Source organism: Osmerus eperlanus, chromosome 8 (assembly GCF_963692335.1).
Source record: "Osmerus eperlanus chromosome 8, fOsmEpe2.1, whole genome shotgun sequence".
NCBI lineage: Eukaryota > Metazoa > Chordata > Actinopteri > Osmeriformes > Osmeridae > Osmerus > Osmerus eperlanus.
The window spans coordinates 8,670,541-8,810,819 of NC_085025.1; the positions used below are offsets into that span (position 1 = coordinate 8,670,541).

General features: G+C 47.5%; 8 protein-coding genes and 1 non-coding gene across 18 annotated transcripts in view; 6 read left to right on the forward strand and 3 right to left on the reverse strand.

The window, feature by feature from the left end:
• Window positions 1–6,798: 6,798 nt before the first annotated feature.
• trnae-cuc (transfer RNA glutamic acid (anticodon CUC)) lies at window positions 6,799–6,870 on the reverse strand. The gene has a single exon. It is a non-coding gene; the product is annotated as a tRNA-Glu (tRNA).
• Window positions 6,871–6,913: 43 nt separating this feature from the next.
• LOC134024952 (uncharacterized) lies at window positions 6,914–23,522 on the forward strand. Of its 3 annotated transcripts, XM_062467703.1 has the most exons (10): window positions 6,915–7,053; window positions 7,968–8,170; window positions 8,702–8,901; window positions 9,078–9,102; window positions 9,550–9,759; window positions 9,960–10,159; window positions 10,396–10,446; window positions 10,651–10,716; window positions 11,078–11,180; window positions 11,534–11,855. In XM_062467703.1, the coding sequence occupies exons 2-10, from the start codon at window positions 7,975–7,977 to the stop codon at window positions 11,539–11,541; spliced, it is 1,059 nt and encodes a 352-aa protein (XP_062323687.1). In that variant the 5' UTR covers window positions 6,915–7,053; window positions 7,968–7,974; the 3' UTR covers window positions 11,542–11,855. The 3 variants fall into 3 exon arrangements, with proteins under 3 accessions (XP_062323688.1, XP_062323687.1, XP_062323689.1); XM_062467704.1 differs by lacking the exon at window positions 10,396–10,446 and having other exon boundaries at window positions 6,914–7,053; window positions 11,534–11,859; XM_062467705.1 differs by lacking the exons at window positions 10,396–10,446; window positions 10,651–10,716; window positions 11,078–11,180; window positions 11,534–11,855 and adding exons at window positions 22,435–22,444; window positions 22,744–23,522 and having other exon boundaries at window positions 6,916–7,053.
• An 18,564-nt stretch (window positions 23,523–42,086) lies between these two features.
• hey2 (hes-related family bHLH transcription factor with YRPW motif 2) lies at window positions 42,087–45,897 on the forward strand. 2 transcript variants are annotated; one of them, XM_062468185.1, is made up of 5 exons: window positions 42,087–42,912; window positions 43,241–43,319; window positions 43,601–43,684; window positions 43,830–43,911; window positions 44,331–45,897. In XM_062468185.1, exons 1-5 carry the CDS (start codon window positions 42,830–42,832, stop codon window positions 45,017–45,019), a joined length of 1,017 nt encoding a protein of 338 aa, XP_062324169.1. In that variant the 5' UTR covers window positions 42,087–42,829; the 3' UTR covers window positions 45,020–45,897. The 2 variants fall into 2 exon arrangements, with proteins under 2 accessions (XP_062324169.1, XP_062324170.1); XM_062468186.1 differs by lacking the exon at window positions 42,087–42,912 and having other exon boundaries at window positions 43,576–43,684.
• Window positions 45,898–47,536: 1,639 nt separating this feature from the next.
• pex7 (peroxisomal biogenesis factor 7) lies at window positions 47,537–59,648 on the forward strand. The gene is made up of 10 exons (XM_062467802.1): window positions 47,537–47,928; window positions 48,043–48,100; window positions 48,360–48,510; window positions 48,612–48,689; window positions 48,803–48,911; window positions 53,071–53,177; window positions 53,334–53,447; window positions 54,662–54,717; window positions 56,410–56,509; window positions 58,683–59,648. Exons 1-10 carry the CDS (start codon window positions 47,823–47,825, stop codon window positions 58,764–58,766), a joined length of 963 nt encoding a protein of 320 aa, XP_062323786.1. The 5' UTR covers window positions 47,537–47,822; the 3' UTR covers window positions 58,767–59,648.
• Window positions 59,649–59,793: 145 nt separating this feature from the next.
• slc35d3 (solute carrier family 35 member D3) lies at window positions 59,794–63,058 on the forward strand. The gene is made up of 2 exons (XM_062467801.1): window positions 59,794–61,051; window positions 61,403–63,058. The coding sequence occupies exons 1-2, from the start codon at window positions 60,616–60,618 to the stop codon at window positions 62,260–62,262; spliced, it is 1,296 nt and encodes a 431-aa protein (XP_062323785.1). The 5' UTR covers window positions 59,794–60,615; the 3' UTR covers window positions 62,263–63,058.
• A 5,101-nt stretch (window positions 63,059–68,159) lies between these two features.
• il20ra (interleukin 20 receptor, alpha) lies at window positions 68,160–73,931 on the reverse strand. Of its 2 annotated transcripts, none has more exons than XM_062467702.1 (7): window positions 73,737–73,931; window positions 72,597–72,726; window positions 72,226–72,431; window positions 71,910–72,085; window positions 71,538–71,691; window positions 71,025–71,161; window positions 68,160–70,302 (listed from the first exon to the last, which is right to left on the reverse strand). In XM_062467702.1, the coding sequence occupies exons 1-7, from the start codon at window positions 73,789–73,791 to the stop codon at window positions 69,175–69,177; spliced, it is 1,986 nt and encodes a 661-aa protein (XP_062323686.1). In that variant the 5' UTR covers window positions 73,792–73,931; the 3' UTR covers window positions 68,160–69,174. The 2 variants fall into 2 exon arrangements, with proteins under 2 accessions (XP_062323686.1, XP_062323685.1); XM_062467701.1 differs by having other exon boundaries at window positions 72,597–72,729.
• Window positions 73,932–74,385: 454 nt separating this feature from the next.
• On the forward strand, window positions 74,386–90,084 carry med23 (mediator complex subunit 23). 2 transcript variants are annotated; one of them, XM_062467208.1, is made up of 30 exons: window positions 74,386–74,568; window positions 74,924–74,955; window positions 75,192–75,279; window positions 75,505–75,629; window positions 75,760–75,871; window positions 76,102–76,200; window positions 76,370–76,471; window positions 76,669–76,738; window positions 76,857–76,969; window positions 77,204–77,299; window positions 78,084–78,101; window positions 81,056–81,256; window positions 81,334–81,477; window positions 81,606–81,751; window positions 81,954–82,199; window positions 82,315–82,457; window positions 82,636–82,810; window positions 82,962–83,125; window positions 83,371–83,495; window positions 83,597–83,802; window positions 85,378–85,558; window positions 86,111–86,281; window positions 86,879–87,095; window positions 87,281–87,517; window positions 87,701–87,866; window positions 88,148–88,220; window positions 88,417–88,631; window positions 88,978–89,098; window positions 89,271–89,402; window positions 89,555–90,084. In XM_062467208.1, exons 1-30 carry the CDS (start codon window positions 74,518–74,520, stop codon window positions 89,723–89,725), a joined length of 4,140 nt encoding a protein of 1,379 aa, XP_062323192.1. In that variant the 5' UTR covers window positions 74,386–74,517; the 3' UTR covers window positions 89,726–90,084. The 2 variants fall into 2 exon arrangements, with proteins under 2 accessions (XP_062323192.1, XP_062323193.1); XM_062467209.1 differs by lacking the exon at window positions 78,084–78,101 and having other exon boundaries at window positions 74,387–74,568.
• A 4,002-nt stretch (window positions 90,085–94,086) lies between these two features.
• On the reverse strand, window positions 94,087–108,785 carry LOC134024602 (A-kinase anchor protein 7-like). Of its 5 annotated transcripts, XR_009930905.1 has the most exons (11): window positions 108,504–108,785; window positions 108,024–108,393; window positions 107,240–107,362; window positions 106,792–106,937; window positions 106,457–106,593; window positions 105,889–106,049; window positions 105,629–105,741; window positions 104,929–105,076; window positions 100,120–100,337; window positions 96,433–96,465; window positions 95,848–95,954 (listed from the first exon to the last, which is right to left on the reverse strand). XR_009930905.1 is itself a non-coding variant. In XM_062467153.1 (10 exons), the coding sequence occupies exons 2-10, from the start codon at window positions 108,385–108,387 to the stop codon at window positions 95,794–95,796; spliced, it is 1,386 nt and encodes a 461-aa protein (XP_062323137.1). In that variant the 5' UTR covers window positions 108,388–108,393; window positions 108,590–108,784; the 3' UTR covers window positions 94,087–95,793. The 5 variants fall into 5 exon arrangements, 3 of the variants coding, with proteins under 3 accessions (XP_062323137.1, XP_062323136.1, XP_062323138.1); XM_062467153.1 differs by lacking the exon at window positions 100,120–100,337 and having other exon boundaries at window positions 94,087–95,954; window positions 108,590–108,784; XM_062467152.1 differs by lacking the exon at window positions 100,120–100,337 and having other exon boundaries at window positions 94,087–95,954; window positions 108,504–108,784.
• An 11,687-nt stretch (window positions 108,786–120,472) lies between these two features.
• epb41l2 (erythrocyte membrane protein band 4.1 like 2) overlaps window positions 120,473–140,279 on the forward strand; it is a 29,935-nt gene continuing 10,128 nt past the window's right edge. The window contains exons 1-12 of the mRNA XM_062467086.1: window positions 120,473–120,694; window positions 124,530–125,071; window positions 126,258–126,497; window positions 131,215–131,319; window positions 132,006–132,048; window positions 134,188–134,263; window positions 134,705–134,926; window positions 135,165–135,252; window positions 135,756–135,908; window positions 136,002–136,099; window positions 137,532–137,704; window positions 139,202–139,305. Of these exons, the coding sequence (XP_062323070.1) occupies window positions 124,544–125,071; window positions 126,258–126,497; window positions 131,215–131,319; window positions 132,006–132,048; window positions 134,188–134,263; window positions 134,705–134,926; window positions 135,165–135,252; window positions 135,756–135,908; window positions 136,002–136,099; window positions 137,532–137,704; window positions 139,202–139,305 (1,830 nt within the window). The 5' untranslated portion in view covers window positions 120,473–120,694; window positions 124,530–124,543. The remainder of the gene's footprint in view (window positions 120,695–124,529; window positions 125,072–126,257; window positions 126,498–131,214; window positions 131,320–132,005; window positions 132,049–134,187; window positions 134,264–134,704; window positions 134,927–135,164; window positions 135,253–135,755; window positions 135,909–136,001; window positions 136,100–137,531; window positions 137,705–139,201; window positions 139,306–140,279) is intronic.

Below are 140,279 nucleotides of genomic sequence, written 5' to 3' on the forward strand. Positions count from 1 at the left end.
AAGTGTCTGTGTTTGTTATGGGGTAATCGTAATTTATCCAAATAGAAAGTACATGAATGGTAACACAAAATAGAAGATGTTTCTTGAATTATCTATGGTCAGCTTCACATCTCGTCTCTGATGCTTTTCACTGTTACATTCAGCCATCTTGTGCCAGAGATACTCCTTACATGATGTCAAAGTTGACCTTTATCAAACTTTATTTAACTTCATGGAACTTTACTGAACTTTATTTAAAAACTGTGTTTAACAGAACTAAATGTCACAGAGAAGCCCTCTTCACCTCTAAACTGATCCTCAGAGTTCATACTCTCCACCCTGCAATCAGGATACGCACGAGCCACAGTTACAACTCCACATGATAAATACGCGCCTTTATTACATAACTGGCAGTGTAATAAGTATTAAACAGGTCATCATTTAGTGTGATAGTAAAGTGGTTGGGCTTATCCTGTCAGGGTTCAGCCCATGTATCTCCATAAAAGATGGAGCTGGGGCTCGCTTTCCCCAGAGGGTACATTAATTCAGTGGGGATCTAAATTGCTAGAGGCTGGGTTCGGGTTGTGGAGACACTTAGCCCTGGCTTATGTACCATTACAAAATACTGTGTAAGTGTTTGTATTTGTGTGTGTGTGTGTGTCAGATGGGGTGACAAGAGATACTTTTTGTTAGAGGAGATGAGATGTCAGGGAGTACAGGTGGCAAGTTTCACATCATTACTTGCAGGTGTTATTTGTCACTCAAAACACACACACAATCTTGCATTTCATAAAACCCAATGTACGTAAATCTTGACAGTTATTATCTCAGAAATCACTGTCATATCCAATGAAGAAGAACCCGCCCTTCCTGCTTTGACAAAGGCCACAGTGTTTTCTACCTCTCCATGGTCACACTCCCTCCTCTCGCATCAGTGGATCTGAGACTGCAACATCAATCCCTCCTTCCTATCTCCATATTTCTAGATCTTTCTACGGGTGTGTGAGATGTTTTGGGAGATGAATCTGGTGGGTTGGGGGAGCGGAGACTCGGTTATCAGTGTGTTGTTCCTGATAAGCAGAAAGATTTGTAACGGTTTAGCTGGCTCTCCCTCTCTCTCTCTCTCTCTCTCTCTTTCTCTTGCTCTCCTCCCTCCTGTCTCTCTCTCTCCTATTTCTCTCTCCCTCTCCCTCTGTCCTGTATCTCTCTCCCTCTCTATCTTTTCTTTTCTCTATCTGACCTCTCTGTCCAGCAGGGAGTAGGAAAAGAAGCATGACCTTGAAAAAGCAGGCAGAGGAGAGAGGAAGGGGTCATGAAAGAGAAGGATGGGCGGATGAGCAGTGTCTAGGAGATGCTCGTTTTCTTCCCTCCCTTCACCTCTCCCTTTACTTCTCTCTCACTCTCTTTGTCAGCCGCCCACTCCCTCGCTTTCCTCAGCGTCTGACGCGTCCTTGGGTGTAAATAACTGATGAAAAAAGGGAGAGAAAGAAGGGAGGAAACCAAAGGAGAGTGGACAGGGGAGGATGGGAGGGGTGAACAAGAGGAGCAGTGTATTTGAATATGTGTGTGTCAGCGTGTGTTGCTGTGAGTGTGTGTTTGCATGCGTTTCTGTTTCAGTGTGCGCTTGCATGCGCTACTGTCTATATCTGTATGTGTTACTGCCTGGATTGGACCAATTACTAACACAGTTCACCTCACACACATAAGTATGTCCCCTACCTCCTCTGACCCACTCACTGCCTGCTGCATGCACCCTCCACAACCCCCCACCTCCCTGGCCCCCACCCTGGATGATTTGATAAGAAGGGGCCTCATCAGTCTTTTTAATTGGTCCAGGATAGTTGGAGTGAGCCGTCTGTGCTCTGATCCCCGCATGGCCTCACGCCACAGTAAAGTAAACTGACACAGTGGAAACACTACGCAGGCTGCCCAAACGATCACAGATCACACAACATCAAACCGCAAAGACTGTGTTTGCAGAGCGAAGCCAGTCTGAATCTGCTGCGTGTGTGGGTGTGTGTGTGTGTGTATGCGCGTGTGTGTCTTATGTCTCTAGATGAAAGGAATGTGTTCATGCCTTAATACAAGACATGTTTAGTGTTTGGTGTATATGTTTGGTGCTTCATGTTAGAGTGGTTTAGAATTGTGGGGATTATCAATATGCTGTGTGTGTGTGGTGTGTGTTTGTGTGTGTTGCTGTGGCGTCTATCGCTGGTGGGGGATCCATCATAGCTTATCATTGTAAGTAAACATGACAGAGTGGACATAACGTCTTGTGCGCCTGCAGACCTGCTATCTAGCCTGAGGCCATATCTGGGATGATGGAGTGATGTGGCTCGAAGCAGGACTAGCCTTAGTGTGGAGGAGGAGTATACACACACACACACACATACACAGTACACACAGATACACACTATATACACAGACACACACACACACACACACCACACACAGACATATATAAAGTACACAAACACATACCCAAGTTGATAGACATACACATGTAAGCATTCAGACACAATAAGAATACACTCATGTTACCTTTAAATCTTGACCATAAATCTAACCTCACAGAGGAACATTGCCTTTATGCTGCATGAAAAGATGACTTATTGCACCCTCGTTTATACTGACCCCTCAGTGATAATTCATATTCTGTACAGGAATGCATGGCTGGGATTTAGTGACTGTCTGCTGTCTGCTGAGTATAGAAAAGTTGAATGCCTCCATAAACTCTGAAGACAGTGTCATAAAAGGATCTGTGTGGGTGTATTCATTTGTTTCTTTTTGTTTGTGTGTACTATATTTGCATGTGTGTGTACGTGTCTTTGTGTGTGTATGAGTGTGTGTATGTGTGTGAGTTGTGGGGTCAGCCTCTGTGTTGCCCTTCTTGTTACAACAGTTATTGATAAGAAGAGTAAACTGTGTTCCTACATCATGATCATGTGACAAGCAACACCCAGAGAGAGAGAGAGAGAGAGAGAGAGAGAGAGAGAGAGAGAGAGAGAGAGAGAGAGAGAGAGAGAGAGAGAGAGAGAGAGAGAGAGAGAGAGAGAGAGAGAGAGAGAGAGAGAGAGAGAGAGAGAGAAGAGTAGGGGGGAAAGAGAGAAAGAGAGAGTAGGGGGAGAGAGAGAAAGAGAGAGTAGGGGTATCATGTGGGTCTTCAGTATGTACTGTACATCCATACATACATGTCTGATTCCATGTCCATTCAGGCACTTTAAATACATGCACTTAATATACTAATACCTGTACTTGTCTCTCTCACCTGTCTACTCTGGAAAGCCATCTCACTGTGATGCACTGTAACCTTGCATTGATAACCTTTCGACATCTGCTTAGTTCCCAGGTCAAAGTTCACAGGCTATAGGGCTTTAACTGATTGGTAGATTGACACTAGGTGTTGTGTTATTGGATGGGTTACAGTACGGTTGTTTGTGTGTACTTGAAAGAGATAATGTGTGTGTGTGTGTGTCTGTATGTGTGCGTGTGTTTTTTAACCAAACAGGTCTCTCTAGACAAATTTATTTTGACATGACCACTTCAAACTCCCAGAGACCACCACAGACCACCACAGACCACCACAGACAACTACATACCACTGCGGATAACAGCAGACCACCAAAGAAGCACCACAGACCACCACAGATCCGTAAGGGAGGAGGACCCTGGTGTCAGTAACCACAACAGCTCACCATTGGAGACCACCTCATCCAGCTCACCCTGAGTTTGACTTCCCTCTTCTCCAGCTGTCCTTTTACCTGGGTCTCTCTGGAAGTGCCTCTCCTCCTAGGTTTCTCCCACTCCTCTTTCCACCCATGCCCTTCTTTTACCCTCTCTCCCTCCCTGTCTTTCTCTTTTACTCTCTCCCCCTCTCTCAGCCTCTTCAACACTGCGTAGAAATCAATCCCATCTGGCTGTTGATATTGCTAAGTGGCCACTCTACACAAATTCTAACTATATACTAGTTTATAATTACTAGTCTGTTGTAGGGGGTTGTGTCTGGCAACACGTTGTCAATAATAAGCATTATTAGCATGTCTTATAATTGATCGCCTTAGTTTGTTAGTTTTAATGTGAATAATTTTAAATAAAAGGAAAATGCATACACCTATGAAAGATTTATTGAAGTCAGTGCACATTTTTGGGAGCTGTAATTATCTGCAGAGTGTAAAATATATGACAAAAAAATCTCACAGCGTTATTTACATGACTCAATGTTACAATAAATTGCCCTACAATATTGCATCAGTCAGGTTATGTGTGATATATTCTTGTGCCGTTTTTCTTTACAGAATTTGACCTCTCACTGCCATGTGCTTGAAGTTATCTGTGTCTGTAGTCTAAACTGTGAGGATGGGACGTCTGAGCAAAATTATTTTAAAACTCTTCCAAGGTTAACATGTCAGCCTTGCCGGTCTCAGACCTTGGTGTGGACTGTGGATATAATCTTCAGAAGCCATAAGACATGGGGTCATTTAACACTGTCTGGCCCTACTGTACCATGAGGATCTAGAGCTACGTCTCTTCCTTTTTAAGTATCCTCTTTTTATCTTCTACTATTTCGTCCTCTCAAGTTTTTTCCTTTCCTCTTTTCTTTTCCACCTTCTCTCTCTTTCTCTGTTTCTCACTCCCTCTCTCTGTTTCTTTCTTTCTCTCTCTCGATCTCTGTTTCTCTCTCTCTCTCGTTCTTGTATTGAGGACATTTGATAACTTGATAATAAAAACCCAAGCACATAATATAATTTTATGTTATTCATAGGCTCTATCAATCCTTTGTATTGAAGATGATTAAAGAATATTCATCAAACACAGACAGATACACACACACAGACACACACACAGACAGATACACACACACAGACACACACACACACACACACACACAGACAGACAGATACACACACACAGACACACACACACAGACACACACACAGACAGATACACACAGACAGATACACACACATAGATGCTTCATCGGCCCTTCTGTCCTCCTGTTTTCCCTGACTCAACCCTGCTCCTCTCCTGCTACAGTACATAAATCCCTCCCTGCATGTGTGTGTGTGCTCACGTTTATGTGTGTGTGTGCGCGTGTGTGCAGTGCTTTGATCTCATACTCTATTGCCTCGTAGCAATAATCCTAAAACGCTGCCTCTGTAATGGTACCAAGCTGTTTGTGGGCCCAAGTGGGACGGTACCGTAAAAATTCTAATATCAGAGTATGTGGCCGGGCCAGCTGTATACTGCTGTTATGACCTAGTGGGAAGACAGACAGACAGACTGCGGACCAGGGAGCCAGAGCCCCTGACAGGCCCTGACTGTTGGACGGGACTGTACAAAGTCACATCTTGAAAACATTACTCAGCAAAGAGTCAAAAGTTTACAGGAGCTCATCCATGCCTTGTTTTTGTTTCGGGTTGTTTGCTTATAGGGTTGCTTACTGTACTAACTGGTCTTTCTGTCTGTTGTCTGTCATTGCGTTTGATTGTCTGTTTGTCTTGTGCACTTAGATGACACCTATAGGAAAATTATAAGACCACTATGTCCACACTAAACCCTACACATTTTAAATAAATAGGTGACAAATAAACATATTTAAATTCTATAAAAAACATTTTAAAAGTATTTTCTTCCTCTCTCTCATCTTGCATCATATACTCCCTCCCAGGGACTCCCAGGGTTCTGCAGACCCCAGATCGGTCCACTGTCCCCTGGGTACTGGCAGTCTGTCAGTCAGACAGGGACTGGAGCTAGCTGGGGATCTTGAAGGGATAGCTCGATGCTTCCCAGAGATCCGGGGCTTCTGCCAACACAAACCCCGCTCTCCACCAAGAACCCCCACAATGCTTTGCTCCAGTCGAGGGGCTTGGTCGTCTGAGTGGGCTGGGGGAGGGACACAGCGGCGCCATGGCGATTCCTCAGACGGCTTATCTCCTCCTCTCAGCGATAGTGCTGTCAAAATAACTGCCAAGATACATAGCCAGTCAGGAACTGGTTAAACCCTGCAATGTCCAATCAGCAGGCTGGATGGCTGTCTCTGGCAGTGTGTGTGTCTCTCACTCTCTTTGTCTCTTTCCACCTTGGAGTGCTCAGGGACCAAGGTTCTACTAGCACCCATTATCTCTGTCTTGTAGGCTTCTGTCCTTTCCTCTCTCCCCCTCTCTCTTCTCTCTCTCTCTCTTTGTCTCTCTTCTGTCTCTCGTCCTCTGTTCCACTTCTCTGTCACTCTCTCTCTTCTCTTTCTTTGCATATTCTCTTTCTCTTGATCTCTCTCACCCTCTACCTGCCTGAATCAGACACTCTTTATTTCTTCCCATGTATGTGTGAATGGTTTTACAATGAAGCACGTGTCTCAGGACTGTGATCTCATAGCTTTTTATGGAGGATGAAATATGACAATTGCGTTGGGTTGAATTTGATGCCTCAAAAACATCTGACTCCATATTGTTCAAATGCCCTTTTATTTGTAATTAGTACATATTGCCATCTAGCGGCAAGGATTTGTAAAAGATTTGCAATCAAGCTGCACAAACATTTTTAAAGATCAATCGACTTTAAGCCAATAAGATAAGCGGGCACAGACTCGGCTCCAGATCGAATCGGCTGGGCGAGCAGTTGGTTTCCGCAGGAGGGAATTTTGTGTAGCTCTTTTAAACGGTATAATTCGGCTATAGTAAAGGGGGCACGACATTCAATTTGTCTGTTTTATGTTATATCAAACTCTTTTATTTTAAAAAACGAATTTATTATTAAAATTGTTCATTTTCACGAAGCTAGACAAGTTTGATTGGGTGAAAAATATATCGTTACAAAAATGTGTTCCCTGACCGGGAATCGAACCCGGGCCGCGGCGGTGAGAGCGCCGAATCCTAACCACTAGACCACCAGGGAGCGCTGACAATATGCTGACCTATTTCATTTATAAATGAAAAACATTTTGATGGCGTAATATTTTTCTGTCTGTTAAAGTAACTTTCACTTTCATTTAGGCGATTAAGCTAGTCCACTTCCAAGAAACATCAGCGGGGCAAGTACACTAGGGGATCGATCGTCAGCCTATATCTTTGAATTCAGGTAATTTTTGCATGTTTGCAGTAAAAAGTAGAAAATTCTAGTAGGTAGTGAACATTTTAATGCCATCCGACCAGAATGATATGATATAGCCTCAGTGAACTAGCTACCAAAGCAAAAACATCCGTTCAAATGAATTGCTGAATAGCCTAGAATATAGCCTAGCTTGTCCATACGTTTGCTTTTTGTGTCCGTTAAGTTTTCTAGAATTGTAGGCTGCTATTCCAAATAGGCCAGTAGGCCTCCAATAAATAATAAATGCCATGTCAGGCTAGTCATACTGAAAGTCGGCTAGCCAATTTTCTTTCTCTCAGTTTGACCGTGTGTTCATAACAGAAAGTCGGCCTGATGTCACTTTTTAAACATTTGCCAAGGTGGTTGTCTGGTTCGCATGCCGCACATAAAAGGGGTTAAAGTGCATTCTTTGCTCAACGGTTGAGCAAAGTGCGTCAAATTTCCGAAGCAAAATTCCTAAGTGCTTCCATAAATTAACCGTCCCGCACCTCCAGCAGAGGGCGCCGAGGCGGGTTGGGGGGGCGTCTTGACTAGGGCGGCGAAGGTGCTTGCGCCGGCCCGGCCTGTTATTCATCACAACCCTGTTATGCAAAGTTCAACACTGTTACTACTGTTAATGAAAATAGTACCTGACCTGATAGTATTTGACCTGAGGTGGGCAAATAACATTTTATGAAGGCAACTTCTTTCATTATGACTTTATTTAAAGAAATTAAAAAAAAAGGTTAGTTTTTTAAAACCCAATTTCAACTCCATTCGGGGAAAGGCCCACATATTTCTTTATTCTCTGAAATTAGAGGTTATTCATTTGATCAATTTGACTTTGAAAGCTGTGTCACACATACAGCTACATCTGTTTGACCTTTCACCATCGACATGCAATGTTTCTGTATTTATTGCAGAGCCGAAATGGGCAGATCCGGGAGATTCTTCCCATTGGTGTTCCAGGACGTTGGGGGGGCAGACACGATGTTGAATAGCCGCCTAACCAAAAAAGGCTTGACTAAAGTTGGCTCACAGAAGGAGAGTGATTTCAATCTGGTTTTCTGTCCAGTAGTTTCTCGATTGGGGACCGATATGGAAGCCCTAATGTTGAAGATTCCATGTGAGAAATCTTGTCTTTCTAAGTTACATTAGGATAAGATAGAGAACAAAGTGATTGTGATTTATTGAAGGCAGGGGCGGAAATGGTATATACTTTGGGGGGCACAATTACATTTTCTGAAGAGAAATTCCTGGGGGAACACACCAAACATTGTGCTGTAAGACATAGCCTACGTTAAACTTAAAAATGCTTATTATGTGTCTATAATAAGCACAAGTGCCTTCATTTAATATTATTGATATTGAATGTGATATGGACACATCTGTATTGCACAATGTTGCTGTGTTTGTTTGATGTGTTCTCCTTTCTCTCTTTTTGACTTATCTCTTTCTCTCTCTCTCTCTCTCTCTCTCTCTCTCTCTCTCTCTCTCTCTCTCTCTCTCTCTCTCTCTCTCTCTCTCTCTCTCTCTCTCTCTCTCTCTCTCTCTCTCTCTCTGTCTATCTCTGTCTATCTATCTATCTATCTATCTATCTATCTCTGTCTCTCTCCCTTATACACACACACACACTCCATCTCTCACCCTCCCTCAGCTGGTAAACAGGCCATCCTGGTGGTGCTGCATCACACCTTTGACCCAGACTACACTGTACCTGACAGCAGCAGACATGTGACCCACAGTAATGTCATTCTCACCGTGGACTGTCTGTTCCACAAAACCGAAGGAGGACTCCTGAAATGTTCTCAAAACGACAAAGCTGTTTCTGAGATTCTGAAACAATGCCAACCTGAGGTAGTGCCTCATCCCTATAATTGGATTTCTAGAGAACTCTTTGAGATCCTGTTTAGAAACTAAACTTAGCAATAGATACAAAATAACTGTCTAGAATACACTTAACAAAAGCTGTAGATGCAAGTCATGCGGTGCATCCCAATACCCATACCTCTTTACTTGTATCTCTCTTGCAGGATGTCCAGGATGCACCACCCACAGGTAATTACTTCTTGTATAGAAGATCAAATCACTACAATGTTTAAAACAGTGATTATAGAGTACCCTTGAGCAAGTCATTTCTAATTACCTGAAAAGAATTACAACACAGTCCTCATGGTGTCTAGTACAACTAAACTTCTCCCACATGAAGCTTTTCTGTGGCGCTTTGTATGATGACATCTATACGTGTATGCCATACAGGGTATTACTCTAAACCGCAACTGAATGTTGCTTAGCCCAAAAAACTTAAGCCGATCGACATGTAGCCACCCTATGTAATTTTCTGAATAATAAGAAAATTAGTTTATGTCACTGCCACAACCTCCCCTCGCTATCACTTGGCACCCCCTCTAGGTTTTACGCCCCATAGTTTGATGACCACTGGAAATTAAAACGTTTTGCGTGAGCTGAGGAGTGTGACATCACTTCCTCTTCATCTTACTACAGATAGTTCCTGCATTTCTGTGGAAAAGCACATGAAGAAATTCTTCGTCGTGATGGGGAACACCCGCGATTTTCAAACACAGTTTATCCAGCGTCTTATTGAGCAACGCCTTGTTGAGGTGAATTTAGTAGATTGTGATTTCATCCTGGCTTTCTGTCCAATCATTTTGGGAGCTGGGATGGATGTTCAGGAAGCCATGCTTAAAATCCCAGGTAAGCAGTCAAGACTATTTTTTGTAATTTATTTGACTTGTTAGGATATATATCGTTTTAGTGTTTAGAACTGCTACATATGTTGCCTCAATTTGTTTAATTTTAAACATCTATGCAATTTGAAAACATATATTTCATGAAAAAGTACAATATTGTATATTTTCAGTCTTTCAATGTTGACTTTGCTACTTTGTCATCAGCTGGCAAACCAGTCATCCTGGTGATGTTGCATCACACCTTCAACCCAGACTACACTGTACCTTACAACAGCAGACATGTGACCAGTAGTGATGTCATCCTCACAGTGGACTGTCTGTCTGACTGTAACGGGCTACTGGAGTGTCGCCAGAATGAAGAAGCTGTCAAGGAAGTGTTGAAGAAGCTGAACAGGCGTCCTGAGGTTGATGATTTAATTTATCTTTTTATTGTATTCAATGTCTTATCATTATAATGTGTTATGACCAAACCGTGTCTTTTTAAATTTGTTGACACTGATAAAATATGGATTTAAATTGCATTATACAAAAGAAAAGAGTTGACTGTACCACACATACATCAGTGCTGTACAGAATGTGCACATTGTACAGTTAGCATAATTTTTCAGAAGTGTAAAGGAATATTTTTGGTTCCCGCCAGAGCATGTCATCATGGAGTCTAAAGATCTTCAGAGTTATGAAGTATACATGGGTGAGATGCTAAGGCTTTATTGTCCTTTTGGAAAGTCACATTTAGCATATTTTCACATTTCATAAAGATATTTTCTATGCCAGTAGGGCTTTCCCCAAAAATGAACTATTACAAGCTCATACAGTTAATGTTTCATAAAGGCTGCATATTTCACAATTTGAGGCATTGTTTTGTAACCAGTGTGATATATTTTTCTTTCTTCAGCACATTATTTCACCTTGGATCCCTGTCTGGTGTTCCACCTTGGTTATGAACATACTTGCTACCATCGTAGGTTCTTCTTGTCTTTTAAAACTGATTTGTTACAGCTGATATTTATTGGACAGGGCGCAATGCCTGAAATGTAGTTACCATGTTTGCATGGAGCGTCATGGCATGTGAATAGACAATGTCAACACAGGAGAAACCTTCTTTCTCCACTCAGGGGTTTTGTTGCCTTTTAGAAGTGTTACATTTCATCAAACCCATTTTTACAAATGTAGTTCTACTCATTCTCAGTCGTTTTTTGACACCAATATGCTGTTTTCATTGTATGTTACATTGCCAATATTCATTTCTACATATATTGTTACAATAAAAGGTGTGTTTACATTCCCTCTTGAATATACAATGGCTTTACTTTCCCCTGTAGATATCATGCCGGTGCTCACCCCGGCTGTGTACGTGCTCCAACACAACACTTCTCTTCAGAAGATGTTGGAGAGTTGGATGTTGGATCTGGACTAGGCTTGCATGTAGGTTCTATTTGGATCATCCATTTTAATAACCTACAAATGTTTTAAAAGATTGACAGATTTCATGTAAACATAGTATGAAACATTGTCATGTGTATTATTATTTTCTGTATGTATGCATAATTACCTTACCATATGCTTTTGTGAACATTTCAGGGTATTTTAATTGTGTAACAAATGTATATGTATATGAAACAGTTTGAAATATGTAAAGCTACATTTAAACCTTTTGGGATAGGTTGGAATTATTTTCATATGATCAAAAGAGGTAATTTATTTATTTTTAGATAAAACAAATGATTGGGATCCAATTGAGGATTGTCACTAACATCTCTTACATTATTCATTTCCAGACCCTTAATCGTCTTGATGGAAAGTGCCAGACAAATCCCACTAAGGAGGAGGAAGAACCCCTTCATAGTCAGGAGTGAACTGTTGCTTTGGAGGGAAAATACGTTATTTTTATTTTGCGTAATATGTCACAGCATTTTCCAGAAAATGTTATTTACATTATGGCAAAGCATAGATTAACTGTAACATTGCCAATATTCAATGTTGGTTGTTGTGATCTCACTGTCTTATAACTAAAAATAGCATTTTGGTGCAAAACAAAACGACTGAGAATGAGTTGTCATTGGTTCATAGGTTGTGTCCTCATGTTTTATTGTGCCCTGAAATAATCAGATACAGTATGTTCATCTTAAAAATATATATTTATACTTTAAAACATGAAAGTAGTCTTTTTCAAATCTGTTTCAACAATATTAGTAACAGTAATATTGTTGAAGATAAGTAAGAAGGAGGATTATGATTACATCGTGGCTTTCTGTCTGTCTACTGGCATCGAGAGTGCTCAGCAGAGTATTCCAGGTAACTATCCTGATACCCTCTCAACCATAAGCAAGTAGCCCACTCCTAGTTAATTATTGGAGTGTAAACAGATGTACCTGAGATGGTTTTAGGGATTGAGACTAAACTAAGCCTAACTTGATTTGAGGCTTGAAAGATTCCTCCTCCAGAAACTTCTTTTTGCAGGTAAACACAGTCTTAAATTACACTGTTCATTATCTCCATTATTAGGGTTCCTCCGGTAGGAGAACCCTATTGTTATTGGTGGTATTATTATTTTTTACCCATGGGAGTCAATGGCAGCCCCTAGACCAGTACCGTAAAAAGTTGAGAAATTTGGCATGTTGAAACTGCAGACCATTAGTAACTACCATACCAAACATGGGCCATGTGAGACAATAGGTGGCGCTACAGGCCACGCCCCAATATGTCAATTTTCAAATTGATGCCATTTGCAGGCCATAAGTCCCAAAATTCTGAAATTCATTACATATGCCTTATTTCTCATGAGGAATAAAAAAGCCTCAAGAAGCTATAACGGCCACCATATTGGATTTGTCTGTACAATAAAGATTAAGGAAACGCGTTTTTTCCCTACTCCTCCTACATTTTTGGTCGAATTTTCTTCAAAATTGCCATAGATGATATCCAGACTGAGCCCCACAAAAGTTATCGTAGGGATTTCTGATTTTCAAAACCGTTTGTCCGGTAGAGCCAATCAAAATCTGCAACAAAGCAACCAAACAGGACGTTTGGTCAAATCTCAGCAAATCTTTGAGATATCAACACCAAACTTGGTATGTCACGTGGAAGACACTACAACATGTTACCATGTGCAAAGGCAACTTCATACCTCTAAAAATGATTGATATAAAGCAAATTGAATTTATTGCTAATGCTAAAATAATGCTTTACACATCCGCCGGCCAAAAAACGATACTCTGATTCAATCACTAGTTCATATGAAGACTCTTGAGAATGTTGAGTACACAAATCTGAGAAAAAGTTGACTGTAACATGAAAACTCGATTTTTAGTGAATATTTGAAACATGCATGCTTGGCTAATTTCTAGGGCTGTTTCCCCAAATCCTCTCTCCCTTTGCTCCTGTGCGCGCGTGCTCCACATTCTCTCACACACAAGGGGCCAGAGCCCCTTGACACACGCGCGAGCTTGGTACACGCACAAGAAGACGACCATTTTATTTTATCGTTGGAGAACTCCTGCAGCCCTCAGAGATTTTCATTGTTACATTTGACAGTGAGTAATAAGATCCTACAATGGCAGTACAAAACATGTATTTTAGCGTTTGTATTCGTATGATAACTTGAAGACTTTTATACTGTCGTAAACAGGATAGCAGCTAATCTATCTAGGCTAGCTGAGCTAAGGATATCTCTTTGTACAGACAGTATTACAGGCTAGCAAGTCGTAAAATCTTTAACATTATACTTGCTTCTGTGAGACGCGTTTGAAATTTGTATACTGTGCGTAACTATGCGGTTGGGTTGTTCTATTTTTACATGTCATTGTTGATGTAATTTAAATTAGTACGGTGAGTTCCAAATGTGTCTTTCGATTAAACACTGCAGCGTGTATTACACAATGATCATTTGTGGTGCGGCGTTTATTCGAAGGCAACGTTTAATTAGTAAGACAGATTCAGTGAATTGTAGTTGCAGTGCGGCCATACACAAACAAATAGACAAGGAGGTCAAACAAATGCCGAGCAAGCTATAACCCTTAAGGCTAGTTTTTGCTTTTGTGGACGGCGTTTCAAATTTATGTACTGTACCTACCTACGGTTGGGTTATTCTATCTTTAGCTACATGTCATTGTTGATGTAATTTTGTTTGTTCGTTCCAAGTTTTTCTGACGGTCTTCACATTGTAAGTTATTCTTTTTGAAACTGTAGCTAGGTAGCCTAGTTTGCTGCACAGATAGAGCTACCTAGCATTAAACAAGTAGCAATGGTACCATGGTTGTTTTGCTTGCTAGCTTTGTTTGGGTTCATGGTTTGATCGTTTAGGAGTTCCATTGAAAGCCTATAGAGCTACAATACGTTTGTAATCGGCATGTTGTACTATGCTGCACGATTTCCCATCTCTTGATAACATTTTATATTTGTATCAATTTTATACACTAAATTGCCAAAGTATTCGCTCGGTTGCCTTTACACGCTCATGAACGTGAGTGACATCTCATTCTTAAACCATAGGATATGATGTCGGACCACCCTTTGTAGCTATAATAGTTTCAACTCGTCTAGGAAGGCTTTCCACAAGGTTTAAGAGGTTTATGGAAATGTTTTACCATTCTTCCAGAAGTGCATTTGTGAGGTCCAACATTGATGTGGAACAAGAAGGTTTGGATCGCAGTCCCTGCTCTAATTCATCCCAAAGGTGTTGTATTGGGTTGAGGTCAGGACTGTGTGCAGGCCACTCAAGTTCGTCCACACCAATCTCGCTCATCCATGTGTTTATGGGCCTTGCTTTGTGCACTGTTGCATAGTCATGTTAGAACAGGAAGGGCATCATTCCATTGTTATTCCCCTGTGATGAATGTGCATTTTCCACACATTGCCATTACCTCCATGTTAGGCAAAGAGGGTTGTAACAGTAACTGACTACTGTTTGCATTAAGTGTTTGGGTTAAAGATGTATGTTCGGAAGTGAACTGTAGGGTCGTTAAAGTATAACAACAAAATACAGTTTATCATTTAACAGTGAGCAGAGGCTTCACTTGATTTCCTTAATGCTTGTTTTTTGTGAATGTTTAAATGGAATCAACTTCCCCTTTCTATCAGGCAGGCTCCTTCATTGTATTTAAAATAAAACTTAAAACACACCTATATGCACTAGGGTTTCCCACTACCTCTTGAGTTGTGATTTTACTTATTTAACTGTTATTGACTGTGTATTTTGTTTTTACAATGTATTTTATGGTGTCTTTTTTATAATTTTTTTGTGCTGTTCGGCACCTCGGTCAGCTTTTGCTGTGTTAGTGTGCTTTATAAATAAACTTACTTACTTAGTTAAATGCAGATTGATGCTGAACCTATTTTAATGTTGATGGCTACAGTTACTGTTTGAATCATGTATTAATAAATATGTTACTAATTTCATATGTCATGCTAATCAATAAAATTGTCCTCTTATGATAAACTTGGAGGACTGTGTTCCTGTATTGACAAAATACAGACCATGGCATTCCAAATGTTTTCCCGTTTTGTATTGTATGAAATAAAATTGTCTTGAAGTTGCTGTCACTTATTTATGCACTACAATGTGTATGAAAAGTTGTAAACTTATTCTCTGCCCCATATCAAATAACCATATATTTTTGATGAGCAATAATAAAAGAAAATGTGTGATGTCACTGCTAATATCAGTAATGTACACTTGAAAAACTATATACCAATGTAGCTTTATGAAGACTGGTACTGCTGATGTGTAGTTATTCTTCCTTACTTGATAACTTTTCCCTGTTTTTCAGATGCCGAGGAAGAAGAACTGGCGGAAAGGGCGTCATCACTTGGCTGCTGCTGCAACATGTAGCGCCTTGTCTGATTTTTCTCTATCCACTGATCCCCACTCTACCCCTTGTGATATCCCATCTTCATCCCCCACCCCAAGCTCTGATTTTCCTCCTCTTCCGACCTCTCGGTCATCTATCTTTAGGCCCTGTGACTCTCTTTCACAGTCTGTGCCTGTTGTGAGCTGTGATAATGTATCGCAGTCTCTTTCAAGGACCAGTGGAGCATCGTTCACACTGCCTCTGCAATCTATAAGGTGTGCAGCCATTAAATAAATCTGTAGCAAGAAAGACACTTGTGCCTGCCAGTGTTTCATGGGATAATAGTATGCTACACTTGTAAATTACTTGTGTAATAAATACTGTGTTTTAATTTAACCAATTAAATAACCGTTTTCTGATTTTTGTGGGGAGGCGTTTAATCGAAGGTGCCATTTATTACACAATGTTCATTTTTGGTGCAGCGTTTATTCAAGGTCAACGTTTAATCAAAGAAAAACTGTAGTTTTCTTCCCAGCATGGGAAGGCCAAAGGATGTTTACAATTGTAGTAGGCCATTGATATGTTTTAAAAGTTCAGGGATGTAATTTGTTGGATAAGAAGCCCCCATCCCCCACTCCAGAGACAATTGATGACAGAGAGGTGCTGACATTAAGTTAAACATAGTCATGCGTTAAAGAGTAGAGTAAAAAATAGAGACAAAATGTGTACATGGATGTTGAAACTCAGTGCTCTGAGTTTGTGCATGTCAGTTTAGACAAACGTAGCCTTTTAAACCTCTAGGTTTAATTCTCTCTTTTATACATTTAAAGTTGGATTTGACATTTAACAGACATTTAATCATTTAGCAAGTTGTTTGACTCAAAAACCATAACGAAGTACATATGGTGTAAAAAATCTGCAGTCAAATTTGGCGAAATTGCTAGCTTGGATGTTATCTTTACATATAGATGGGTTGGTGGTTACAAACAATGAGGATGCGCATGCAGCTTCAAGGCAGAACAATGCCTACCATTTCACCTCTAGTTTATATGTTCCCACCCCCCCCCCCCCTTCTGACTAAAGTTAGATTGATCTGATTTGTTGATATCTGTTGCTATGAAAACCATTTTAGCCAAGCTAACTAACATTGTTTTTAGCTAGCTGACATTACCATTCAATCACTAACAAAACACGAATAGAAATACTTTGCTAACAGTCCTCACGTGTAATCAAAAGCTTGTAGTGAGATCACATGCATGACCCCCCGAGACAAGCTTTCATGTTTTCATCGCTAGCATCTCGTCATATTACACAGCCGGAAGACAGCTAGATAATAAATATTGTAGCGTCAGCGCCCTTGGGTACCCAGCATGCAGTGCACACCAAAAACGCAAATAGCTGTGGAAAATAGTTTGGTTACAACAGCTGTGCAAGGGATTTCAGTTGTTGTGTTCGTTCACTTAAATGTGTGTAATGTTATTGTTTTTTACTTAAGTTAATACTGTTGGTCACCCTGATTGTGCATGTTGTGTAGTTTAATGGGATCAGAGAGTCTGACCATGACAAAGTATTATTAAGCTGCTGTACCATCACAAGGTACACTTGCTAACAGCTGGACATTAGCTATACCTTGGTCCAGTTCCCTACATGACTCTTGACAGTTGTTTGACTGAGACTCTAGAGAGAGCTCAATTCAGGTAGAGTTCTAATAGCCATGGTCTTCTAACCAGTTTCAGTTTTGAAAACAGTGTGACTGTGTATGGTATGTTTTTTGGGCTACTTCTAATACTCATACGGCTGCCGCATTTATGCCTTGGCATGACCTGCGCTGGGATAGAGGGAAACAGCATGGATGGGGAAAGTGTGTGGGCAGAGCAAGCAGTAGTAGTACATAACCTACACACTTCCTTTAGTGAAGTGTATCCTCACTTTCATAAAGTTATTGTTGTAATCAAAGCTTTTAAAGAATGGATCTCTGCATGATGGGCCTGACCAGAGCACAGGTGGCCTGACACAACACGCTTCAAAGTTGTCACTTTCAAAAGGGTGGCATTTTAACCCTGTCAGTCCAACATGTCTAAAAGTTGGTACGCATGCCTTATTGCCAATGGGGAACAAATAAGTCTCAAGAACCCATAATGTCGGCAGCATGGATATTTCTCTACAGTGACAATTTGTGAAGAATTTCAAAAAATGACTTCAAATCAGCCATTGATCCAATTGTCTTGAAATGTTGTGTACATGTATGAAATACATGTCTGTGTCATGTCAATTTTGTAATGGTTTGCAATGCTGAGGAGGAACCCGCCATTGCTGCCTGCAGCTATATTTGGTGGTATTATTATTTTTTACCCATGGGAGTCAATGGCAGCCCCTAGACCAGTACCGTAAAAAGTTGTGAAATTTGGCATGTTGAAACTGCAGACCATTAGTAACTACCATACCAAACATGGGCCATGTGAGACAATAGGTGGCGCTACAGGCCACGCCCCAATATGTCAATTTTCAAATTGATGCCATTTGCAGGCCATAAGTCCCAAAATTCTGAAATTCATTACATATGCCTTATTTCTCATGAGGAATAAAAAAGCCTCAAGAAGCTATAACGGCCACCATATTGGATTTGTCTGTACAATAAAGATTAAGGAAACGCGTTTTTTCCCTACTCCTCCTACATTTTTGGTCGAATTTTCTTCAAAATTGCCATAGATGATATCCAGACTGAGCCCCACAAAAGTTATCGTAGGGATTTCTGATTTTCAAAACCGTTTGTCCGGTAGAGCCAATCAAAATCTGCAACAAAGCAACCAAACAGGACGTTTGGTCAAATCTCAGCAAATCTTTGAGATATCAACACCAAACTTGGTATGTCACGTGGAAGACACTACAACATGTTACCATGTGCAAAGGCAACTTCATACCTCTAAAAATGATTGATATAAAGCAAATTGAATTTATTGCTAATGCTAAAATAATGCTTTACACATCCGCCGGCCAAAAACTGATACTCTGATTCAATCACTAGTTCATATGAAGACTCTTGAGAATGTTGAGTACACAAATCTGAGAAAAAGTTGACTGTAACATGAAAACTCGATTTTTAGTGAATATTTGAAACATGCATGCTTGGCTAATTTCTAGGGCTGTTTCCCCAAATCCTCTCTCCCTTTGCTCCTGTGCGCGCGTGCTCCACATTCTCTCACACACAAGGGGCCAGAGCCCCTTGACACACGCGCGAGCTTGGTACACGCACAAGAAGACGACCATTTTATTTTATCGTTGGAGAACTCCTGCAGCCCTGAAAGTCGTCTCCCGTGAAAGCCGTGTTGGAGGCAGCCACTTTCGGTAAGTCCTGGTTTTACACATTTTAAGCTAGAATTAATGATTGGGTTTGTGAAAGTACACTACTCTTGAATTATGGTGAAGGTTTAGCACTTTTAGACCTTATAGATCGTGATTCTGAAGTGACGGAAAACCAAACTCGAAAAGTAGCTACTGTAGCTCTAGCTTTTTTCCTCTGTGTTTTTAATTAGTGAGTCATTTTGCATCTCGGCGAATTGTTCATCAAAAAGGTCGAGGAGAGCAGCCTTTAGGAGAAAAAGCAATTCCCCACAGACCTGTCGGCTCATAATGGTGATTTTTGGCGTGAAAGTCTTTGTAATAAGCCTATGCGGCAGGGAGACTTTTTCAAGGCGAGCCTGTTTCATTCGTCATATGCCCTGAGAAAGCGACCTACGTTAGCCAGGCTAGTTTTGCCAATTTCGGTAAGTCAGGCTATTTAAAGGTCTCTTACAGTCAGAATCACTGTTTACAAGCAAAGGTCGAGCTGGTCTTTTGTCAGATGTGTATATATTGACCAGTTTAGAGGTAAATACTCTTGCCAGAGCCTGGAATCGAACCTGTGTTTTGAGTGACTGCATGGGTCTCCATGACGTCAACACATTTGGATTCAAGTTCAAGTAATGACACTGCATTTCACAGTCAAAACTGAAGTCTGTATCAAGTGTAGATGGGAAAAGCTTCATTTTTCACAACTGACATGGACCCTTTCTTCACTTTGACAGGTCTGGAGGGTCATGCAGAGGCCTGCTCAACAGAGTTCAACAGAGGATGCAACAGACTCGAGGATGGTGAGATCCACACAGACCCCTTGCTGGACTACCCCTCTCTAGCTGGACAGCTTCTCTTCAGCCCTGACCCCAGAACAGCTTGATCCAGCTGGCCTGCCTGCCTGCCTGCCTGCAGGCCCTGCTTGCCCCTGCCTGCCAGCCCTCCAGAGACAGTCACCCCACAGACACAGTAGCTCTGCAGCCTGCTTTTTTGAGGACATTGATGAAAAAGGACAAGCCAGCATTACTTTGATGAAAGTCTAAATGTTTAATCCTTTCCATGTGCCAGTATGCCAAGCTGCTGACTTTGTGTCTTAAGTGATGAAACTAGTTCAAGTGATAGACTTTTGACCTGAATCCAATGATTATTCATCTGAATAAAAACCACTCAAGAGAAGTACTGCTTCTTGGAGCATTTGTGCTCCACATCAGTACATCTCACACATTTGCCTTTGTTTCCATGGGATTTATGGAATTGTTAGTTTCTGCTCCACCATTTCCACCCTAGTGTAATAATAAGTATAATTTAGGACAGCAATTACATTTTTGTGTTATCCTTCCGCATTACACACATTTAGTCAATGTTCTTAAACTCAACCGATTATTGTCATTTTACCATACTGTTCATATTGAACAGACATCAGTGTTTACTTGGAAAGATGACTGTATATTTCCACTTTTGATTTGTATTTCCATCGTAAGTTTGGTCTTTAATTTCATTTGGAAGTGGTATTAAAAGGTCTTACATTTAACTTGTTTATACCTGTAGACACCCTGTGAAGCCCCCACTGCAGAGACAGTTGGTGACAGAGAGGTGCAGACATTAAGTTAAACATGCCTTAAGAATAGAGTAACAAATAGAGACTAAATGTGTAAATGGCTGTTGAAACTCAGTTCTCTGAGTTGGTGCATGTCAGTTTAGGCAAAGGTAACCTTTTAAACCTCTAGGTTTAAAACAAATTCAGATTTGATTGGAACTCTCTTTTATACATTTATAGTTGGATTTGACATTTAATTCATTTAGCAAGTTGTTTAACTCAAACAACCATAACACGGTACATATGGTATACAATGCTGCAGTCAGATTTGGCGAAATTGTTAGCTTGGATGTTATCTTTACATATAGATGGGGTCTTGTTGATGCGCACGCAGCTTCAAGGCAGAAAGACGCGTTCCATTTCACTTTTACTGTACCTACACCTTTAATGTTCCCGCCATCCCCCCATTTCTGAATAAAGTTCGACTGATCTGATTTGTTGATTTCTGTTGCTCTGAAAACCAGTTTAGCCAAGCTAACTAACATTGTTTTTAGCTAGCTTGCATTACCATTCAATTGCTAACAAAACATTGGTAAAAATAGCTTGCTAATCGGGCAGAACTTGAACTCAGGCAGGAGACTCTGAGACCTCAGCGCACCACTAGCATCTCGTCATATCACGCAGTCGGAGCACAGCTAGATAATCAGCGTCAGCGCTCTTGGGTACCCAGCATGCAGTGCGGCATGTTAAAAAAACAACAGCTACGCAAGGGATTTCAGTTGTTGTGTTCGTTCAGTTAGATGTTTGTAATGTTATTGGCCGGGTTTCCCAGATTCGTTAAGAAGCTCTTAACGCTAAGAGCTTCTTAGGAGCGTTCTAAGAGCGTTCTAGAGCGTTCTTAGAACGCTCTTAAGAAGCTCTTAGCGTTAAGAGCTTCTTAACGAATCTGGGAAACCCGGCCATTGTTTGTTAGTTAATATAATCTTGTTTGTCACCTTGAGTGTGCATGCTGTGTAGTTTAATGGGAACAGAGAGTCGGCCATTTTACTATCACAGGCTATACTTGCAAGGAGCTGAACGTGGGCTGTGCCCTAGACCAGACCAATTGCCTATGAGGCTAATCTTGATTCTGGATTGACTGAGATTCTGGAAAGAGATCTCCTCAAGAAGAGAGTCAATATCTGTGGTTTTCAAGCCATCTTTGAGAAAGTTTGAAAACAATGTTGCGGTTAATATGTTTTGATTGTGGGAGGCAACTTTTGGACTACACCTAAACCTCATGCGGCCACCGCACCACCCGCACTGGCAAAGAGGGAAACAGCATGGATGGGGAAAGTGTGTGGGCAGAGCAAGCAGTAGTAGTACATAAACTACACACGTCCTTTACTAAAGTGTATTCTGACTTTCATAAAGTTATTGTTGTAATCAAAGCTTTTAAAGAATGGATCTCTGCATGATGGGCCTGACCAGAGCACAGGTGGCCTGACAGAACACGCTTCAAAGTTGTCACTTTCAAAAGGGTGGCATTTTAACCCTGTCAGTCCAAAATGTCTAAAAGTTGGTACGCATGCCTTATTGCCAATGGGGAACAAAGAAGTCTCAAGAACCCATAATGTCGGCAGCATGGATATTTCTCTACAGTGACAATTTGTGAAGAATTTCAAAAAATGACTTCAAATCAGCCATTGATCCAATTGTATTGAAATGTTGTGTACATGTATGAAATACATGTCTGTGTCATGTCAATTTTGTAATGGTTTGCAATGCTGAGGAGGAACCCGCCATTGCTGCCTGCAGCTATATTTATTATTATTTCTCTCCCTTTCCATCCCACCCTCTCTCAGTTGGCAAACCAGTCATCTTAGTGGTGCTGCATAACACCGTCAAACCTGACTACACTGTACCAGACAGCAGCAGACATGTGACCCACAGTGATGTCATCCTCACAGTGGACTTCCTGTTCCATGAATCTAAGAGAGAACTGTTTGATCGCAACAATGAAGCTGTAACCATGTGTAGGAAGAAAATCAAAGGTAGCTGTGCCTAAGTCATTTAACTCAGTGTATGAAAATAAATATTTTACTGATGTCCAATGTAGAATTGAGACTAAATGTATTTGAATCAGAAGTAGAGGATATACTGTAGATTTTTTAAGTTAACTAGTTTTAAGAGTTCAAATTCCAGTGTCATTGACCACTTTGCAATGGAACACACGATTACATTGTACAAATACCTCCTTACAGTACACATTTTAAACTTGTTATCCTATTACTGAAATCAAACATTTTATTTCCAAATCTTGTTAAATGGCTTGTCTGTATTTCTTTCCTAGGGAAACCATATGAACAGAAGAAACTTGGCCAACCTACCAAGAAGAGAAGATAAGTGATCTTATCTTAATGCACTTACAGTGTGCTCAAGGGTGCCGTGTGTATATCGAACTACATGCTAAATATTAGCCAATGATTCCTTTAACAAATGTAACATTACATCATGTGTAATTCTGCACATCTAAAAAAATAAAATAACAAGAAAACTCCTCAATGGTGTGATACATAATGTAAAGCATCTTGTCTAAATCATCTTGGGAGTTGTTGAAACCATATTCTCTAATATTCAAGTTAGGCAGCGGAGTTGGAGCTCTGCACAGTTGGTTTTACTGTTTGTAACAAGTGTATCAAGGAAATGGTCCACACCAACAACAAAGGACTACACGAAGACAAAGGGAAATTGAAAACAGTAACTGCACTGATAGAAAATAAAACTAATACTCTTGTGGAGAATGTGAATTGTCATTGGGTTTGTGTCTATCTCTCTTGAACCATGATAACATTCTGTATGATTGGCACTGGAACATCACAGCTATACTTATATCTGATTGTCTGTTGCTTGGGTTAATTCATTAACAGGCATGGAGTCGATCAAAGTATAGAAACACATGATTTATTTTAATCATTAGGGTCCTAAATCATTAAATATATATTGTCTTGTAAACTAGTCTCAATGAACATTTAAAAGTTGGTGTGTTTTTGTGTTGAAGAAGCTTGATTGATATTTATAGTATTTGTTTATTGTGCATTTGAATGTGTGAAATACATTTGTCATGAAGTTGGTAGGCTACTGTATACGTTTTCGTCAGTGTGACCAGCTGGACACCATAAAATGTTGTGTCCCATACCCATACTACCACACTATAAAGTATGTAGTATCCACCATACTACCATACTATAAAGTCTGTAGTATCCACCATAAGAAATAGCATGACACAGTATAATGGTTATTAGGATGCAGGACACACATCTTTTTCTGGCATACTAATATTACTGGATGGCAGTATGGGTATTGTACAACCGTAGTGGTAATGCTAAATCCAAGTATTAAGTACACAGGTTGATAATGTCTTGCTTTAATGATTCTTGTGTCATCAGTCTGATCAAACCTATTTTGATTTGAGGAACATGACAATTGATTTATTTACAGTAATGTTATAATGTAATGAATGAGACTGCAAGCATGTCATACTACCAAACTACAGATAGGTGTCAGCCTACACTAACCTGGAGGTCCTTACAAGCAGAACACAAACCTTAGCCACTTCAGAGCCTGCTATGGACAGGGTTTGTAGTTTTGCCTGTCTTTTTTTGTCTTATCTTAACTAGTCCTCTAGTGGAGTTAAACATGCTGGGCCCATTGCCCAGGGTTAGAGTGAGGCTGGGTCAGGAAATTGCTCTTCTAAACAGTCTGAAGTGAGTCTCTCTCAGGACAGGTAGACTGAACCATCCACCATACAGGCCAGCATTGTTGGGTGTGTGTGTGTTTGAAAGAGAGAGAGGGGGATAGAGAGAAAAAACAAGACAGAAAGAGAACTGGGGGCGCTTAGGAAAGTCTCAGATCTGGGATGTATCTGTTTACGAGATAAATGCCATGTTCACACTCTCTCTGTGGTAACAAAGTTAGTATATTGAGCCTGCTGCCCTCCTCCCCCTCCTCCACCACCTCCTCTTTTCTGTGGTGTCCTTGACTGAGGAGGCAGACTATGTGTCTGCAAGAGGAACACCACGGCTCTGCCTCCCATGACATCATGACAATATCATCACATGGCACACACACCACAACACACACTCACTCCAAAACACAGACTCTATATGGAACATATACAGTCTAGCGACTATTCTGGGTCGTCCTTCCTCTGTGGTATCGCATCCTCTCCTTCTTAACGCAGCAATGATGTGACTTCCAGGAGGTGTGTCATGCCAGATGACGCCGTCTGATTGGTGTAGGTCTGCCTTCAGTGTTGTCATGGCTTCCTCTAGACAATCTAATAGTGACAACAGGAGACAATACAGGAAGGTGTATGTGTGTGAGGGAGTATTTTTGGTAACAGGATACAGGAAGCAGGTATTCTAGTGATGATGGCACCGTCAGTGTCATCCTGGATGTTGTGCCAATAGCTGGGCCTGGGTCCAGTATCTGGAGGATGGCCTTTGACCCCACAGGACCCCATGTTACACACACACATGCATGTGTATACACACACACGCACACGCATCATGCTCATACAGACATGCATACACAGTATTTTGAACTAATTGAAAATATGTAAATCAATGGACAATCTGGTTCAGGTTCCACACGGTTCTTCCACTGTTTAGTTTACCTGTGAGGTTAAACATGTAGAAATACATGAACTAAAACAACCTCCATAAAACAAATTCCGTTTCAGACAAGATGGCATTCATTATGGATCTGTGCCAAGATTTTACTGCAAGTGTGTGTTTGTGTGTGGATGTGTCAGACTGAAATATTATCTGTTATAATATATAATAGTGTTGTCACAACAACAATAGCTTCACTCCTCCTTCAATTTCCCTCTTCCATTCCTTTTTCTGCTCACTGGTCCATTCCTCAACTTCCATCCATACCACCGGGGGATGTTTGTCTGTTTGTGTGTGTACGTGTGATTATGTGTGTGTGTGTATCTGTGATTATGTGTGTGTGTGTACGTGTGATTATGTGTGTGTGTGTGATTATGTGTGTGTGTGTGTGTGTGTGATTATGTGTGTACGTGTGATTATGTGTGTGTGTGTACGTGTGATTATGTGTGTGTGTGTGTGTGTGTGATTATGTGTGTGTGTGTACGTGTGATTATGTGTGTGTGTGTACGTGTGATTATGTGTGTGTGTGTGTGTGTGTGATTATGTGTGTGTGTGTCAGCTCATCTCCTCAGTTGTGTCTCTTCTATATTTATCTCAGCCAGGATTTGTGGTGGATTTTAAGATGTCCTCCTGACCTCTGACCCCTGGGCCTCTAAATTTAGGATTCAGCACTAAACCAGGTCTGGGAACTCTTCAGGGGGATTTCTGCATCTCTCCATCTCTACCTCCCTCCATCTCTCTCTCTCTCTCTCTCTCTCTCTCTCTCTCTCTCTCTCTCTCTCTCTCTCTCTCTCTCTCTCTCTCTCACTTTCTTGCTAGAGCTGATGCGAACACTGGACGTTGTTGGGATACTACTCAGTTTCTCGTGAGAATGTGGTACACTACCCTGCGTCCAGTGCCTGAGAGTGTGTGTGTGCATGTGCGCGTGTGTCCCTTGGTGCTTACAACCCAGGATTGAGGAGAGGAGGGTAAGTGTAAATGTAGGAGAATAGGATAGGAGGGGAGGAGGTTACGAGACGAGAGAAATAGGCAGGGAGGGTTGGTGGTTGGGACGGTTGGAGGGGAGGAAGGTGTGGTGTACGTGTATGGGGGGAGGGGAGGAGGGTGTGAAGGGTGTAAGGGGAGGGGAAGACAGGAGGGTAGGGGAGCTCCACAGGGGGGCTGTAAAGCTGTCTCCTCCTGACGAAAGGGAAGATGAAAGAAGAGAAGTGAGGCAAGAAAGGAGGGAAGAGAGGGAAGAAAGGAAAGTAGAAGAAAAAGGACATTGTGCCTCATGGCTTCTCTTCTTTGATTTAGGTCTTTGAGCATTCAGGGATGTGGCAGAGAAGAGCGAGGGAGAGAGAGAGAGAGAGAGAGAGAGAGAGAGAGAGAGAGAGAGAGAGAGAGAGAGAGAGAGAGAGAGGGGGGGGGGGGGAGGGAGGGAGGGGACAGAGAGTCAAAGAGGAGTAAGTGTAGTGGCTATGTGACTGATTCACTTTAACATGATAAGTGTGGTAGTGACAACACATCTGCATCGGCTATATTTGAACTGCTGTAGAACATTTGAAGATATTTCTGACAAAACAGTATTGTTTGTCTCCAGAACAGTGTTCTGTTGCAGTGTTATTGTGTAGTTGTGTGAACGTGTTGTTGTGTTGTTCTTGTGTGGCGTATCTCCAGACAGACAGCAGCGTCAGAGTAACTCTAGCCTTCCACTGACCCACTTCTCAACCCTGCTCTGTCACTGGGAGAGAGGGAGAGAGAGAGAGGGAGGGAGGGGGGGGACAGAAAGATTGTCGAGCCAGGAGACCTGCCTCTCCGTGTCTGTCTGCTCCCACGCCCCCCCCCCACCCCTCCAGATCACCCTGTTCCCAGTGCAGTGCCACTGTGACGCCCCCTGTGCCACACTCTCTCTCTCTCACACACACACAGACACACACACACGCAGCAGTGGGACACAGGGACCTCTGTCTGTCCAGCACTGGTGAACACCACCTCACAACTGTTGCATAACGCACCATCTGAAGAACAAAAAGCAAATACCCCGTTCTCTCTTCTTCCAATTCTCTCCATCTATCTATCTTCACCTATCTCTACCTTTCTCTTTCCACATATCTCACCATCTCTATCTTTCTCTCCATCTTTAACTCTCTTGCTCTATACAGTATATGTGAGTGAAAGTAAATAAGAGAGACTCAAGGAGTGAGACTGAGAGAGGGAGCAGGAGAAAGAAAGGATTGAGTTAGGGGACTGAGAATGGAGTGTGTTCGTGTGTGTGTGTGTGTGTGTGTGTGTGTGTGTGAACGAGAGAGAGACTGTGGGCAGTGGCAGGACTGTCAAAGCAGCCTGGGAACAGAAGGCATAGTCAGTGTGGGTGCTGTCTTAGGTCAGGACGATTTAGCCTCGGAGCATGTGATGGGGTGTGTGTGTGTGTCTTGCTTGCTAGTGTTTGTGTGTGACAGTGTGAGTGTAAGCCTGCCTGTGTGTATATCTGTGGTGTGTGTGCATGTGTGTGGTGTGTGCATGTATAGTGTGTGTGAACATATGTCTGCATGAGGGTCTTTCAAATGCTTGCCGCCAACGCAGGGACAAACCTTTATAGATCAGACGTTTGAACTCTCACAGTCTCGTTTGAACCAGGGCACTGGGGGATTCAGGGGAGAGGATCAGAGTCCCTACCCCCCGGAGAGGGCTTCTGGCTGGGCATTCAGGGGGCATGACAGGGTCCCCGGCTGGAGCTCCTTTCATCTCTAAACTGTTGTTGCCTTCTTCCTGTCAGCTCAAACAGGGCTCCTGTGGATCACTGAGGAACGATGTCCCTGTTTCTCACCCCATCCCTAGCTCTAGCCCTGTCCTAGTTCTAGCCCTGTCCTCGTTCTAGCCTAGCTCTCGCCCCATTACAAGATCTAGCCCCTTCCCTAGCTCTAACCTCAGTCTCAGCCAACTGGCTCTTTGAACCTCTTCCTGAGTGGACACAATAAATTCCAGTGTGTGAATAATTGAAATAGTGATTTTTTGTCATTGAACTTTCAATTTGCTTCCAATGCCATGCATAAAACATACTGGACTATGATTTGGCTACAAATGTAGCCTACATCTTAAATTGTTATTATCCCTGTGTTTATAGCTGACCATTTTGAGCTTTATCTTAGCTTTATGTTAAGATTGATTTGCCTGAAATTGTAGCTTTAACTGAGGCACTTTTATTGATTGGCTGAATAACATAAAGCAACTTACTACTGTAGGATTAGGTTTAACCTTACCGTTAGCGTTAGCATTAGCATTAGCATTAGACATGGTGTTTCAGGATGACTACCCAGCAGTTATGGCAGTTGACTCACAACATGTCAAGATTACTGGTCACAAGTCAGGTGCCCTGATCTTAAACCTGCTAGAACTGGACTTCCTAAGAAGGTTGGTTGTTGCTGTCACTTATAATATAAAATGACAGATAGATAAACCACAGAAACTCAGGCCTCACCATATTTTAGACCACATAAACCACAGAACATAGAGAACCTTATTTTCGACCGCATGACCCACAGAATCCTCAAAGGATCTGAGATTCACTATAATGCCACACTGTGTTTTCTTGGAACCTCAGCATCAAAACACCTAGGTCACAAACACACCAGGCTGAATCATGAGAAACTCGGCCTGATAACCATCTGATTCTAGAGCAATCCAGAGACTACGTGCACAGGCTTTCCTTGAAATTCTAATTTAGCTCGTTAGAATCATCAGAACTTATCTCAACTGATAACGAGCCTTTTCACATCAGAGTCTCTTTGTTATCTATAGAGAGCCAGTGGGTGTAACCGACTCTTTATTTCATTCAAGCTCAGATAAAAATGGGAAAGGGGAATTACATAAGTCCCATAACCCTGCTCACCAGTCTATTAGCAGCCTCCAGCCCCACATCAAAGAGAGACGGCTCCTTAGTCCATAGTCCCGGGTGGATTAGCCTGGGAATAAGGATGGAAAATTCCTGGAATGTTAGGCATGTTCTAGGTGATCCCTTCCAGTATGTGCTACACTGTTCTGGTGTGTGTGTGTGGGTGTGTGTGTGTGTGTGTGTATGTGTGTGTGTATGTAGCTGGTGATGACAGTAGACATACAGTATCTGTTCTTGGATTGGTACTGGACTGTAGGGTCTCTGGTGAAAGACACATGCCAGGTGAGCTCTGTTATGCTTCTTATCAAAGCAGTGAAACACTCAGATGATCAGATTAAGAAGGTGTGAAATAGCCGGGCACAGTAGATGTAAGACTGGTAAATGGTTTCATGACTCTGTAGTGTCCCTCATATAGACTTGGTATCAGTGACATTTCTTGGATTTTTTACCAAATATTTTTTTACTGTGTTCCACACTTACACTCACACACACACACACACACACACACTCACATACACACACTTCACACGGTGGTACTACTTTCTGACTGCTACTGGATGTTCTGATAATCAGAGATTCATGGGAGGTTAAAACATTGTCTCAAGCCTCCCTACCTATCCCTCACATAGACATAAACACATATACAGTACACATGCATACTCTTACACAAGCCACACATATGCACACCATCACACACACAGCCTCACACAGACAGTACACATAACCCCTCCCTCCCCACACACACATTACACATTCACATCCTCACATACAAAAACACACATTTCCTATGTCTGCCTATGAGTCTCTCTCTCTTTCACACAGCCCCATGCTGAACTCCCCTGGGAGAAGAGCTTATGCCTGGGGGAGAATAGAGACTAGAGAGACTGCTATATTTAGACCAGGACTTCATACATGCAGAAACATAGTCTGCCTGCCTGCCTGCCTGCCTGCCTGCCTGTCTGTCTGTCTGTCTTCCTGCTTTCTGTCTGCCTGCCTGCCTGTCTGTCTGTCTGTCTGTCTGTCTTCCTGCTTTCTGTCTGTCTGCCTGTCTTCCTGCTTTCTGTCTGTCTGTCTGTCTGCCTGTCTTCCTGATTTCTGTCTGCCTGCCTGCCTGCTTTCTGTATGTCTGTCTGTCTGTCTGCCAGCCTGTCTGTCTGCTGCTCTGTCCGTGTGCAGGTCCTGAGAACAGGGAGCAGACCCAGTAGAACAATGTGAGTGTGGAGGAGTAGTACTAACCCTCACCCTGAAACAACAAACAGAGCTGATGAGAGCGACGCTGCCTCTCACAGCCTCATTACACTCCAGATACTGCTTCCTTACACACACCCTGCCTTGTGTGTGTGTGTGTGTGTGTGTGTGTGTGTGTGTGTGTGTGTGTGTGTGGGGGGGGGGGTCCTCAGCACCACTTACTCACTTAACAATTTAACAAAAATCCAACGCCTATCGTTCTCTTTCTACTTGTCCTTCTTGCTTCCTGTTTCTATCTCTCTCTCTTTTCCTTTGTCTCCATACGCTTACATGTTCCTTTTCATTTGGTTTGGTTTTGTCAGACATAATTAGTGTCAGAGATGAGGAGAATCAGCTTCAAACCCTCTCTCTTCAGAGTCACTGAAACGTTCTCTGTTTCCTTCGTCTTTCCCTCCACCACAAGATGCCTTTCAGGATATGTGTGGACCCATAAATGCACACATATACACACAGTGATTAACATAATTGCAAAACACGACAGTCTCCAGGGACTCATAGTCCAGAACAACATAGTAAACTCTTTCCCATTTTGTGTTTATCTCTCATCATAAACACCAGTGGAACCAAGCCTAACCCTCTAACCCCAGTAGAACAAGTCTAACCCTAATCCTATAAACCTCTTCACCTAGACCCTAAACTTCGATACCCCTAACCCTCTCATACTAACCATAACCCTCTCACCCTAATCTATCTCTCTCTAACAGATGTAACTACTTTCTCACAGTAGGCATAAAGGACATTTGTCTACACTACACATGCTGTTTGATCTTATCCATGAAAAGACAACATTTAACCTTTCCTGCTGGCATTCCCCTGGCCAGCACCCTGCGAGTGAGCGTGTGTGTATGTGTGTGTGCAGCCTAGGCTCTGTGGGCCGAGAGGAGTGTGTGAGCACGCCATGGCAACGCTCCCAGATCTAGATAGCGGAGAGCGAGGGTGGAGGGTCGCCACCGTATCAGCCCGGGCATCGCCCTGACAACTGCTGGAAGTGGATTTGAGCGCGCTCAGCTCAGCCAGTCTATTATACTGACCCCAGCGTCACGGCAACGAGCAGCAGAGGAGGATCCATGGCAACAGAAGTGTACATAGACGGTGACCATTATATGACTCTGCATTAGGGTTTAACCTGACTACATCATTATAGACTATATCATGGTTTCCATCCATGATACTGACTCCAGCTATCATGGCAACACACAGTAGTAGTGTGCTCATTTATCAAATCAAATGAAAATTAATTTGCATAGCCCATTTTACAAGCAATGTCACAGAGGGCTTCACACACGCCCATAGAACTGCCCCTCAACCAACCAAAACCCTCAAGGAAGACAAAGAAAAACTCCCAGAAAAACTCACTAAGGAAGAAAAAATGGAAGAAACCTTGGGAGGAGCAATTCAGTGAGAGATCCCCTCCTCCAGAGACGGTTGGTGAAAGAGAGGTGCATTTAGGTGACATGGACAGGCTCAGTGATGCTGGAGTCACCATGGAGATGGAGTCACGGTGTGGCGGTGACCTTCAGCACGGTCAGCTGAGGTTCCTGTGTTTAGCACGAGCGTGACCGTGTCTCAGGGTCCAGTCAGGCCAATCTACACGCTACACGCAACATGCGTGTGATTGTGGCCACGGCCAGCATGCCTACGGGGCCACGCTGGTTGTGGAGTGTAGACGCTAGTGGGTGTCCTGGGTAATAACATTATCTCCACCGTCTGAAAGTTAACACGCCACACATGTGTCTATAAGTATAGATCTGTGGGAGAAAATGTGTGTGTGTAGATGAGTGCAAGTAATTGTGTGTGTATGAGTGTGGAGGGGAAGGTCCAAGCATGTGTGTACGGGGTGGAGGGTGGTGCAGACGTGTGTGTGTGTGTGTGTGTGTGTGTGTGTGTGTGTGGGAGAGTGAGAGCGTGTGTTCCAAGACATGCTTCTGTTGAATCAGCAGTGGGAGCAGCAGAGCTGTGGGAACGTCACCTGATCCATGGAGTGTGTGTGCGAGTGTGTCTGTCTGTGTGAAAGTGTTTGTGTGTAAGAGAGAGAACGTGTGTGTGTGTGTGTGTGTGTGTGTGTGTGTGTGTGTGTGTGTGTGTGTGTGTGTGAGAGAGAGAGAGAGAGAGAGAGAGAGAGAGAGAGAGAGAGAGAGAGAGAGAGAGAGAGAGAGAGAGGGAGTGTGAGAAAGCGCCCTGGGTGCAACCTCAGTGGGCTGGCACTGTAGCGTGTCGGAGGGCTACAGCAGGGGGAGATGTGAGTGACAGTGGGGGGGAGGGGGCTACAAACAGACCTTTGTAACTCAGGGGGGCCAGGGAGACTAGGGGGGCTGGGGGCCAGGGGGGGCTGGTGGGCCACTTAGGACAGACTCACAGGCAAGAGAACCATGAGAGAGGAGAGGACAGGTGATGAGGATTGTGGTGGTGACGATGATGATGATTGTGGTGGTGAGGATGAAGATGATTGAGTAAAGGCAAGTGTGGTCGTTTCAACAACACAGTAGTATCTGTGCGATAATCAGGCCTCCTGGGAAGATTTCATCTGCACCCACATAGTTATGGTTATGACCCTATCCACCTTCCTGTTCATCTGCTGGATGAATGAGGCTCTTTATCTGAAACACATTTAACTCTGCCCATCCCCCTTTCTTTCTCTTTCACGCTCTCTCTCTCTCTGTATATTTCTCTTTTTCCCATCAATAGAAACCAAACCATAGATTCAATCTCAGGAGTGGAGTGCCACTGACATGCCGAGTTCCAGTACTGCAGTACTATGATTTACAGTATAGCAGTACTGCAGTACTATGATTTACAGTATAGCAGTACTGCAGTACTATGATTTACAGTATAGCAGTACTGCAGTACTATGATTTACAGTATGGTAGCAGTACTAAGTTTGATTTAGAGTAGGGTAGCAGTACTATAGTCTGTGATTTACAGAGGAGGAGTTGGGTGCCAGAGTGAAGTCTGAGGCCTGGACAGTATTGTGTGTGTGTATGTGTGTGTGTTTATCAGCTGTCTAAGATGGTTTGAAACTGTGAGGAGGGGAAGGACCACCCTGGTCTGGAGAGTGATAAGAGAAGTCTACCACAATCTGGGAACAACTGATTATAACCTGGTGTGTAGGTGTGTCTGTCTGTCTGTGTGTGTGTGTGTGTGTGTGTGTGTGTGTGTCTGACACATGCCAGAGGAAACATCCTAGAGGATTGGTCCTTATGACTGTCAGAGAGCCATTACCGCTGACTGACTCATGCTATGGAGGACGCTGGTCAGGCTTTAGAGGTGGAAATCAGAGATCACACACACAATCACACACAGCAGAGAGTAACTCAATTATATGCTGCTGGCAATGACAGGCGGCAGCATATACAGCCTGTAAGGCTGTTCAATTTAAGGTTACACACTAAAACTAGAATTTTGATCACCTGCAGAACCAAACTAAACACACACACATACATAATACCACTGTGAAACACACTGTTTCCTAACTTTGCTTACCAACAATCCACCCTAATGTATGTTTTACTTCTGATTTGCTGAAAGACAGGGAGGTGCTGACATCACAACATCAACACCCAATTACCATCGCCGCTATCAACAATCATCACACTGTGTTGTCGCGGAAACGACGCCTTATGCCATCCGACAACCTGCCCCAATTACATCGCCATGGAAACGAGGAAATAACAAACAGGACCCTTCCCCTGGTTGCAGTTTTATCCAAAGGGAACCCAGAGCCCTGTGGAGTCCTCTTTCTAGCTTCAGTCAGATTCGGTGTTTATCACCTGCTTCTAAGTGTGAGCTCCAAAGTCAGACCTTCACTAGTGACCAGTCATATTTACACTTGTCCCAGACATACATCTGCCCCTGTCGCTAGTCCTTTCTTTACACATCGTTGGTCACATCTTTACCTGTTGCTGGTCATATTGACACCTGATGCAAGTCATATGTGTAGGCTCCCTGTTGCTAGTCATCGCTGGCTGTGATGGCAACTAGAGGAGGATAGGTCATCTGTTCCGTTTTATTCATAAAAACTGCTCTAACTTCAGCCCTTATGTGGATAATCCCACCCACACGCTGTCTCTCTCCTGCTGGTCTGGCTATATCAGAGCTTATTTAGAACCGTGGCTGAGTCTGAGGCTACAAAGACTCCTAATGATGTCTTGATAGGCATCCCACACCTCACCATGAACGCTGTGTGTGGAAGTGTGTGAGAATCAGCTGATCCGGGGGGTGGGGGAGTTGACCATGGGGGGTCTTTCCCACACCCACACAGCCCTCTCTAGAATGTGCTGCAACCTCAGATTCCCCGCCCTGCTATCCCTGGAACGTGTAGGGTCATCTCCCACAATGCCCTGCTGTGAAGAAGGTCACTTCAGTAAAGAGCAGAGTCGTGTAAGCGGTTGGTTCGCTTAGCATAATGAGGGGCGGTGTGGACGAGCTAAAGACTATTGTCAGCCGCTACAGGCCATCCTCCCCCCCCCCCCTCTCTCTTTCACTCTTCATTCCCCTTCTCTCCCCCTCTCTCTCTCTCTGATCTCCTTTAATCAATATTCTCTCAGCATCAAAGTGGACAGATTGAGTCTGTTTCTGTGTGCCACCCAGTGTTTGAATGTGGACTCTGGGTTCAGACCCTGTGCTGCTCTCTGAGGTGCAAGAGACCAGAGAAACCATTTCCATGCTAATCACACATGAATAATACTAATGACATGTTAATCTAGTCAGAGGTGTTCATGGAGACAGTCCTGAGGGCTGACCTGGGTAGGACACACATTTGGACACACCTGTAAGTGGGTCATGTTAACCAGCTGATAGTTGATGGTTAGTGTCAGGGTTTTGCTGGATCACTGTGATAGACAGCCATGGGTTAGGTTAAGGGCTATAGGTAGTTGTTAATATTATGATTAGTTGTTTCAGTTAAGCTGGTTATGTTCATTAGGATTAGTCTGGTGGGGATTTGCTTGGAAAACTGTAATGAACAATCTGAACATTCTGAGGCCACAGATGGTTCTGGGCAGCCAAACCTTAATGACAGGGTAGCCTGGTCTCTCTCCAGGGAGACCTCTAGAGAGAGACCCCAGGGACTGCGTAGTGGTATCTCTCTCATCACCTTCTATATATAAACCAGAGGACAATGGCAGCTCACAATGGTGTCTGTTGTCTCCACCACAGACAGGCTCAGGATGTCTTCCTGACCGAACAGTTAAAGTGCTGCCTTAGACTGACCAACCATACTGAAGTTGTTTAGAAAGAAATATGCTATATTCTCAGACACATACTGCAGTCACACATGCACCCACAACACACACATCCACCACACACACACACACACACGTACACAGAGACACACTCACACAGACACACTCACTCTTCACTCCTCCCTACCATTTTCTCCTCCCCTACCTCCTCTCCTCCTCTCCTCCTCTCCTCCCCTCCGCTGTCCTCTCCTCACCACGCTCCCTTTTTTCCCTCTTCTTCTCCTTCTCCTTCTCCTCAACTCCCTCCTCTCCCCCTCGCCCTTTCCCGTCCACTCGTCCTTCCCCTTGCTCCTTGCTCCTCCTCTCCCCCTCTCCCTCCCTCCCTCCCTCCCATCTGCTGTTCTCCCAGGGTCCCGCCGGCGTCGTGGCTGTGTCTCATTAAGGAGTTATGTGAAACACAAACAAGTGTTCTCTCCCGTCTGTTTATCTGGCGGGCGCAGGGCGCACTGTGCCCGCACTTCAAACACTGTGGGAACAGACGAGCGCCCGCGCTCCAGCTGCCCCGGGTTCCTGTCCACACCCTTCCTGCCACTTCCTGCCCCCGCGTGGTCCACCCTGGGGCTATTATTCTCCCACCACAGCCCCCATCCTAACCCCTGTTCTGCCACTACTGCCACCACCTCTCTGGTCCCACTGGCCGCAGAGTCTGACGTGGGGGTGGGGTGGTGAGGGGGGCTAGTGTCAGGCTGTCGTGGGGCTCTGGGGAGGGGGGGGGGGCAGCCTCCTGCTCTGGGGCTCGTGCTGCAGAGCTGTGCAGCTGTGTACACCAGCGGGGGGAGGACTGATGAAGAGAGGGGTTTCATGAGACTACAGCAGAGAAGGTAATTGGTATTAATTGAATCTAAATGATTCATGAAGAGTACAGCAGATACTGTGTATTCACAAGAAGACAAACTGAGCCCCAGTCCAGCAGCTACATGCAGTAGAAGCTCAGCCACATTCTTGCAGCACAGTCATGGACCAGCAGCTTCTCTGAGGGAATTGGAGGAGAGTTGTAACAAGGTGTGTGTGTCTGTGTGAGGGTATGTGGTTTGTGTCAAATTGTCTATCAGCAACGGATGCACCCCTCCCTGCCATCCATCCATCCAGACGTTGGCCAGGGGGATATTGAGCTGAAGCCGTCCCAGCTGTGTGTCCTGACAGAAGAATTAAGAGTGGTGCTGGGCCTCTGAGGCTTGTCAGTTTATCCTGCTGGGCCCCTGGAACAATGACCCTCCATTTCCAGGTCCATTCTAAGGCTGGAGCTGATCTGACCAGCTGATTACTGACCAGCCCCACTGCCACAAACAACCCCACCCGTATGAGATCAGCAGTGCTGCCCGGGCAGCTCGGAACAAACATACTTATGAATCGTACCATTCAACTTGCCAACCTATTATCAAGACCTAGCTAGGCACGCACACACACATACACACACAGACAGCTAGGCACACATAGACACAGCTAGGCACACATAAGGACAGACCGATAGTTAAGCACACAGTCTCCCCATATTCTCTTTTTTGATTTCTCTTTGTGTCTTTATCTCTCTCTTCTCAACAAACACAAACACACACGCACACACCACTTCTCCATCATACAGAGATGTCCTTCAGGCCAGGCCGTTGATGTCTGCTGGTAAAACAGACTCCTGTTGTCAACCCCTCCCTGTTCTTATACAGGAGATAAACCCAGCAACACACACTCACACACATACACACACACTCCAGTACAGAGATAGAGCTGAAAAGTCTGGAAGATTTCCCAAACACTGTTTTCTTTTATTCTTTCTCTCTCTTTCTCTCCCTGTCCTTCTTCCACTCCCCCCCCCCCCACCACCACACACCACCACCCTTCTCTTTCTTTCTCTGGGGTGTGAAAGGGTGGAGATGTTCCAGGGCATGATATGAGGGGCATTCTGATGACAGGTATGTTCCAAGCCTGGACCTCTGCAGTCACAGCTGACCCCCCCCCCTAAACACACACACACCTCTTTAACCTTCCTAAGGGTTCCTGCACGTAGCAGAGTGTGTGAGGAGTGTGTTGTGGACGTGTCAGTGATTTGGAGTCTGCAATCCCCCCCTTCCACCGCACCTACCACTTTCTTCTCCCAGTCTGTCACCCCTCAGCTACCCCCCCCCCACACACACACACACACACCTCGCTCCTGCCTTTGGCCCGGCACACAGGAGAAGAGAGGGGGGAGAGGAGGAGAGGGTAGGATGGGAGGGGAGAAGAGGAGAGGAGGGTGCAGAAAGGTTCAGAGGTTAAGTATGTGCAGTAGTTCCTGTATAAGCTGGGAGTAGTGGAGAGGTGTGGCAGTGTGTGTATGTGTGTGTGTGTGTGTGTGTGTGTGTGTGGGGGGGGGGGGGCAGCACGATGCATGTGTGAGAGAGAGGGGAGAGGGAGAGAGTGGAGAGGGAGAGAGTGGAGGATGGCCAGTCTGGAGACCCTGAGTATCAGACAGTCTGCTGCAGGCCGTCTGCTCTTCTCTGACTCAGCACCAGCTAGATAGGGCTGGCCTTGGTCACTTCCTGCTAACTCAACTTCAGATTAACTATGGGACATGTGTGTGTGTGTGTGTGTGTGTGTGTATGTGTGTGTGTGTGTGTGTGTGACCTGGGTTGTGGGACAGCATGCGTCTCGTCTTAGTTCAAGAGATTAGACAACAACAGTTAGTCATCATCATCCTCACCACAGAGGAAGAATTTGCCCTCATGCTTCATAGAGTCAGTCAGGAGGCAGGCAGGAGTTTTACTGGCCCAGGTGTTTGAAGGGATTTTGTGAAGTTTGTTTATAAATGAACACTTTTTTGTTTTGACAATGGACTATGGGGTCTGGGGCATCAGGGGGAACCCCCAGGACTTCCTTTAACATGCATCCTGACAGGAAGAGTCAGACCATGTGACAGGAAGTAGTAGTGTTGGAGCACCTGCCTGTAATAACCAGACAGTAGCAGCTTTGTTTCATTCATTTAACAGTAGGGTGAAGAACACTCCTACACAAAGTACACACACACATTTACCTCAGGAAATCAAACACACACACACACACACATGATTTGACAGGACAGACAGGACTCTTGATGGGAGAGATCTACATTTCTCTGCTGGTGGAAAGATTTACCCTGCAAAACTTGTCAAGAGAGATCTACTCTACAGAACTAGTTGGGAGAGATGTACACTACAGAACTTGCCAGGGGAGATCTATTCTCCGGAGCCACGCAGGCCAGAGAAGTTGGGTTGGAGTGAGAGGTGCAGTGTGCTGGATGGAGAATAGCAGGAAGGGCTGTATTATTGTGGCCTGGGTCGGGAGGACGCCAGCAGGCCGGCTGACATGTTCTCCCTCAGCAGGATATCCGACTGGCGGCCGGCGCTCTGACCCAACACACCATAATTCACTCCTGAGACGCTGGGCACTTCCTGTTTGAGGACGCTCCTCCTGACCTCCGACCCCAATAAAGACCTGATAGGACTGAGAGAGGGAGGAGGTGGGGGGAGGGTGGGGGTAGTGGTCTGGGCTCACAGCAGTATAAAAGCAGAAAGACAGACCGGGAATGATAGTCTCAGAGAGTAGCAAGGGTTATGATGAGGAGTCTGCTGTTGTTCTAACTCTGTTATGACACTCACTATGTCAGAGTAGACTTTAGAAGGATTGGGCTGTCCCTTCTGATGTTGTCGTGACACACTGGCAGAGGTTTAAACATCAGTGATGAAGGATCAGCAGGTTTGTTGCCATGACAGCAACTCCTCAGGTCCGTTCAGCGTGCTTTTCTTTTCATCCTATAGCACGAGGGCATACTCACAGTTGAGCCAATGAAAAGACAGCATATTCAGGAAGTGGGGGCCATTGTCGCGGCGTCTCTTGTTGTTGACAATGTCTACTGGAGGCAGGCTGATGGTGCCTGCAGCAGTGTGTATGTGTGTGTGTGTTGTTTTCATTGTGTACTGTGGATGCGGGGCGGGGAAGAACAATAATGCAGTAATGCTGATGTTGGAACTGCTCCACACTGCCTTTCCCAGGCTGCCAGCCTTGGGAACTACTGATACCAGGGAGGGGCTGGGGATGGGGTGGGGCTGAGGCTTGGGGTGAGGCTGGGGCTGGGGCTGGGCTAGTAGGTGCTGGGGCGGGAGGTGAGGTTGAGGCTGGGGCTGGGGCTTGGGTAGAAGGTGAGGCTGGGGCTGAGTTAGGGCTGGGGTTGGAGTAGGGGCTTGGGCTTGGGCTTGGGCAGAGTTAGCATGTTAACAATGAAAAGAATCCTTCTGTGTGCTTGGGAAATGAAAAGATTTACCCACACACTTTCACATCCACCCAGGCTGTCACAAACACATCCACACATGACTGCATCATGCCACATCACGTACCCAGGCTTTAAAAGATGGTTTCACAGATATTCGACAGAATGCGTGCCTGTTGAAGTGTGTTTGTGTACATGCGTGTGATGATGCACGTGTGTATGTATTTGTGCACGTGTATGTGTGTTTGTTTTGAGGTCTCTGCCCAGAGTCCTTATCAGTGGTGCCAAATGTTTGCCCTCTTCCAAGGCTGAAAGACAGATACAGCACCAGGAAATATTGAACCTTTGACAGACAACTGGACAAGAGGTAGAGAACCTGATAGAACTGGACGAGAGGCAGAAGAGTGTGTTAGAGGATGTGTAGGTGTTCTAGCAGGTTACGGGGTGTGGGGTTTCCACACCATCAAGCTCAATAACAAACCGGCACACACAGTCCAATTTCAGTGCAGTCGTATATTTAATCCGTCGCATACGACACCGTTTCTGGTCAACGCCCCCTTCTTATATGCAAACACTCAATCAATGAATCGCTCAACGAGACACAGCCTGTCACCTCTCCCTGCCGTCTGCCACAGTGTATCCTGCCTTTTTCTTGTGCAGACTTTGTGCGCATCTCACAATGCCTTGAGTGTACGCAGAAGCAAGGTGCAATACCAACGCAAAACCAATCCCAACAGACATCGTGGGGCAGAACACCAAAGATATTCTGATGTTCTGCAAGATGGAAACAGGAAAATAGCAGTACGCAGTGGCGCTGTTTCGTGTCGACTTCTTCATCCATACTTTAACAATCCCTCCTTCTCTGTCGCCATGTTCATCGTTGTGCCAAATTGGAAGAAGGTGTCAACGTATTTACGGTCAGGTAGCAAACATTCTGTTGCTGACCTGCCTCCAAGTGGACATAGCTGTTAAACATCCTGACATAAAGTACTGAGTGGAGAATCTGAGCGATACTGCTTGCGTGGCGTTCGTACATACGTACATGAACGAAACTGGAGAATATCGAGGCCTTTAGAGCGAGGGGGGTCTGGGACAGTGCACAGGGCTGGGGACTATTAGAGGTTGATGACAGGACAATCTACTGGTGTCTACTTCAGGAGGTCGTGAACACATGCTGCACACACAGACACACACACATACAGTAACACACACATACACAGTGGCACACACAGGCTGGTCACAGTAGAAGGAGAGAGGATAACACGCATGTGTGGCTTTCTTAGAAATGTTCCCTTATTGCCCCAGCCAAGAGAGAGCGAAGGGGAGAGAAAAGAGAGGGGTGGAGAAAGAGAGAGAGAGGAGAGAGGATGTGAGAGAGAGAGGAAGAGAAATGAGGGAGACAGAGAGAGCAAGAAAGAGATGGCAAAATAAACGTGTGAAAGGTCAGCCATTGGCATGGTTCTGCAACCCTGCTTTGTATGGAAGAGCTGCTTCTCAGTGTTTATATACAGGCCATACAACAACACTTAGGAGAGGAGAGAAGAGAAGAGAAGAGAAGAGAAGAGGAGAGGAGAGGAGAGGAAAGGAAAGGAAAGGAGAGGAGAGGAGAGGAGAAGAGAAGAGAAGAGAGGAGAGGAGAGGAGAGGAGAGGAGAGGAGAGAAGAGGAGAGGAGAGGAGAGGAGAGAAGAGGAGAGGAGAGGAGAGGAGAGAAGAGGAGAGGAAGTAGGGGGAGGGGGAGGAGAGCTGGTGGTGTGGCCACCGCTAGCCTCTGTGTGGCAGCAGCCTGCTTGTGTCCCTGGCCTCCTCTCACGATGATTAGGTTTCACCGTGGAGGGGTGAGCTGTGGGAACGAGCCTGCTCTCTGGCTGGCTGCCTGGGGAGGGGGGAGGAGGTCTGGGCTCCACACAATGCCCTGTCTTCACTCTTTAACCCTGCAGCCTGTATAGCTACTGCTGGAGTCTCCAACTGGCAACGCAGTCTGTGCGTGTGTGTGTGTGTGTGTGTGTGTGTGTGTGTGTGTGTGTGCCTGATTGTGTATATATGTTCACCCTCAGGGTGGCTTATGGTGCTGGTGCCCCTCTCTCTCGACCACTAATTGCTGTTTGTTTCAAAACAAAAAAACAACTTGGTCTTTGATCAGAAGTTGAGTTTGTTGATTCTGAGTCTGTCCATCATGCGGATGGGAGTAATGCTGTGTTCAGCTCTACTCCAACTGCCTCCAAGTCCGGCTGCCTCTAACCTGATGTAGATCTTACAATCTGTTTGGTCCCAAAGCAATCTCCTCTCTCTATGGTCTAACTCTGCCCACACCCCACCATGTTAGGTAAAGTCTAATGTTGATTTTCTACCACCACTCCCTCTCTTTTAACTCCCTCCACCCCCTGTGTGTCTCTCTTCTTTCTCTCTGCCCCTCTCTCCTCCTTTCTCTCTCCTCCTCTCCGTCCACTCGACATTGCCCCATCCCCCTCTCTCGGCCTGTCTCCACCCTCCAGTGCAGGTGTAGCCTCTCCACATTCCCAGGACTGCAGGGTGATGTCAGGTCCACAGAGATGCTCTACTATGGGAGAGACTCTGAGCCCCACCCCATGTGCTCTGTTACCCACTCAACAGCTCACCTTCAATACTTTAGTTGTGAAATTTTGATTAGTCAACTAATTGAGAAGAAACGTCCTTAAACATTGTGTAGCCTACCCTTTTTATTGTCTTGTTGAGAAATTAATAACATGGTCAGGAACGTTTTTTTTATGTTAACTAATGTTATTTAACTAAAACGACCCGATGTTATATCCCGAGTCTTATTCTAAACGGTCATTCAGACCAGAGGCTGTACGTCCGTGCCGTGTTATTGTGTCATGGCTCGCGCTCCGTGTAAACAGTTTCTCACGCTCCTTGCAGCCGGCGGCTGTTTCTATGCAGTTCTAAAACTGGGAGACAGATGAATATCTAGGGAGCACACGGACCTGCGCCGTGGCGACAGCACCCTCTCCTCTAAACCTCGCCGCTCTCGCATTTTTTTTCCTGTTGTGGGTGTTCCCGGGACGTGGGCGGGTGCGCTGCTCAGAGTGTGTGATCGAGGCTCCGCCGGTCCGTGGGAACACTGTAGAGAGGGGAGGGCACGGTCACCCCACCAGTCGAGTCTACCTGAACGCACGCACAGCTCCGGAGAGGACACCGCGTGTTCACCATGAAGAGGCCCAGTGAGGATACCACGTCCGACAGTGACATGGATGAAACCATCGATGTCGGCAGTGAGAATAACTACTCGGGGTGAGAAGAGAGAGACAGGAAAGTTACATAGGCCGATGTAAAATAAAGAGGCTTCTAACTATAGGTTTCAAAAATATTGATGACTGGATGTAGGCTACACGGTATCAACTAGAGGATGTTCAGATATGATAAAGTGGCAGAATAATGATCAAATGGAACTCTAGCAGTTGTTCAATGTGTAAAAGTTGTATTAGAGTTCTAAAAAGTTCTAACGTTCACCTTTTCTTTTAACATAGTCTATTTATAAATTCGCCTATTGGTAAAAGAGCCCCAGAGTCAGGGATGATAAGTGACCAGACCTGGTCCTAATGATCTTCTCCTCCCGCAGGCGCAGTAATGGCTCGTTCATCAGGTGCGGGTCTCCAACCACCACGTCCCAAGTAATGGCCAGGAAAAAAAGAAGAGGGGTGGGTCTTTTTAACGTAAAATGATTGATGTTTGCGTTATTATACTAACAAAAAAGCTTTATTATGAAAAAAAATAGCCTATCATGAAAGTTTTGGTTATAGACTATAGCCTACTAATAGTTTACAAATTAGGCGTTATTATTATAATTATTTGAATAATCAGCCTACTTCATATTTTCTCATTTTTGGTAGGCCTAGCAGCAGTCGTTTTTATTTGTATTTTGTTCTTGTTACTTTTATTAATATTGACAAGTAGCCTATGCTTCTACATGCATCCCAAGATTATCGAAAAGAGGCGGAGAGATCGAATAAACAACAGTTTAACAGAATTACGGCGACTGGTTCCAACCGCGTTCGAAAAACAGGTGTGTTGGAATATGTGACCTACTAAGGACTTGTGTTGTTCAGATTCCTACAGAGATTCTTGTCACATATAGGATGGGTTTCATAACGGACACTAGACAGTAGGCCTACTGAGAAATGTTTAACTAAACCCGTGTGTTGTTAAAGGGTTCAGCCAAGCTCGAGAAGGCGGAAATACTACAGATGACGGTGGACCACCTGAAGATGCTGCAGGCCACTGGCGGGAAAGGTAAGGGACCTGATGAGTTAACGGCAGTATTTGAGGTGAAACTTTGGGGAGGGGGCAGTTCTCTTTGACGGGATTAAAAGGAGGGGAAATCAAAGATAATGTCGGGATTGAGCTCGTGGGAACGCGCTGGCAGGACAAAAGGGGCACTTGACCCTGGAATTGTGTTTGCTTTCATTAACCCGCGGGAGGGGCAGGGCTGAGTGCTCACAGGCAGTCCTGCTGGGGGCTTGTTTGGGGTTTCAGCAGAGTGTAAAAACGGCAACTCAAGGGAGACAGAACAAACATACAAACATCCAGCAGCTAGTGTGGCCCAAGAGACTGGGGGCCCACAGATGGAGGGGGGGGTCAGGAGAGGCCCAGGGCTTTTTAAAGCCTGTCACTTCATATGTTCTATTCCCTGTGATTGTGTGTGTGTCTAGGCTACTTCGACGCCCACTCCCTGGCTATGGATTTCCTGAGTATTGGGTTCCGGGAGTGTGTGACGGAGGTGGCACGCTACCTGAGCTCCGTGGAGGGTTTGGAAGGCAGCGACCCGCTGCGACTGCGCCTGGTCTCACACCTCTCCTCCTGCGCCTCCCAGAGAGAGGCGTCTGCAGCAATGAGCTCCTCCCTGTCTCACCACCCCCCCCACGCCCTCCACCCACACTGGGCTGCAGCCTTCCCTCCCCTCACCGGGGCTTTCCTCCAGGCCGCCCTGCCCTCCACAGACAGCAACACTGCCCCTTCCAGGCTGCCAGAGGGACCGCACCATCGCAGCTCCTCTTCCTCCTCCTCTGCCCTTCTCACTGCCACTTTCTCCTCCCTAACAGACTCCTCCCTCAGAGCGCCCTCTACTGGTAGTGTAGCTCCCTGCGGGCCGGCCCTCTCCACTTCCCTTCTCTCCCTGTCTGCCACAGTCCAAGCTGCTGCTGCTGCAGCCCAGACATTCCCCTTGTCCTTCCCAGGGGGCTTCCCCATCTTCCATCCCAGCATCAGTGCCTCATCCCTGGCCATGGTGGCCGCCAGCCCCCCCCCTTCCTCCAGCTCCCCTAGCACCTCCACCTCCCAGGGGAGCAGCTCAAGCAGGAAGCCCTACAGACCTTGGGGCACAGAGGTGGGGGCCTTCTGACTGGGCTGAGTCACACACCTGGCTGGGACCTTCAGAGCCTCTTACTGGTCTAACAAAGGACCAGCCTCTAGCTTCTGATTGGTATAACAAGAACCTTTGGAGCTTCTGATTGGTGCAGCGAACTAAAAGACTGCTGGTGTAGATACGGTCTAAGGATAAAATAGTTTGATCTGATCTAAAGGAGAGCCTGGTGGACTGGTCGGGAGGAACAGATGGAGAGACTTTGGGGGAGAAACTGAGAGACTGATGGAGAGACTGTAGACTGTGGGAGAGACTGAGAGAGAGACTGAAGGAGAAACTGGTGGAGAGACTTGAGGAGAGACTCTGGGACGTTGGAGCTCCCACTCTCTCCACTCTCAGCATCTGACCAGCCCTGCTACAGTATCTTAATGACCGGCTGGCTGTGAGCGTAACAGTAGGTCTCTCTTCTCAGAGACTCCACACCAGGTCTCTCTCACCACTCTGAGATTCATAATCCAATTTGATCTTTATTGAGGCACTGAATAACACAGATAGTTTTTTTTGAGTTTGTTTTGTTTGTCTTTAAACCATGTTAACCTGCACACAGCTGACTTACTAATAATTGATCATCAATCAATCAGCCGATCAAACGTTCTAAGGAAGGTCCAGATATAATTTACTGATAATCAAGCATTCAACGTGTTTTTCTAATCCACAAACTACTAACTTGCGTTTGTAAATATGTTTCTGAAGGTGCACCTCACCCTACAGACTGAAACACCCCGTGTTTTGAGAGCTACAGTCCATGTTACTGGTGTGGTTTTTATTTTGTTCAGAGATGTAACTATTTTCTATGCAAAAAAACCCAAACTGCTACACAGATGTCACAGATTAAAACTGTTTTTGAATATCTGTCCCATACAGAATGTATTCTCTTTCTCTGTCTGACCACAATGGGCCCACTGCCAATGCTAAGATGTTTTATTAAAAAGGACTGCCTTTTTCACAGGGCAGAAATGGAAAACCACAAAGTAGGCTAAATGTTCAATCTGTTCTCATGGAGAGAAATAGACCTCTCTACTCTGATGTATTGTTCATAAGATGTATAAAAGAAATATAGCCTACCCACATTGTAATTATAATTGCACAATTCCTCATCAATCTGTCACACACAAATGTTTACCAAAACAACATCCCTTCAATTTCACTATACACACAAATGTTAACGAAAACAAAATCCCTTCAATTTCACTATCACCTTGAAATGGAGAAAAACATGTTTTGTAAAAGTTTTATTTTCAGATGGTGGCGCCTAGACTTTTAAGAAGACTGGCATTCCATGGTGGTGGCACGTCAATCTTTACACAGTGACTCTGTAAGGAGTCTGTTCACATTTGTTTACGTTGTTCTTTCCCTTTTCGAAATAATCGTTTCAACACCATTGTCATCAGTATGAACGCCCCTGACTAACTGCTGTTTTGAACAGCATATAAAAGCAAAACAACCCGGTCACACCTCCTCAGGACGGGGCTCTTTACGCGGCTAATCCATGTCTTTTATCCCAGGTCTGGTAGAGAGATTTACATCGGTAAATCACTGTCAAACCATTAAATTCTTAAGAGAAGAAAGTATCAGAATTTCCAAGTGAATGGGGATTAGGACAAACAGCGACTGCTGGCTCGGCGACAAGCATGGGAACGGCCACCGACCATAAATCCAGGAGTTATCTGCTCCTACCGAGGCCCGTTCTCACGCCACACCAGCCGCTTTGAAGTGACCGTCATAAATCTGGCGCGCGCATGACCTGCAGAACCATCATTAGGGCCTAACTGTCAGGCGGCGGGAGGCTCCACGGGCTAATGGCTAAATTCGTTTATTTGCACCGTGTAGGATGAATTATGAAATATACGGATAGGAATTTGATGTTTTCAATTCAACATGCCATCATGGCAATGCCATTATCTAGGCTACTTTATTAAAAACAGCCAGAACAGTCTTATTACGCTCTGTCGAATTTGTGTAAATATCAGAACAACTTTCATTCGCTTTGAATGCTTCTAGACTAGGCCTACTAGGCCTAGGCTACTCTAAGGATCTCTGAACCAAGACATTTTAATTGTAAGGGGTTTTGCTACAGATTTTGACAGTAGGCTATGTCCAATGATATATAGTCATTGGACATAGCGTACTGTTTTATAATATCCTATTACAAAACAAAACGATATAATTGCATGAATAGAAATTTAACTTTAAAACAAATAAAAGACATAAACATCGGTCGGCTGCCGAAATAGGCACCTGTAGCTTAGGCCTACATCTGATCTTAAAATAATTTTATATTGTTTCACAGTAAAATGCAAAAACACGAGTGGTTGTTTCTTCCACCAAAGCTAATAAACTTTCCGAACCCTGCATCAAAGTCGCAGTCGCATTCAGAACCTTGAGCTGCCGCGTTTTAGAGGAATTAGCGCCACCTGGTGTTTGAAGTTAGCATGGCTGCTGTAGTTCAGTTGATGCTCGTCGCATAGCAGTGACGATAGGGTGACCTGTCAGACAACCAAAACACGGAAGTGTGTGGAAACTGGCAGACAAAAAACTGTTGACTATGTCGAAAAACTTAGTAGCCTATTAGCATTTTACACACTGCATACCCTCTCCTCCATTTCAGACTATTATATTGGGATGGGCGTAGTTATTGGCTTTAGTGTGCAAAGCTGCAACTTTCACCCGGAAAACTGTTAGTCGAGCCTCGAGGAGACGTACCGCTATTCAAAATTGATCTACTGGTAAAGTTCTGTGTGACAGTGTACTCCCAGCTGTCTAGCACAGGGGTGAGAAGAATATGAAAACGTTCCGTTCCCCTGCCCGACATGGTTACGCAGTGGAGATCTCACCGTTCCTGCCCACACGCTTGGCCTGTGCAACGTCCCAGCACTACGGAATAGCAGGTGGCTAACGTATCTTCGAGCTTAGTTGGGGGCGTTGTGATACGACCCATGGTGACCCAACATAGATGAGAGTGTAGTCCTACTCATGTAGTGTGCGTGTGTGTGTTTATGCAGGTGGGGGGGCACTGCTGGTGCTGGAGCAGTCGGACACAGCCATCGGTCTGGTCAGAAGGTAATGAACTGTTATTGATCTGTTATTGCTCCAACTAACTACTTCAGCTCAGACCAGTAGTGTACCATTAGACCAAGAAGACCTCCTTGTTACATAACCCAGACTTCAGACAGAGCTTGGTTTACCACTGGAAGAGAAGCAGGGAAGAACAGGGAGCGGTGGAATGAAGGATGCCAGGCACAGCAGGAGTTAACAAGCCCTTCTCACTCTCAAAACCCTCTTTGTCTTTTTGTATCTCTCTGTCCCCCTTCTCCCCAAGTTTGGAGTGGACAGACGGTCTGTTTGACGTGTCGTGGAGTGAGAGAAACGAACATGTTCTGGTGACCGGGGGAGGAGATGGCTCCCTGCAGCTCTGGGACTTAGGCAATCAAGCTGGACTTCTGCAGGTTCTGAAGGAACACACTCAAGAGGTACCACACAGATGCAGGCAGGCAGGCAGGCAGCCAAGCACACACACGCCACCTAGCCCACCCTAACTTTCTCTAACATGTTGTAACCTGTGTTCCCCTAGGTGTATTCTGTCGACTGGAGCCAGACCCGAGATGAGAACTTGGTTGTTTCTGGGTCCTGGGACCGCACTGCTAAGGTGGTGAGTAAAATAATGGTCTGTATGTCTCTATTTCTGTCTGTATTCCTGTCTGTGTGTCACTCTCTGTCTGCCTACTTGTGTCTGTCCTTCTAATCTGTATTCTTTTCTGACAGTGGGACCCAAGCCGTAGCCAATCCCTGTGTACTTTCCAGGGTCACGAGGGGGTCATCTACAGCACCATCTGGTCCCCCCACATCCCAGCATGCTTTGCTTCAGCCTCAGGTGAGCTTGTATCGGGGACCCTGATGTACCTCCCTACGCCACATGGTGGCATTGCAGCCTCTGCAGCCCCCCTCTGCCGGAGCAGGAGGCTTGTCTAATCAGACCAACTAGCTGCCAACCTGCCTCTTTGTTTAGCTGCTGCTTAAGCAGGTTAGTGTGTGGAATCTCTCTGCTGCCTCTGTGTCTGAAAGAATACGTGGGGGCAGGAGGAGAGGCGGAGGGGAGACGTAGGAGGAGAAGAGGTTAAGCAATTCACCTCTTTTATCAGACTTCCTGATCGCACAGGAAGTCTGTTTGATGAGTTTATAGATCAGTATGATTAGTTTAGCCTGAGTGGACAATCAACATAGAAGTTGGTGCAGGTGAGTATCTATCTCTCTCACACACACACACACTCTCAAACTGATACACTCCATCTTAACAGGTGGTCATTAAGCAGAGCAGGTCCATTATCCCCGGCAGTAGAGATCCTATCAGTCTGTCCTGCTCCACACTGTGCCTGCAGCCTGCAGCCCTCTGACACAGTTCACCCTTCCTCGCTCCAAACCCAGTACCTGCACCAGTAACATTAGTATCCCTAGACCTAGTACCAGCCCCAGCCTGAACCATAGTACCACAGAATATCACTATTATCTTACAAAACTCTACTGGAACATAATGATAAGTCATGGAACCAGAGTGCGCTGTCTCACGCACGCACGCACACACAACCACACACACCCACAAACACACACACACAACCACACACACACACCCACACACAGCATATGATCACACCTCCATGCTGCTGAACCTGGTGCTAACAGCCAGGGGGGATGCTGCTGATGTCATGATACCACAGAATTATACACTCATATACACACACACACACACACACACACACACAGATGGACACACACTCACAAGCAAATGGCCCCATCGTGTCTGCTTCTGTACGCTGGGAGTGGTGGTGTAGGAGGGGTCAGGAATGACCTGTATCTCAACTGTGGTCTGAAACTTCAGCCGAGGGATGAGCAGGGAGGGACGATGCACATGGACGATGCCAGAGCAGCTGTGTTGAAACAGGAGAGCAGCTTGAGCAGGGACAGCAGCAGACCCTCAGGGAGTACACCTGCTGCCCTCTGCTTAGCAGGGACAGCAGCAGACCCTCAGGGAGTACACCTGCTGCCCTCTGCTTAGCAGGGACAGCAGCAGACCCTCAGGGAGTACACCTGCTGCCCTCTGCTTAGCAGGGACAGCAGCAGACCCTCAGGGAGTACGCCTGCTGCCCTCTGCTTAGCAGTGGATGCTGTCAGAGACCTGCTAGAGTATTAAGTCAGATTGTACTCTAGAAGGGTTATGTATGTATGTGTGTGTGTCATGGGCAGGCCCAAACGTAATACGTGGGCGCAGAATTCAGACGAAAACCCGCAGATTTTCAAATAGAACGTATTGGTCTGAGGCAAAATGTAAATAAACTTCTCAACTCATATTACTGCTCTATTATTAAACCGTTAGCCAAAAATGCTAAGAATTGAAAAAGAACAATTTATCGATCAAAATTACAGCAAGAGACAGGGCCAGGGAGGAGACAGGCGATCTTTATGAGGATGGATCAATAATTTTTTGCAAAGTGTTAACGTTCAATCGACCATATTCGGCATCAAACTGTTGTGGAACATCTTCGGTCGCTCCGACATAAGAACAGGAAGGCTAGCGGAATTCCTCGAGATTTTCAGTCTGAATAACCACAGAAAATGTGGCCTGGTCATGGGTGCAGCTTGGGCCTGAAGGCTAGTCAGATGGTGAGTGTTGGAATGTTGGAATTGCTTTCTGGAAGTGGCATGGCTCTTCAGGATGAGGAGTGTGTCTTTGAAGAACTTACAGATAGTGTGTGTGTGTGTGTGTGTGTGTGGATGTGGGTGTGGGTGTGGGTGTGGGTGTGGGTGTGGGTGGGTGGGTGGGTGTGAGAGGTTGGATCTGTGAGGAGGGGTGTTGTTCAGTTCATGATTAAACCTTCTTATCGGGGTCTCCCACAACCTCACCCATCGCCTCTACTCCCATACCCATTTCACCCTCACCCTTTCTCAAAGATGAGTACCAGAGACAACCCCCACCCCCTCACAAGGATTGTGTGTGTGTGTGTGTGAGAATATCTTCGTCTTAGATCCAACCAATTAACCATATCACGGGCGCTTATGGCAGCTAAACCAATCAGGGCTCTGCTCCGCCCCAGCATCTAGGTCACACTCTCAGTATTGGCACATACACACACACACAACACACACATACAGTACACACAACACACAGGCAAAGACTCACAATCTCTCTGTACAAACTTTAGAGCAGTTTCATTCCTCCAGACCCCACCCCCTCTCCACCCTCCCTCCTCTTCCTCCACCCTCCATCATCATGTGCCTCGACCTACTCCTCCCCTATCCTGCTCCCCCCGTCCTCATGGTAATTTTCTTTCATAATTTCCAGAGGGTTTTCTCCTCAGCCTGAGTCCATTCTGAAGCATAATGGGATTAGAACTCTGTCGAGGGAAAGAGAGATGAAGGATGGAGAGATGGAAGGAAGGAAAGAGGGATGGAGAAATGGATGGATGGAGGGATAAAGGGTTGAGGGAAGGAGGGATGAATGATGTGGAGATGGAGAAATGGAAGGATGAAGAAATGAATGGATGGAAGGAGGGATGAATGACGTGGAGACGAAGGGGGTGACGGATGGATGGACGGAAGGATGGATGGATGGAGAAATGGACAGAAGGAGGGATGAAGGATGGAGAGAGTGATGAAAGGAGGGTTAAACTATCTGGAGTTGTAGGGATGAAGATTGGAGATATGAAAGGAGAGATAAAGGAAGGAGGCACAGAGGATTGGAGTCCAGGCCGAAACTATCCTGGTTATGATAACGGGGGAAAAAAAGATTGCTCAACTAAAACTCCATCACAGCACTTAGTCAGAAACACAGGCCCTCTCTCACCCCTTCCTGACAGATTTACATGCATCCTTCATATCTGCCTGAGGAGGTTCCACCCTTCATCTCCACTATATGGAACATGATGTACATGAGTAGGTTTCACACTCCCATATACACTTGGCTGCTTGGAAAAATACTGCTTTATGCTTACACACACACTGTCCTTAGTACAGTGGTTTTAACTTGGCAGAGAGAGAAAGTGTGTGTGTGTGTTACGCTGATGTTGCAGGTTTCCATTGACATGTGTAATAGACCCTGAACGTTGGCTGAGGTGACTCTCCACTGCAGAGGAAAGGGAACAGTTACAACACACACACACACACACGAATACCCACACACACACACAAAAAAGGATTTGGAGGGATACCATGCAGTTGGAGAAGAGAGAGAGAGAGAAGGATGGAAGAGAGTAAGATGGAGAAGGAGAGAGCGTGATAGAGAGCGGAGGGGAGGAGGAGGAGAGTGGGGGAGTATCCTATAGCAAACCTGGGGTAGCTCTGGCTGACGTGGTGGGATTGTCGCAGTCACATGGCTGGCCTTCTCTGTTCCGAGAGCCCACTCCCTCTCTCTCCCCCCTTTCTCTCTCCCTCTTTCCCCCCCCCCCCCCTCTCCTTCTCACACACGCATTCACATGCATACACACATACTGCGCCCTCTTCCAGTCTCTGCTGTTCCAGGAATACACCCACACGTATGCTTCCCCTCTCCTTTCAAACACACACACACAATACTGAGGAGGAGGAAGAGGTTAAGTGGCCCCTGAAATGAGCGTCATGCTCCAGGGCTCCTGTGTTAGATGGAGCCAGACAGCATTGAGGTGGATACACACACACACACACACGCGTACACACACCCACACACATGTACACACACATGTACACACACACATGTACACACACACACACACACACACAGGCAGTTGGAGAGCATGGAGAGGTCTGTCCGAGCGAGGAGCTGTGATGTGTGACTAGAACACTGCAGGAGTTCAAACCCAGCCCCAGGCCTGCTCCTCTCTCTGCTCCTCTCATTGCTCCTCTCTCTATGTCTCCTGTTCTCTCTCCATGTCTCTCCTCCACCTCTCCTGATCCTCTCTCAATCTCTGGTTCGGGATCTCCAGAGCTGTCTATGAGGGAATGGGGAGACAAGCACAGGAAGTAGGCCCTGTGTCATCCCTGTCACCCTGTGACCATATCTGCAGGTGACGGCACCCTGAGGGTTTGGGACGTGAAATCCGGCGCATGCCGATTGGCCATATCTGCCCACAATGCTGAGATCCTGAGCTGTGATTGGTGCAAATATGACCAGGTACAACCCCTATGCTGTCCCTGTGTCCTACAGATTAAATATATAAGTTCCTTGAGTCTTGGGTGTGTTACTGTGAATGTGTGTGTTAACCCTGTGTGCGTGTGTGGATCTGTGTGTGTTTGTGTGTATATATATGTGTGTGTGTGTTTTTTCCAGAATGTGCTGGTGACCGGAGCGGTGGACTGTTCTCTGTGTGTGTGGGACCTTCGGAACGTTAGGAAGCCCCTGTCTCAGCTTCTGGGACACTCCTACGCTGTACGCAGAGTCAAGGTACACACACACACACACATGCACTGATACTCTCAGTTTGTGAGCTTTGAGAATCTGTTGGAGACGAGGCAGGAAACAGCCCAGTCTGCAGTGCACACACACACAGGAGCTCTCACTGATAGCCAGGGCTAACTGGGTATCTGCACTTGACATGATCAAAGAGCAGAGCTAAATGGAGTTAACAAGTCAGACATCTGTGGTCTGGCTCTACTCACAAGCGATGTGGGTGGGTGGGTGTGTGTGGGTGTCTGTCTGTGTGTGTGTGTGTGTGTGTGTGTGTTTGGTGACAGCTATAGATTTTCTCTCACAGATGTGTTTAATGGAGTTTGAGGGAACGCCGGCCAGCCGTGCGCTCGGCTAAACTGGCCCCAATTACTCAGATTAAACAGAACTGACTTCATTCCACACAGACATACACCGCACTGCACAATGGGTGTCTGGTGTCACATGATACTGGATGAACTCCCGAAAAACACACAAATCCCCAAAACACACACACAGCAAGGAGCAACGGCCAGTGTGCTGACCTCTCTCTCAGGCCGTGGCAGCTGATCCCAGAGCAGCGTTTCAGCAGGCAGCACTAATCGATCCAGCAGGGCTTTCAGACACCTCATTCTGAACTTGTCACTATCTGGACAAACCTGCCAACCGGTATGGATTTACCAAGCTGAAAGAGGGAATGAGAGGAGGAGGGTGAGATAGTAGGAGAGTAGGGAGACAAAAAGAGAGATTAAAACAGACTGTTATAAAGAAGGGAAAAAGATGGGGAGATCCATTGGAGGAAGAAAGAGGGAGAAAGAAGAAGTTAATGAGAAAGGATGAGAAAGAAGGAGGGAGATAACGAAAGAGAGAGGAGCTATTAGCAGTTCTTGGCAGAGGCTGACTGGTTAATGCAGAGTGAGATGAGAGCAGAGATGAGACAGCATTTTATTAAGCCAAATCAAAGGCCCCTCAGGTCCAACAGATTAAGTTTATTAGCTGGTGTTCCCTGCTCCTCGTATCTCCCTCTGTCTCCGCTGTCTCCTGTGCCCGCTGTTCTGTTCATGGGGCATACTTCTAGGCATGGTAATAACCCAGCCCTGCTCTCCACTCAGCTGAACTGCATCAGGTGTTCTGAACAGCAGCAGAACAAGCAGATAGCATCCACTCACAGTGAAATCACAGTGTGTGCTCTCTCTCCCCTATGTCCCTAAACTCTCTCTCTCTCTCTCCAGTTTTCACCGTACAGTCAGACAAAGCTGGCTTCCTGTTCTTATGACTTCACTGTCAGGTGAGCCTAACAGCTGTGGAACCATGGTGATGATGATATGTAGCATCCTGCAGGCTGTGACTGGTGTGGGTGTAGGCGTGCTGAGGGGGGAGGGGCTTCAGCAGCCAGGCAGCAGGGGCTCCAACACGGAGATGTTCCGACGATAGGGAACCCGGGAGACGGCTTGGAGCTCCAGGGTCATAAAGCCTGTAATTTAAGGCTAGATTGCATCCGCTTTATGAGTGTCTTCATCTGTGATATAGACATTAACTTTCCATGGAGATCATCATCTGGGTTCCAGAATAATATTACAGGCGGATGGAGGGAGGGAGTTTGGAATTAAGGGGGAGGAAGGAAAGAGGGAGAGAGGGTGGGTGGGTGGGTGGGTGGGAGAGAGAGAGGGATAGAGCGACAGGGGGAAGGTGGGAGAGAGGCTGGGCGTGTGTAGCTGTTGAGTTCTGGCTCAGTGCCATGTTATGTTTTATTGATCTGAGTCGTGAGTCGTGAGTGGCTGAGTTACTCCAAGCAGATTACTGTGCTGTATTTCATTAGAGCTGCCTCTCTTCCACTCTCTCTCTCTCTCTCTCTCTCTCTCTCTCTCTCTCTCTCTCTCTCTCTCTCTCTCTCTCTCTCTCTCACACACGCATACACACACATGCATACCGTGCACAAAGACAAAACCCACCTACTTGCGTGAAAAAAGTGGTCACCTGTGTAAATCTCAGTTATTCTACAGAAGCACAGACGAGGTTGCATCTGATCACAGCATGTTTGTCTCCATCCCTCCAGTCCCCTTTCCCTTTGTCTACTGGTCAGATTTGTGTGTGCGTTTATGTGTGTGTTTATGTGTGTGTGCATACATCCTTTTTGTTTCATTCCTCTGTAAGTCATCCTTGGTTGTGAAAAGGTGGTACATCAATTTTTTGAGTTTTATTATTATTATTAAAAACCAATCGAGATAAACCATGCTTGTGGGGTTTACTAGGGATTAAAATGATGTGTACCAACTGGTACAGTGTTAACTACTGTAGTCCTACTGCAGTTCTAAAGGCTAGCTCTATTTTAGTACTGATGCTGCTCTGCAGTTGCAGTGTTCTTCATCAGCACAGTTGAAATCCCCACTCACACAGATTCAAGTGCAGTTGTGAGCGAGCAGCAGTGTCTAATGGTGCTGGAGTCTGGGGACTATTTAAGGAGGAGTGATGTCATTCCATTTGCAGAGTGGGTGAATGAGTGTAGTGGTGGTGAAATGACTTCTGTGGTGTTAGGCAGGGTTAGACTGGGCTGGGGTGGGTTTAACCAGGCTGGGGTGGTTGGACCGGGCTAGATAGGGTTAGACTAGGATTGTCTAGGCTAGGCTCTGTTAGACTCTGTTAGTCAAGGTTAGGTTGTTATAGGCAGAATTTGACTGGGCTAGACAAGGCTAGGAGGGGATGGGGGGGGGGGGGGGGCAGAGAGCTGTGTCAGGACTTTGGCCCCCATTCGGCTGTCACTCGAGTTGAGAAACGACAACGTTCAATTAGCTTGATTGTCTTGACCTGGACTTCAGTCTCTCTCTCTCTCTTTCTCTCTCTTTCTCTATTCACTCTCTGCTCTACCATACCAGAGTATAGGCTGCTATGTTCAAACCCAGTGTCTCTGATAAGGCTGTGTCAGAGTTTATGTTGTTAAGAGCTCTGTCTGATTGGCCAGCATTGGTGCATGTGTTGCCAGGTTATGGGACCACTCCAGACCTAACCCCCTTCTGGAGACCCTGGAACATCACTCAGAATTTGTCTGTGGGCTGGACTTCAACTTGCACATCCCCGACCAGGTAACACACACATATAGTATATACTCACACACACACACACTCCTCTGTGCAGTCCATGTCCATCCATCACTGTGTGCCTGCAGTCCTGTTACCTGGACAGGAACTCCTCAGAGAGGATGGAGCTGGAGGACTGGGGGGGAGTGAACAGGTGTGTGTGGGAGAGAGAGCGAGAGAGCGAGCAAGACGAACAAGTGTGTGTTTGCACTTGCGTGTGTGTTTAGCAGGAATTGGATATGTCACTCTGGCTTTCCCCTCCGGACAGACACACGTGCATGTACACACGGTCCCATTCATGAGGGTATTATCTGTGGTTGGGGTTAATCTGTGGTAGTGATGCATGTTTACACATGGCCTGTCCAGTTCATGAGGGCTCAGCCTGATTGGTTTGAATCCGGTCTGTTGTGTGTGTGGTCATATCCAGGATGACATGGCAGTATCACTCACTCTAATTGGCAGCTTTTAATTTCCTGGTCAAAGCTTGTCACACAGTGTTCACATACGTTGGACTTCTGTCTCACTGCTTTAACACTCATACACAGGAACCATACTCTCTCCCACACACACACACAAACACACACACACATAGAACCATAGGCTCGCTCTCTCACACACTTTCTCTCACACTCTTTCTCTCATTCACTGTCGCTCACTCTCTGTCACACACACACACACACAGTGTTCCCTGGAGAGTACATAGCACTGACACAGCCACTCAGCATGATGGAAGAACAACAGGAGCAAGGAGCTGTCAATCACACACACACACACACCTTTAAGCACCCTAGACTGGCTAATTGCTGTCTATAACTAGCTACCAGTGTGCTAGTCATCTACCCCTCATCACTATATGGTGACTGAGTTAGGGGTAGTAACTGTGTACACCATGTCTGCTCTACTCTTCTATTCTCTCCTCTGCTCTACTCTTGTGTGTACTCTTCTTTGCTCTGCTATATTCTGCTCTTCTCAGCTCTGCTCTTCTATTCTTTCCTCTGCTCTGCTCTGGCCTCTTGCTCCAGCCCCATACTCCTGTCTTCCCCCCCCCCCTCCCATCTCCTCCCCTCCCCCTCTCTCTATACCTGATGGATCACCTGTCCAGGTAGTGCAGTGGTCTGAGCAGCTGACCCCCCCCCCCCCCCCTACTCTCACACACGCATACTCCATATCCCCCTCTCAGCAGGAAGCCTCGTCGCTCGTCTTAAAGACACCCCCCCCCCCTCCCTTAAGCAGTCCTGTAATTACAACCTGTCTGCCTGTGTGGCTGCCTGGCAGTAGGTCATTCATCACCTGGGTAGGGTGACAGCTGGACTAGGTGGTACCTACCATGGAGTAGGGAGGGGAGGGGCCATTAGTGTCTAGATGGTACCTCCCCTCCTCTCCTCCTCCTCTCCTCTCCTCACTCTGCTGCAGTGTTGCCCTGTGTTTCCTCTCTATGTTTGCATTAAAGTAATTAATGGAGGGTATTTCTTCCCTCAATGGATGAGTCATTGGCTAGCTACTTGGCAACCGCGTCAGTCTTCACTCTGGTATAATGAACTCACGCACACACACACACACATATACACACTCTCTCACACAGACATACACACAGAAGTTTGGAGAGGAGGATAGGTTAATATTGGGTTAAACTAAAAGGAACATTTGACTGTTACACAAACAGCTTTTGTCTGTGAGTGTGTGTGCGTGTGTGTGTTCTAGAGCGGTAGATGAAAGCGTGTGGCCAGAGTCAGTCCGTGATCTTGGTTAGAAAGCTTTAGGTGATCACACAACCCCCTTGTGTTCTCCAAGTATCTCCAGTATAGTCTGCCTAGAAATGCCCATTTCCACTGTCTTTGAAGGTGCTTCAAAAGCAGGATTAAATTGCAGGGGGATTGTTTGTTTTAACTAGCAGACTGTACCATGTTGAACACAATAAGAACAAAACTTTGATGAATCCTAATTCAACTTATATGGCAACTGTTATTGCATCCCTTAAAGGGCTACTTAAGAAAGGGAAGGCTTGTGTGTGTGTGTTTACATGTGAGTTCAAGTCTGTTTTTGTGTATTCTGAGTGTCAGCGAGCAGGCGTGTGCGGGTGTGTATCTGTGTGTGGAAACCCTTTTGGAACCTGAGAGAACGTGAGGGAGTGTGTGTGATGGCGCGTGTGTGGGGTAACTGAAATGTGGTGTGTTCTCAGGTGGTGGACTGTTCCTGGGATGAGACTGTGAAGGTCTACACCCCCCCCTGTCTGGCCATGGCCCCTCCCCACAGCGCCCCATAGAGGTCACCTGATCACAGGGCTGGGCCCGGGACTGTTGGCACGTCGATGAAGCTCCATCACCGCAGTGACTGCAATAGTGGTGTTTGCCAGAACTTGACAATGGTTGTCATAGCAAAGCTATTAGAAGATTGCTGGGGTATCCCCCCAGCCCCCACACACACACTCTCTCTCTCTCTCTCTCTCACACACACACACACACACACTTATACCTCCTGTTGTAGAGGGAGCAATGTTGATGATGATGAGGGGGATTCCTCCCCACTTGCCTTACTGACAGAAGCTGTGTGTGTGTGTGTCCATGCCTGTGTGTGCATGCATTTCTGTGTGTGTGTGTGAGTGTTCTGTGTCTTTTTCTGAGTGCAGTAGTATGTACTTGTGTTCTGTATGTAAATGTCTTGTCTGGTGATTGGATAAAGGTTCTGTCCTCCTAGAGGCCTTAGCCAATCACGGGTCTCCCTCCGCTTTAACGCGGGTGAGTTAGTTTTGCAAGCACAAGCCTGCTCCTGTCCTGAACCTAACGAACCGTCCTCAGGGGACTACTTTTTCTCCGTTAATATTCGTAACATAACGGCTTTTCTATCCGCCTCCCCGTGCAGCCCCGCTCTCCTTCCATCTCTTTGAAGGTTTTATTTGAGGCAGAGTGGCAGGAGATGACAGGGCCTGAAAATGGCCACAATTTACTGTGACTTCGGCTGGAATGACTCATCAGTAATTAACTAGTGTGTTTGGAGAGAATGGATTTGCTGTCTTCCTTTGTACTCAGTCAGAAAAGTGGATTCATTTAATTCATATTAGACCGGGTTGTTATTGTTTTAATCATGTTCTGTTTTGAGCTCTTAAGCGCAAACAGAAACTGAGCTAAATAAACTACATGGATTTGTACACTGTAACAGGGTTTTGTATAATTGATAAATAAGAGTTGATTTGTATGATATCACGAGAGCATGCCTCTGTTTATGTTAATTAAACATTGTGAACATCATTCCATGCCTATTGTGTGGATAGTATCATCCAAATGACAGTTTTAATTGTGTGTTTAGGAAGGATCAATCACGGACAGACGCGCGGGGTTTGAGATAACGGTGCTGCATGCACTCAAAGCCGCTTTCTGTTGAATAATAAAGAGAACAAACGACTCCGTTTGTCCAGTAGGCAGTCTGCTGTTCGGCACGGGGCGAGAACACAGCGGTGTAATTTATGACGATTTCATGCGCCTGTCGAGCTTTCCAATTGGTCCGGGGGGAAACGGGACCGCAATATGTAAATACAACAGGGAAAGTGCGTCCCGGTGAGTGGGTTTGTTCCTCTCTTCGGGCCCGTCTCGAAGGCAAAATCTTACGGCTGTGCGGCACCAGTGTCAGACTGCACTCAGCAAGTTCAGCGCCAAAGTGTTGCGCCTTACCCCCTTCATGCTCTAGGAAGCGCTGGTTTCGGACTGTACAGTGTACTGTAACTGTATTGTACCGGGCTGTTCTCCATAAATGCTCTGCATGTCGAGCTGACCACAGCATGCGGCCAAACTAAAAAGCTGAAATCCCCTGAATTGAGCGCTGAAGAGGTCAGCTAATTGATGAAAACGCGCATTCAAACGGAACGCGTCAGCATATCCAACCCCAAAAAATCTGCTCACCCTATTGGAATCCACCTCTGATTTCTTCTACGGACGGGGTCTTGGAAGCCAATTGATTTGTGCTTGACGTTAATAACTTGGACATTTACAGCCGCGCGCTCCAGTAGTACAGTCTGCTTGGACCAGTCTGTTGCACGGGGCTTGGGGGCGCACATTTACTCGTTATATTTGTATACTCTTGTGTTGTTCGCGCGTAACGGGAGATTTCAGAGTTCAACCATGGAACTTTGTAAAGGTCGTCTGCTAGGCATCTCAGTCGCAGTGGCGCACGGATTTTTCTCGGGATCTTTGAACATTTTGTTAAAATTTCTTATCACTACTTATCACTTCAACTACCTCACTCTCATCCAGTTCTTGACCAGCTCGACTGCGGCGCTGACTCTGGAGATCCTGCGGAGGCTGGGGAAAGTGGACATCCCCCCCTTCAGTCTGCAGCTGGCCAAGGTGTTCGGGGGGGTTTGCATTCTGTCCACCCTGCAGTCCACCTTGACTCTCTGGTCTCTCAAAGGACTCAGCCTGCCTATGTACGTGGTGTTTAAACGGTGCCTACCTCTCGTTACGCTCGGTATAGGAGTCTGCATCTTGAAAAACGGTATCCCGTCCGTGGGAGTTATCACGGCAGTGGTTATCACGACCGGTGGAGCTGCTCTAGCCGGTAAGACCGATCAGTCTTTTTTTAATTAAAGTATGCACTCTGAAACGAATGAATTATATCCGAAAAATGGACCCACATATTGATTTTACGCACATGATTTGCAGTGATTACAATTGAATCAAAAGTATTGCCTTGCAAGCGCTTCTGAGAATGTATTGGTATATACGTTTCTGTAGTTTTAGATTCAGTATTTTCTTCAGGATAAGTTCTGTAATTTTACTGCCATTGGGTGGGGATGTGTGTGAAGTTTAACACTGTATCAAGCGCTTCCCCCCCCCCTCTCTCTCTCCCTCTCTCTCTCTCTATTTCTATATCTCTTTTTCTCTCTCTCTCCCTCCCGTCCCTCTCCAGGTGCTGGTGACCTGACCGGCGATCCGTTCGGCTACGTTACGGGGGTGCTGGCGGTCATCATCCACGCCTCCTACCTGGTCCTGATCCAGAAGACCAGCGGCGACAGCGACTACGGCCCGCTCACTGCCCAGTACGCTATCGCCATCATGGCGGCCCCGGTGCTCCTGGTGTGCTCGCTGGTCAGCATGGATGCCATCCACATGTGGAGCTATGCCGGCTGGAACAACCCCTACATCACAGGCATCTTTGTGTTCTGCGTCTTCATCGGCTGTGCCATGAACTTCACCACGCTCCACTGCACCTACATCAACTCGGCCGTGACCACCAGCTTCGTGGGCGTGGTGAAGAGCATCGCCACCATCACGGTGGGCATGGTGGCGTTCACCGACGTGGAGCCCACGCGGCTGTTTGTGGCCGGCGTGGTGGTCAACACAGTGGGCTCCATCATCTACTGCGTGGTCAAGTACTATGAGACCCAGAGGAAGAGCCTGTACCAGGACCTGGAGGGGGCGGAGCAGGAGGACAGGCCCGCCGGACAGCCCTACACAGAGAAGCCCCCCGGGGGTGGAGACGAGGGGGGGCTGGGGAACGGGGAGCTGGTGGCTCCCCCTGCGGTGGCAGCAGACGCCCCTCAGCAGTACGTCATGACGGATGCAGAGCTGCTGGAGATGCAGAGAGAGGCCTTCCACTGTGAGAACCAGCCCCTGGACTCTGGGGCGGCCCGGGTGGGCCTGGGGGGCCTGGCAGGGCCAGGACAGGCTGTCAGTGATAGTTACGCTGGGGTCTGGAGGTCCGTCCGGAACCTGCAGTTTAGGAAGAAAGACACTCTGATAGATAACATGGAGGTGCAGAGTCCCTGATGATGGGCATCTTCTCTCTTGCTCTCGCTTTCTTTCCCTCTCACCCCCCCGTCTCTTTCCTCACTCTTTCCCTCTCCCTTTCTCCCTCTGTTGTAATTCCTCTCGCCATTTCCTCTCTTCCTTCCCTCCTTCTCTTTCTGTATTTCCCTCTCTTTTTCTCTTTCATTCTCTCTTTCTTTCTCTCTCTCTTCTACAGACGGAGGGTGCATGTAGTGTCTGTCCGTTCGTCCGTCTGCCTGTAGGGCTGCAACAGAGATGGAAGGTTCTAGATCAGTGTGTTTTTGTTGTGGTGTTTAATGGTCCATCTGTAAGACAAGCTCTTCAGGAAACAAAGTATTTTTAAGAAGATTACCTGTTTATATGAACTGGAGGAAATATACTGACTATTTATACAAAACATTTAGAGAGATGTTTAAATGTTTTATATTGATTCAGTCATATTAATAAAATGTGTGTTTGTGGTTGATCCATAAAGGCAAACATTTATGGTACATCCCAACAACCACTGACACCACACACACACACACACACATACAAACATCACCACACACCACATGCGAACACACATCCCATACATACACACCACAAAAGGTCACACAAATGACTCCAGCTGAATTGAATGGCTTGTTCTGTGCAACAGTGGGTTGATGGGATGAATAATTATTTTTTATGATTAATTCAATTTGCACGTATTGTAACACCTGTCCAGAGTTTGTGCAGTCCAAAACATTGTGATATTTGAGAGTGGAGCAACAGCAAGGTCCAGTTGCATGTTCAATGCAAAGTATCATTTCAAAAAAAAAAAAAACGTTTTTTATGAAAACCTGTGTTTCAGACCTCTTTATTTCATCTCTTCCAGGGTAATAGCCTTCTCCATTGAAGAATCTCTTTGAATTACAAATAGACTGGGTTCAGTAAACCTCAAAACAATACAGACCTACAAAATGCTGCAGGCGAGATATGAGGTAATTGTATTTGTGTTAGAGATCATTGCTTGTAGACTTCATCTATCCACAGATGTCAGCAGGAGATTGGAACCCCGGGAGGACGAGCTGTTGCTCTGGAGGCCCTGTGCAGCTCTCTCTGGGGTCACTGTACTGTGAAGACCACAGCTATCAGAGGGAGGGAGCAACTGTTGTAGCATATCTCGGTGTGTGTGTGTGTGGTGGGGGAGGTTAAAACTGAAATGATACCTTACACAGTACCTTCTAGTAATGTGTGTGTGTGTGTGTAGGGGGGGGTAATGAAAAGAAGAAATGTTTATTAGTCAGACAGTTGACTCCCACCCATGCAGGGAGTGGTGACTCTGTAAAACACACTCTGGAGAGTGTCCATTGAAGACATTCTTTCTCTGCTTTGTCCCATCCTGCTGACCTTACTCTACAGCCAGGAGCAGTGGTCAGCCAAATCAACATCTATCGGGGGCCAAGTCTAAGTGCTCACCCCATGTCTTGGCCATGGACACAGGCAGGAGAGTAATCTGTTCTGCATGTTTTAATATCAGGATACTTTTGCGCAGCAAACCCATGTGAGTACAGGGAGAACATGTAAACTCCAAACAGGGAGGCACAGAAGATAGCCCACCTGAGCAGCGAACAGTGCCCTGTGTGGGAATTGAACCCAAGACCTCTTGCTGTGAGGTGGCAATGCAAGGCACTAGAGGAGACAGACACCAGGAGGAAGCAGAGATGGAGTGGAGGGTGAGAGAGGTAGAAGGAGAGATGCAGAGAGGGAGAGAAGAAGGGAGAGCGCTGGTAATCGTCTGGCTCCGGCCAATATGTCCCGTCAGCACTTTCCTGCAGAAGATTCCATCCCAGAATGCATTCGAAATACTTAGGTGGGACCGAGTGTGCTCAGATAGCCAGCAACTTAGCTGAGATAAGACCTCTCATCCTGGGGAGGACAGACCAATCAAGACATATGAAAACTGCTGTCTGGAGACAGGAACGCAGGAAGAGCGGTAAAGAGAGAGAGAGATGGGCGAGGGGGTGGAGTGCTATTTCGATTTGACTACCTCCCTACCCCCCAAACTTTATTAACATGCTACTTCCCTCTAACCCTACTTTTGTATACTATCTCCCTCTAACCTACATTAGCACACTGGACTACCTCCCATTAACCCTACCAATACAGTGTGACTGCCCATCCCTCACTCAGGATTTCTAACATTATGGTGTTAGAAGATTGTAAAGCCTTGAAGAGGTCTGTCCATAAGCCACTGATCAGTTAACAACAATTAAAGATAATGATTACTTTATTATTTCTATACTGTTTGAAATGTTCTGCAATATTAAGCTCATGAGCACATAACCCTGGGTTATGTCCAGGAGAGAAATATGCCTATTTATTAATTATGTTTCTTGTATCATTGATAAACTGTCATTATACTGTTTTATTATGCCTGCACAGCCAAGAAGTTAGGTCTTTGTAAGGTGACTAGGAAAGGCCTGTGTCGCTGATGTAAGTCAGAGGTCACAATAATTCCAAAGTGTAGAATGCAATGCAACTTTGAATGAGGAAAATAGAAGGAGCGACAAGGCCATTTCTAGGAGCCCTATCTAAAGACCTAAACAAAAGCTATCTGGCATACAGTGTCCTTTTTCAGTGCCGGCAAAGGCAATGTTAATCATATTGTATCCTCCCATATTGTGATACTATTTAACTCCCTTTATTTCCTGTATTCATTGTCCAGTCTTCTGTGATACTCAACTTGAGTGTAACAGACACCTGCACCTTACATTTGTGTAATAAATACATTGATTTGTCTTGAACTCATCATATCTATTCCTTTCATTGACTTGGCACTTTCAGAGCAATTGGGTATTATCTAATACGTCTTCACCCTACACAGGTACAAGCGTGATGTCATGTGGGCAACCACCTTTATTAGGAGCCCAAAACTAATTTCCTCTTATTGGCTTCCTTTGTGGCTGTTATTCATTCAACAACAAAGGCTGAACCCATCGTGTGAGCGGCCCGCCTGTCACCTCACTGCTGATTAAACATGAATGCTCCTGTGTTTACACAGCACAGCAGGTCTCCGCAGCGCCACACTCATGATGTAATATCACACACACAACCCCACACAGCCTGCACAAATACACACACATTAAGATGACACACGTACAGAAGGAAATACACACACACACACTAGCACATACAGTTCCTGGGATTGGAGCCTGTACACTTTAGATTTCCACATCACTGGGAGGGGTGGCTTAGGGGAGAGGGGGGTCCATGTTGTTCTTCTGAGGAGTGTGACAACTGGATGATCCTGATTACTGGGCTCTAAGTGGCCCCACCAGGCCGTCTATCATAACTGCTGTTGGGGGTGTTGGACTTCCTGTTGGGGATATGATCACTATGATCACTCAGCCTCTTTAAAAGATCCCTGTGTACTCAGTACCCCTGGGGGGGGGGGGGGAGGGATGTGTACATATGTCTGTGTGTGTGTGTGTGTGTGTGTGTGCATGTATGTCTATAGGAATTGACAGAGGCTGTTACAGTAGTATGTTTCCCTTTCCACCGCCCCACCTCCACCTCCACACACACACACACACACACACAAACACGTGAGCACAGTCCATGCCCAGTTTTATATCTTCACTCAGATAAAACAGTAAGACACTCATTTAGAAAGATAACACAGACTTACACAAACGCTCACACACTCATTCACACAAACGCACTCTTTCTCACCTCGAAATTAAATAAGTAATCTGACTTAATACAGTATGAGTAAGCTCCTTCATCTTCCTCTGAGGAGTGTGTGTGTGTGTGTATGTGCATGTGTGTGTGTGCACATGTGTGTGTGATGTCTTTACTTTGATGGTATGTTGGTGCGGGTGGGCTGGTTTAAAGCGGAGCCTACAGTTTTGAATGACTGAGTCTCTGTGTAATTCTCCATATCCTCGTCTTCCAGGCTCACTGCATTGAAATGCATAGCTGAGCTTAATCAGCATCACAGCAACCAGCAAGATTCTCCTCCTCTGTCAGGATGAATGCAGAACAGAGCAGCAGACAGATGTTGAGTTTGGACAGAAAGACTGCTGATAAGCTGCCTTCCCTGCTATCACATCTCAACAGAAATGACACTTGTTTGAGCATGAAATCGTCCCTCAGCAACTAAAGTCTGTATCTGCTCTGCCACAGCCTGTTCAGAGAGAGAGGAGCGGAGAGGAGGTGGCTAAGGGATGCGGCTACAGCGCTCTCTAGTGGTTAAATGAGTGTATAGTGTTTCATATAGTGTATGATAGACATTTAAATTTATTCATTTAGCAGACACTCTTATCCAGAGCAACTTACAGTAAGTACAGGGACATTCCCCCGAGGCAAGTAGGGTGAAGTGCCTTGTCCAAGGACACAACGTCATTTGGCACGGCAGGGAATTGAACTGGCAACCTTCTGATTACTAGCCCGAATCCCTAACCGCTCAGCCACCTGACTCCCTCAATAAACTAATGAATAAATGAATGAATTGATAAATGTATGGATGGGTGGATGTATATGTGTGTGTCTCACCAGAGTGTGAGGTATATGTGTGTGTCTCACCAGTGTGAGGTATATGTGTGTGTCTCACCAGAGTGTGAGGTATATGTGTGTGTCTCACCAGAGTGTGAGGTATATGTGTGTGTCTCACCTCCTCTCCTCTATTGTCCTACCTAATTTATCCCTCATTCTTAACAGCTTTTTCTGTATTGTGTGACATCATATCCTTTGACCTCAGATTGGGAACATGTTCAGAATGGTTCTGGGAACTGCAGAGGTACAATAGAATAGAGGAAATACCTGAGAGATTCACACATCAGAGAATAGACAGACAATGTGACAATTTCCTAACCTGGAGCTCTCGATAAAGTTCATAGCTTCCTTGTTTAAACGCTTATAAAACACACTTGTGTACACACACATACTCGCAACCATGCATATAGCATATATTATTCTTTAACCCTTGTGTTATCTTCGGGTCATTCTGACCCATCAGTCATTGTGACCCACCGTCGTATTGCGACAACTTTACCGCATACAAAAACAAAGTGAAGCATTTTCTTTTAACCGTTGGGCTGTCTCAGACCCCCCACATTGCGAAGGTTAAAAGAATTATTTTTATTTGTTTTTGTATTGGGTAAAATTGGGTAAACACAACGATGGTTCGTTATGAACCTTTGGGTCATGTGACCCGAAGGCAGCACGAGGGTTAAACCAGTTTTATTGTTTATGATTTTCATCTGGTATCTGGTGCCAGCTCATCTCCTCAGAGCTGTGCTTTCACCACAGCACTCCCATGGCCCCTGTTGACCACAGCATGAAAGTGAGAAGTATTATAGCACACATATTCATTCATGCTGAATGTGAGTCTCTGTAGGACAAGAGACACACTCTTTTTTATCTGAAGTGGTGTGGAGATGCTCTGGTCTGAAGAGGTGCTTTGGTCAGTACAGGTGCTCTGGCCTGTAGAGGTGCTTTGGTCTGTACAGGTGCTCTGGTTTAGTTCATACCCGTCCCACCACCCCTGCTCCCACATTCCTATTTTATAAAGGGAAGGGGTGATTGCCTCATTAAAAGCTGAACATATTGGACTGTATCCACCTCGCAGCCAACCACACCACACACTCATTTCAGAGATGCTCTCCTGCTCCTCCTCAAAACCACACTTGAACACAACCTGCTGTTGGAGCAGATCAAGTTTCAGCTGGTTCCCATAAACACACACACTTCCTCTCTCTAAGGTGATTGTCAAAGACCATCAAACAAGAGGCTTTTGTTCTGCAGCTAGGAGACGAGGGTGTGAGAGAGAGAGGGAAACTTGCAGGGACAAACATTTGTGTTTAGTTTGTCTTCCTGATCAAACTCACATTACCTGTTTGTGTCCTTTATGTAAACAAAACTTGATGAAATTTACTTCAAATAAACCTTTATTAACCATTTAAGGATGGAAATCATGACTTCCATATAATAAAAAAAACACAAGCATACACAGTAACAGTGAAGCTTCCTGGAAATAAATTATTAACAGTTAAAATAAGGAAGAGATTCCGTTAAAAACATTCCCCCTACCGAAGCAGCCATGAATCTGTTTGACTTGACAAACCATCCAACCCAGAGGACACAGCAGACTGGCCTGTCAATTCAAATTAACTAGAGCATCTAATAATCATGAAAGGCTATTTGGGGGGCAATAATCATTGTCATTATGTTTCTTTAAACAAGTTAGAAATCTAATTCAGCATTCATTAACATGTTGTATGTTGTTTAAAAGTTGTTTTCTAAACAAATTAACAGTTTCTTTTTTTATTTTATTAGTTCATTAATTGTTTCATTATGTCAATAAAGGGTCGTAGCTTGCCTATGTGCATTCAGACTGTTCGTGCCATGGGTAGTGTTAGTGCTTCATAAAACATAATAAAACGACATTCTTATATAATACATCTTTAACTACTCATACGGTGTGTTCCTTCATTACAGTGGCTGTGTTCAGGTGTGTGGCGGTAGGCACCTTCAGCATTTCCTTCACACTACAATATTATGTTAATACATTATCATAAGATGGAGTTTTATATTACGATTTTAAATTCAAGCCATCAGCAGACTTTAACAGAAGTAATTAGACAGCAACAGTTAAAGGGCTTGGATAGATTAGATAAATACAATTAAACAGTAACATGAATATCACAGAGAGTAAACATATTTCCTTCATCTTTTTTGGCAACTGAATCAACTCATGATTATTATCTAAAGAAGTTATCCAATCTCACATTGTTCAATGTTGAGGTCAGCTGGCATCATGACATTTTGTTTGTTATTTTCCTATTCCTGTTTCTGATATTGAGGTTATGTGCTGTCCTCTTTGTCCATGCACTGTAGATGTTATCTGGTTTTCTATTGGTCCATGTAGCTTGACCTGTCGCGCTTTTAGTCCATATTGATCTGGAGACTCCAGGTGTTCTGGAGATTGGTGATGTCACTCTCTGGCTCGCTCTCCTGTGATGCCTGGCGCACCATCACACTGGGGAGGATCTCTCCTGGGTCGATCTGTCCCAGAGCACCCTCTGCCTCTATCCCTCCACCGATCCATCTGTCTATCCCTCTCTCCATCCCTCCCTCCATCCTGTTCTCTGTCCCTATCTCCGCCTCCACTTTGTCCCAGGTCAAAGGGAGGAATGGGATATGTAGCTTTCTAGTCTCAGGGCTCCAGTCAACACAGTGTCCTCCCTCCTCCTCTTCCTCCTGCTCCAACCCTTCCTCCTCCGTGACTTCCTCCTCCTTGACTCTACTGTGTGTCTGGGCTGGGGACAGTAACAGGTTGACCCTGGCCTGCAGGAAGGGTTGTGACTCCTCCCCTTTACTGTTCCCGTCCCGCTCCTGGCTTTGAGGAGGCAATCTCCAGACGCTGCCCTGCCGTTGTTGAGCATTTGAGCTCCATACCCTAGAGCCCAGCTGGGGGGCATAGGGGAGAAGAGTTTTACTCTCCCCCTCTCTCTCCCTCCATCTTTCCAGCCCCAGTGGAGAGCCAGGCAGGGGGATATGGAAGAGTCCCGTGTGGAGGTCTTTCTCCAGGTGTATCCCAGCGCTGATACTCTCCTCGCCTGGCTTCTCTACACTCTGACCCTGGCCTTGGCCTTGATCCTGACTCCGGTACTGACCCTGACTCTGGCCCTGGCTCTGTGCCTGACCCTGACCATGGCCCTGGCCTCGGCTCTGGCCTTGATCCTGACTCCGGTATTGACCTTGACTCGGGCCCTGGTCCTGCTCTGAGGTAAACCCTACAAGGCCATAGTCCACCTCTTCCTTTGTGTGCTCCGGAACCTCATCCTCCCAGAATGCATCTGGGGCCAGTGTGCGTGGAGGCCACTGGCCTGGAAAGTAGGGCAGAGACAGTGTGTTGCTCTGGCCAGGTGGGGTGGGCAGGGTGGGGAAGAGGGGGGCAGGCTTGGGGGCTACTGGCATTTCCATGGTGCTCTCAGTAGGCACATGGAAGATCATGATGTTGACTGTCTCTGGGCTGAAGGTACGAGGGGGGGTCTGTAGATGGGACATCTCCTGTGGGTGCAAAGCGGGGTCGGGGGGAACAGGATAATCATGATGCATGAATACATCAATACATTTTACATTACATTTAGTCATTTAGCAGACACTCTTATCCAGAGCGACTTACAGTAAGTACAGGGACATTTCCCCTGAGACAAGTAGGGTGAAGTGCCTTGCCCAAGGACACAACGTCATTTGGCACAGCCGGGAATCTAACCGGTAACCTAACCGGTAACCTTCTGATTACTAGCCCGAATCCCTAACCGCTCAGCCACCTGACTCCCTCAATAAACTAATGAATAAATGAATGAATTGATAAATGTATGGATGGGTGGATGTATATGTGTGTGTCTCGCCAGAGTGTGAGGTATATGTGCGTGTCTCACCAGTGTGAGGTATATGTGTGTGTCTCACCAGTGTGAGGTATATGTGTGTGTCTCGCCAGAGTGTGAGGTATATGTGTGTGTCTCACCAGTGTGAGGTATATGTGTGTGTCTCACCAGAGTGTGAGGTATATGTGTGTGTCTCACCAGAGTGTGGGGTATATGTGTGTGTCTCACCAGTGTGAGGTATATGTGTGTGTCTCACCAGAGTGTGAGGTATATGTGTGTGTCTCAGCAGAGTGTGAGGTATATGTGTGTGTCTCACCAGTGTGAGGTATATGTGTGTGTCTCACCAGAGTGTGAGGTATATGTGTGTGTCTCACCAGTGTGAGGTATATGTGTGTGTCTCACCAGAGTGTGAGGACTCTTATGCTCCTTGCCCTGCACAGAACGGTATAGCATCCAGCCAGTCAAGAGCAGCAGGAAGAGGCAGACGGATGGGACTACAACTCCCAGCAGCACCCGCAGCATCTGACCAACCACAGGGTCTAGAGGGAGAGGTTAAAACATACAGCACATACAGAGGAAGGGGTACAGATATACACATACTCTCTATCTCTCCCCTCTCTTTCTCTTTCTCTTTCTGTCTCTTGCTCTTTCACACGCACTCCTGAGGAATGAGTGCATTAAAAGGAATGTTGCCCTGTAGCAAACAAGCCTGTAATATGGCTCGGTTATAGTTCAATGATACCTAGTAACTGAAACTGGATCGGTTTGAATTCCTCGGCTGACTCAAATGTTAGATGAAAGGTTGCTAGCATCAAGGATCGAAGCACAAACCAAGCCTTGTGTAGGTGTAGACTTTCTAGGTGTCACTGTGGTCTGCAATACACGGGTAGGTGTGTAGGTGACGGGAGGTCGTACCTGGGTGTGTGTGTATGCAGTGCCACTCTGAAGCCAGACACACCAGAGGAAGTGATAAGAAGTCAGCCTTGGCAGAGAAGCAGTATTCTGTGTCATACTCTAGCAGAGGATACTCATACTCAACAGGCTCTGAAGGGAGGAGGAGGAAGTGGCGCTGGAATACAAACACACCCACACACACATACATCGAGTAAACCAAGGGGGAAAGGCTACAGTACACACAGGAAGGTCAATTAGCATATATTGAGACATTTAGGATTCCCTGACTGTCTACATGTTTTCATCTTATTAGATCATACTACAGCAACATGAGTTGTGTGAAACAGCATCGTGCGCAAAATCCATTCTGAGGTAAACAGGAAGAGAGCTGACCATCTGGTTTCTGTCCTGATGGTAGACAGAGAGGTTAAAGGTCATCTGGGGATAGATCTGGCTCATGGGTACTTGGGGGGTCTGGTTCTGGACAGGCCACCTCATCGGACCGCTCAGCCGGACTTCGGCCTTGGTGTCCTGGACCTTCACTGACACCAGCGGTGGACCCAACACAGCTGGGGGGAGAGGGTCACATTATGGATGATACGTAACCTAGGATACCATGCTGCCCCCCTTGCGCTCTCTTTTTCTCACACATTCTCCCTCTCACCCATTCACACACATTCTCTCAATCTCTTTCTTTTCTTATGCTTACTGTCATGTTTGGGGTCAAACCTCCTCTTGATGATGGTCCAGTTAGAGGAGGTATTGGTGGCCGTTGCCTTGACCCTGGCGAAGTAGCCCTCCTCCAGGTCACTTGTCTCATTGGTCAGATCACACCAGGTCCGGGCGATACCCCTACACAGCTCCGCCACCCTCCATCGCAATCGTTTCCCTCCGCCCTCCTCCTTGTCACCGTAGCTGGGGGAAAGAAAATAGAGCCATATGGTGGTTAGTCCTTCGTCAGATGATTCCACATGACACACACACGCTCTCTCGTCACACACTGTTCCTGGTTGACACTATGCTACCCAACCCTAGGCAGGCGGAGTTTAGCAGCGAAGATTCAAGTCCAGTTGAGCTTACATGGCGTAATCCACAGAGTAATGGGTGTGGTCTGGGGGCTCCCCTCCTGGACGCCATCGGAGCTCATTCCTGAGGTTGACGGAGGTGAATGTGAGGTCCACAGGCTTGGGGAGAGAGGACCTGGGAGAGACTGCTGCACACACATACATGCACAGAAACAAGAAACCAAACTGTCATTTGAATCATTTTCTCGCATCCCTTCCCATTTTGTGGACATTGGAAGCCCTGCTATTAAGCCAAGAGGCCAGATCACATATTTTCCTCTCTCTAAGGCAACCTCTACGAGGCCAGTCTCCCTCTTTTTATTCAGACATCATATACAGTAAGAAGATACAGGTCTCATCTGCTCTCCCAGAGCCAGAATCTAGAGGGCATGGAATCTATTCACTTACTCAGTAGGTCTCTAAGAGCCTCATTTATGCATTTTAGCAGACGCTTTTATCCAAAGCGACTTCCAAGAGAGAGTTTTACAAAAGTGCATAGGTCACTGATCATAACAACGAGATAGCCCCAATCAAAAAGTGCAAGAGTGTACCTGTGGAAAAAAGCAAGCCTCCCTGTGCTCTCAGAGATGGAGACAGACAGATGATGAACACGGGAGACAAACAGGAAGCCACAGTGATTGAAGATTTCTAGAAACAGTTTTTTATCAATCCTACAGTATACCCAAAATTAGATTATTCTCTCTTTCCTGCTGAAGACCACAACCCCTCTGCTTCCTGTTTGCCTCACACCTGCACGTGTTCAGTTCAGCATTTGGGTCTGGGGCACTGGTTACAAATTAACCACTAGTGACACAGTGTCTCATCAACACTATATATTTATTTGTCTGGTATTTAGCTCTGTTTCTATTCTAGCTATCACAATGAAAATCATTCTGACATACTTTGATTAATATAATGCAAATTCTATTATCAACAGAGTTCCACCGAAGGACAAGTAAGAAATAATTGCCCGGTTTCAACAGCATGCCTATAACACTGCAGCGAGTGTTACGCAAAAGGTTTAAAACTTTAACAACAATAAACAATAGTTTCTTTTCAAATAAATTATTTTGAGTAATGTCTATAATACTTAACCCATAATGCCCCAAATAAGTACATGTTTTATAATGTTGTGTGGTTGATAAGAACAGCCCACCTGCAGTCTGGACGGTGGTGAAGAGGAAAACACAGATTAAATTATTTTGAAACATTATGCCTCAAACATGAAACCACAACAAACACGTTGTTACCATCTTGTTGTCTGACATCTCGACGCCAAGCCTAAACTAAAGAGGCAACTTTACAAATAAGCCTAAGTTATTCACAGGATCCCTTCCTGCGTCTCGTGTCGCGGCAGACTCTGGAATCTGACAAAACCTGGGACAGGTACCCTGTGGGGCAAGCGTCAAAAGGCGGGGTTAATTACTTACTGTACGTAGCTGGAATGTGAAACCAACAGGTCTGATATGTGACTGCTTCTGAAAAGTCACAAAGTATGAATAAACTATTTTGTGGGCCTCTGCTGTTATGTTAAAGACTTGGGTTCGTGCTTACGGGTGGGCCCACAGCATATCTATAAAGTACCAAAATGGCAACGTTTGGTTGTTCACATAATAAATAAATAAAATATAGATTTTCTAGTCCATCAACATTCTTGACGACAGTAAATACTTCGTCGACCGGTTTGTCATGTTGAGCCGTTCTTCCCGCAAATCAATGCCATCATGTGGCCAGTATGCCAACTTGCACTAAGCGGAACCATGTAGTCCTACATTTTGTGTATAGCCGTTTTGTTGATGAGGTTGCAACAAATGATTTCCGGCCCATTGAGTGATCCGTTGTTAGTCTGCAAGCAAGTGCATGTAGGATATCAAGGAGCTATGAAACAAAGTGATTTATGACATGTTGTACTGAAATTTGCTTTACGCGGTTAAAACATGTCTATCTCAATGGAAACCCAGCTTCAAAGCATATTTGAGGATGTAGTGGTACGTTCACCTTTTGCACAACAGAGCCATTAATGGACGAGCTTGCTAGCTGTACCTGACGTTAGCCCACATCCATCTATTGTTAAACAGGGGGTTGGTTAGCCTGCTTATCAATCTAAATAACTAGACAGGCGTTCACATTGAACACGAGCGCATAATTTCGTCAACCGCATGCATTTCCTTTCGCACGATAACTATTATCTTTCAAGCTAGAAAGCTTGACATCTGCGCACATATGCTGAACTAATGTTTGCACTGATGGGAGCGTTGAATACATGAATTGTTATTCATAGTTATTGATGGTGCTTACTGTGTAGTAACACGTGAATAAACATGGTTATTTTCTTTTTCTCAGAAAACGGAGGCAATTGAAGAAGTCTTTGCGGGGTAAGACGGCTCAAGCCCATATTAGTTAGCTAACGAATGAACGGGCATTGACCCTGTTGAATTGACGCAATCCTGTGTCTGGAGAGGTATCTGACTCTTCCATCTCTCTGCTTTCCTTTCTCACTATCTCCACTCCTCGTTTGCTCCATCCTCCATCTCTCCTCTATCTCTCTTCTTCCCTATCCTTCTCCCCCTTCCTTCTCTCCATTTCCCTTGTTCACTGCCCATCTCTTTAGCATGTTTACTGACACGCCGGAGGATGAAAACACCAAACTCTCCACCTGCCTTGGAGCTTTCAGGCATTACTGGGGCACACTACCACAGGTGAGTCTGATCCTAACCTTCAGCCTAACTCTAACCACAGGCAGGTCTAAGCCTGCCTTTAGCCCTACCACAGGAAGTTACCTACCACATACACCTTTTCTCCTGTGATAGACTGACAATATGTTAATTTATTTATATTTTTAAGTGAGGTTTTATCTCATTGGTTGACCTTCTTGCTGGTTTTGTTGTGGTTTACCCCCCACCCCCCCACCCCCCCACCCCCAGGACTCACATGACCAGTGTGTGCAGTGGATCGTCAGATTCATCCATGGGCAGCACAGCCCCAAGCGCATCTCCTTCCTGTACGACTGCCTGGTGAACGCTGTGCAGACCAGTCTGCTGACTCCCAGGTAAGAACATGTGATGGCGGCTGCATGCTGTCAGCTGCTTCGGCTCCTACCTGCACCCGCACTAGGGCCTCTGAGGCTGCAGGGGGTTGTGTGTGTGTCTGTGTTAAAGAGTGCCTGTTGTGTGTTTCAGGATGGTGTGTGTGGCTCTGATAAGCTCAGACAGTCTGGAGTGGGAGAGAACTCAACTGTGGGCGCTCACCTTCAGACTGATCCGCAAGATCATTGGAGGGGTGGACTACAAGGTCAGCCTCTCAAGCACACACAGCTTTGGAAAGAGAAGCATGCCTCTTGATCCACAGTGTTCCGATACTGAGGCACATGTGATTGATCACATGTGACCTTTCTGCCAATGACATCAACATATAGGGTCTGTTTGACCTTTAAAGCTGAGAACGATGATTGATCGTCCAGTTGGAAATGTGCTGTTCAGCCCATGTCAGGTGACAAGTTGTGTGTGTGTGTGTGTCATCAGGGAGTCAGGGACCTTCTGAAGGCAGTGCTGGATAAGATCCAGACCATCCCTAACACTGTCAGCTCTGCTGTGGTCCAACAGCTTCTGGCTGCCAGAGAGGTAACACTCAGCCCTGACACACAGCTGCCACACTCTAGCTGTTGTGTAATACTGTGTTGTGATACAGGAGGGGGTTGTTTACTAACATGTTGTTATATGTTAGCTGTTGTATAAATAACATGTTGAGATACGGGTGGTGTTGTGTCCTAACCTGTCGCTTATCTCTCAGGTGGTAGAGTATATTCTGGACAGGAATGCTTGTCTGCTTCCTGCCTACTTTGCCATCACTGAGATCAGGAAGCTGTACCCTGAAGGCACGCTGTCACACTGGGTACTTACACTGCTTCACCGCATTCTCACAATCTGACAGCATGTGAAGACCACCATGGAACAGTTATTACACAATGTCCTCGCAAAAATCTTCTCTTCGACTACCTCCTGTCTCACCATCCCCAACCCTCCTTCTCCTCTCCTCTTTCTCCTCCTCTTCTCCCTCCTTTCTCACCATCCCTAACTCTCCCCTTCCAGCTCCTGGGCAGTCTCTTGTCTGACTTTGTGGACAGCTTCAGACCCACAGCCAGGATCAACTCCATCTGTGGTGAGCAGACACCAAGCTCATCTGATGAACTTTTACTGTGTGTTTGTGTGGGTGTGTCTGTGCGCACGTTGTGTTTATGCGTGTCTACTAAAGTGTATGTCTGCATGTGTGTCTGTAGGCAGATGCAGTCTGCTTCCAGTGGTCAACAACTCTGGAGCCATCTGTAACTCCTGGAAGCTGGACCCCACAACCCTCCGCTTCCCACTGCGTGGCAATCTGCCCTTTGACAAGGTCGGGAACAATACACACTCACACACTTACTGACTGATTGATAGATAGATATAGTGCATAGTGCATAGTTCTATTTTAGTGGTTAGAGTCAAGGAACCAGGCACAGTACAAAATACCCTCATTCCAGCTACCAGGCACGGTGCAGCAATGATAATATCGCGACTACAATACATTATTAAATATACTTTCTTGTATCTTACAATTTCTTATGATACTGTGTGTGTGTGTGTGTAGGACCTGTTTGAGCCCCAGACAGGACTGCTGCGCTATGTTCTGGAACAGCCCTACTCCAGAGAGATGGTCTGCAACATGCTGGGCCTCAACAAGCAGGTACTCCTCCTCCTCTTCATCCTCCAACTCCTCCCTCTCCTGCTCTTCCTCCTCTCCCCTCTTATCTTCCTCCCCCATTCCTACCTCCTTTTTCTCTTCCTTTCTCTTCCTCTTTCACCATGGTAACATGGGCATAGTAGTACAACCAGGAAGTTCTGGAGGGCCAGCCAATCAAACACGTTTTCCCATAGTTGGTGGTAGTGGGCCAAACCCTGAGGTATGTAGCACCACTGCTCTGTTCCTACCAGGCCAGACCATAGCTGTCTCACCTCAGTATGCCCTGACTGACTGCTTCACTGGCTGGATGACTGTTTTTACCAGGCCAGACAGCTCCCATAACCTCCATAGCCCTGACTGAATGCCTTTCTGACTCTATATGCCAGCCAGACTCGTTCATCCTCAGTATGCTCTGCCTGGCTTGTTATGTGACTGTTTTACCAGAATACTTCTTTTCTGACTGGCTAGCAGGCCAGTTGACTGATTCTGCCAGACCAGACCCCAGATCTCTCAAATCGGTGCGCCCTGACTGACTGCTTAACTAGCTGGATGGACTATTTGATCTTCCTCCCTTCTCACCGATATAGAGGACCGATATAGAGGCTGACTGAATTGCCGCCTGATTCTGACCTACACTTGTCAGGGATCCAGCTGACTGGCTGAGCAGGCTGATGGTCAGTCAGGGCGTGCTGATCTCCAGGTCATCTGGGACCTGGCCTCCTAGTCACTGTGTGTCTCTTCTTGTTTCTTCTACTTCTGTCCTGCCCTGCCACCCTCCCTGCTCTAGACCTTGAACATTGCTCAGGTATGTTCACAATGACTCAGCCCTACTCTTGTTTGTGACTAACCACATGATTGGAGTTCATCCTAGAGTCAAACCCTAGGGCTTGAAATGACTTCAGCTGGCGCTGCAGGCAGACAGGTGTCTGATCGACAGACAGACAGACAGACAGACAGGTACAGCTCTGTGTGGGGGTCAGCAGTCCAGCTGTGCTGCTGTTGACCTCCTGGTGTGGTCCGTGCTGTCCACACCTGTCCAGCTGCATCGGCTGCGGTCGGTCCACACAGCCAAGATCCCCACCTCTCACACGCTGTACCGTGTCCAAACCTGCCCCCAGTCTCACCTGTTCAGTGGAGGTGCCTCACTGCAGTGGACACACTTGGAAAAACAACTTTTGTTCTGTCTCTGTTTTGATTTCCAGCACCTCTCCCTCCCACACTTTTTGTAAAATGGAGACAAAACAAAAACCCACTCCTTCCACCCTACCTGCTTTGAACCTGTAGAATGCTGTTGCATGAGTCTAGAATCTGTAGTCTGGATTCTAGCTGCTCTGGTATCAAGAGGAGCAGCATCTTTCATGTAGAAGCTATGGTTCCTGGGGGCTATCTCATATCAGATCTGGTTCCTGGGGGCTATCTCATATCAGATCTGGTTCCTGGAGGTTATATCATATCTGTTTGGCTGTTTTCAAATCCTGAGCCAGTGATGTTGTCGTGGAGACCTGTCGAGGCGTACCTGAGAATGAACAGAGCTGTTAATTTCAAGCCCTGATCTGCTGCATGCCTCAATGTCTCTCCTCCAGGCACGTGTTTGTGTGTGTGTGTGTGTTATTTACAATTAGAGAATCAGATGCATTATGGGGAATGCAAAGAACTGGCCATGAGGTTTCCGTATCCATTGTTAACATGAAAGAACGAAAAGGTTTGACATGTAATCTCTAGCGCTGTGGACGCCACAGTCTCCAGAATGAGTCAGTGAAGGCTGTTTGACCTCGGGTCTCACCTGACTTATCAGGATCTGCTGGGACGTACTGTTGGCTAGGCTGCTTCAGACAGCCTCCTGTCCACATGTTTCCAGACAGAGGAGAGGGCTGCTCTCCGCTGCTCTGCTCATGGCCAGTGTTGCTGAGATGAATGGCCGTGTGCCCCTCCCTGCATGTCTCCCCCCCCCCCCCCCCTCTTCATCCCCTTCCTCCCCTACAGAGAGGAAACACTGGAGCACACAGTCTGACTGGCACCAGAACACTGGCACGCCTTGGCTTTCACCCGTAGTCTGCACTCTGGCCACTAGAGGGCGGCACTCTCCAGCAGAGGCCCGCCGCTTTAGAAGAGCTGACTGTTGAGATGAACTAGAGAGGCGGCAACCGTTGAATAACGAACCGTTGAATACTCCAAGATGTCTTCTGGAGGGAACATGTTTTTAGATCAGACCCGAGCCCGTCTCAACAGCTCTTCTCATAGGAACGTCAGTGTTCTGCAGAGAACAGTCTCTGTGCTCTGGTGCTTCTCTGGGATCAGGGCTTTCTATGGCAGTGGTGCTGTGCTGTTTTCCTATCACACTGTGTGTGTGTGTGGCGTCCAGCTCTAGCACTGCCCTGTGTGAGTAGTACGATGTTGTAGAGCTGTGTGTGAGATGTCAGCTGTGTTTGCAGCGATCCTGTTCATGGTCATGCTCTCGTCTTCTCCTGGCGTGTCCTGGGGCTGTGTGACCCTGTGTGTGACCCTGTGTGTGACCCTGTGTGTGACCCTGTGTGTGACCCTGTGTGTGGGCCTGTGTGTGGGCCTGTGTGTGACCCTGTGTGTGACCCTGTGTGTGGGCCTGTGTGTGACCCTGTGTGTGGGCCTGTGTGTGGGCCTGTGTGTGGGCCTGTGTGTGGGCCTGTGTGTGGGCCTGTGTGTGGGCCTGTGTGTGACCCTGTGTGTGACCCTGTGTGTGACCCTGTGTTTGACCCTGTGTGTGACCCTGTGTGTGGGCCTGTGTGTGGGCCTGTGTGTGGGCCTGTGTGTGGGCCTGTGTTTGGGCCTGTGTGTGGGCCTGTGTGTGGGCCTGTGTTTGGGCCTGTGTGTGGGCCTGTGTGTGGGCCTGTGTGTGGGCCTGTGTGTGACCCTGTGTGTGACCCTGTGTGTGACCCTGTGTGTGACCCTGTGTGTGAGCCTGTGTGTGGGCCTGTGTGTCGGCCTGTGTGTGACCCTGTGTGTGACCCTGTGTGTGACCCTGTGTGTGGGCCTGTGTGTGGGCCTGTGTGTGACCCTGTGTGTGGGCCTGTGTGTGACCCTGTGTGTGACTCTGTGTGTGGGCCTGTGTGTGACCCTGTGTGTGACCCTGTGTGTGGGCCTGTGTGTGGGCCTGTGTGTGGGCCTGTGTGTGGGCCTGTGTGTGACCCTGTGTGTGACCCTGTGTGTGGGCCTGTGTGTGACCCTGTGTGTGGGCCTGTGTGTGACCCTGTGTGTGGGCCTGTGTGTGACCCTGTGTTTGGGCCTGTGTGTGGGCCTGTGTGTGGGCCTGTGTATGGGCCTGTGTTTGGGCCTGTGTATGGGCCTGTGTGTGGGCCTGTGTGTGGGCCTGTGTATGGGCCTGTGTTTGGGCCTGTGTATGGGCCTGTGTGTGACCCTGTGTGTGGGCCTGTGTGTGACCCTGTGTGTGACCCTGTGTGTGGGCCTGTGTGTGACCCTGTGTGTGGGCCTGTGTGTGACCCTGTGTTTGGGCCTGTGTATGGGCCTGTGTGTGGGCCTGTGTGTGGGCCTGTGTTCGGGCCGTGTTTCCATTCTCTCTGAAGGCTCCTCCCTCCTCCTGTTACTGGATGGGGATCTCAGATCTAACATGAAGGGGTGGTGGCAGCACTCTCCGCTGACACCCGTCCTGTCAGATCACTGATGCCTCAAGGGAAGGTTGACTTTCCAGAGAATCAGAACATGGTCCCTGTTAGGAGGGCTACTCCTAAGGGCACCCTGACCCTCTGTGACCCCTGACCCCCCCAGCACAAACAGCGCTGCCCGGTCCTGGAGGACCAGCTGGTGGACCTGGTGGTGTACGCCATGGAGCGCTCCGAGACCGAGGAGCAGTTCGACGACGGCGGCACCAGCCAGTTGCTATGGCAACACCTCTCCTCCCAGCTCATCTTCTTCGTGCTGTTCCAGTTCGCCAGCTTCCCCCACATGGTGCTGTCTCTGCACCAGAAGGTTAGATACACACACATTCCTGCACCAGTAGACCATTATGCTGGTGACAGGAGGTGACTTGTGCTGTTTGTTCCCAGCTGGCTGGGCGGGGCCTAATCAAGGGGCGGGACCACCTGATGTGGGTCCTCCTGCAGTTCATCTCAGGAAGCATCCAGAAGAACGCGCTGGCCGACTTCCTGCCCGTCATGAAACTGTTCGACCTGCTCTACCCAGAGAAAGAGGTAGCTGTGTGTGTGTGTGTGTGTGTGTGTGTGTGTGATCTCTGTTGGGTTGGAACGGAGATACTCTAAGGATGAGTTGATGTGAGGAATGTGTCCAAATGACCTAATGTGTGTATATGTGTCTCAAGTGTATCCCTGTACCAGACATCAACAAGCCCCAGTCCACCCACTCCTTTGCAATGACTTGCATCTGGATCCACTTGAACCGCAAGGCCCAGAATGACAACTCCAAACTCCAGATCCCCATCCCCCACTCTCTCAAACTGCACCATGAGTAAGCACCTCTCTATACCTCTCTACCCACCCCACTACATATCTACCTACAGTACCAGTCTACAGAACTCTACCTACACCTATATTTACCTTTCAATATATCTCTATACCTATTTCTCTATATTACCCTAGCCACCCCTGTATACACCTGTGTATATACCCCTCTACTGGCAGACTTAAATAGTGTCCCCTGCCCCCCCCAGGTTCCTCCAGCAGAGTCTTCGCAGCAAGTCTCTGGGTATGACGGACTACAAGATCGCCCTGCTGTGTAACGCCTACTCCACCAACTCGGAGTGCTTCACCCTGCCCATGGGCGTCCTGGTGGAGACCATCTACGGGAACGGCACCATGAGGATCAGTCTGCCCGGCACCAACTGCACCGCCTCGGGCTCCGTCACCCCGCTGCCCATGAACCTGCTCGACTCCCTCACTGTGCACGCCAAGATGAGGTGTGCGTTCTGCTTCAGTGTTTGTTCACGTGTGTGTGTGTGTGTGTTAAGGGGTGTACCTGTGAGATGAGTGAGTGTGTGTGTGTGTCTCCTCTAACTCGGCCTCCTCCTCCAGTCTGATCCACAGCATCGCCACGCGGGTCATCAAGCTGGCCCATGCCAAGTCCAGCATCGCCCTGGCACCAGCCCTGGTGGAGACCTACAGCAGACTGCTGGTCTACATGGAGATCGAGTCTCTGGGCATCAAGGGATTCATCAGTGAGTGTACACGCACCCACACGCACAGATGTTCTCTGAAGTCCGATATTGTGTTATTATATTCTTAGACCTCCTCTCCTCTGCCTGCACCTCCTCCTCCCTCCTGTGCTCCTCCCTCCTGCGCTCCTCCCTCCTGCGCTCCTCCCTCCTGCGCTCCTCCCTCCTGCGCTCCTCCCAGGTCAGCTCCTGCCCAACGTGTTTAAGTCCCACGCGTGGGGCATCCTCCACACGCTGCTGGAGATGTTCAGCTACCGCATGCACCACATCCAGCCCCACTACCGCGTCCAGCTGCTGTCTCACCTGCACTCCCTGGCAGCCGTGCCGCAGACCAACCAGAACCAGCTCCATCTGTGGTTAGTACCGCCGTAGCCCGACCACGACCCGACCATGACCCCAGCACCCCCAACCACCATCGTGGCGAGGTACAACCAGGATGATGTAGGATGTCCACAATATAACCACATGACAGCCATACATGAACATGGTGCGTGTGTGTTTTCCCAGTGTTGAGAGCACGGCACTCAGACTGATCACGGCCCTGGGCAGCTCGGAGGTGCAGCCTCAGTTTACCCGTTTCCTTAGCGACCCCAAGACCGTCCTGTCAGCTGAGTCGGAGGAGCTTAACAGAGCACTCATCCTCACGCTGGCTAGGGCCACTCATGTCACAGGTGGGATTAGAACCTTGGATTAACCTGGCTCTTACGTTAACCACTATTCTAATGTTAGTAATTTCTACTCTACGTTTATTACCTGGAGTCAATCTTAATATGTTGTTGGATTGTAACTTGGGGTGGACTTTAATTTAATGCTGGATTATAACCTGTGTTCAAACTTAATCTCATGTTTGATTGTAAACTGGTGTTCCAGAAGTCTGTCCTGGCTGGACCTGAGCTGAGCTCTCTCTGTTGTCCAGACTTCTTCACAGGGTCAGACTCCATCCAGGGCACCTGGTGCAAGGACATCCTCCAGACCATCATGAACTTCACTCCTCACAACTGGGCCTCACACACGCTCAGCTGCTTCCCAGCACCCCTGCAGGTACACCCTGGCTACCGACCTTTGACCCTTGTCCCCTGTGACACGTTCCCTTGTCATGTTCCCCTGTGTGTCCTGACATGTTCTCCCGTGTGTGTTCCCAGGCGTTCTTCAAGCAGAACAATGTTCCCCAGGAGAGCCGCTTCAACCTGAAGAAGAATGTGGAGGAGGAGTACAGGAAGTGGAAGTCCATGACCAACGAGAATGACATCATCACACACTTCTCCATGCAGGGGTCTCCCCCCCTCTTCCTGTGTCTGCTATGGAAGATGCTGCTGGAGACAGACCACATCAACCAGATAGGCTTCAGGTAGATAAACACCTACCAGATAGGGTTCAGGTAGATATACACCTACCAGATAGGCTTCAGGTAGATAAACACCTACCAGATAGGGTTCAGGTAGATATACACCTACCAGATAGGGTTCAGGTAGATATACACCTACCAGATAGGCTTCAGGTAGATAAACACCTGCCAGATAGGCTTCAAGTAGATATACACCTACCAGATAGGGTTCAGGTAGATATACACCTACCAGATAGGCTTCAGGTAGATAAACACCTGCCAGATAGGCTTCAGGTAGATAAACACCTACCAGATAGGCTTCAAGTAGATATACACCTACCAGATAGGGTTCAGGTCGATATACACCTACCAGATAGGCTTCAAGTAGATATACACCTACCAGATAGGCTTCAGGTAGATACACACCTACCAGATAGGCTTCCAGTAGAGACAGGCCCACTCGGTATGCGGCAGGCTGATACAGACCTAAAAGATAGGCTTCAGGTATATATACACCTACTAGATGGGCTGTAGGTAAATAATACACCTTCTAGATAGGCTAAAGGTGGGTAAAGACAAACCAGACATACTGGAGAGGCTTCATGCGCATGTTGACCTGCGGTAGAGGGACGTAAACATGTCTGTCATATCAATGCAGTCCTCTTGACAGTGTGCTCGTCTCTGATTGGCTGATCTGAATGTTAAGTTGGTGTGGGATCGGAGCTTGTTCTCCCAGGGTGCAGCTGGGCCCCCGAGCAGACAAAGGCCAGTTTTGTCTCCCCACAAACAAACACACGCGCACACACCCTACTTGTCATTCTGGTGCTGAGCTGAGGGGGGTGTGTGTGTCAGTAGCTGGTGGGGCTCTTCTCAGCCTCCCAGTGACAGTCAGAGAGGGAAGAGACCGAGTGGGACAGAGAGGAGTCGAGAGCTCAGCTAATCCTTGTGTTAGCAGTAAGAGCGTCATTATCACAGTCTGATGTTTATATAACCATCCAGAGATGCTTTATGGTCCTGTTAACCACTCCAATCACTCCCTGGTGGCCCCCATCTCGCTCTCCCCCACTCTCCATCATCGAATCATCATCCAGCGCTCTCCAGCGGGCTCTCCTTTCCACTCTCTTAAGACTCTTTGTCTCTGTCTCTCTGATCCCCTTTTCTTCCTCTCCGTCTGTCCCTCCCTCTCTCCGTTCCTGAAGAGAAAGAAAGGGAGATACAAGTCATACTTGGCTGGTGCGAGGCCATGCTCCGTTGGTGCTAGACTGATGCTAGACTGGGGATGGTGGTGTGGTGCCTGGTATGCAGGTGACTAGCAGGACTGAAGGAAGGCCAGACCTTTAAAAGGCTGGCAGGCATGTTAGGCTGGTCCCAAAGCAGGTGGTGTATGACATGTGTTTGTGTGAGTGAGCAAGTTGTGTGCGTGTGTGTGTGTTTACAGCAGCAGCAGCTTGCTGTTGAATCATAATGATGATGTGTAACAGAGAGACAGATGGCCTCTGTCCTCATAGCAACACTGCCATCTGACTCAGGATAAACAGCGAAGCTCCACACGGTCGTGTGTGTGCGCGCGCGCTAACCCCGTCCCTCCCTGCTGCCCAGGGTGTTGGAGCGGATCGGGGCCAGGGCGTTGGTGGCCCACGTCCGGACGTTTGCAGACTTCCTGGTGTACGAGTTCTCCACGTCGGCCGGGGGCCAGCAGCTCAACAAGTGTATCGAGATCCTCAACGACATGGTGTGGAAGTACAACATCGTCACTCTGGACAGGCTGATCCTCTGCCTGGTAGGAACACACACCCACAGGGTCTCGCACACACTCATCCGCTCACACACAAGCGCACACACACAGACACTTACACCCACACACAAAGTCACTGACACACACACACGTTCATCAGCTCACTCTGCACACGGACACACTATCTCTGTCCAAAACATATCTCATTTGTAAGCTATGAATTCATCTCAAACCAGAAGTTTGTAAGGCTAGTGCTTCAGCCCGAGGACATATTCACCCCCCCACACGCACACACACATATTCACACCCCCCCACACGCACACACACATATTCACACACCCCCCACACACGCACACACACATATTCACCCCTCCCCCCCACACACGCACACGCACATATTCACCCCCCCACACACACACACGCACGCACACATATTCACCCCTCCCCCCCACACACGCACACGCACATATTCACCCCCCCCACACACACACACACACGCACACATATTCACCCCTCCCCCCCCCACGCACACACACATATTCACCCCCAACCAACATCCACACAAGCACCCATGTTCAACATCCCCATCCCCTCCAGGCTATGAGGAGTCACGAGGGGAACGAGGCCCAGGTGTGCTACTTCATCATCCAGCTGCTGCTCCTCAAACCAAACGACTTCAGGAACCGAGTCAGTGACTTTGTGAAGGAGAATGCCCCGGAACACTGGCTGCAGAGTGACTGGCACACCAAGCACATGACCTACCACAAGGTACGGCCGAAGCCAGTCACATTACAGCATGTACAGGCTATGGACTAATCACATGGGCCAGTTATAACACAGCATGACAATGGGATCATAGAGAGCGAGAGGAGAGAGATGGTAAAGAAAAAAAGAGAGAGGGTGGCAAAGAGAGAACTAGAGGTTAGGCCAGTAAAGAGAAAGAAAGGGGGCGTCAGGCTAGTAAATAGAGAGAGGCAGAGAGAGAGAGAGAGAGAGAGAGAGAGAGAGAGAGAGAGAGAGAGAGAGAGGGAGAGGGAGAGGGAGAGGCAGAGAGAGAGTCAGAGAGAGAGTGTGGGAGGTCTGGCTGGTGGAGCTCCAGGAGACAGTGTAGTAAATGTCAGATCTCCAGTCTGCTGTGCTCCCAGTTCACCTCTGGCCTGCTGGAGCAGCATGACATTTACACACACACTGCTGCTGGAGACTGGGTCTACCTCAAACAGGCAGAGTGTGTGTGGCCCAGCACTCTCAATCACAGTGTCTCTGCCATGTATGGCATTGTGTGTCTGTGTGTGCGCTGTACCCTTGTGTGTGTGTGTGTGTGTGTGTGTGTTTCTTCTAACTGTGTGTGTGTTTGGTGGCGTGCAGAAGTACCCAGAGAAGCTGTACTTCGAGGGTCTGGCGGAGCAGGTGAGCCCGCCCATGCAGGTGCAGCCCCAGTACCTGCCCATCTACTTTGGGAACGTGTGTCTGCGCTTCCTCCCCGTGTTCGACATCGTCATCCACCGCTTCCTGGAGCTGCTTCCTGTCTCCAAGTCCCTGGAGACGCTGCTGGACCACCTGGGAGGCCTCTACAAGTTCCACGGTGAGCAGAGCACACCCCAGGAGGGGGCGGGAACCATATAGCATGCTATACCACAGGACAGGAGAGTCAGTCCTGTACAGTAGAGTCCAGTAGTTCTAACCCCCCCCTCTCTCTCTTTCTCTCTCTCCCTCCCCCCCTCTATCTCTCTCTCTCGCCCTCCCTCCCTCTCTCTCTCCCTCTCCCAGACCGCCCGGTCACCTACCTGTACAACACGCTCCACTACTACGAGCGGCACCTGCGCGAGCGCACCAACCTGAAGAGGAAGCTGGTGCACGCCATCATGTCCTCCCTCAAGGACAACCGCACGCCCGGCTGGTGCCTGAGCGAGACCTACCTCAAGTGTGGCGTCAACCCCCGAGACGACAACGTCTGGATCCCCGACGACACCTACTACTGCAAGCTGATTGGGCGGCTCGTCGACAATATCCTTCACTCCCGGTCCACAGGAGAGCAGAGAGAGAGAGAGATTGGTTTCGAGGTGGCCGCGAGATGAAGGTCGCGTTCTGAACGGTTGCGCCTTTTGACTAGCATTTCAGTTGGACTGTTTTACACCCTCCTTGCTGTCACCTGTTAGACTCGTGTTTACCCTCCTTGACTCCTCCCACCCATGGCCGGCAAGTCACCTGGTCCGTTCCCCAACTGTGATTGGCGGTTTAACGAGTTCCCCAACCCGGCGGCTCACGCGCTCCATGTGACCTGTGTGGAGCTGATGGCGCTGGCCGTGCCGGGCAAGGACGTGGGCAACGCCCTGCTGGCTGTGGTCCTCAAGAGGTCAGAGGTCACTCACTCACAGAAGCAAACATACATACAGAGACACACATACAGTATATACACAGAAACACACACACACACCATCTGGATGATTACTATCATTATCCTGTTCCTAACACCCACTGACTGGTCAGGCTCCTCTCTCTGTCAGAATACATCTTCTTACTTGGCAGCTCCGTGTGTGTGTCTGTGTGTGGGTGACTGAATGTGTGTGAGGGCGTCTGTGTGTGGGTGCCTGTCTGTGTGTGTGTGTGTGTGGGTGCCTGTCTTTGTGTTGTCAGCCAGCCACTGGTGCCTCGTGAGAACATCACAGCCTGGATGAACGCCATAGGACTGGTCATTACTGCCCTGCCGGTAATAATGCACACACACAGAATAAATCCCCATCAGTCTGTTTCCTTGGTGACTAGAGATAAACATGAAGCTGCAGCACTTAACAGAAATGAAAACTCAACTCAACTAAAGCTGTGTGTGTGTGTGTGTGTGTGTGTGTGTGTGTGTGTGTGTGTGTGTGTGTGTGTGTGTGCGTGCGTGCATCTCCCGTCTCCAGGAGCCCTACTGGATCGTGCTCCACGACCGTCTGGTCAGCGTGATAGGTTCCCCGGCCCTGACGGCCGAGTCAGAGTGGGTGGGCTACCCCTTCCAGCTGCTGGACTTCACAGCCTGCCACCAGTCCTACTCTGAGATGTACTGCAGCTACGTGCTGGCCCTGGCCCACGCTGTCTGGCACCACTCCTCCATAGGACAGCTGTCACTCATCCCCAAGTAGGACCGGAGCCCTCGACCCCTCCATCCTTCCCCTCGTCTGCTCACCCCCTTTTAACTGCACCTGGCTCACACAGCCACGACACAGCACGCACACACTCGTTCAGCCAGTCTGTGGAGGGCTTAGGGTAGGCGAGTGTGTGTGTGCGTGTGTGTGTGTGTCTTAGCTGAGTTTGACAGTGACAGGCACGCTCCAGTCCCTAGGCTGTCAGCTCTGTGTGTGTGTGTGTGTGTGTGTAGGCAGGCTCAGAACACCTCATGATGAGGCAGGGGCAGCGGGGTGTGTACACCCGCACTGACACTTCTGGGACATGCACACACGGCCTCTGACCCCGCCTCTCTGCAGGTTCCTGTCGGAGGTGCTGAAGCCGCTGGTGAAGACAGAGTTCCAGCTGCTGTACGTGTACCACCTGGTGGGACCCTTCCTGCAACGCTTCCAACAGGAGAGGACGCGCTGCATGCTGGAGGTACGCACGCACACACACACACACGGACGGACACTCTTAAACACACGCACCTGAATGCACACAAACCCACTCTCGCACACACACACCTGAATGCACGCGCACATGCACACGGACTCTCACAGACATACACCTGCGAACACACATAACAGAGAGTGTGTGCATGTGTGTGTAGATCGGAGTGGCGTTCTATGAGATGCTCCAGGCGGTGGACCAGCACAGTGATCACCTCTCCTACATGGACCCCATCTGTGACTTCCTCTACCACATCAAATACATGTTCACTGGAGACAGCGTCAAAGACCAGGTACCACCCTCCCCTCCCCCTGGCCTACATCTTACTGTGATGTCAGTCTAGTCCAGGGTCCGTTGAATGAGAGCCCTGCTGATGTGTGTGTGTGTCTCTGTGTGTCTGTGTGTGTGTCTCTGTGTGTCTGTGTGTGTGTGTGTGTGTCTCAGGTGGAGAAGATCATCCTGACGCTGCGTCCCGCCATGATGTTGCGTTTGAGGTTCATCACTCACAGCAGCAAGATGGAACCTGCTGCCCCCGCCCCCGCCGCTGTTTCCTCCCCCTCCACACAGGCCACGCCCCCTGGAGCCTCCAATGTCCCCTTGTCTGTGGCCCAGTGAGGCTGGTTTACTGGCTGGTTGGCTTGCTGGCTGGCTGGCTGGTTGTCTGGCTAGCTAGCTGACTGACTGGCTGGTTTTCTGGCTGGCTGATTTACTGGCTGACTGACTGCTTTGTATAACCTGTAGCTTTCTAATGTTAGAGTGTATTTTTTATTGCTGGTCACAAAGTGTTTTTGTTGTATAAAGACTGTTGGATTGGTCAGCGTAGCTGATCTCTGGTCCCTCATTGGTGGACTGGTCTTTGTTATCACACGCATCTATGGTGTGCGATTGGTCAAGAAAAAGACCTTGCCTTCTGACCCCACTGCCAATCATGATGGACGTTACTCCAGTAACCAATAAACACATTTTATAATTAACCTCATTATTGTCTGATTCTCCTGGCTCCAGTATTAACTGGGTATGGGAGAAGGAGGGAAATAGTGTGACAAGGACTTTGAGGTTCAGTGTATCAGCATACCCAACCAGAGCATTTCACAGACAGAGAGGGAAAGAGCTATATACAGAGTTTCCGCAGGGTCTTAAAAAGTCTAAAATTCTTTAAATTTAAGGCCTTAAAACGTCTTAAAAACGGCCAGATTTTCACCGAGGTCTTAAATTTCATATAGTCAGGTTTTAAAAAGGTTTTACCCATCATTCTTACCTATAATCGTGAATATTACTTTATGCCCTGGAAAAGAAGCTGACCCCCCCCCCATTATCATTGTATAATTTGCACTCTGTTTCTAACCAAACTAAAGAGAATCTTCCTGAGATTAACAAGTGTTTGGTGGATAGGAGAGAGACGATACTTATGAAACTGTGAAGGAATAACACATATATTACTTAACTGATATCAGTTAAATGAATTATCAATTGGTTTGAGCAAGATTTGAACCAGGGGTACCGTGTTTGACAGTAGACTCGATGGTACACATGCTTACCCACTGAGCTGGTGAAATTGCCCTTATTACACTACTAAATGCCAAAGGACAATCTACTTTTTGTTTCTGCTAATGCCAAGTTATAAAACAGAATACTCTGCCTTCTAATCATACTTACATTTACATTTAGTCATTTAGCAGACGCTCTTGTCCAGAGCGACTTACAGTAAGTACAGGGACATTCCCCCCCGAGGCAAGTAGGGTGAACTGCCTTGCCGAAGGACACAACGTCATTTTGCACAGCCCGAATCGAACCGGCAACCTTCTGATTTATATCCCGATTCCCTAACCGCTCACCCATCTTACAAAACAAGTGAAAGTTTGCTGAAGGGTTTATTTATTTTATTTATTTTTGATTCTTGGGGTCACGATTCGATACAAAATGTGATTTTTTATCAAATTGCGATTCAATATATGCTTACATAAAATTAAAATAAATGTGAATCGCTAGAAGACTGAATTGCGATTCATATGTGAATCAATTTTTTCCACCACCCCTAGTACTTAGTGCTGAATTAAATAAAATTAGGTTACTAATGTGATTACTTTATCTGTAAATTAAATTAATGCTTTTTCAATGACTGAATTCATTTAAATAAAAATATTTTTTCAGAATTTCTTTGATTTAAATATTTTTTGGGTAATGTGTCGTGTAGGTCTTTAATTTCAATCTTCATGGTCTTTAAAAACCCTGTGTATAGGTGATGGAGGGGAGGGAGGGAGGGAGACAGTAGAGGGGGAGAAGGAGGGAGGTGTAGAGAGGTTGACGAAAGGAACAGTCGAGGGTAACAGCGAAGGGATTTCCCACTGAAATAAACCGTCAGTCAGCGCTCCACGCTTGTTAATCGCTAAAAGGAACCCTCTTCTACACACAAATGCTTCAACCTTTCGCCAGCCAGTGTTGCTATGGTAACAGGAACATCTGGACATCTACCTAACGTGGGTCACTTTGCCTGTCAGCCGTGTGTGAGCTTCAGCGGGACTTGCATTTGCTAGTAATCCTCCACATAGCCAACCTTGTGAAGCTTAGTGACACCATTAGCTCAAAGTCCGATTCCCTGTAAGTGCTGCTCTGGGCTGCCACTGCACTTTCTAAATTGTGTCAACCTCTCCTTTGCTCTTTTCTTCTCAGGCGTTGAGCAGTACAGGAGGAGGTCATAATCAGTTATTATGGGATGTGTAATTTTGAAGGACATGGGGTGTCACCTAATCAGTTGTTGAACAGCTATAGTACCAATCATCTTTCAGAGTCAGACAGTTATTGTGTGACTAACGCTGAAGTGGGCACACACACACACAGATACACAGACAGACAGCTCCCCACAGCCATTATCATATCAGACAGTGAAGGACCCACATGAAGGCCAAGCCTTTCGGGTCATGACATCACGGTGTTTGTGTGTTAACACATGGCCATGTGCCAGAGAGGCTCTACGGAGAAGGAAGAGAGAAGGGATATGGAGGAAGGAGAGAGACAGACAGACAGACAGACAGAGAGGGAGAGCGCTGGCTCGGGTGATGTGACATGCTGCTGTGCGATGGCATCACCTGATGTGACATGACACAGAGAGGGGATCTGTTTGCTGAGTGGGTCCATTTATTCTGGTGGGCCACCCACTTAATCGTGTTGATTTGCTGGCTCTTGTTGCCATGACAACCTCACATGAGCAGACAGGGTGTAGTTGAGTTCCAATTCCCCTGTCTTTCTACTGTCATTCCGCTGCAAATCTACACTAATTCTACTTACATAAACATTTTGTCTGATCTGGAACAAAACCGCTTTTAAAAAGACGTTTAGTTTGGGAGAGGATTGTGTGAGTCCCTCTACCTACCCCCTCATCTCCGTCTCTCCCTCCCGTTATCTCTCTATCTCCCGTTATCTCTCTATCTCCTCTCTCTTCCTCCGCAGGCTCTCGACCTCCCCATCTCTCTCTTCTTCTGAAGCAGAGCAGATGAGAGGAGTTGAAGTGTGAGTGTGTGTGTGTGTGTGGCGTGGCAGCCCAACAGGCACAATGCTGCCCTAAGGGGGTTAGAGGTTAAGTGATTAGCTGAGCAGGCGCTCCAGTAATGAAGCACTGTTGTTGTGACCAGGTTGATTAGAGGTTGAGGGGTTGGATCTAGATTATGTTAAACTATGCTGGATTAAACCAGATTATACCAGATTATTGCAGTCTCAGTGTCTGACTATAAAAAAATATTTTTTAATCAAAGTCAGAGTTTACATTGATCCCCCTTGAGTATGAATGACTCAGTAGCCACTACATATTGGTCTGAAATCTACTCTGTGGTTTATCCTCATGGTCTGTACTTATTGGTGTCTACTCATATCTGTACTCAGTGGCCTGCTAGTTTCTCCTGTGGTTGGGAAACAGCAGAAGATGACCACACAAGACTAGAACTTTCCTTCCGTCTCTCTCTCTCACTTTGTGACTCCCTCTCTACGCCTTCCGCCTTGCTCTTACTTTCTGACTTCTATGTCCCTCATGCCTTGACACATATTTTCCTTGTGTTGGTTATTTACCTCCTGCAGTTATCCCCTAACCACTGACACCACTGTGTGTGTGAGAGACAGTGAGCGTGAGAATCAACAGTGTGTGTGTGTAACCTCATGGGATCATGAGATAGACTCAAGACCGATCTGGAAGGGATTGGACTCAAACACATTAAATAGACTGTTGTCTCTCTGCTGTCAGAGGGACTACAGGGACATGTCTTCACTGTCTGTTGGGTAAGAAGGAAGGATGGAGAAGAGGATGAGAGGAGAGGTGGTGAGGGAGAAGAGGGGGATGGGTGAGTTAGAGAAGGGATGAGGGGGATGACAGAGGGGAGGGGTGTTGGCAACAGGAGCCCTCCACCTGAGCATACTTGTTCCTTTATGAAACATCAAAAATAGACGTCAATGTCATAGTGGAGAGGAGCTGTGGTTTAAATAATGAAACAATGCCACATAAAGGAGTTTGTTTATGAATATGTCATGACTGGAATACACACACACGGGAGATCTGATCCCAAAGTCAATAAGGACAGGAAGAGGAGAGAGGAGTCTTGAGACAAGATACAGAAGAGAGGAGTCAGGACTGAAGCAGGCAGAAGCAGATGTATACCATGATAAGTATGTTATCATTCCCTATGTGATGTTATCCCCCCATCATTTCCCCCAAGTCCCCATATTACGCTTCCATACACGCCTGCATGCACACACCTACAGCTGTTCTCAGCAGGGCAGATGGGGTGCAGTTTGGATGATGAGGATTCTCTAAATAGACCCACAGAGTAAAAATAAAAGCTCCAGGGTTAGTGGTATTTCAGTCCAGGGTTAGTGGTGTTGTCTACACACTGGCAGTCCCAAACAGGCAGGCACGCACGCACGCGCACACACACACACACACACACACACCAGATCAGTGACTCAGAAGAAACAAGACAGACTCTAAAGGATATTGGCTCCAACTTCATTTACTGATTTTATTTGTCAAATGTGGCTGAACATGATACACACAATGATGCACACACCTTAATACACACATGCTTTGATTCACACCCTTCCACACTATGACACCCACCCGAGCAACACACACACTTACATACAAAAACTAACATTCGAACAATTAACACGCACAGGCACACACACAGCATGTGTCAGGGTGGACAGACAGGTTAAGGTTCTGGTGGTGATAGTACAGGGAGGAACTGAAAGGACCTTCCAGCCAGGTCTGACACCCAGCACTGTCTCATAATCCAAGATTAAGGCCACTTCACTAGTGGTTATTTTAGCCTTGGTTTCTTCAGAAATTAAATCATATAAAAATGAATAAAAACCAAAATGCATTAAATGTTGCTCTTGTTTTGCACAGAAACAGATTTTTTTTGTGTGTTAAAAATCACTCTTGGTAAATATAAAATGTACTTTACAGTTTGTGGTACTAAAGCCTTCCTCTTAATTCAACAGCATTGTCTGTAGCATGTCCTGTGTGTAGTGTTCTTGCTAGGTCTAGCTCTGCTCACCTTGTGCTGACCACTGTAATGGTGGAGTGAGTCCAGCAAGGAGCAGTCAAACTCCATTACCCAGAAATCTCCAGACTAATTCTTCAAAGTGTGGAAAAAAACCCTGTCCTTCCTCTAGTCTTTTAGAGAATAAGAAATACTATATGTCCCACAAAAGATAAACAAACACACACCAAACTCTCATCCTTGTCACCATCTTCATCCTCCTCATGACAGCTCAGCCCAGGAGGATACAGGGGTAAGAAAGGATGTAAACATGGCTCACAGCGTGTTGTTAGGTTTTTAGAGTGTGCATGATCAGACAGTGGGTACAGCTTCAGGTCTGCCGCACACACTACTATTATGTAGTGAAAGGTTAGGATGTAAGGGGTTAGAGGTCAGGAGTCAGGGTTCAGCTGTTCTAGCTAGGTGATTGTCTTAGCACAGCATCAGGTGGATGTAGATGTACACTAACCTCTGACCTGGAGAGGAATCTGCTGTTCCTCCAGACCCAGGGTTTGGTCTGGGGTGTCTGGTCTCGGGTCAGGTTGGAGTGTCTGGTCTGGGGTGTCTGGTCTGGGGTCAGGTTGGGGTGCCTGGTCTGGGGTGTCTGGTCTGGGGTCAGGTTGGGGTGCCTGGTCTGGGGTGTCTGGTCTGGGGTCAGGTTAGGGTGCCTGGTCTGGGGTGTCTGGTCTGGGGTCAGGTTGGGGTGCCTGGTCTGGGGTGTCTGGTCTGGGGTCAGCCCAATAAGACAGAGGGATTGGGGGAGGTGGTGTGCAGTCAGGGAAACAGAGACAGTACAGCTGTATTGAAGGGTCAGTAATCCAAAAGGTCTTCAGTTCTCCTTCAACTCCTCCTACGCTGGGCACTCCACTCTTCCTGTCAACTCTACTACTTAGATGGCTGACTGATTACCTGGCTGACTAGTTAGCTGGGCGACTGGTTAACTGACAGACTGATCAGCCAGCTGACTGGTTAGCTGTTAGTAAACTTGTCAAGCCTTAGAGTATAGATTTGGCTGGCTAGTTAGCTGGCTGGCTGGTTAGCTGGCTTGCTTGCTGGCTGTTTAAGCCTCTGGGTCTGGCTGGCTGGATGACCCACGGTCACTTGCTGGGGTTCGTGTCTGTTGTTGTCATAGCAATGACATTAGTGTTTAGGTTGTCAGCTGCGGGGGGGGGTGGCGTGTTCTGTGGGACCGCCCCCGTTCGGATGATGCGCTTCCTCCTTGTATTGCTGCACAGCCTTAAACACCGCCTCCTCCACCAACTTCCTGCTGATTCGCTGCAGCTCTGCATCATCTGGCTCCGCCCCCTTCTTCCCACCTGGAGCAGAAAGACCACAGGGCGGTCAACACTCTCACACACACACAGGAGCCAGAGGCCCACGGGATCAGACTATCACACCTTAAACTCAGCTGTATCAAGGCAAAGTGACTGGGTGAACATTCACTGAACATATCAGGGGTGTGGTCTATAAGAGATCTGAAACTGGTCTGGAATTGGACAGTTTTTTCTCTCAGTGCCCACTCTTATTTTGTGATTGGTCAGTGTGACAGGTGTGTTAGTGATGTCATAAAAGCAGTGGGACATTAACAAAGAAGGGGCGTGGCTAGAGACACAGCAAAACAAACCAGATATGGGTTGATAATGCCAAGCTACGACCTATACCCTGACCTCTGACCCTTTGGCCCTAATGAAGGTCAAAGTGGAGAGAGATGAAAGTGGGAAATAGATTCAGAGTCGTAGAGAATAGACAGAGGAAGGGAGAGCGTTAAAAGAGGAGAGCAGCGTAGACACGTACTTGAACGAGCGCGAGGAGTGGTGTGAAATAGATCTGCAAAATAAAAACAAATAAACAATAAACAACTAAAAACAAGCTTTTTAGCAAAAGGATGAACAGTTATGACATCACACTCCATCTCACCCAATCAGGGGCACAGGTCTTAGTAACAGTTTATTGTTTCAGGATTTTCATTGGTCCACAGGTTCACATGTGAGAGTGATTATGATTGGAAGATTGAGAGCATACACTGATCTCAGCAGACAGCGACAGATTGTTAGACAACTGCTGAGTTACAGTAAGGTTAGGATCTGGGTTGATTAATCTGTCCTGGCACACAGCAGGAGCTAACCCTGCATGGCTCTCCACTCAGACCAAAGCAAACGCTCACCGTATCTGACAGAACATCGGCAGCTAAAGCCAGTTGTTTCCCACAGGTAATGTTGATTGCAGCTTTATGATGAAGAATAATTATTATAACTCAACCCAGATAATACACTGACATGAATATACAACCCTGCTGTTATACCACACACACATACACACCAATAAATCAGGACTACATACACACAGTACACAAGATAAGGTTGGAGGCTAGTTAAACAGCCTTCAACATCTTTCACCATAGTGGGGTGTCTAGTCCAAGTCATAAACAGCCAAACCTTGCTGTACAGTACAACTCAGACAGACTGACTAAACTATCCAAGTACAGTGTGTCCCCTAGGTTTACAGCTTTGGGGGGGGGGGGGGGGGGGGGGTGGCGCGACCATGTAGAGACAGAAATGACATGCCGTCGTGTAAATAACATATGGCCATTTAGTTTATTTAAAAGAGCAAGCTATAGGCCTGTTTTATAGGAAAGGTAACCTTAAATGACTTATTTTGTGATCTGGCGCTAATAATGTTTTTTATTTATTTAACTTGACCTTCCAGGGGGGGCGGGGGGTGCCGTTGGGGGGGCGGGGCCCCCTAATATAATGGTAGAGAAACACTGAAGTATCAGACATGACACTATGACCCTTTCTCGCTCCCTCTCGCTCTTCCCCCTTTCACTCTCTCCTCCACATATTCTCCCTCCCTCTAGCTGCCTGGTTGACAGTGTCAATGAAGAGCCGTTTTCTGTTTGCAAGGGTGGAGGGAGGGGTTCTGAGGGAGAGGACGAGGGGAGCAGGAGGGGAGAGAGGAGGAGGGGAGAGAGGAGAAGGAGGGGAGAGAGGAGGAGGAGGGGAGAGAGGAGAAGGAGGGGACAGAGGACGAGGAGGGGAGAAGGAGGGGAGAGAGGAGAAGGAGGGGACAGAGGACGAGGAGGGGAGAGGAGGAGGAGGGGAGAAGGAGGGGAGAGAGGAGGAGGAGGGGAGAGAGGAGAAGGAGGGGAGAGAAGACGAGGAGGGGAGAAGGAGGGGAGAGGAGGAGGAGGGGAGAAGGAGGGGAGAGAGGAGGAGGAGGGGAGAGAGGAGAAGGAGGGGAGAGAAGACGAGGAGGGGAGAAGGAGGGGAGAGAGGAGGAGGAGGGGAGAGAGGAGAAGGAGGGGAGAGAGGAGGAGGAGGGGAGAGAGGAGAAGGAGGGGAGAGAAGACGAGGAGGGGAGAAGGAGGGGAGAGAGGAGGAGGGGAGAGAGGAGAAGGAGGGGACAGAGGACGAGGAGGGGAGAGAGGAGAAGGAGGGGAGAGAGGAGGAGGGGAGAAGGAGGGGAGAGAGGAGGAGGAGGGGAGAGAGGAGACGGAGGACGAGGAGAGGAGAGAGGAGGAGGGGAGAGGAGAAGGAGGGGAGAGAGGAGGAGGAGGGGAGAAGGAGGGGAGAGAGGAGGAGGAGGGGAGAGAGGAGGAGGAGGGGAGACAGGAGGAGGAGGGGAGAGAGGAGGAGGAGGGGAGAGAGGAGAAGGAGGGGAGAGAGGAGGAGGGCATGACGTAGGGGGTGGGATGGAGGAGCGCTGGTATTTCCTCAGGAAAGGAGTTTCCATATTGTGAGATCCTGATACACGACTTCCCCCCCACCCCCCCAGCATGACTGACAGACACCGACAGGTCACCAGATGGGACGGATAAACAGAGGAAAAAGTGAGAGAGGGAAGTATGGATGGTAAAGAGGGAGGAAGGAAAAAGAGGGAGAAGAATCTCCTGTTCTGGCCTCGTCAGCAGGTGTTCAGTCCTACAGTGGTGCTGTGGACCTGTGTGTTTCATACTGAATCTGGAGTGCTAAAGTCCCAGAGTTCTGTCACCATAGGGACTAGGCTTACACATACTCACTTCTGGCCTTGAATACGCACAACAAAGTGTCTTTGTGTGTGTGTGTGTGTGTGTGTCAGATTTTTCTCACAAAGCAAGCGAGAAAAATCAGTAGAGTATAAACGGAAACAAATCAATAGAGAAATAGAGTAAAAAATAAAGAGCGAGAAAGTTTCAGAAGGGAGGAGAGGGAGGATAAGAAGGCGAGCAACAAAAGGAGAGAGAGGAGGAGCGTGAGCAAGAGTAAAAAGGAGAAAAAGGGAGGATAATGAGAAGGAAGGAGAGAAAAAGAGATGGGAAAGGAAGAAAAACGGAAAGAGAGGTGGAGATAAGGAGGAAACGAGAGGTCGAGGAGGGGAAAAAGAGATAGGGAGGAGAATGATAGATGAAGGTAGATAGAGACGAACAAAGGATGCGGCAGAAACACACATGGTCAGACAGACCGGAACTACCCAGCATTCTCTGCTACACACACAAAACATTGCTACTTCATATTCCCCCGACTCCCCTGGCTGCTAGTACATCTCCCCCCCCCTCCCCCCCCCCCCCCCCCAATCCCAGTGTCTGGCTGTCTGAGACACGGCACATCTACTGCTGCTGCTAGAACAACACACACATACATAAATGAATACACACACACGCTATCAGCAGGCTAACACACACCGTCACAGAGCTGCACGCGAGGGGCAACTATTGTCACATAACCAGTGGAACATCCGACTTGAACGACTAACCCTTTCACACTCCTCCACTCATCCTTTCTTTCTCTCTTCCCCTTTCATCCAGTCCCTCTTGCCCCATCCCTTCATCATGCTCCCTCCCTCTTTTTTTATCTCTCCCCTCCCTTCCCCTCTTGTCCTTTCTCTCCCCTATCCCTCATTCCCGGTTCTCGCTCTCCTCTCTCCGCTCCATCCCCCAGCCAGAAGTAGGGCAGCCAGCATGATGTGTGTGTGTTTGTGAGTGTGTGTGAGAGAGTGTGTGTGTGTGAGACTAGCTGCAGTGTTAGTGTTTCGTCAGAGAAGCAGGCTGCACCGAGTTTAAAACAATGTCGACAGAAAGGGCTTAAGATACACCAGGCAGAGAGAGAGGGAGAGAGAGACAGAGAGAGAGAGACAGAGAGAGAGAGAGAGAGAGAGAGAGAGCTCTTGGTAATCAACAGCTCTGGGGCACATTAACACTGTATTCCTTTCCCATGTACACAGATGTGAGTCCAAATAGTTGGTATGGTAGCAAGGTCCAACCGTGTATCTTAACAAGCATGTTTATGGCGTGATTTACAGCTAGGAACCCAACCTTCAGCTGACACACTCCTGACACATAACATACCTCGGGTACAGAGTACTAGAACAGACACAGCTACACACACACACCTACTTCCGTAAAGATTATTTGCAACATGAATCATCCTGGCAATTTGTCACTTCTGATTGAATCCCCATGCAAACCAGCCAGCCAGCCAGCCAGCCAGCCAGCCAGCCACTTACTGATTTTGTCCTCTGGTCGGGAAAATGGAAAGCAGCATAGCTGGCCCATGGTTGCACTTCTCCTCAGCTCTCCTCTCACTACTCCCTCGTTCTCCTCTTCCTCTCGTGTGTTTGCTCTCCGTCTCGCTCCCTCTCTCCGTCCTGGTCAGAGCAGTCCTCTCCAGCTGGCTCGCAGCGCCAGATGAACAAACCACCCAGGGCTGATCTCGCTCTCTGCTCTGCTCCGACACACAGAGGAGGGTGTGTGGGTGTGCGTGGAGAGAGTGGGGGTGGAGGGGGGGGGCTCAAGCCCCACCTCCCTCTCGCTGCCTTGTATAATTGCTTTGGAATGGCCAGCAGGCAGCTTGCTGTGTGTGTGCGTGTGTGTTTGGTGACTGCGCGCGTGTCTCTGCGTGCGTGATGGGTGCCTGCAACTGGGCGACTGTGCTGTGAATGGTTTTATATTGCTACTACTGTGTGTGCAGGGTTGGGAATCTGTGTAGACACCTCTGTGGAGAATCCTCAACATCTGGTGTGCTCCCCCCTCCTGCCCCTCCTCTTCCCTCTCCTTCCTCATTTTTCATCTTCTCTCCTCCTCTCCTTTCATCTCCCTGTATCTCTCTCTCTCCTCCATCTCTTGTTCTGAGAGACAGGGTTTAATAATGATAATGCTATATTCATTCAGACAGCAGCAGTAATGCATGCAAATGAAGGAACCCGACATGACTGAATGAACCAGAGGACTAAAGGTTATTGATATATTAGCACTTACCCTGTTCTAACACTGAACCCAGCCCAACCCTGACCATGTATTAACCCTAAACTAACACTAATCCTTTACTAACCCTTCCCATGTACTAACTCTAAACTAGCTCATTCTAGCCTTGTCGTAACCCTATTATCCCTAATCCTATTCTAGCCATTACCCTGTACTAACCCAAATACTTTAATATATATATATTTTTTTTTTTTCCACCTATATTACCTGGCCAAAAAGCACTCCAAAGAGCCAGGAGCTGTAATCTTATTGGATATATAATTCTGAGTGTTTTTACAAGGGCTGAATATATAAGGGGACAGGATGTTCAACAGTCTAAATGATTTATAGAGCCTCAAAGCTTCATCAGCTGTTTTCATGTGTTTCGTTTCTATGAGAATACCATCTCCTAATGAAGGCTATGGGACTGACATAACTGAGAAGGCTCTCGTCTGGTTGGCTGGGAAACATTCCAAAAAGCTAGGAGCTGTCATCTGGTTGGCTAGCCAACATTCCACGGAGCTAGGACATGTCATCTGGTTGGCTGGCCAACATTCCCCAGAGTTATGAGCTGCCATCTGGTTGGCTGGTCAACATTCTAAGAAAGACACACCAGAAACAGAATCACAGCTCCTTTCCTCTCCGTCTTCCTCTGTAATTCCAGCAGTCTTGTCACCCATGTCCGTGTAATGCCTGTCTGATTCCCAGTGACACAGAACTGCCTTCTGAACCTTCCTGGACCCCACAGATCATCAATACTGCAACTGACCATCAGTACTACAATACTGGCATCACAAACACACACATTCACACACAGGTGGACCATCTGTGCGGCAGGACTACAGTTCCCAGGCTCCAACAGTGGCATCCATCACATAGCTGCTATTCTCAAACACACACACATTTGTGGTAAAACGATGGCATTTGCAGCACATCAATAGCTATTGAGTGTAATTACAGGTTTCATCAACATGGCAAAGGCTGCTGCTACAAAACACATACAGCTTGTGGTGGAAGTCAACCCATCTGTTTGATCACATGAAGGGTGTTTTATACTGTAGTGATATCTACAGGAGTCAGGTGGCTGAGCGGTTAGGGAGTCGGGCTAGTAATCTGAAGGTTACCGGTTCGATTCCCCGCTGTGCAAAACGACGTTGTGTCCTTGGGCAAGGCACTTCACCCTACTTGCCTCGGGGGGAATGTCCCTGTACTTAGCGTCAGCTAAATGACTAAATGTAAATCTACCCAGTTTTGGTCTGTATAAGAAACTAGAGCAGCTAGATGTACACTAGATGAGACAAAGTCCATGTTCTAAAGAGAGGAGATGTCTGCACTAGAGACTAGAGGTGTACTATAGACTAGAACTGTAATATAGACTAGAAGAGATGTTTTTACCTGAGACTATTGGTGCACTATATACTAGAGGAGCTGTTGTTACATTTGAGGCAGCATCAGTCAAGCTTTCTTTTCATGTGGCTTAACTCTACTACTTCTAAGGAGTCTTTAAAGTGTGTGTGTGTACGTGTTTTTACATGGTGGCCTCCGAAACAACATTCTGATTCTGTGAAGGTCAACTCAGTATGGTGCCATAAAATCTCGTCACAAGGCAGGTACACACTCACACACAGATAAGCAGCTGTGCACAGAAGATAGTACTGAAGTTTATTCCTCCTCATGCTAGCTAGCTCACCTCACACACAGCTAGCACGCTATGACATCTTCAGAACCCACCGCTCTGGTAAACTACCTCTCTATGAAATGATCAGAATGAAACACACTGGTAAACTACCATGCTATGACATCATCAGAATGCGTCAGAAAGTTGTGTCGGCTACTGATGATCCGCCTGTGACTGTGGACACGGGGTCAGACACATCAGTGTTGCTGACAAGGCACAGAGGCTACAACTTGTCCACAAGAACAACAACATCATGTGGTGCTGCTATCCCTGCAGGCAGGGAAGAGAGGAGATGCTCCTATCTTTAGAATGCAGTAGCAGATAGCCAATAGCACACACACACCCACGTAGTATAGTTATACTGCAAACACAACACAGAGGGAGGGGGAGAGGTGGGGAGAGGGAGGAAAACCATAATTTGAGATGAACCACAGCCTATTCTACATCTCTATCTCTCTCTCTCTCCCCCCCCCCCCTTCCCTTTTCTCTCTCTCACTCTCTCCTTTCTCTAGGGTAGCTAGTCAGAGTTTGGGTTGGTTCAGGTAAATCCCCCATGGCTAGGTCATCTCTATCACTAATGTGGGACCCGTATAAAAACACAGAAAGAGGAGAGATAGACAGAGGAGAGGGGGGAGGGGGCGGGTGAGAGGGAGATGGAGAGAGAGGGGAAGTCTAGAAAAAAACTGTTTCTCTGACCTACATCTTGCTGGCCTATTCATTGTGAGTGGGATCTCTGCACAGTACTCTCTGTGTGTGCATGCCATTCTTCAATCAGCCCTTGGTCTGACAGTCTAAAAGCAGAATCTCTCTTGCCTTCCTGCTCTAGCTCACCTTGTTAAGACTGTTTAATTCCATCATAATCAGTGTTGATCCCATGTCAGGATTCTGTGCTGAGGGAGATCCAGAGATCAAATGATCCAGCCGGATCACATCTGGGCAGCTGATCCTTTCTGATGTCACAGCAGTAAATTACAGCCCTCAGACCACAGCTGGATTACCCAGCAATCAGCACTGTAGCTGGAGGGGAAACCCAGATTACCACAATGTTAGATTACTGATGGTAACAGAGGTTCACACACACACACAACCTGGGTGTGACATCATGGAACCACAGACAACGCTTAAGATCTGTCTTAGAGGTGTGTGTGCGTGTGTGTGTCTGTCTGCCTCCCGAGAATTGCCAGAATTATCAACCAGCAGGTTACAACATAACAAGGTCATGCAAGGAGTATATGAGAGGGAGGAGGGAGAGGAGAGGACAGGGGAGGAGGGAGAGGAGAGGACAGGGGAGGAGGGAGAGGAGAGGACAGGGGAGGAGGGAGAGAAGAGGAATGGAAGAGGGCAAGAGAAAGAGAAAAAAGCTGGAAAGGAAGACACGATGAAGAGGACAAAGAGAGGGAGCCGAGATGAAGAGAGCATGAAGGATGCAGGACACATACCCGGCCGGAGATCGATAACTGTCATCTTGACAGCTATTGAGGCAGCATGACATTGATTTTCACATGAACATTATTGTCCTCAGACTGCAATGACTGAATTATTTACCAGCAGAATGATTTGTGAATTCTGTAATCCAATCAGAGACCAGTAAACTGACACATAGACACAGTCGCCACACATTTATACAGACACATAGGACCGCACACACACACACACAGCTATAGGACCTGCCTGCAGAGCAGTCACGGGGTAACGAGACAAGTCATGGAGGCATGTGCGTGGACAGTGTCTATTTGTGTTTGTGATGACAGTGTGTGCGTTTGTGCCATGGCAGTGTGTGTGCTTATGGTGTATGTGTCAGTATGCGCATGGCTGATTCTCATATCTTGTCTAATCATGCCTGTAGAAACCAGGCCGTGAGGCTCACATCCACATCACAGCATCCTGGCCAACACATATCACACATGATGATAGGATATTGTGCTGTAGTCAAGCTCAGACAAGACTAAAAGCCTACCTAAGATAAAGGCTGTCCTACTGTTGATCGTTCTGGCTGCAATGCTCATCAACTATAACAACAAGTCTTCTAAAATAAGGCTTACCTATAACATTAGAAAATAAAATATTTGCTGTGTAGCGGTCTGCTGAAACTGGCTGCAGTTCCTCACCCTGCCACCAGAGGTCTCTATTTTACCAGTGGACCAGGGAACACAAAAGGAGGCCATAGCCCCCTCTGATGGCCAAACTGGAAAATTATTCAAATGAGATAATCACGTACACCCCAAGGCAGCTTCACGTACTAAAGAATTATAATAATATTATAGGATATTATCAGATTTGTGATTATGGCCTCAGAGAGCTCTTTGGATAAAGAGCTGCGAGACAAATAGGAGGGAGTATTCAGAGAAGGGAGAGAGAGAGACTGGGGATGAGGCAGAGGAAAAGGGAGACTCACTGAGGTGGAGGGAGCCGTCTGTGTGATAGTATCCATCGTGGGTCTTCTTCTTCAACATGGAGCACAGGTCCAGCCTGACCACTCTCTCCTCTCCAAAACACTGCTGGGAGAAGCACGAGTAGAGCCCTGGATCCAGCTTCTTAACACCCTGCACACACACACCCAGTAGGATGTGAGGAGACGTGAGGATGTTCATGTTTGAGCACAGATGTGAATGTGTTGACAGAGCGCAGCCCTCACACACACACTCACGGAACAGCAGAGACGTGAGGATGCTCATGTTTGACCTCAGATTTGGACTTGGTTTACAAAGAGACTAGCACACTCACACACGCACACACACTCACGCGCTCACACACACAGTCTCCAGGGTCCTGGGCATCTGGCAAGGACGATAACTACAACAGGAAACAGGAACCATCATCCGCCGCCAGAGACCAGATGACACTGTCTTCCCCTCTGACCCTCCTCTCATCTCTCTGTCTCCATAGGACCATCACTCAAGGAAGATAGGAAACACACACGCACGCACACACACACAGGACATGTCTTGAGTCAGTCAGAGACCATTTTTCTGACAGGGAGCCAGGACTATAGACAACCAGAATCTTAAGGGGCTCAGATAGAATACAGATGGACAGACAGGTTAAACAGAGAGACAGATGGTTAAGCTGAGAGACGGACAGGAAGTTAGAGGTACCTGGGATCGTAGTTTTGGAGCTCTGGACAGCTTCATGAAGGTCAGGTGAGGTTTGAAATCTCGGCTGTCTCCTGCAGACAAACCCTTCTCCTCAAACGCCTTCCTCGTCAAGTCTTCAGCCAATCACACACAAGCGCTGTGGTCACAGTCAGCTATTTACAGAGCAACCCTATCCTGCTGTCAGACTGGCATCTAATCAATACAGAGGTGAGGGAAGGAGAGAAGGAGAGGTAGTAGAAGAGCAGAGCATTAATACCCACCAGCTAGCTGTGCCAGGGTGTGTGTGTGGCCTCCAGGTACCAGCTCCACAAAGGCCACCTCGTTCCTGAAGGTTCCGATGCCAGAGAATGGCAGGACAAGGTCCCGCCCCCCAAGCAACCCCGCTAGCCCCGCCTCCATGTGGGCCAAGGCGGACGCCGCTCTGGCGGGAAACAGATAACCTTGTTAATCCTCGCTATGCTTGCTTCCTGCCTCTCCTCACATGTACACACGTAAGCCTCTTTTTTTCATACACACACATAAGCCCCATAACCCCACTCACACATACACAAAAAGACACACATACACACACAAGCCTCCCATATCTCTCCCGCCCCCCTCCTCGTTGGCCGATAGGGTGACCTGTTGCAGGGTCTAACGATAAAGCATCAGTACAGCATAACAGGAAAAGCCTTGTCTAATTACAGCTTGCCTGTCTGTCTGTCTATCACCCTACCTGCCTCTCTGTCAGTCTAACAACCTGCCTGTCACTCTGCCTTCCTGTCTGCCTGTCTGTCTTCTTGTCTGTCTGTCAATGGGAAACAACGCCAGGAAAATTGAGTCACTCACAGGTCTACTTGGTCCTGATTGGCCAGGTGCGTGACCAGCAGAGTGAGGTGGAGAGTTCCTATTGGTATCATGACGCGCCCCAGCCTAGGGTCTTTCTCAAGCACCGCCTCCTGGACATCAGCTACAACCTCACTGATCTACAGGAGCACAAAAGGGCAGCACTCAAAACCTGGTGATCCCAGTAAGCAGCACAGATGGTCATACTGTGAACCTGGCGACCCAGGGATAAGAGAGCAGAGAGATCAGTAAGACCACTAATGTGACAAACCTGGCAACCACAAAGCTATATTTACCCAGCTAACCCTCTCAGGGAAAGAGAAGGTGATTAGGGGTACCTTGCTGTTAGTGATGGGGATGGACACAAAATAGTTTGGCCTCAGAGTCTCCTTCTTCAGTCTCTTCTTCTCAGCATCCTCCTCACTTTCCACTGGGCCACTCTCTCCTCTCCTCCTTTTCCTCTGCTTCTCCTCGGGGCTGGTGACTATGAGGGGGGGGGGGGGGGAGTTATACAGTGTCTTTCTAGGACTATGGTTAGCCAGGAGCTATACATAGGCTGGGACTACATGGTTAGCCTCAGACTATAGACTGGGGCTATAGTAAGCCTAGAGATAGTTATGGGTTAGTCTGCAGTTATAGACTGGGACTATGGTTAGCCCAAACCTAGCTATTGGTTGGGACTGGGTTACTCTGGGGCTAAGCAGGGACTGGTGCTGCAGACACCTATGAGAAAGCCTGAGAGACACCTATGAGAAAGCCAGTCCTAGAATGCTGAACGACACTCACATCCAAGATCCTTCCAGGAAGGGGCAGAGCTAAATGGCAGCTCGGACATCACACTGTGACATTCCTTTTGTCTCCGGCCCCGAGCCCTTTTGGCTCTAGGATTGGTCCTCTTCACCTTGCCATCTGACCAATGAACAGAATAATAAAACACAAGAAGCTCTGGGTTTCTACTGGGAGGGTCTGTCTGTTCATTGGGTTTGTGTAAATGTGTCTATGTGTGTGAGTGTGCTTGTGTGTGTGATTCAAGCACTAATCATATGTTGTGTAAACCGAACATTCTTTTGCAGCTGTTCTCTCCTTCTGAGAATGTGTTTATGACCGTAAGACCCCCTCCAGTCTTTACTTCACACTGGGCAAAGCAGTACCTTGTGATACAGTGTGCGTGGGTGGGTGTTTTTGATAGTGTGATAGTGTGTGTGTGTGTGTGTGTAGAGTGTTCCTATTATTCACCCATGACACAGACAATTACCTCAGCAGCAACAGACACTAGACAAAGAGCCCTCTATCTCCAGGCAATGTTACTGTCTCTACCCAGCTTCTCTCATGCATCCTACATGACTTAGTATTACATTAGTAAAAGTAATGTAGTAGTTTCCAGTAGTAGGTAGACAATAATGTCACTTACATATTACTGTATTATAAAATAACCATGGATCAAGTATGCTTTTAGGTTCAAATATCAACCAGTCTAAATGTCAAAGCCATGAGTTGTATGTTAAGTAACGGTTTATCTATTTTGATACTGCGTCTAACTGAAACGGGTTTGCAATAGGACAGTTCTCACCTGTGGCGCTTGCCTCCTTGATTCTGTGCTGCAGATGACAGTCTCCGGGTCCGGATAGGAGCGGTGCAGCTCCCCCTGTTGACACTGACAGCGGGCCACAGTCGTGCACCGTGACAGTCTCCAGACCCCCAGCGTCGCTACCTGCCCCGCCAATGCTGGCCGGAAGCATGTCGGTCAGCTTGACCCGTCTCCCGGCGAACACTGAGAGTAGGAAGGTATGTTGACGAGTGGTTGTGGTTGAATTCAACCTGTTTGCAGCGTGGAGATTTTGAGCAACTCTTTCAGCTATGCAGGCTGCAGCCAACCCTCTTCGCAGCGCACAAATCCCTCTGACTGATATGATGATGCTGTGACGCGCGAACATGTCAACCTAAACGGGATTAGATCACATTAGGAATTAGGTAATGCAGCATTAGGTGTCGTGTCATTTCACTCAAAATGATCTGTCAGTCCAAGATAATATTACAAACGAATGACCACCTGTTAAAAACACCCAAACTCAAGTTGGCCAGCTACAGCTGTGAGTCATTAGCATTATACCGCTGTCTGGCGATGCTTTAACACACCGATCTATTTGTGATTTTACTGGTCGTAAATAACTTGCTAGTTGGCTGCTTTCTTCACAACAAACCAGCACGTTCCGTTGACTGAACATGCACTGACAACGCCTTTAATCAAATATATAATATATATTTTTTTTATGTTAGCTGTGAGAACAGCAACAAACCATACATACAAGCCACACTTCTAGCGGATAGCAATACTTTGTTGCCATGTTTTTTCACCCTCTAGTAGCACCATTATGCAATTCTACCCTCCCAGAATTATGAGGGTTATAACATAATCTGGCAACCTCTATGTTACTGAACGTAAGCATAATAGAACTACGGACACTGCAAAGGATCAAAACACACATGCTTTAAGCAAATATGAAAGTTAATGTCATATGACATTCTCAGGCATTTTGATCCAGCTGTGAGGACGTTACTGGTACTGTGACACGTCGTTTTAATGGTTTTCTATTCGTGTGTCCTGTTCGCATGTTTTATTGAACTAGTCATATGAAAAATGTCACATGCATCGGCAAGGATGTGTGAACCATCAGTATTACTTTGATGGCACATTCCAGACACGGATCATCTCCAATCACCTCTTCGTTTCTTGTGGCTGACTTAATGTGTACTATGTGGCGCACTTTGGTACCTTGGAGATGCAAAATATAATGTTCAATATTAGTCTATTAACATTCTAATAAATACAGTTACTTTGGTTAGTTTCTTCTGCTCTATGATACCTTTTTATAGTCCGTTCACACTTACAGGAAGTACAGAGTAAGAGCTGTGTTAGTTTGTCCCGCAAGCTTTTTCTAAACTTGCGCATGGGCAACAAGCCTGGATAAAACGTTAGGACATCGCCTCAGGGGGAGTTCTCAACATATACGGCCAGGATAATGCCAGGAACATTATCCACACTAGGTATCTTATGGGAGAGCACACATTACCACACCTTTGAGCCGAAACTCAGATTACAAGTTCAAGGTGCGTGTGAGCCATTGGAGAAAAGAGAAAGGAACAGAGTATCCTGGGTGTTGTGTGTGTAAATATAGCTTTCAAGTGTACTACGAATTCGACCGGTCCATTAGACTAAGTAACTGTTCCCAGTGTCCCTGAGACAGGGCTTATTAAATAAACTGGTTGAAATCTTGGTGACTCAGGCAACTGAGCTCCTCCTTATTATTAATAGCAGTAGGCTACTACAAACTATACGTGGTCTAAATGCAAAACCCTTCTAAAATCTTTGAAAAGTCCAGCACCAAACCTGTTCTTATATCACTCTGTCTCTCTCTCATCTCAGGTGTCAGTAGTATTGTGTGTTGAACAAACAACTCCAACCCCAGGCTGAGGTGTCTGCCTCCATTGTGTGCGTTCTAAGCGTTTTTCCTGGTTCCAGTTACAGAGAACGCTGTGCAGCGGTGCAGGTGCAGTGGTCGGACCAGTTGGGTTTAAAAGAATACCGGTGGCCTGTGTTTCTCCATCTCCATCATGCTACCTAGTCAGGTGAGTGAGAGAGGATGCAATACCTGTGTTGTACAGGTGTGTAGTACAGGTGAGGTACTACCTGTGTAGTACAGTCAAAGTAGTAGTTGATTATGGTTGGAGATTAGTTAGGGATCATTAGAACACATTAGAACGGTGTGACTGTCAGTTTAGTTCAGTCCAGGGTGCATAAGTTTTGAAAACCAGCTGATTTGACAGAGATTAATAAACACCTCAACTTAAAACATGTCAGTTTCAGACACAGCAAAGCATAGCAACGTCTTCTTAGACTTGAAGTCATAGGACAGAAAAGGAAAACAAAGATAGCATATACCAATAGCTGTCTGTTATTAAATCAGGCGGATACTACCAGTTTACCATAGACCTGTGACTGTCAGAACACAATATCATTACAGTAGGAACACTTAAATTTGGATTAATAATTAGACAAAATACATGAACAGATAATAAGGCAATAGCTGACCTACTTATCAAGATTTACATAACCACATAACAAATCCTTGATTGGTTAGTAGAGGATGTGGTCTCTGTGACCTGTAGCTGTGCTGTCCAGTTTGGACATATACAGGTCACCACTAGAGGATTTAACATCCCAGGAGTCACTGCAGGAATGACCATTATAACCTTCCCTTCCTCCTTCTCCCTCCCTGTCTCTCACTCCCTCTTTCTCCTTTCCTTGCTCTCTTTCTCATCCTCTCTTGCACTTACTCTCTCCCTTTCTTTACCTTTTTTTCTCTTCCCCTTTTTGTCTGTCTTTCTCACCTCTCCCCCTCCCCCAGTCCCTAATCCCATGTCTTTAAAACCAGCTCCCTTATTGGCTAGCATCAGGTCTATTTTGAGTTCCAGGTCCGTGCCTGACCACAACAACCAGACCTGACCCAACAATAACCCCAGCCCCAGTACCCAGCCCAGCATCCAGGCAGTACCGTGCTAGCTGATGCATTGCGTTTGATGTGAACGGCCAGACAGATGGTGGATTGTGATAATTCTTGGTCTTAATCCGGCGGGAGAAGCCTGTGTTCTCTGAGCGTCCAGAAAGGAAGGAGCAGAGTCTCTGGGATTGACCTGCCTCCGAGGAGCCTCACCACCGTCACTGGAGCACTGGAAGAGACCTCGCTGACTGCCTTTGCTCTTTGGTGGCTTGAGCAGAGACCAGTGTAGGTTTAGGTATATGCCTTATTTGGCTTCCTGATGGTGTAGGTGTCCTATGATGGAACGGGTTAACCTGTTTTAGCCTGTCAGAGTGAGTGTCATGGTGCGATAGATAAAGATGCCTCTCTAACTCCTCTGTGTTCTGCTTCTCCTGTACTTCATGGACTGTCCTGATGGAACCTACCTGTCTCCTACGCCTGTCTCCTACGCCTGTCTCCTACGCCTGTCTCCTTCGCCTGGGCCATGTTTCCTTCACCTGGACCATGTCTCCTTCACCTGGACTTGGACATGCTCTGCTGGTGAGTTTACTGTAGGAGGTCACACCCCTCTCATATTCTCATAGTATCAATCTCTCCTCAAACACAACACTGTGCTGGCTGCAGGGTTGAGTCTCAGGATTGTCCAGAGCAGTGAGTGTGTGAATAATTTGTGGTTTGTGCAGTGCTGTGGTGACATGGTGCTGTATTCATCTAGTTATGATATGACCTTCCCCATGGGTGATATGACCTTCCCCATGGTGGCTGTACAGGTCAGGTTCATCATCTCTGCTCTTTAGAAGAATGTCTTTACCATGTGTTACCATGTTTTACACACACACACGCACACACACACACATTCACACACACGTTACCATACTTGTGTGTGTGTGTGTTTGTGAGAGCTGTGTGTGTCTGTGAGCTGTGTGTTTTGGTATGTTTGTGATAGCTGTGTGTATCTGCGAGCTGTGTGTTTGCCAACTGTGCATGTGTTTAGCGAACTGTGTGTGTACGTGAACTCGGTATTGGCAAGCTGTGTGTGTGTGTGCTGTGGGTGTGTTTGTGTGTGTGTGAGAAAGAGCTGGGTGTGATGTACGAGATATAAGGCTGTTGTGTTGACATAATGATCCACAATCACATGATGCTATAATCCCTTAATGCTCTCCAACATGCTTCTGTTTACAACCATGCAATGAGTTCAATTACCATTTACACTGTGTGTCTGTGTGTGTGTCAAGGAAGTACAAATTCTGTGTTGTGCATATAATACTCTTATCATATTAATTTAGTATGCTTTTGTTGGGTGTTTGTGTGTGTGTGTATCTTGTGCATGCGTGTGTGTGATGGTTGATCCCATAATCAGTATAGATTAACTGGTCAATTTGTGTTTAACTTTTTGCGCTGACATGCATAGTTTTACAATTACTACGTCCTCAAGATAATTACTAAAGCCTTTATTAAGTCGTCAGTGCTCCTAAAGTCATGATTAAACCCATACCCTACTTACTGAGTGGAACGTGACAACACAGTGCCATCAACTATTCTGTGATCATTCATCCAGATCAGTGAGGTCAGTGCAGTCTTGGGCCTGGGGGTCTGGTCGCTGAATCCTCTAACCAAACCCAAATAATAACCTATAGACCAAACATTGTTATTGTAAGCCCTTTGGAATATTCCTTGCCTTCAAATGTTGTGGTGTAAACAGAGTAGTACAACATGCAAGACATTTTAAAATCATGTCCATAATGCTGTACCTAAGGCTATGAATAAGCTTCCTTCTAATGACCCACATGTTGCAGTTACTCAAGACTGCCAGCAGTAGGCGCTAATTCAACAACATTTCCAGTGATCTCCACTCATGTGTAGAAACAAACCACCAATGAGAAAGACACGTCCGGTAACCAGTCATATTGCTATTTATTCGACGTCGGAAACTCCGCAGCCAATGAAAATGGAGAATATCGTTTTTTTTCCTAAACTGGGCGGGCCAATGTGTGATGGACAGAGTTGGCTTCATTCCCAGCTAGACCCAGGTCTGGGAATTTCAATTTGAGACCTGGGACGTTCAGGTTGTGAGGGACGCATTTTTGGCTGACCACGTCCAGAAAGTTCGATTTCATCTTCAACGGAACTACCGCTGGTAAGATCATTTTGCCAGACACAAGACACCGTTAATTAGACTCGTAACTGGGTTATCTTGTAAACAAATCACTGCATTTAAAGGTAAATAAGCAAAAATCTCTTCAATGTGGCTCGGTGTAAATGCCAACGTTAGCTTTTCTCTGGTGATCCGCTATCTCCTCTTTAGCATGGCACAACCTGGTTATAGTCACTATAGATCTCCCTTCTCTTTAGCACTGGGTTAGCTGTTCGATGGCATCATGATTTATGAGCAACGCATGGAATGTATTACATGTTTGCGTAAAGTTCTTGAAACACTTTTTTCCAGTCATGGCGTTACTGGTTAGATGACTGCAAACAGGATGTCGCTCCTAGCACGAGCGTCCAGTAGTGTTCCTCTCAGCGCGGCACATCTGCAACATCTGCTAACGCCTTTAACGTAAATGATGCGCATTTATGGCGCTTTTTAACGTTGGCCAACGTTAATTTATTCATTTTATGTTTAAAATACAGAATTCAGTCAAATATGTAATACAGTAGTTTTCAGACGTTTTAAAGTTGTTTTCCAATGACCCCATGAGGTGCTTTACTAAGGTCTGGTTTACAAATAGCACGTGTCGTTAGTTAATCAGCAATAGGCAAATTGCTAGTGTTTATGTGTCTACAGTCAACACTAAAACAAAGCAGCACTTTAGCTTTACATCACACCGTTATGCAAATGATTTGTATATGGTGTCCAATTCTATGAGGTAATTCCGTAGGCTTACTGCTCTTTTGTTGAACAGCGATCAGAGTGGTCTCGACTCCCTGGCGCCATCTTAAGATCCCGTGTGACGCGTACTGGGATGCTGACCACTTGTAACAACATTATGAGCAAGTCAAGTCAGAATTGAGATAGCCTTTTTGGTTAATTAACCCGCGGAATTTTTCAATGATTCCAAATATTTAGCCACCTGTGCATAGCGTTTGTTTGTGTGTGTTGGTGTGCATTTTTAGACTTCAAACCAAATCCATAGGATCGTCCAATGTACTGACAGATGGTTGAGTCGTAGCGGGACCCGCAAGAGACCAGCCTGGCAGTAAACCCATATAGCATAACCAAAGAGGCTGCACCACCCCCCCCCCCCTCCCCCAAACCTAACCCATAATCCCCTGTTTTTGTCATGCTATGTAGTCAAGAGTGGTGTGTAGTCTGGAGGGGAGAGGAGATGCATGTGTTTATATCACAGCTCTACTCTCCCACTAAGTTAAACTCAACTTTCTTAAATTAACCAGACCAGAGAGATGGTCAGAGGACCTTACTTGAGAAGTGAGGTTGGGCCAGATGGCTGGGTTGGTAGAGCCTGCTACAGCATCAACATCACTTGGGAAAACTAACTGTTGCAGATGTAGTTTCATGGTTTCTGTCATGGTCTGGGTTGTTATTATTATGTGAAGCTGGCATGGATGAGTCATATTGAGACAATGGCTGTCCCGTCCAGATTTAGGTCTAATCCTCTTTGAGGCATGGCTGTGATGTCATCATGCTGAGACACAGGAGTGCAGGGGAGTGCTGCTGGCTCCGAATGGAGCATCACACGGCTGGATCACCTCAAGCTAGATAAGGTCACATTCCTGGCCTCCTGGCAGCAGAACAGGTGGTGATGATGAGAGTGGTCTGTGATTATAGTTAATTAGATCATGGATTAGATGGTGCCACTGCAGAGTTCAGAGGAATCAGTCAGTCTTTGGCTGCGAAGGGCAGGTGTGCAGAGCGACTGGTGAGTTACACACCTGGGCTTCAGGCTGTAGTTCTGAACGGGGTTCAACCTGTGTCAGACCCAGTCTTACTAAACCGACATGGCAACAGGTCCTGTATCCTTCCCTGGGGGGAGAGAGGGTCTACCGGGACAGAGGTCCCTTTGTTGTTGTCTGTGTCATAGTGACTAATGAGGGTTGGCTTGATTGTTTGGTGCGGAGCTGTCCTAATTACAGCAGGCAGCATGGTGGGCTGGACTGGCCGGGGACAGGGCTGTATTGTGTGATTCTGCGAGGCACTGGCCTCTAATAGGTGGTCAGTGGAGGGGTGTGAGGGTCTGAGGGTTACCTTCGAGGTGATGAACAGGACAGGTCCAGCTCTGGTTCTGTCAGGGGGACATGCTGTCTCATGGCCCCGTGGGCCCTTTCACCTAGACATCAGTCTTAGATCTGTCCAAACATCGTACATAGATCCTCCTTCAACACTGCTGTCATTCTGTAACCAAATCATTTTATTGTACAGAAATCACCACATAGCCTCTGACAATCCTGCATGAACTGGATCTGCTGGAGGCTAACGGTTGCTCTTATCTCCCCAGTTTCAGAGCAGTTAGCAGCCAATAAGGTTGGGGCACGTGTCCCTGTGTGCTTGTTCACCTTCCTACCTCTCAGATAGGAGCCTGTTTCAATACTCTACATCTCCTTTCTTTCTTCCTTCTTAGAGAGAGAAATATATACAGTGGATGAGAGAGGAAAAATAATGCAGAAGGAGAGAGAAAGTTGGCAGGGAGAAAACTAAGAGTGACTTCCTCTTATCAAAGTGTACCTTTGTATGGGTGTTGTTGTTTGTAACCCTGCCAGCAAGTGTCTCCTGCTGCTACCGGAGGCCAAAGGGGACTTCATTAACACTACTACATTGTTCCATGCAAATAGAAACCTTTACATCTGTAATTCCTGTTAGTGTGGCAGTGAGCACTAGACAAAAACGGACTATGTGGCCATGCTGCAATTTGTCTTTTGTAAATACGGTTTGGGATAGATATGTCATTTTTATTGACTGGTGACACATCCTACATTTCCATGGCAGTGTTCTCCAGGGTCCAGAAGGTGGGACTAGCTGAGAGTAGGTGCTCTGGCCAGGCTGTCAGCTGGACCCTGATGGGCCAAGTCTAAATTACATCTAAGGAGGCAGACATACCAACACTCAGCCCACCTGTCGCTCCAGGTAACAACGTCAGCCTGTGATTGGACAAGGGGATGAGAGCATTTAGTCTGCCATTGGCTCCCGCCGTGAACTTCCTGTCAGAGCGGGCGGGGCCAGCCACCATGTCGCTGTGTCTCCTCATGGATCCTGATCTGCTGAGCTGTGTGTGTGTGTGTGTGTGTGTGTGTGCGTGTGTCATTGCCCAACCATTCGGAAGGGCTATGGGAACATCCAGTTTGGAGGGCTACTCTTCCTGCCTGGCCTTTGCTGGTCACACTAACTGTCACATCATTTTAAGTTGACCAGGACTCTCTCTCACACACACACAAACATACACACACACCACACACACACACACGCTACACACATGCAAAGATAACACAGGACAACACATAGATCCTCAGCACAGAGAAAACAAACCAGGCTTGAATGTCACCACTTTTTCTCTATCTGTACTGGCTGCTTATCTGATCATCTCTCTTCCCCTCTTTCTCTGTCTTTCTCTTTTTGAGATGTTCACCCCTTCTCTTGTTTGTTAGTCTCCTTCCATACAGAACTGGTCTGTCATCTAAACGTGTTCTCTACAAGCTGCTTTCATTGTTCATTTGCAGCATTGACAAAAGCCACAGCAAACCATGACATTGATTTCACACACACACACACACACACACACACACACACACACACACACACACACACACACACACACACACACACACACAGACACACACACACACACACAAACACACACACGCACACACACAGACACACACACACACACACACACACACCGCCAGGGACTTGGTTCTGGTGGAGGAGGGGGGGCTGCCGGGGATCTCACAGTGAGAGTAGAAGACAGATAACAGCAGAAAGGGAATGTGGCCCTAATTTGGGAGCCTGATTTGGCTGGGCATCCGAGCCAGTGAAAAACAGATTATTTTATTTACCAGGTCATGTGCCAGGCAGGGTAGCAGGAACAGCGCAGGCAGACTGGACCAGGCAGGATAGACTGACCCAGGCAGGATAGACTGACCCAGGCAAGATAGACTGGACCAGGTCCCACAGACTGACCCAGGCAGGACAGACTGACCCAGGCAGGACAGACTGGACCAGGTAGGATAGACTGGACCAGGCCCCATAGACTGACCCAGGCAGGACAGACTGGACCAGGTAGGATAGACTGGACCAGGCCCCATAGACTGACCCAGGCAGGACAGACTGGACCAGGTAGGATAGACTGGACCAGGCCCCATAGACTGACCCAGGCAGGACAGACTGGACCAGGTAGGATAGACTGGACCAGGCCCCATAGACTGACCCAGGCAGGAGAGACTGGACCAGGCAGGACAGTATTAAGGGCCGTTAGAAAATCAGGTGACCCTGCCTGCAGAGATGGGCTTCTCTATTGAAAGGTCATACCATTCTGTGTGTGGATGTGTGTGTGTGGGAGAATTCCCTTCAACTCAAGCTGTGTAAACAAGATGGTTTCTTCATTCTCTGATTGGTTTGTGGAGTAGCAACAGTGGGACTAACCCTCTCCTGTCCCCCTCTCCTGTCCTCCTTTCCTGTCCTCCTTTCCTGTCCTCCTTTCCTGTCCTGTGCCCCCTCTCCTCTCCCTCCTCTCCTGTACTCCTCCTGTCCTCCTCTCCTGTACTCCTCCTGTCCTCCTCTCCTGTACTCCTCCTGTCCTCCTCTCCTGTACTCCTCCTGTCCTCCTCTCCCTCCTCTCCTGTACTCCTCCTGTCCTCCTCTCCCTCCTCTCCTGTACTCCTCCTGTCCTCCTCTCCCTCCTCTCCTGTACTCCTCCTGTCCTCCTCTCCTGTACTCCTCCTTTCCTCCTCTCCTGTACTCCTCCTGTCCTCCTCTCCTGTACTCCTCCTGTCCTCCTCTCCTGTACTCCTCCTTTCCTCCTCTCCTGTACTCCTCCTGTCCTCCTCTCCCTCCTCTCCTGTACTCCTCCTGTCCTCCTCTCCTGTACTCCTCCTGTCCTCCTCTCCTGTACTCCTCCTGTCCTCCTCTCCTCTCATGGATAAGGGATGTTTGGTGTGAGCAACAAGCCCTTGTTTTGAAGTGATTTAGACAAAGAGGCTCAGTGTTACTACTAGAGAGACCGACAGAGAGGGAGGGAGAGGATGGATGACAGGGATTAGGGAGAGAGGAGAGAGGAGATAGAGGAGGAAATGAGGGGCCTGAAAGGGAAGGATGAAGCGTGTCGCTGTGTGGCAGGACTTCCTGTTTCCCCAGGAGTCGCTGATAGGCTGATAATCTGATGTCCCTTCTATGCCCCTAATGTGCACACCCACACGGACACACACAAATATACTCTTCAGTAATAACGGCTGTTTTAAAGTAGTTCCCACTACTGTATTGTTCTGCTACCTCTATCTCTCTCTTTCTCATGTTCTATCAGTCTCCCTCCCATCCTCCGTCTCTTCATCCTTCACGCTGTCCTTCATTCTCACCCTCTCTTTCTTCCTCCTCTTTCTCTCTATCTCTGCTGTGTAGCTGTGTGGGCTCGGGTATGAAAGGGCATGGCTCCCTGTCTAAAGACAGCTGGGAGGACAGGACAGGTATCAAAAGCTCTTTGAATCTCTCCATCTTTTGTCTGATCAAATGTGAAGCCAAACAGCCGCTTTAGTAAAGGTTCATGCGGTCTTCTTTTTGTTTTGTTGTTAGGTTTGTTTGTTTGTTTGTTTTGGACGGAGCCTGTTTGAACTGTATAGGGATGTGAGTCTAGTAGCTCCTGTTACCAAGCGAACAGCTTTGCATCTGTGTAGGGAGAGGCCATTAGAAATCGACCCACAATCCCCCCCCCCTGCTCTCCCACCGCCCCTTCCTCCATAGCTCTCTCTATCCCTCAATGCTCCCCTCCCTGCCTGGGTGTGGTTAGTGGTTGACTAGGGTTGGTTGGTTCACCTGGAGTTCTGGTCAAGCAGGCCTCTCTCTGTGTTTTTCTCCACATCTCTGTCTGTCTCCATCCCTCCCCTCCTTGTCCCCAGAGAGCTGAGGCATTGTGAGGTCCAGCCCAGAGTTGGACCAGAACCAGAGCCCCCCATTGGGCTTAAGGTGGGGTTGGAGCCAGGCAATACCGGTCAGGGTTCAAACTAGAACCCAGATGTGATGTTCTCCCAGGGGGGGTTCTAACACAGCGGAGGGAGAACAGGGAAGCGCCCTCAACTGAAGCACCAGGCATGACATCATCTTCACTCAGACCCTCCCTGTACCCCCCCCCCCCCCCCACACACACACACACACACACAAACACACACACGCATACACACACACAGGCTGACCTAATCCCACCACACATCTCTCCCATGGCAAGCACAGCCAGTTCTTGGTGTCATGGTGTCGTACGGTGGGTTTCTAGTGGGGATGCGGGGTCCGGAGATCCTGGCTGCTGACTGCAGGTCAGAGGTCATCACACGGGGTGGAGCCTGTTGCCACAGCAATGAAAGGGGCCTATGAGAGTAATTTCGGAGACCAACAAAATGTGAGCATGTTGACATGGTAAAAGCACCCTCTACATGACCCCAGCAAGCTGCCATGCAAGGTTAGCTAGGGGAGGGAGGCCAGTGTGGGGATAGTTTAGGAAAGTTGGGATTTAAGTAAAGGGTTAAGGACCAGTGTTCTAAACGTTTGGGGTTATGGTAATGGTTGGTTTTGTAAGAGTTCTGGGGAGGATATACTGTTGACTGACAGTAGGCCATTAGAAACATGCATCACTCTGTGTAACAGACCAGTAAACAGTGACCACTTAACCTCCTGCTTTACTTATGCTGCTGCACAGTATATCAACATTGCCAGGCATCGCACTGTCAGCGAGTGATCATGTAAACCCACCATGTAACTTTAGTAGTATAAACTAGGTTGTACAGCAACAGCAGCGAGGCTGGCCTGCTCCTCCTCCTCTTCCTCCCATCGCCCAGGTAACCACATGCTCCACCAGGGACTTGAGGTTGCTTAGCAACGCCCTCTAAAACCCGGACAGCAGTCGTCTGTAAGGGGGCAGGGTCTTGCTCTCTGACTAGACCAGGAGGATTGGCCCAGGTCGTGAATGAATGAACGTCCTGTGCTTTGAAGCCACCACCAGCCTTAGGAGGATCTGGAGTGCGGTTGTACCATGTCTAGGCACATTCACAAGCTGGAGGGATTGGCTTCTCCTCCTCTCCTATTTCTCTCCTCTCTTTCCTCTCTCCCTCTCCTGTTCTCTTTCACTATACCTCTATGCCCCTTTGGTTCCATAGCCCTCATTAACTCCCCCGATTCTCACTTTTTTTTTCTTCTTCTTCTTCTTCTTCTTCTCCTCTCTCTCTCTCTCTCTCTCTCTCTCTCTCTCTCTCTCTCTCTCTCTCTCTCTCGGTCTCTATTGAACTCTTTTTTTCATCCCTCTCTTTCTCACAATCCCCTCTCCCATCCCTACCACTCTCTCCTCCTCTCCTCCCTTCCCCTCTCTCTCTGCCCCGGCCTCATTCTCCAGGGCTGTAGAGAGACAGAGTGGTAATGACAGTGTGTAAAACAGCAGGAGGCTGAGCGAGCACAGGACTCAGCAGAGAGAGAGGAGGGGGAGAGGGAGAGCAGGAAGGAGAGGTGAAGAGGGAAGGTTGCGGAGGACAAGGCAGTGCTGCAGGGAGAGAGATCACGGTAAGGTATATCTCAGACACAGATATATAATAACTGCAAGAAGGGATAGGGCTGCAAGATCACCGAGCTAGTCGGACCACAGCCCTTCACAAAAACAGGCTCGAGCTGCCTGTTTGTCTAGCTGCCTGTCTGACTGCTTGTCCGCCTTTCTAGCTGCCTGCCTGTCTAGCTGTCCGTCTGTCTCGCTGCCTGTCTGTTTTTCAGATTGGCTCATGGGTTTTATGTCAAATGTGATTATGTTATATGTTATAGAATGTGTTGTCAGCTGATTACAATAGGTGTTGAATAAGGGTCATGAGATTGGACACAGACATGTTTGAGAGAAAGATAGGGGAGAGACTGTAGACCTGGCTGTAGCATTCTCTAAAGCAACAGGGGACACAGATTTATATATGATTTTATAAATTCAGTAATGTTTAGATCCATATTGTCCAGCAGTGGGCTGCAGATTCTGAGCTGGTGAGGGGAACAGGTGCTCAGTTTACCTCCACCAGCGGTGTGAGAAGGGTATGCTCGCTGCCTCTTTATGGCGTGTCATTGTCAGGTCCTGTCTGTTTTATGTGGCCTGCTTCAGGTGACCGCTCACTCACTGCATTCCTTTCATCTGTGTGTACTGTAAGTGTGTGTGTGTGTGTGTGTGTGTGTGCGTGCGTGTGTGTGTGCGTGCGTGCATGCGTGCGTGCAGACAGGATCACACATGTGGTGCTGCTGTGAATTCTGTTTACCCTGTGCTTTAGCTTGCACACACACATACAACACATCTAGTGATATCACTGATGCGTGCGTGTTTGTGTTTTTATTAGGTTGTGCGGGGGGGGGGGGGGGTAGATCCTTTAGAAGAGACACACACACAGACACACAAACAGACACACACACAGAGCTAGCAAAACAACTTGCAGACACACACACAGACGGTTAGAAAAACAAGCCCTCTGTCCTCCCTTGCGAGTTCTCACCAAGCAGGCAGTATCCAGACCTAGCTGTGTGTATGTGTTAAAGAACATAGCTATGCTAACTTTAGGAACAAGCAATGTGTGCTCTAGAAGCGATCTGTGCTGTATGTAGGACCTAACTATATTAACTTGAAGAGCTAATAAGCGAGAGTGCTAACTAGAGGAGCTAGCAATGCAAACTAGTGCAAGGTGTTTACCATAGCCATCCCCTCAGTTACCTCAATGCTAGTGAGCTAGCATAGTCATCCATCACTTAGCAGGAGACAGGTTCATTGTCAGCGGAAGGAGACTGGGTAGACAGTAGTTTAATTAGGCCCAGTAGGCTTAAAAACAACAGTGTGAGAAGGTTTTGAGAAAGTGTATCCCAGCACGAGGTGGCCTTAGAGGGATCAGGGGACAGCACCCAGAGCAGGGTGCTGTTGGAGAGGATGAGGGGAGAGGGGACAGCACCCAGAGCAGGGTGCTGTTGGAGAGGATGAGGGGAGAGGGGACAGCACCCAGAGCAGGGTGCTGTTGGAGAGGATGAGGGGAGAGGGGACAGCACCCAGAGCAGGGTGCTGTTGGAGAGGATGAGGGGAGAGGGGACAGCACCCAGAGCAGGGTGCTGTTGGAGAGGATGAGGGGAGAGGGGATAGCACCCAGAGCAGGGTGCTGTTGGAGAGGATGAGGGGAGAGGGGATAGCACCCAGAGTAGGGTGCTGTTGGAGAGGATGAGGGGAGAGGGGACAGCACCCAGAGCAGGGTGCTGTTGGAGAGGATGAGGATTGTATAAGCTGGAGATTCCTCATCAGGCAGGAAGCTAGTGGGACAGGCTACAGATGGTACAACAGCCTTACGTAACCAGCCTCATAAACATTTCACTTATACCGTACATAGAGAGGACACCCAATAAACACATTTACACACACACACACACGCACTCACACAAAAACACTTCACTTTATAGCATAACCTACATAGACATAGACTTACGGGAGGAGGGGGGGGGGTGTACTATTGGCTACAGAGAGCAGGGGCATGGAAATGTCCATTCCCAGTCCCTTCACACACACACACACACACACACAGTTACACACACGCACAGTCACACACACAGGCTGGAGGAGTGTTTTCTAGCCAGTGAGAGACTGAGAGCATGGTAGTCCTATTGTCCTGGAGCTCTGTGGGAACTGGAGGGAGAGGAGGTGGGAGGAGACAGAGCAGAGAGAGAGAGAGAGATAGAGGAGAAAAAGAGAGAAGGGGCCATGGGAGGGGGTGACATAAGGTTAGGGAGAGAAAAAGAGAGAGGGAGAGGCTGCCCTATGTGTGGTTGAGAGAAAGCCAAGGCAGAGCGTGACTAACTCTGACCTGCTCTCTCTCTCTCTCTCTCTCTCTCTCTCTCTCTCTCTCTCTTTCATTCATTGATGAAAACCAGGAAGGACTCCTTGTTCTTTAGGAGAGCATTTGTTCTCAGAACATCTCGGTTTGAATCGACAGTTGTGGGGTCATCAGTAGTTATGTGTAGTTATGAAGTGTTTGTACACGTGCATGTGTGTGTGCATGTGTGTACAGTAGGGTTGAAAGGTGTTTGATCCGACTAAGGATAATCCCAAATCTCTTGTCCCTCATCACTTAACACAAACACACCCCCACTGTCCTGATCCAGCTGAAGGTGCTGGATCAGGACCTACACCCTGACAAACTGTCAGGTACAAATGCAGTCACATGACCCAAGCAGGTCACATGATCTCAGAAGATTTTGGACGAAAGGTTTGTCCACTGTAAAGCTCACACCCCTGTCACCAGTATATTTGTTTTGTGTGTGAGTGTGTATGTCTGCTTATGTGAGTGTGTGTATTTAAGCGTGTTTGTTTGATATGGTTGATGATATCGGCACAGACGAGGGTGTGTCAGCATGAGTCAGGGTCTGTAGCAGGAAGACATTTTGTGAGCTGGAGTGTGATTAGTTGTGACAGTTGGTGCTGTTTCATTTACAGCCGCGGGATTAGTCTGTTGCACGAGTTGGGCAGTGCTAGGCTGCCTGGGTGGGTGGAGCTAGGACAGCCTGTTGCTAGGGGTGAGTGAGGTTGCGATAGCATGTTGCTACCGTGTAAACGTGGTCAGCACAGGCTGAGGTGGGAGTTTGAAGGCTGTCGGAAGTAGACGCACAAACACACATCCTCTCCTCTCTCATCTCCTCTCCCATCCGCTCCTCCCTCTCCTCCCATGCATGAAAATCTTGCTCTATTAATAGACCCCTGAATGGACACAGAATATAGTTCTCTAGGGAGCTGTGTGAACCTCATAACCCCCCCCCCCCCCACACACACACACATGCTCACACACACACACATGCTCACACACACCCACACACACACACACACATGTTGACTGAGTGTTGAATCAGAGAGACTCTCTAACCCAGGCTTGATAGTGTAAACACTTGTCATGAAAAGACCCATTTGCATATGGCCTCCTATCACGTCCTTCATCATGGTGACCTAACTGTGTGTTCAGACGACGTTGTCATGTCGATACTGACCTGAAGCAGGGAGACTGAGGATGGACCAAACCCCCAGCCCTGTTGTCATGGCAAATGAGTGTCAGGACCTAGCAGTGTCACTGATATTTGGGTTGAAGACTTGCTATGGCTGAGTGTGTGTGTATGTGCGCGTGCTGTGTGTGTCGAGTAGACTCACACTAGTGTTTTCCCACCTCTGCTCCAGTCGTTAAATTATGTCCTATACCTCTCAGGTTACCATGGAGATGCATAAAGGGGTTCTGTAGAGTGTAACAGTAGACAGTATTGCTGCACCCGATACGGCTATTATCATACGACTATTGTGATATCTGTGTATGTACACATCCAGCGTAACACAACCTTTCTCTCTCTCCCTTACCAGTGTAAACGGTCGCCATGACAACAGAGGTGGGATCCGAGACTGAGGTGAAGAAGGAGCCCGAGAAGGAGAAAGGGGAGGAGCCAGCTCCAACAGCTGACGCCCAACCCACCGACAGCCCCGCCCCTGAGCAGGAAAACCAGGAAGTAGCAGCGCCCTCTGAGAACACCACCCCGGAAGCTCCTGAAGCTACCACACCAGAGAAGAAGAAGGAGGAGGAGAAGGAAAAGGAAGGACCTGTGAAGGAGAAGGGAATCTCTCGTTTCCTGCCTCCATGGCTTAAGAAGCAGAAGTCCCAGACCCAAGTGACTCCCAAGGAAGCCACGCCTCTGGAGACCACGCCCACAGACGGGGGTGTGGCCACAGTAGAAGGGGAGGAGGAGAAGGCGGAGCCAGAGCAGGAAGTGGGAGAGGCCTCTCCCCCGGTAGAACCCCCAGTGGAAAACCAGGAAGTGAACGGAGTGGAAGTGGAAGAGAGGGAGGAAGTGAAGTCAGAGGAAGGAGAGAAGGAGGAGAGCCACTCCACAGGCAGTGCAGACACTCAGGTACTTTGCCGTTGTTATGGAAACACACATTCTAGAACATTCTAATCTATGTTTGATCATCCACAAACCGACTGTTGCGCTCTTTCTATCGGATATAGCTGTCAGTCATCTGTCGGTGAACGCCTGATCCTGTAATTCTTGTAGTCACATGACCTGATTCCAGACTCCTCCTGTGGGACCAGTTCTATTTCTTACCCTTTCTTGCTTTACCTCAACCTTCTTCTCTTTCCGTCTCTACCTCCCTCTCTTTCTGTCTTTCTTCTTCTACCTCCTTGTCTCGTTCTCTCTACCTTTCTCTCTCTCTCTCTCTCTCTCTCTCTCTCTCTCTCTCTCTCTCTCTCTCTCTCTCTCTCTCTCTCTCTCTCTCTCTCTCTCTCTCTCTCTTTCTCTCTCTCTGCTTCCACCTCCCTGTCTTTATATGCCAAGGTCAAAAGCTATTTGCTCATACTGACAAGCTGGGCCCTGCTCTGTTAGAGACATAAGATGGATGCTCTGTTACAGAGACAAGATGGATGCTCTGTTAGAGCGAGTGGTAAGATGACTGCTCTTCTAAAGAGAGAGACAGAGAGAGAGAGAGAGAGAGAGAGAGAGAGAGAGAGAGAGAGAGAAGATGGCTGCTCTATTAGAGAAAGAGAAGATGGCTGTTTTAGGGTTGTAGAACCCATTTCTGCTAAATCTTGGAACAGTCTGAGCTGAAATAAATAAAACATAACTGCCCAACAGATGCTGCTATCCAGAGTGACTTCATCAAGCACTCACACACACACACAGCATGTAACTTACCCGCCCTGATGTGTCGGACCTCCATCCAGACCCAGAGCCTGTCTCTGAGCTGCTATGTGTGGTGGTCAGTATTGTGATCCGATCAGAGGGATCCTGAGCAGTGAGGTCATCATCCTGGCCCGGTTAGGCCTCCGCCCTCCTCTCTCCTCCCATGACATCATCACCCCCAGACATCTGGCCAATGGAAACTCTTGTTTTTTGATAGAACTCTCCGAGGGTTCAACTCACTAAAACATCCACACAGACATGTAGACACACATACACTACAAGGCAAGGACTTGGTTCTGATAGTATAACTACTGCAGATCTGGTGACTAGGAGCTCTCTGTTCATGTTGACGGTCGGTTCTCTCTCTTATTGATCCTTTGTGTGTGTGTGTGTGTGTTTGTGTGTGTGTGTGCAGCCTGCCAAGGAGGAGAAAGAGGAGTGTGTAGAGAAGGGAGCGGAGGAGAGCAAGCCACCTGAGGAGGGGGAGCGAGAAAAGGAGGAGGAAGCGAAGGAGGAGAAGAAGGAGGAGGACAAAAGCTGCAAGCCGGAGGGTCACTCCATCCTCAAGTCTCCTCTCAAGCTCACCAAGAAGATGAAGGTGGCCATGTGTCACGTGATGATGCTGGACGGAACCAAGTTCCCCTGCGAGGTGGAGGTGAGTGGGACCCTAGGGACACAGCTACCGTCGTTGAACAAGCTACGAAGGGATTTTTGTGTGATTGGAACTTCTGGAATACTCGCAACGAGCATGTTGGTTGTGGATGTTAACGTGTGGTTGTGGATGTTGTGTCGTTGCCCTTGGTTACACTACATGAGTGACGTTGGTGTTGTCATTGCTGTCAGATTCAGAATCGTCTTCCTGTGATGGAGCATCATGGTCAGAAGTGTGTGTGTATGTAATGTTCTGTGGAAGAACAAGAGATTGAAGCAGGGGATTACTGCTGTGGGTGAGCTGAACCACTGGCAGCTAATGTCTTATTGATGAAAATGAGAACATGCACACACTTGCACACATGCTGTCAATATTGGAGAGATCCCATTATAGCTAATGTTGTTTTGCACAGGACGAGGGCTGAGAGGGCGTGGCTGCTGTGTGCTCTGTGTGCTGGCCTCCTCTCACCTCTCTGCTTCGTGTCCTCAGCTGTAGCAGTGTGGCGTGAGGGGACTTCCATAATTGCGATGTTTATACTGGTTCCCTAGGAGATTTAACAAGCTAATCAGAGTCCTACTCAGTTCCTGATTTATCAGTGATGTGTGATGAAGGGATGTCCTGGGTAAAGGCGGAGCACACTCTGCAGGGGGTTGTCTGGTGGCTGGGCGGGTGGGGTGGGGGTGCGGGGTGGGTGTGTACCCCCCAGGGTATTAAAGGGGGATCCTAACTGAGTTGCCCCCCTCCCCCTCCTGTCAGATTAGACCTGCAGCATCTGCTGTCATCTCTATGCTCTATTCCTGACTTTATTGGACTGTACTTTATACAGCTATGTGCTCTGCTGTGCACTATTCTACTGTACTTTATTCAGTCTGCCTCTGCTCTGCTGTGCACTATTCTACTGTACTTTATACAGTCTGCCTCTGCTCTGCTGTGCACTATTCTACTGTACTTAGGCCTACACAACTCTCTTCTCCTCTGCTCTGTTTTTCTCTACTCTGTTCTCCTCTGCTCTACTCTGCTGTACTATAGCATACAGTCCTCTACAATACTCTACTCTCCAATACTCTACTCTCCTCTCCTCTCCAATACTCTCCTCTCCAATACCCTCCTCTACAATTTCTCCTCTACAATAATCTGCTCTACAATACTCTGCTTTACAATACTCAACTTTACAACACTCTCCTCTACAATACTCTCCTCTACAATACCCTCCTCTACAATTTCTCCTCTACAATACTCTGCTCTACAATACTCTGCTTTACAATACTCAACTCTACAATACTCTCCTCTACAATACTCTCCTCTACAATACTCTCCTCTACAATACTCTCCTCTACAATACTCTCCTTTACAATACTCTGCTCTACAATACTCTGCTCTACAATACTCTCCTCTACAATACTCTCCTCTACAATACTCTCCTCTACAATACTCTCCTTTACAATACTCTGCTCTACAATACTCTCCTCTACAATACTCTGCTCTGGTGTTTGAACAGGCCGTGCTTTGTCCTCCTCAGTAAGGCTCAGCATCACTAGCAGCCATTGTTGAAGTTAATTCATCCAGAAGCCACGGGCATATTTATAATGGCATGTTATGTCCTCTCTCTTCATCGATCTCTTCATCTTTCCTTTTTGCTCCTTCTTGCCATTTTTCTCTTTCCATTTTCCTTCTGCATACCTCTGTTACTCTTTCACCATTCCTCCCTCTCTCTCTCTCTCTCTCTCTCTCTCTCTCTCTCTCTCTCTCTCTCTCTCTCTCTCTCTCTCTCTCTCTCTCTCAGTGCCATGGGAGCGTTCACAAACAGACAGGGATCAACAAAGCATTCCACAGAAAAAACTTTATTTTAGCAAACCAACCCCCGTCCCCCGAGGCCTGTCCCCCTCCCTAACCCCACAGCTCCATCCCAGACCCAGTCTCAGTCTCCCCTCCCTAACCCCACAGCTCCATCCCAGACCCAGTCTCAGTCTCCCCTCCCTAACCCCACAGCTCCATCCCAGACCCAGTCTCAGTCTCCCCTCCCTAACCCCACAGCTCCATCCCAGACCCAGTCTCAGTCTCCCCTCCCTAACCCCACAGCTCCATCCCAGACCCAGTCTCAGTCTCCCCTCCCTAACCCCACAGCTCCATCCCAGACACAGTCTCAGTCTCCCCTCCCTGACCCCACAGCTCCAGCTCCACCCCAGCCCCAGACTAGGCCCCAGACCCAGGGTCAGCCTCAGCCCCAGAGAAGGGAGAGGAGGAGGAAAGAAAGTGTCAGTGTGATCACAGTCTGACTGGTTGTTTTTATCCTGGGTCTGGCCAGGTGTGTGTGTGTGTGTGCACCATTGCCTGACCTACTGCATTATTCATCACTAAATGTGTTACCAGGACAACCCCCCCTCATGAAGCTCGCCTAGAGAGTCACACCTAGTCACATATCCGAGCACCCTGCACCATCTGGGAGGAAGTGTGTCTGTCTGTGTGTGTGCTCAGTAGTAAAATGCCAGCAATCTCAGCTGACCTACTTTCCATGTAACCCTGCAGACTAGTCCCTCTGGTTGTGGTGCTGCATCCTGCATCAAGTCACACTACCGTGTGTATGTTATCCTTAGCTGCCCTCGGTCCTCAACACTAACGACCTGCACTGGGTTACAGGGACCACTGGAAGAATCTTAATGAGGCTAAGCCCTAGCCTAGCATCTAGGTAGCACCTAGCTACACCTTCCTGTACCTGCATCCTTCTTTAACACCTAGCGTAGCATCTAGCTAGCATCTAGCCTAGCTACACCCTTCCTGCCCCTGCACCCTTCTCTAACACCTAGCGTAGCATCTAGCCTAGCTACACACTTCCTGCACCTGCACCCTTCTCTAACACCTAGCGTAGCACCTAGTGTATTACCAAGCCTAGTTACACCCTAACAGCCTAGCAACAGCCAGTAACAGTCCGGCAACAATCAGCAACAGTCCTGGAACAGCACATAGCTTTTACAAGATCAATACAATCCATTTAGTGAGTGGATTTTCGCACATCCAAACAGGTCAGAAGGGTACATGCATTTGTGCGTGTCTGCATGTATACTAAAGGTGTTGACATAGTGTTGACAAACTATCACAAGTCCCAATCACACAAACGCACAAAGACACACACTAACACCCAAGCAGATCAGTAGGGACTGACTTCCCAAAACATGTGAGAGCTAAATGCATCTCCCAACTTGATTTAGGAGAAACTCAAAAATTACGGGCGTGTCAGTCCTAGTTTAAGGACTATTAAATCTTTGGGAATTTCTTAAAGCATTTTAACGTTAAAAAACAGCTCCTAAATCTTTGAAAAGTTAGGGGTAGTCAAGAGGACTCCTATGTCACTAAAACCAAATCACAAACGATCCTAAAATGGCAGAAGTGGGAAAGCTGCACTTCTTTGCAGGCATATTTTCCCATGCATAAGTTGGGCAAGAAGTAAAAGCTGTTCTTGCATCAAGTTTGACTTCTTTTTTTTTTGCATATAAGTTTAGATGCTAAACATGTTCATGACTTCTCAGTATATTTTTTCTTGGTTTCATAAATCATCGAGACCTAGCCTATTTATAGCAACCTAGCATATTTATTTGAATCTGGCATCCTGATACCTCCTTCTATAGTACTTACAGTACTGTCTGACAGATCTCAGAGTGGGCTGGTGAGAATCAGTCTTGGGTGCCCTCTTCAGTCAGTCTATAGGTCAGGGTCAGAACTGGGGGGGTTTATTGCCCTCCAGGCTAGACTGGGGAATGTGTCCCTGAGGAGGAGGTGGTGGTGAGGGGGGGGGGGGGTCAGATCAGTTCTTTCTTTGTCCCTGCTGCCATTCAACCCAAATACCATCAGGACCAGACCCAGCCCAGCAGATCCACAGGCTTTTGTTCTGATTGTCCTGTAATACCAGGCTGGTCCAGTTCTGCTGCGCCCGCTAATACTGCCCAGCGCCCAGGCCACGGGCCTGCTACACTGGCACACTGTCTGTCTGTCTGCCTGTTAGTCTGTCCGACTGTGTGCCTGTGTGTGTGTGCTTGTGTGTGTGTGTATGTGTGTGTGCGTGCCTGTGTGTGTGCTTGCGTGTTTGTGTGCATGCCTGGGTGTGTGTGTGTGTGTGTGCATCTACAGAGTAAATGTCAGCTCACGCCCCTCCCTTGCCCTGTGGGTGTGCATTCTCCAGAGTTTACTGGAACTTTCAGCCAGTTACCTCCTGTTAGCCTGACACACACACACACACCTTTTGGGTGAATACTGTGTTCCTCACCATCTCTGCAGTTCAAAATAACTGTGAACATGTTAAAGTGCCTCCCGCTCGCCCATCTCTTTCTCTCTTTCTCCTCCACCCATCTCTCTTTTTCTTCTTGTCTACAGATCTTTCTTCCTCTCTCCATATCTCTTTCTCTCTTTCTCCTCCACCCATCTCTCTTTTTCTTCTTGTCTACAGATCTTTCTTCCTCTCTCCATATCTCTTTCTCTCTTTCTCCTCCACCCATCTCTCTTTTTCTTCTTGTCTACAGATCTTTCTTCCTCTCTCCATATCTCGTTCTCTCTGTCTTCTCCCGTCTCTGTTTTCTCTATTGGTCTCCCTCCCCCATCTTTCTCACTCTCTCCTATCTCTCTCTTTCTCAATCCCCCTGTCATCTCAGGCGGAGCTATGTTCTATGCTGGGTGCTAGTTAAGCAGAACTCCACTCCAGGTTATGACCCCTCCTCTCTCTGTCCTCCAGAAACGAGCCAAGGGCCAGATCCTGTTCTTCAAGGTGTGTGAGCACCTTAACCTGCTGGAGAAGGACTACTTCGGCCTGAGCTACAGAGACAACGCTGACCAGAAGGTACAGACCTGCTCCTCTCCTGAACACAAGTTCTGCTCATATCTGTCGAACTGGGGCAGGAGACACTACCCTCACAGTGACCCTGTCGTGGAGAGGAGCCACAACCCAGAGGAACCAACAGAGGGGAGGAGAGAGAGGAAGTAAAGAGAGAGCAAAAGGAAAGGAGAGCAGCGTGTTTGTGGTGTGCCGAGTGTGGAATGGGTCTGTGTGTCTTTGTGTGTGTCTGCACTTGTATGTGCGTGTCTGTGGGTGTGTGTTTACAGTGAGGATTGGTAGGCCACAGTGATAATAACAGCCATGTCTGTCTGGTGGACGAGGGCCAGAGCTGCAGCTGTCCACAATGTTAGGACTGGACTAGTCTACACTCTACACTAGACTGGATTAAACTAAACTGGGCTGGACTAGACTAGACTAGACTGGATGAAGTTGGACTTGACTGGACTGGAGATTTTCTTTTAACTTTCTCTAACCCCAAGTTTGCCTTTCTCTGTCTTTCTCTCTCTTTCCACACAGTGTCATTTGTAATACAGACTTTTACACAATCCAACTGTTTATTAAGACCTGCCAATAGTCATGCCTACTCAACAGGAACAACTAGAATAATTTTATTGTGAGTGCAAATGTGAATGTGTGTGTTTTTCACCTGTCAAAGTTGAAGTCACCATGTTTGTGCTTTCTTCCTGTAGTGCTGGCTGGACCCTACCAAGGAGATCAAACGCCAGATCCGCAGTGAGTTCTCTGTGTGTGTGTGTGTGTGTGTGTGTGCATGCCTACAATTACATTACCCTACATACCATTCTAATTAGAGCTCTACACCTCCCCACCCTGTAATTCGCCCCAACCTCACACCCACCAATCCATGCCTGCTGTAGCTCACACCCTCAGCTCTGATTGGTCTGAATACCCTCGTGTCAGCTGTGATTGGTTTGTGTGCTTCACCAGCTGAGTTCTTATTGGCTTGTCGACCACTAAGGCCATTTACATTTTTATCATCTTCAAAAAGTGGTAGAGGGATTGAGAGCAGGAAGGATAAAAATGTTTGCAGGAGGGTTACAGAGTTGGGGGCTGCAGGGTTACAGAGTTGGGGGCTGGAGAACATCTGATCTGGTCTCCTGGGGGCAGACTGAAGAGAGAAAAGGAAATGGTCTTGCTGTGATGTCGTCTCTGGGTTGGAATTTTCCAAATAATCTGCAGCACTGTGGACCCCGTCAGAGAGAGAAAGAGGGGAAGGGGGGGGGGGGGTAGAGAGATGAGGGGGGCAGAGAGAGAAGGACAGAGAGTGGAAGGGTTGAGAAGGGATCTAAACAGAGAAGGAAAGTGGGAGGAGTAGAGAAAGAGGAACTGGAGACAAAAAAAGGAGGAATTGAGGGAAGCAAGAAGGAATGTAGCAGATTTTTATTTTTCTTTCTCTGAATGAGTGTTCTCATTGTTGGTTCATGTTAGTCAAGGGCTGCGGTGTAGAGGCTGGAGTGTTAGACCTACAGACAGATAAACCTGCTGTCTGTCTGTCTGCCCATCTATCTGCCTGCCTGTCTGTCTGCCCATCTATCTGCCTGTCTGTGTGTCTGAGAGAGAACGAGGGGGAGGTGGGGGCTCTGTCAGGATAGATCCTGGGAGCTCATGAACACATTCACTTCTGTTCTAGAATGATCTTCCAGAGACCAATGACATAGTCTCTGTTCTAGAAAAGTCTCATTCTAGAGTGCCCTGATCTATAATGAACAGATCATTCCAGGACAGTCAAATCTTTGCTCTATACTGATCTTTATCCAGTCCAGTGACATAGACTCTCTTCTAGAATGATCTGAAGGACATCTTACAATGTGCAGCAGCTGCTATCAAGGCCACATTCCAGCTCTCTTAATGTGGCTCATAACCCAGCCTTTCTCTGGCCTGCTAGTCACTGACCCCCCAGGTCCTCAGGGTGTGGAGGGGGGGGGGGGGCGGCACAGTGGCTCCAGTGTCTCATCAGGACACACAGGCTCGGTTCAGGGGAGGAACGGCTTGTTTCTGGAATTCCTCCTTAATGACTTATCTCCCGCATCCCCGGGACGGGCCCACTGAGTTTGTGTGAATGTGTTTTTATCTGAATGGAAACCCAAAAGGTCAGCGTTGTGTTATGGCCTGTCTCATTCTGATGCTCTGCAGACATGAGAGGACAGAGAGCGAGGGAGTCCAGTGTCGAATCTGAAATCCCTCCACCAAACCTATCAACTACGACCCACTATCTATCTGGACCCTACTGTAACCCTACTGTACAACCCAGTAAAGCCCTGAGTCTCTCACATCAGACATGTGGTCGCTCGTTACATAACCTCCTGTCTCTGTGCTCCCAGAGGACGAGGGATAGCCTTCATCATCCTCACAGTCGTCCTCTCTGCAAGCGCTTAATCATCCTAGAGATCAGCTGTGCTGCTCTGTTGTTGCTAGGTTACAGCCAAGGCTGTAGCACAACGTGTGTTCCTCAGGTGAGGTGTGTGTGTGTGTTGGTTCTGACTCTAAGGCATCTCACAAGTAGAGTCATGAGATGCTAATAAAGAGAGAGGAAGCAAGAAAGAGAGAGAGAGGGTGGTGAGGTGAGAGAGGAATACAAATATTGAAGTCTGTTTCAGTCAAGATATTTCTCTAATGATATGACCAAACCAGGGAGAGTGTGTGTGTGTGTCTGACTGTCCGATGCACAGCTGGACCAATCTGAGAAGTTGTGAAGATCAAAGCTGGTCCACGTGTCTATCTGGTGGATAATTACTAACATATGTCACTCACTCTGTCTGAAATGGAATGTATGCTCTCTCTCTCTCTCTCTCTCTCTCTCTCTCTCTCTCTCTCTCTCTCTCTCTCTCTCTCTCTCTCTCTCTCTCTCTACAGACAACAACTGGCAGTTTTCCTTCAATGTCAAGTTCTATCCTCCAGACCCTTCTCAGCTTACTGAGGATATAACCAGGTACACACACACATCTGCACACACATACTCTCTCTCGCCGTGTGACCTTGGTTCTGGGTAGGAGTGGAGGTCTTTGCTTTGGCTGCAGATACATCCATTAACCCTGACACAGCTAGTCGATAAGGCACACAGACCCCCACTGCGGAACAAACACACACACTTAGACACACACACACATCCTGTTCTGGATGTCCCAGAGCCCCGGGCCAGAGAGTGTAATTGGCCGTGGAAGTGCTCTGCTTGATGGCTGCAGCTACACTGGATAGACACTGCAGGGTCTGCTGCTCATGTCACACACACACACACACACACACACACACACACACACACACACACACACACACCACCCCCAGGTTTCTCATGCATGGTAGAAGGCAGGCTGGGGAGATGTATAACATGACTCAGTCATAGCTGTTCACCCTCTGTCCTCCCTCCCTCCAGATACCTGCTGTGCCTCCAGCTGCGAGAGGACATCTCGTCAGGCCGCCTCCCCTGCTCCTTCGTCACCCACGCCCTCCTGGGATCCTATTCGCTGCAGGCCGAGCTCGGTGACCACGACAGCGACGAGTCCCGCCCCCCGGACTACGTCAGCGACTTCACCTTTGGCTCGGCCCAGGGCAAGGAGATGGAGGAGAAGGTGGTGGAGCTGCACAAGAGCCACAGGTAAACACACACCTGCACAAACACACACACACCCACCCACCCGGGCACAGACACAAGCAGAGCAGACCCATACACACATGTACACACACAGAGAGAGTGCGACAGAAAGAGATCAGACGTATCCAGCGTGGAACATGTCATGACCAGAGCACTGGACCCGCTGACCAGGCTTGCATCTCTCAGTGCTCTGTTTGTTTCTGTCCTCCTCATCTGTTGTTGTTTACTTGTTGGTCTCCAGGGGGATGACGCCCGCGCAGGCCGACGCCCAGTTTTTAGAAAACGCCAAGAAGCTCTCAATGTATGGAGTGGACCTGCACCATGCCAAGGTGACATCATCAGCCTGCGCCGACTCTCGCCAATGACCTCATACAAGGCCTGGTTCTGTCCTCGCGCTAACTTCATATCATGTTATGACATGCTAGCATAATTGTACAGGCTTTTAGGACCGTGTAGGCTGGGAGAGATGAGACGAGATGAGTTTGATAATGAGATTAAAGATGGGTGTCTGGACTGGCGTCTGCCTGTCTCGTCATCAGCAGAATTTCACTGCTTTTAACACACATGCACTCTACACACATGTGCACACATGCACACTCACACACAAACACACTCACACACAAACACACTCACTTATTTCTCAAGCCCAGAAGGCTGCTACTCGAACTCCTTTTACAATATCATGTAATCCTACTAACTGACTTAGTATTGACTGCCTGTCCCATAATCTAACCCTGCCTGTCTCTAGGCTGTGATGTAGTACTGTCTGTCCCTGCTCCGGGCCTTGATCTAACCCTGTGTCTCTGCCTGGTGTGTGTGTGTGTGTGGGCAGGACTCGGAGGGCGTGGACATCATGCTGGGTGTGTGTTCCAGCGGGCTGCTGATCTACAAGGACCGCCTGAGGATCAATCGCTTCGCCTGGCCCAAGATCCTCAAGATCTCCTACAAGAGGAACAACTTCTACATCAAGATCCGCCCCGGAGAGGTAGGGAGGGGGGTGGAGGAGGGGGGGGGGGGGGGAGGAAGGGGGGGGGGTAGTTGTTGTCTTGGTCACACCACCCTCTCCTGTGGGTTCCAGATGGAGCAGTTTGAGAGCACAGTGGGGTTCAAGCTCCCCAGCCACCGTGCTGCCAAGAGGGTGTGGAAGGTCTGCGTGGAACACCACACCTTCTTCAGGTAACTGCCCTCCTCTCAGTCTCTCCCTTTGTCTCTCTCAGCCTCTCTCTCTCTCTCTCTCTCTCTCTCTCTCTCTCTCTCTCTCTCTCTCTCTCTCTCTCTCTCTCTCTCTCTATCTCTCTTAACCTCGATCTCTCTATCTACTCTTTCTTCATGTATCTCCCTTTTTCTCTCAATCTCGCTCTCCCTCTCTTCATTTAGTCCTACTCTCTTTATTTCTCTTCTCGAGCTTTCTTTTTCTCTCTTTCTCTCCTCTGTCCCCCTTTTCCGTCACTCTCTCTGAACCTCTTTCTCTCCTTATCTCCCCCTTCCTCCCTCCATCTCTGTTATGAAGCATGCTAAGCTGTGTGTTATCTGGAGTGTGTTCTCAGTCTAGTGTGTAATTGGTTGGTCTCTAAGGAGGCAGGGTTTCCAGCCATGCCTCCCATCCAATCAGAGCAGCGTGTGCACACACACAAACACACAGACACACACACAGACATGTCGTATCCTGTAAGAAGTCATTCCTCTGTGTCTGTTGAAGAGGCACCTCCACACTGCAGACAGGCAGAGTGATGAAAGTCCCCCGGGTCCTACCAGCCCAACAAGCCCTCGGCAACGCCTCTGTTAAATGGGTTCCACCTGGAGTGTGTTTGTGCATGTATGTGTGCATGTGTGTGTGTGTATGTGTATGTGTGCATGTGTGTATGTGTGTGTGTGTATGTGGGTGTGTGTGTGTTGGCCCAGTCCAAATAGAAAGCAGACCCGACTCCGTGATCCCGACAGTTTAATCTTGCCTGTTGTTGTTGGCACGGCAACCAAGACCAAGACCCAGCCCCTCCACACACTAATGACATCATCGGCACTGCCCAGCCAATCACTGCCAGAAAACCCTCAAGTGTCCACCCACCCCTCCATCTGCTAATGGTCTGGTCCATGACTGTCAATGCTAACAACGTTAAATCATACTGGTTACTGGGATGGTCTGGAGGAGGGGGGAAACCTGATACTACTGGAGAGACTAGTAGAGATATCAGCACACATCTGGCCTGAGAACCTTCCCCCTTTGTCTGTACCTCTCTCTCTCTTGTTCTATATGTAAAGAGTTGCTGCTGTGTAAAATGGTATGAGGATAGGGTTAGAGCTATAAAGGATAGGGGCATCTGGAAAGTAGGACTTAGGGTTCGGTTCACTCACTGTAGTAGACAGACACTGACGACACTGATAAAGATGTACCTGTTCCCTCATGACTGGCCTGAATGAGCACACACGCTTGCACACACACAGACACGTGTCTGGTTCGCTTCAGTGACCTTATCTTTTGGGAAGCTGTGTGCGTCCAACATCGTCCGTCTAGTAAACAAAACAAATGTGAGTTTGCTTGTACGTGCACGCCTGTGTGTGTGTTCTGTACTAACACGCCCCCCCCCCCTCCTCTCTCCCTGTCTCTCAGGTTGACGGCTCCAGAGCAGCCCCCCAAGGCCAAGTTCCTCACCCTGGGTTCTAAGTTCCGGTACAGCGGGCGGACCCAGGCCCAGAGCCGCCAGGCCAGCTCCCTCATAGACCGGCCTGCTCCCTACTTCCAACGCACCTCCAGCAAACGCATCTCCCGCAGCCTGGATGGAGGTGGGACACACACACTCACACACACACACTGCAGTCACACACACACACTGTAGACACGCGCACTGCAGAGAGACACACTTGCACACACACACACTGTAGACACGCACACACACTGTAGACACACATGTCGCCGCGCACACACACACACACACTCTGTAGACACACAAACATGCTCTGCACACCAATGCTTAGAGGAACACACACATGCCTTTCTCTCACGGTACACGCCACAGTTTCGTCATTGTGGTTCCCTAGGTTGTTAGTATTTGCATACCTGGTCCATAGCCTTGGACAGCTGATAACAGTCGATAGCAGACACACACACGTAGGGAATGGCACTGCAAGATAGGTGGAGCGTAGAATCGCTGGGTGAAAGTGTGGAATGGGGGGCAGAGCTGTAGATGAGAGTAGAAAGAAAGGAAGAAAGCGGGCGAGCGCAACAGAAGTGTTGATCAAAGGAAAGTGTCTCCTGCATGAGCACGCTCAGCGTGTCTGAGCGTGCTCACCCAGTGTGTCTGAGCATGCTCAGTCAGCGTGTCTGAGCATGCTCAGACTGGTGGAGCGGAGCGGCCGTCAGCGACAGCAGCCCGTCCCTCACAGTGTGTCAGGGTTAGATACAGGAAATAGCAGCAGCATCTGTTTCCTGTCTGGGGGGCGGGGGGGACTGGGTCAGAACCAGGAAATGAGAGCTGCTTGGGGAGGCTCAGCGGGTCCAGAAGGGAGAGAGGCCTGCTGGAGAGGGTTCACTAGCCCAACAGGAGAGGGTGTGTTTGTGTAGGAGGTTTGGAGAGCTTTTGGAGGGTGTACAGTAGACGTGTGGATGTGTGGGAGTGGTTGTGTACATTGAAGGGGGGGTCAGTGTGTGTAGTGTGTGTTTGTAGAGTGCATGTGCATGCATAGAGCGTAGCTGCTCCAGCCTGTAATGGTGATATCAGGTTGCATTCTCACTGCATCATCCAATCACAGCTAAGCCCCAGGAATCCATGACGACCATATGGCTACGTCCAGTGTAGTCTTATCACGCTGTGGGTGGTCACACTTCACACACAACACACACTCTCATACGCTCTGCCATGTACACACACACACACACACAAGCACATGCTCAATACACACACAGACACAGGGGCATGTGCATGAAGATGCTCTAGTTGAGACATAAACACCATCTGACTGTTTTCCGAAGCGCTCCACATCTGAGGTGTCGAACACTGTTCTAAGTGATAGATATTCTAATTCTAAGTGTAGCTAGTTGTACATGTAGGCATAGTTACTGTACAAGCTAGGAATAGCTGCTATACATGTAGAGTACACTGTACAAACCGTGAACGTGTATCCATCCTTCAGTCATGGAGAGATGATGAAGATAAACAACACTGAAACTGTCCCGGTGGTAGACTGCCCTCTGCTGGACAGTCAGAGCTACTGCTCGAGATGTGTCTGAACATGATGACCTGACTGTGTGTGTGTGTGTGTGTGCGTTCTCTCTCCTCCCAGCTCCAGTGATCAATGTGACTGATGCAGACTCCGGCCCCACCTTCTCCTCCACCCCTGGGGAGAACGGACATGACCCCGCCCTCGAACTCAACTCTGACTCCAAGGTGAGAAAGAGCAGGCTGCTGGGACCAACTAACCTCTCTCACACACACACACACACACACGCTCTCACACACACACACACTCTCACACACACACACACTCTCACACACACACACACTCTCAAACACATTCCTCCCCCCCAGGAATAGCAGACCACCACATACGACTGCCGCTACCTCGTGATCACATGTCCAGCTCACAGGCTGTGTGACATCATGGGTTATACTCTGCCTAATACGACGTTACGTTTAATGAAGCTCAGCTGTGATTGGCTGTCAGATGACTGATTCTTACAGAGACGTTGTGCTGAAAAGGCTTCATCACACAAAGCTCCTCATCCAATAGCAGGTCAGCTTGCAGATGTCCTTGTCCAATAGCAGCTCAGGGTAACAATGTCCTCATCCAATAGCAGGGCAGGTTACGGATGCCTTCGTCCAATAGCAGTTCTTGTTATAGATCCTCTTTCTCTCTGTTTCTGCACTCTGCATGCCTACTGGTGATATCACTCTCTGTTGCACTGTAGTACCACACCCTATACTCCCCCCACCTGCCCCCCTCCCTCTGTCTGACCACACTATGCTGACCCCTGACCTGGTGGCCTTGTGTCTCACTGACTAATGCTGTGTTTCTCTCCTCTTTTCCCTTTCCTTTCCCTATGGTTTACCACACTCATCCTTTCTTTCTCTGGGTTTGTGGTTCTCTCTGCTTTCTTCCCAATGTTGCATGCACCTGCACCTGGCGTGTGTGTGTGTGCGTGCGCATACACGTCTGTGTGTGTGTGTGTACACCTCACCCCCACAGTCTATTTTCATGTTCCCTCTCTCGTTCTCCTCCTCCTCCCTCTCCTCCCTCCCCCCCGCCCTCGACACCATCTCGGAGCTCGATGTCCTATCAGATATCTCGGAGGACGACGCCCCCTCCTGGCCAGAACCCCCAGACTCAGACCTCCTGGGCAGCTCTGACTCCTCCCCCTTCC

Excerpts from the sequence above, each read along its gene's own strand:
- LOC134024952 (XM_062467703.1), top strand. The coding sequence starts at position 7,975 with ATGGGCAGATCCGGGAGATTCTTCCCATTGGTGTTCCAGGACGTTGGG. Across the intron at positions 8,902-9,077 it reads TGAAACAATGCCAACCTGAG|GATGTCCAGGATGCACCACC; the intron begins GTAGTGCCTCAT and ends TCTCTCTTGCAG. Across the intron at positions 10,160-10,395 it reads AGCTGAACAGGCGTCCTGAG|AGCATGTCATCATGGAGTCT; the intron begins GTTGATGATTTA and ends GGTTCCCGCCAG.
- hey2 (XM_062468185.1), top strand. The coding sequence starts at position 42,830 with ATGAAGAGGCCCAGTGAGGATACCACGTCCGACAGTGACATGGATGAA. Across the intron at positions 43,320-43,600 it reads CCAGGAAAAAAAGAAGAGGG|ATTATCGAAAAGAGGCGGAG; the intron begins GTGGGTCTTTTT and ends ATGCATCCCAAG. Across the intron at positions 43,912-44,330 it reads GCAGGCCACTGGCGGGAAAG|GCTACTTCGACGCCCACTCC; the intron begins GTAAGGGACCTG and ends GTGTGTGTCTAG.
- pex7 (XM_062467802.1), top strand. The coding sequence starts at position 47,823 with ATGAAAACGTTCCGTTCCCCTGCCCGACATGGTTACGCAGTGGAGATC. Across the intron at positions 47,929-48,042 it reads CCAGCACTACGGAATAGCAG|GTGGGGGGGCACTGCTGGTG; the intron begins GTGGCTAACGTA and ends GTGTTTATGCAG. Across the intron at positions 48,101-48,359 it reads GCCATCGGTCTGGTCAGAAG|TTTGGAGTGGACAGACGGTC; the intron begins GTAATGAACTGT and ends CTTCTCCCCAAG.
- slc35d3 (XM_062467801.1), top strand. The coding sequence starts at position 60,616 with ATGGAACTTTGTAAAGGTCGTCTGCTAGGCATCTCAGTCGCAGTGGCG. Across the intron at positions 61,052-61,402 it reads CGGTGGAGCTGCTCTAGCCG|GTGCTGGTGACCTGACCGGC; the intron begins GTAAGACCGATC and ends GTCCCTCTCCAG.
- il20ra (XM_062467701.1), bottom strand. The coding sequence starts at position 73,791 with ATGTTTCAAAATAATTTAATCTGTGTTTTCCTCTTCACCACCGTCCAG. Across the intron at positions 71,162-71,537 it reads CTGCATACACACACACCCAG|ACCCTGTGGTTGGTCAGATG; the intron begins GTACGACCTCCC and ends CTCTCCCTCTAG. Across the intron at positions 70,303-71,024 it reads ATAAGAGTCCTCACACTCTG|GAGATGTCCCATCTACAGAC; the intron begins GTGAGACACACA and ends TTGCACCCACAG.
- med23 (XM_062467208.1), top strand. The coding sequence starts at position 74,518 with ATGTCTATCTCAATGGAAACCCAGCTTCAAAGCATATTTGAGGATGTA. Across the intron at positions 81,478-81,605 it reads TGCTCTACCCAGAGAAAGAG|TGTATCCCTGTACCAGACAT; the intron begins GTAGCTGTGTGT and ends ATGTGTCTCAAG. Across the intron at positions 82,200-82,314 it reads ACTGTGCACGCCAAGATGAG|TCTGATCCACAGCATCGCCA; the intron begins GTGTGCGTTCTG and ends CTCCTCCTCCAG.
- LOC134024602 (XM_062467153.1), bottom strand. The coding sequence starts at position 108,387 with ATGTTCGCGCGTCACAGCATCATCATATCAGTCAGAGGGATTTGTGCG. Across the intron at positions 106,594-106,791 it reads TCCCCATCACTAACAGCAAG|ATCAGTGAGGTTGTAGCTGA; the intron begins GTACCCCTAATC and ends GTGCTCCTGTAG. Across the intron at positions 96,466-104,928 it reads AGACGGCTCCCTCCACCTCA|ATCTATTTCACACCACTCCT; the intron begins GTGAGTCTCCCT and ends TTTATTTTGCAG.